The sequence below is a fragment of the Canis aureus genome, chromosome 8 (genome assembly GCF_053574225.1).
Source record: "Canis aureus isolate CA01 chromosome 8, VMU_Caureus_v.1.0, whole genome shotgun sequence".
Taxonomy (NCBI): Eukaryota; Metazoa; Chordata; class Mammalia; order Carnivora; family Canidae; genus Canis; species Canis aureus.
In genome coordinates, this window is record NC_135618.1 from 9,398,849 (window position 1) to 9,543,027 (window position 144,179).

The 144,179-nt window shown below is 35.5% G+C and overlaps 1 protein-coding gene across 1 annotated transcript; it reads right to left on the bottom strand.

Moving 5' to 3' along the window:
- Positions 1-5,297: 5,297 nt before the first annotated feature.
- On the bottom strand, positions 5,298-115,226 carry ADGRL4 (adhesion G protein-coupled receptor L4). Its single transcript, XM_077905156.1, has 16 exons — positions 115,137-115,226; positions 112,111-112,260; positions 56,429-56,581; positions 47,119-47,268; positions 46,569-46,639; positions 45,397-45,576; positions 45,098-45,281; positions 43,920-44,036; positions 39,009-39,214; positions 36,440-36,613; positions 34,991-35,194; positions 32,725-32,945; positions 32,536-32,602; positions 8,635-8,726; positions 7,128-7,296; positions 5,298-6,727 (listed from the first exon to the last, which is right to left on the bottom strand). The coding sequence occupies exons 1-16, from the start codon at positions 115,156-115,158 to the stop codon at positions 6,665-6,667; spliced, it is 2,223 nt and encodes a 740-aa protein (XP_077761282.1). The 5' UTR covers positions 115,159-115,226; the 3' UTR covers positions 5,298-6,664.
- Positions 115,227-144,179: the final 28,953 nt, after the last annotated feature.

Here is a 144,179-nt window from a genome sequence, read left to right on the forward strand (position 1 = left end):
GAGTCCCCCGTCGGGCTCCCTGCATGGAGCCTGCTTCTCCCTCTGCCTGTGTCTCTGCCTCTCTCTCTGGGTCTCTCATGAACAAATAAATGAAATCTTAAAAAAAATAAATAAAAAAAAAAAGAAAAGAGTCAGTCGTCCAGGCGAGGCCGTGGGGCAGGTGCGCGGCGTCCTGGGGAGAAGCCCGGCCCCGCCCCCGCCCCGCCCAGCCCAGCCCCGGCCCCGCGTCCCTAACCGTCGGAGCCCTAAGCCCCGGGGCGGCCCGCACCTGTGGAGACGGGGAGGCCAGCTGGGGCCACGGGGCGCTGGCTCTGCGAGTGGCTGGTGGCACTTGCACACGAAACGGCCTGTTCTGAATGATTACTTTGCCGGCTGGGGTCACACAAGGTCTTGCGGAAACGCCTCCTGCCTAGGAGAGCGGGAAAGCCGGAGGGGGCACGATCCCCGAGCCGGGCTGAAGTGACCTCGCTAGCTCAGGAGCCAGGATGCACACAAAAGCAGAAGAATTTTAGGGTAATTTGAGCAATATTTGCAGGGATGGCGGCGCATGTTTCTTTCTTCGCAGCAGGCAGCAGTAGCAGGGAGTCCTTTTTAGGGCTCTGTGCTTATCACCTAAACCTTCCAAGGCTTAACTGACTGCCAGGATAATGAGCCCCCCTGCATACTGGAGGTTCTTTTAGATCCACTTCCAACACATTAAGGAAAAGAAAGAAAATAATCATTTTCAGGTTGAACAGCCTGGTCCTTAGTTTCTGATATATGGCAAATTGCAGCCCAATGGGAAGTGAAACCACATTACTTAAGGGCAGTTTTGAAAGAAGCCTATTATTTTCCCCCCTTATTTTCGAGTGCATAAAATTGGAATATGCATTATAAATTGTATTATTTACCATACCTCCCAGTGGGGGTCAGAATTAGAATCATGGTCCGTGGGCACCGGAAGAGATCCAGTGCAGCTAAACCAACCCTCTCATTTTATATGAAGGGTAACTACCACGCAAACCTGTGATGTGTAACCCCTGAGTGAAAGACCAAGTCAAATGCTCTGTACTCTCAGATTGCCTCCTGATCTTAATGCTTGCCCAAGCCTTCAGTCTAGGGTAAATAATTCAAATCTTTTTCACTTAAAATGCTCAAGGAGATTTGTGGATCTCAAATCCGTGGCACCGTTTCACTGAATACTTACAAGAAATAACAAGGAATCTCTACGTCAAAGAAAGGGTCATAGTGTTTTGTCGTCTCAACATGAGCCCACATCTGTCATAGGAACATAGGAGAAAAGACGGCATTTGGTATTTCTGACGACAAAACTGAGCTATATGGCATAGAGAACATTCCTTCTGAAAGATACCAAAGTCTACTGTATTGCTGCATTAATCCAAATTGCGTAACAGCTGTGCAACTTATGGTCCATCTTCAATATGGAATATTATTCAGTCACCAAAAAGAATGAGAGAGCTATACCTCTTAGCTTTCCAAGTCAGAAAAAAAAAAAAAAAAAGAAAAAAAGAAACAGGTAGCAGAGAGGAATTTATAATGTGATCTTCTATTAATGATTTGAATGTGATGATATAAACATGAAGAACAAGTGAAAGTTTATATAACAGGGAATTAAAGTGAATTGCTTAGCTGAGGGTGTGAATGGGGACAAGAGAACTAAATGTGCAAGGAAAAAGCAACCAAGCAAAGAGAAGTACTGCACCTTAAAACATGTGATATGCAGGTATTTCACACTGCATACGCATGTAGAAAAGACTTGTCAAAATGCCATGTTATAAAAGCATGTCATCCCCAAGAGAACATAAATATGAACAGGAATACTGTCCTCCTACTATATGAGTTTATGGCCACTTGGAACTTTCTATCTGAGAGAGTGAGCCAATTCCTAAGTTCCCACGGGGGAGCAGAAGCAGCTTGGGGCTTTCACTGTGAATGCTAACTTTGCAATTTTCTAGCTATGGGACATTGAGTACTTTTCACATTGAAAAATGAGGATAGAGGGGATCCCTGGGTAGCGCAGCGGTTTGGCGCCTGCCTTTGGCCCAGGGCGCGATCCTGGAGACCCGGGATAGAGTCCCATGTCGGGCTCCCGGTGCGTGGAGCCTGCTTCTCCCTCTGCCTGTGTCTCTGCCTCTCTCACTCTCACTGTGTGCCTATCATGAATAAATAAAAATTAAAAAAAAAAAAAAAAGAAAAAGAAAAATGAGGATAGAATTCCATGTTACTGTGAGAATGAAATGAGATCATGTGGTGTAATAATTAAAATCAGTATCAACTTCTGGGAAGAAATCTTTTCCCCGCTTTAAATGTCTTCTCTAAGTTATTTCTCTCATTATCTGTAATCTAAAACCTAGAAGTCTTAAGTTTGAACGCTGCATGACAATTTCACAATAACTCCCACTAAGCGCTGTGCTATCCTGTCCACTCTCTCTGCTATAGCTCTAGTAGATTGGGGAAATCAGTAAGGACCAAATGGATCAGAGGAGGCTTCATAAAGAGAAGTCTTGGATGATGGGTGGAATCTGCAGGGGAGAAGACATTCCAGGTAAAGGAAGAACATGGACAATGGGTACTCTTTCTGGATCCATAATTTATGCTTCCTTTAAAGATTTTGTGTTGGAGAAATTAGAGAATAATGTTAGTACCTAGAAAAGACACCTACTGTGTAAGACATAGAAGATAGGTATGATAAGTTAAATTGACTATGTAGAAAATTAAGAAACGTTGAGTTATCATCTAATTTTAGGAGAGTGGCATTGAATTGAAAGGGACTGAAGAAATGATGTTATCAAACTACTAAGTACTGTTTGTTGCTTACACCTAGCATTCGGATGTAGAGTATTTGCCGATACATTTTAAAATACTTTTTCTAATTAGTATATTCTGTGTAAATGTGTTTATATATATTGTGTGTAAATATATTTACACAGTGTAATCAATCAAGCAATATATTTTTTTTAAATTAGGGGATTATTATGTGTAGTTACTAGCAAGTTTTCACAGGGAATTTATCTTATACTTCTTTGGTGTCCATTCTTCTCATGGAGGCCAACTTTAAACTACTGAATCCTTTGATTTGATCTCTTGAGATCCTATAATATCCTTTTATCCCCATTTATTTATCAAGAAAAGAAGAGTTTATAAATTAATCTAACAGAATTTTTGATGTTTTAGGAGTTGAGGAGATTGAGTCTAAAATCCTAATACTTGTCTCACTACCAAACAGGGGAGTAGTACATGAGGAATAACAGTCAAATGGAAAATAAATCACTCTTTATTAGTAGTTTTGTAAGCTCCTTACAAATCCCCAGAGGTCTTCCCTGGAAAAATTGAGTTGAAGCCATAGTCTGAACTCAAGTCTACATTGGTGGCCTAATTCTTCTATCTGTTATATTTCACCAAACTGAGATTGCTGGGCCATCTTTTCCACTGAACTCTCTGATGGTTAGAGACCAGCACAGAAGGCTTTACCTGAAAAAGCCAGTTCACCGAATGGGTTTCCAGTGTGGAATACCCAAAGCAAAAGCCAGGCTATTCAGAGGATCTGGACCTTCCTATCAGTTACGTACTCATAAGGCAGAAGAAGGCAGTACCATTGATTCAGGAAGCAAAAAAGAGAAAAGGTACTTGCCATTAATGAAGAACACAGCTAAGTATGGTGAATGTCCTGCACTTGGCCTAAATAATTGCAATAAAATGTGATGAATGTTAAAATAGGTTAAGTGCTACACCAAGTGGTGACACAGAAGTGGAAGTGATTAATTCATTGAGTGAGCCCAGGAAGGCTTCATAGATAAAGACATATTGGGGGTAACTAAATGTTTGTCAGGGTAATGATGGTAATAAGGAGGAAACTTCCAGGGTTGGGGATTTGGTAAACCATGGCAAGTTTTGGGAAAGAGAAACAGTTTGGTGTGACTAAAGAAATTTTTGTAGGAAAAAATGAAAACTAGGGAGGTAAGTAGGTATGAAAAAGCCTGAAATCTCATTTTTGGAGGAGGTCATCAAGAAGACTTGACATCTGGTTGACCTGCAAGCTAGACCTTGGGGCAGTTGGAGGCTCCTCACTGCTTCACAGTCCTTGGAATGTGCATTCTGCTTGTCTTCACTGCTCCCCGAAACTGCCCCAACATTGCAGCCATGGGATAGGAATGTGGTGTTGTAACTCTCTGGATGGTACATGTGACTGAATCCAGTTAGAGCCTCCATATAAACTTTTAAGATTTGGTGAGTGGGTGCAGAGATGTATGCATCTGTGGCCACTCAAGACAAATCTTGTAAGACAAATTCTCTTGCTTATTAAACCTACCACCTCCCAATCTAGAGTGGCCTGTCTCTTCTTCGATCTCTCCCTGCCCTCCATACAGGGGGGCTGGTTTCAGAATATACCCAGGACACTCCCAAGGAGGTTTCAATCCAGCATGCTACAGAGTACAAGCTTTATCCAATGATATCTACAGGAGGGTTGATAGAAACAATATCCAGAGTTAAAAGTTTGCCCAATGGTGTGAACAATCACTTGTCTCTAAAGATGCTATTAGATATTTCCATAATATTCCCTATGGTTGCTGTAATTATCAAAAATTTATCAATAAACCTATGACAAATTATCAACAAACTTGGCAGCTTAAGATAATATTCACTTATTATCTTACAGTTGTGGAAGTTAGAAGTCCAAAATGGGTCATCCCAGGCTAAAAGAAAGGTATCAGCATGGCTGACTTCTTTCTATGGGTTCCAGGGAAGAAGCCATTTCCTTGCCTTTTGCAGCTTCTAGAAGCTGCCGTCATTCCTTGGCTTGTGGACTGCTTCTGTCTTCAAAGCCAGCAATGGCTGGTCAAGACGTCTCAGACTGTATCGCTCTACCACGTTCCCTTTTCTCCCTCCCTCTCTCCCTCCTTCATTGATAAGGACCCTTGTGATGACATTGAGCCTGCCCAGATAATCCAGGATACTCTCCCCGTGGCAAGGTCAGCTGATTAGCAATCCTCTTCTCCATGTGCCCTAATGGTAGTATTTACAGATTCTGAAGATTATGGCATGCAAGTGTTGGGAGAGCCATTACTCTGCCTACCATACATCATTTGTATATGTCGATTGAACAGATTGGTTTTTCAATATCACATTTTTATAACACTGTTCTATAATGACATTTCTAATAACGGGTCACAGGCTTAGCATATAAGAGATCAGAAGATATAATGAAAATGTATCATGGATTCTCTAAAAATGTAGAAGACATATCGGCGAGTAGTTCATCTTTCTTGAGCAAACGACTCAGCAAAGCAGTAGCTGTATTCATTTAGATAACATTTTATTTGTTAAAGTAAGTTTTGACAGACTTCATTTTAACAGCTGGAGAAATTAATTTAAAATCACAACATTTAGTGTACTGGCATACTTCTACAGGTAGGTGCAATTACATGTTTTTTGAAATAAAATCACTGCTTCTACATTTTAATGAGAAGATTTGAGGATAGATAGAAGCCATACATTGAAGCAGATATGCTTTAATAGATAGTAGGAAACTGTCAGAAAATAGATCCACTGTGAACATTTCTACAGTTCTCAGGGATTTCTTTGTTATAAATAACATTTTTTAAATGTGTACTTTTCTGAACAGAAAAAAATAGCAATTCACTTTCTGAATAACTTTCATATTTACAATGCCCTTTTAAGAATAGTAAGTTAAAAGGGAAAATTGTGATGTGAACTAGAACATCTCTAAAATTAAAAGAAATAAAGAACTCACACAGACTAGCCTAATGAGATATAATATTTTTCACTAACTGAAAAGGTTATAGAATACTTCAGCTTTATATACACTATTTTTACATTTACAGCCTTGAACAATATTATAGTTTGACACATTTATGTATTACTGATTAAGCATATGAAGTTGTGATCAATGAAAGGAGTACAGAAACCGTATATACCCCACTATGGCATCACCTAAAAAAAAACAAACAGGACATAACTGTTTGTCATTTCCATCTGTAAGTTTTGTGTCTTTTTTAGAACATTAGGAAGGAAGATGGATATAACAAATATAAATCTAAGTTGTCTTAGTAGAAACTTAAGTTCAGAGCAATCCACGCAATGGCAAGATGTGTTTGTTCAATTATTTTATCTATAATTTCTCATTTGGTTTGCAAAAAAACGAGTTTACTCAAAATACATCTCATTGTTATAATAACCATTTCCTTTTTCCTGCTTTTCATTCTGCCCTTTCATCCTCTCATATTCCACTTTCTGTAACAGAGCTCATTACCAAGGTGATAGGGGACTAGTTTCAAAGGCAACATGAGTCACAAAAATATCAATCCAGTGGTTCCCTTCAGGACATTCATATATTTCTTGTGTTAAAAAGAAAACCTTTCCTTGGGCGCAGTGATATCACTCCTGAGAAACCAATTACTTTTCACATATCTGCAATACTGTTTTGACATAACTAACCATGTCGCGTAGGAAAGCAAACTATAGCTCTCTGGTACACAATTAAGATATCTTACCTACAGTTCCTACACTGGAAACAGAAAAACTGATTTAAAAGACTAGCTAGTAATTAATAATTGGGTAATTGGCTCAAGTCATTTATACACATTGGTCATCCACAGCTTGGCTTTTTTATGTGTAGTAACAATTATCCATAGTTCTCTATTTTTTATCTTAAACACCCAAAACAACAAGGGACATTTTTGAACAATCTATAATATTCTTCTTGGATCTAAAAAAAAAAAAAAAAGAAAAAAAGAAAAAAAGAAAAAAAAGGAAATGTTAAACATAATTGCAAATCACATTAAGTTATTTTCAAATCACATTAAATTGTTATATTTGGTTTTCAGAAGTATTGTTTTCTCATTGCCTATCAGAATATGCTCAAATGAATACAAGCTATGTTTACATTCCTAAGAGCAAGTTTTTTTTTTGAAGGTCTATTTCCATATGAACAGCTGGGTGTTCTGATTTTGCTCTGAAAATGTCCTGTATTTAGGCTATAAAGGCTCAACATGAATCCATGAGAATAAGAATTTTGATCAATTTGGTAACTGATACTACATGAATAGGGTATAGGGTTCACCAAAATTAAAAAAGCAAATAAACAAAAATAAAACAAAATTGCTTACTTTTCTAGACAGGATGCACAGGAATAAGAAAATGAACATCCCCTGGAAGGCATTGCTGACCGTGAAGAGGTAAGCCGTTACCACTGATGCGTGCACAACATGGAGAACCCCAAAGATCCAGGTGGTGCCAAGAAGGAAGAGGAGAGCAAGGGCTCCTCTGGCACAAGACCTATAACATGTTAGAAATGTTTCAGTTAAGAAAACTACATATAAAGCCCCCACACCCCTAAACCCCTCAAATTATGTGGGCAATGAGTGTTTGGTGCAATTAAGAAATCTGCAGAGACCAAAAGATTATTTTGAAACTGATGAATTATTAATTCTAGCTTCACGGGACAGCCTTTAGGGTGTGTTACTGCCCCGCGGCAGGGCTGTGCTTCCAAAAAGATTAAAAGAGTATTTTTCAAGGAATTTCCTTAATCTTAAAATATTTTTATCTGGTGTACTGCAGTGTGTGTGCTTTGATTTCAAATCAAATGTTGCAATCATTCCTGAAGGTAAGACATATATCTGTTAGGAAGTATTTTCCCTTAGAAGCCTTGTAGACTGCGTGGATTTGGGTCAGTACCTGCGCGTGACGTCAAAGGAAGTTTCTGCTTTTCTCTCAGGTTTAGTAAAGAAAGTATAGGAGTAAATTTAGATTTTTTTTTTCTTCACTGCTGCAATATAGTTATCTCAAAATAAATTCAGGTCAGAATACTGATTTCTTAAAAATTAGATGAAACACTCTTACATATTTTCAGTCTATTGCCTAGGACTTTGGGAAAGCAATATTCAATCCTGCTCACTGAGGACACTGCTTTGAAAATGAGGCAACTAATGATTATTTTCTTATTCATTCTTTGTCCAATCATTCCGTACCGCAGAAGATGTTTTAGTGGTATACCCTCAGAAAATGAGTCATTTTCAACTTTATTAAAACCAGCACACTACATGAAGCTATGAATGGTGAGGAGTAAAAAGAAAGTAATCGATCAAACGTTTGCTAAATCCGAACTATAAATCTTGTGCGAGGTATTGAAACTCCAGGAGTGTTTCCAAGCAACACAAACGTTAGTTGTTTCTAACATTCCCTATAGTACACTTCAGTTTTTCCTGAACAAACCATTTTCAAGGTCTCAATAAATCAGTTTTAAAGAGAGGGTTGAAGGGAAAATCATGGCAGCATGCAAACTAGGAATCACAAGAAAGAAACACAGTTACTAAGCTCCGAGGAATGTTTTCCAAAGAAAATCACGAAGGTCTCTTTTGGCCTTAAAACACAGCCAGCATCTTTTCTTTCAATGGGTATGTTGGAAAAGAATGCTTCACTTACCACTTACCATCTCATCTGTCGAGACTACAGTCTTTTTAGACATATTAATTGCTATTTAACAATAAGTATTCTGGATACGGCAGAAAAAAAGTATAAATAATGCTTTAAAAAATAGTCCTTCCAAGAATTATTTGTGCCTCAAGTCACTAAAGCTTTTCACTACTAAAGAAATAGAGTTTGAGAGACATTTACCTTATGTTCTCATAGCAACTAACTTCTGGTTTCAACCCCGCAGTGTGACGGAAAACTTTGTATATGATAAATCCAAACGCCAAGAGATTAACCTGAGAAAATAAGTGAATTCCAAAAAGAGATGATTTTCACAGTCAATTAGATACATACGAAGGAAGTAGATAAAAGATTTCAAATAAGATAGAAACTAGAAAATTGTGGGATTTTTATGTATATTGCAAAGTACAAACCCTCTGGTAGATTTAAGGAAGCAAATCTGTGGCTGATCTTTATGGTATCACTGAAAATTGTTAGTACAAATGGTGGTACAATGTGGCAGGTTGTATTAAACACCCTGTTCAAGGAACTTCTTCAGATGTAAGATCACATCTACAGATTGATGAGGATCATCTGCTGCCAATAATAGGATTCATCTACATATTAAATTGCATTTTGGTTTGAAAAACTTTGTGAATATTTGAGAAATCAAATTTTTGTTCATTAAATGATATGCTGCTTCAAGGAGAAGTGTTAGCGATAATTCCGTCAACCTTTAAAAAACTAAACTGGAAAAAAGATATTCAGAGGAATTAGAAAACCCAACAAAACACCTTCAATTTCTCTTTTGCTAGAAAATGCTTGGGTATACTCTTTTGTATGGTTCATCTAGCTATGTCTCCTAAAGTTTGTGTTCAGATTTCCTTTCCCTAAATTTAACTTCAGAAACTTTCAAAATATTAATCAATGAAATGAATGTTTATCCGAAGGTATATACTTTTTACTAATATTTATCATTCTGTTATTTATATTTCCTATTATGGGCTAAGTAGAGTACATATAATTTTTACTCCTTTTAAACTGAGCATTACGAGAAATATCCTCTTTTCCTATCATTTTGGAAAACTTAAAGTCCTATTTCTGATGCCAGATGACTAAATCAAGGGTGTATTTTAAATGTGTATCTACTTTAATATGAAAATACTAACAATTAGAAATATTAGATTATAAAAATAATTTGTATATTGATCCTTTATTGAATATATTTTATTAATCCAAACAGATTTTTTCAAAAGCCATTTTGTAATAATAGCAAAGTGCAATAATATATATTATTGTATATATATAGTATATTATTGTAAATTATTACCTAATCCTTACAGAAGTATTTCAAAAGCTTAGAATTATGAAAAAAAATTTTTCTTCTATATTCTAAGAAGTTTTACATAGCTTCTCAAAGTTTACTAATTACTATTATATAAAGCAGTATGGAAGAATGGGTCAGATAATTTCATGTTGTCACTTCTCCATGGAGAGGCCCTTGAGAGAAAATCTTAAAGGAATAAGAGTCTATTCCTTTCCTTCTGCTTCCAAATGTCCATCACTTCTAATTATATGATTAATTAATTCTAATTACAGTAATTCTTCCATACAAAGAAAAGACTTCAGCAATTGTAGAGGAGAGACAAAGCATATTAAAAGTGATTGGATGGATAGTTTCACCCTGTCTTAGGCTCAAATAACTAACTGAAATGATAATTTAATAATATTTAATTTTGTGGGGAGTCTTTACTTGCAAAAGAAGGATACATAGAATTTTCTAGGTTTTTATAGCTATAGCTTCTTTAAATAAATTTGGAAACAATAATTGTATTTAATTTTGTGAATATGGGTATATATTTTTAAAATAATACAAAGTATTAAAATTTGGTTAGTATAAATGATATATTTCAAACCATGATTGGTTAGAATAGTATTGGTTTGAATTTTTATGGAATGTTCAATCTGTTATCTCAACAAAGAGTTATGAGGTAAGTTTAACAAAAAAAATTGTTTTCTAGATGCATAATCTTTCCATGTGACTGATTGTTATATTGAGCAAAGTTTCTTAAACTCTTTTCAATAAAAAAGGTTTGAAAATAGTTGCTCATACTGCTGTGTCTTCTCAGAAGGCCATATACATTTGAAATGCTGTTCCACATCATAAGCCAAAATAGCGAAGGGCATAACATTCCCTACGGGTGATACAGTTCTGGAAAGTACATTTTTCTGTACAATAGGGAGAATGTTTACGTATGTAATAAAAACCAGGTGCTTCTGGACAAGTAGGAGACTAATTCTTACTCCATGATCTCATACTTTCCCAATTATAAGAGAAACAGATTAAAATATTTTTATCAAAAGATGTTACTGTTTTATGTAATAAAAAAAGTCACAAACACATTGATTTTATTATCCATATTCATTGGTACTAATACAAATATAGGAAGCTTTTTATATGTATTCTAAATATTTTATAGAAGGCCCAAGCCTCCGGCATAGCGGTTAGGAGTGGGTACATATTAATGAACACAATAGGCATCGTCTTTTGTTCTCATAAACTTGTTAAGAAGATATATAGTAAGTAATGACATAAATACTTATAAACCTACAAACAGTGATAAATGCTATCAAGTCACAAATTTGGATTACTAGGAGAGACAAAATGAGGGTGGATTAGGATAAAGGTTCGGGAGGTACTTCTCTTAGGACTTAGTATTTAAACCAAGACCTACTAAATTATGATACATTAACAGATCAAAGAATCCATGAAGCTTGAGAAAGTTGAGGGTATGGCAAGTCTTGAAGGAATTAGCAAAGGCAGCTGGGGTGAAGTCAACAAAGGGAAGGGTAATATGAGAAGAGGTGAGTGAAGTACACAAGGATGAATATTACTTAGATTTTACCTTAAATGCAAAGAGTTTTAGTTTATTCTTTCACTCAAGAACACTTACATATTTAAGCCTTTTCCTTAAGGAACTTAGAGTATAATGGAAGAGATAACCAGTCAACAGGCAAGTAAAACACTATTCAGTAAGTGCCCGGTGTTTGTTTGCAAAGAAGAGCAAAAGAACACAGGTAGTGACACCTTAACATCCTAACACTTTAGGATTTCTAAGCCAGTCTTGAATGACCAGTAAAGCCAAAGGAGAGAAACCCGGAGAAAGTGATTGCTCAGTATAGCAGTTCATTGGACCAATCTCTGCACATTCACTCATTTTTTAGGTGATCGGATCTTATGGCTCAAAATGTTACCCTTACATCCTATCTGATTGCTTCACTATGTCTAATAGGCATCAGGAGTTGAAAATGTCAAAAACCAAGCTGCTGTTCTTCCCCTCAAAGAACCTATTTTTGCTTCAATCTTCCTTACCTAAAAAAAAAAAAAAAAAAAAAAAAAAAAAAAACTAATCTCATCCTTCAAGCAGGTCAGCTTTATTCATCAGCAAACCCTTCACCTCTACATTTAAAACATACTCCGAATGTGACTACCATTTACTGTCTGCACAGCGCCTATCCTGGGAGAGGCCACATTGTGCCTCACCTGGGCTATTGCAAAAGCCCCTAATTGGTCTCTCTGCTTCCATCCTTGCCCTCCTACAATCTGTTCTCTTTATAGCAGGCAGATTGATCCCCTTAAAATGTAAGTCAGACCAAGTCTCTCTTCAGAACCCTCCGATGGCTTCCCTTCGCACTCAGAGTTAAACCTAAAGACCTCACAATGGGCTGTAGATTTGAAATGATTTGGTTCTCACTATCCCTCTTCTCTCAAGCCCTACTTCTCTCTCCTTTGATCACTTCACTAATTCACATTGGATTCCCTGTCCTTCCTCCAGCATACCAGCAGGCCTTAGGGTGCTTGTACTTACTGGGCTCTCTGGTATTCCCGAGGCAAATTCCCTCACCAGCTCTGTTTAAATGCCGCCTTATCCATACACTGCCTCCCAATGTATGCTTATTAAAAAACTGAAACCCAAATGATTAAATCAGACCTGGAGCTCAATTCCATGGACCTACAGATGATGATGGTGTCCTTCACTGCTTTGGACAGTGTAAGTTCTGCATGCAAACATGTTCTTCCCTTGCCCTGGTCAATAGGACACTGAAAAAAAAAAATTCTCCTTGGTCACACTTTAGTCAGCCTCAGCCATGCGCCTCGGTGTCCATCTCTGCAGAATTCAGTTTTAGCAGGAATCCTGCTAAATCAGCTTAGAGAGAATCCTACTACCACCCTCCCTTGGTATCTGGTCATTCTCAATATCTAATTAAATTCCTCATCTCCCACCCTTGATGTTTGATCACACTGGCCCACCTTCCAGCAAGAGTCCTGTTAAATTAAATTTAGCAAGAATTCTCCCGACCCCAGCCATCCACTCTTAGCAATTTTGCACGCACTCCCCTCTCCCCACCACACCACCTGATCCTGTAAATCCCAGCTGGCTTCATTGTATTCAGAGTTGAGCTGAATCTCTCTCCCCATCGCAATAGTGTTGACACCTATCACAGTAGTCCTGGAAAAAGTCTTCCTTACCATTTTAACAAGTGTCAGAGTAGGTTTTTTTTTTCTTTAACGAAACTCGCAGAGACAAATGCAACATCATATTATAATATTGAGCAAATTTGGGGTAACCGGAAAAATTTGTTTTTGCGGCTTTTACACTGCCTGTGTTCCCTCTTTATCTGTAAATATATAAGCTACTTTAAACCCTTTTTAAAATAGACTGAAAAACCATAAATAATCAGCATCACCCAAAGGCACAAGACTTGATTCACTTAGAGGTGGAGATTAAGTTGAAACACCACATTTTATATGGCATGGAAAAGTATTTTCTGGAGGGGATGTTTTATGAAGTAAGTACGAAGAGTGTGAGATAAAAACAAAAGCCCCAAACAAGATTATATAGAATTAAAAAGTATTTCTGATAGTAAATGGTTTGCAGTTATTCCAGAAGTAATGACTTTGAGGCTAAATAAATATGGGCATTTTAGGCTAAATAACTGGAAAGATACTACTAGCATTGTGTTCACAGGCAAGGCTACCTCGATAACTGACTTGAATACTTGCGCGATTCTTTCAAACAAAAGAAAGATTGTTAATATGAACCATAGTTAAGGGAATGGTGCTTTTAAGATGATTCACACTTTTGCTCATTAATATTTACCTATGTGTGCTGATTTTATCAGCTGTGGTTCCCTCATTATTTATCTCTAAATATTAGTGCCACAAAAGCCACAGAGGCTAATGAATGACTTGCAAATGAACAAGGTCGTTTGTTGTCATTTTTGTTTCAATTGAAAAAAAACAAAACAAAACAGTTTTAGCTTGCCAACTACAAGTCCTTAATACTTGGCGAGGAATAAGCAAGACAAGACCGTTAGGTGGCAAACGTAAGAACTCTGAAATTCACTGTTGCATTTGAGAATACAGCTGTGAAGAAAAAATAAATCATTCAAGTTGTGAAAACTTAACCCTTGAGAGAAACTGGTATTTTAAATTTAAAATCATTCTCCTGGCTTCATCTTAAGGAATATTTATCTACACGGAGATCTGTTTCTTCCCTTCATTGATATATGCAGTTGCTTCAAAGTCTGGCACACATGTTCTGATGTTTGACAGAGTGCATTAAAAATTTTTAAGTGCCTTATTTTTTTTTAAACAAGAAACTTAAACAGATAAGCTGTAGAGAGAGCAAGAGCTAATTCTGAAAGATTTAGACCTACAGGTACATTCGACCCAAGGGCTTCAAATTCAGACTTCAAAATGAAGCATCCCAATCAGTCATTTTTCTTTTCTTAGTCTTTTTCTCAATAATTGATGAAGCCATCTATATGCTGATGTCAGATCTTACCAAAAGAATGAGAAAATGTCTCTTACAGCACTCTTAGACCTATGCTTTAATTTTTCACATACATCAAATTAGAGTCTGGTTCATTTAAGAATGTGTCATGATCACAACTACTGTGTCCTTTCAAATAGTTTTATTACCTTTAGACGAACTGGCCTAGTTAATGTGCTTCTGCCATGGACAGAGGGTAGATTTCTACTAACCTATGGAGAGGGCATTAAAAACAAAAACAAAACCCACCCACCTACCCACACAACCCCCCTCCCCCAAACAGTGACCCATTCTGCATCCCTAGAGCACCGCATAGATGGTTCAATAGTTTTCAATGGAAGCTTTTCAAATCAAAGGATATCCTCTCTTAATTAAAGAAAAATATCTACTAGCAACATTGGAATCAAGGAGAGTTTTGCCTTCATCCTGATTTTATTTCTCCACTGGAATCACACCCTTACATGCCTTAGAATGCTAAACGCAGAGAGTATCAGAAAAAGTGGGGTATGTGGTGAGCAAAAAAAAAAAAAAAGTCCCCTCTTCCAAGAAAACAGGCACAACTAATGTCTGCAGTTTGTGAGTACAGCAAAAAGGATGGTGCCGCTGGAATACGGTTATGGACTTTAAGATAAAGATGTTATTCTGGATTATCCTGTTAGGCCCAATGTGAGCATGTGAGCCTTTAGAAACGAAAGAAGACAGAAGAGATTCAGCAGCCAGGAGCTACAGAAGAGGGGCAGAAATGGAGGTCAGAGAGAACTGAAGACAAGGGGGGTCCTCAGGTCAGGCAGGAAACGTGGGAGGCCCCTACAAATGGAGGATGACCCCTGTTCCACAGCCAGCAAGGAAATCAATCGCATGAAACTGAATTTGGCCAACAACCTAACCAGGAGTGGAAACAAATTCTCCCCCAGAGCCTCCAGAATGGCTGATGCCTTAGTTTTAGCCTAGTGAGGCTCTAAGCAGAAGAAACAGCTGAGCCACACTGTACCCAGACTTCTGACCTCCAGAACTGTGAAATAATAGATTTGTTGTTTGAAGCCACTAAATTTGCGGTAATTTGCTGTGACAACAACAGAAAACTAATGCAAAGTAAAAGACTTATAAATATAAAATAAAAGTTACATATATATATATATGAAATGCCCTATAGTGTTTCCTATATTTTAAATAAGAACTTAAAAAATCCAGTTTACAATAAATACTCATTTACCAATAACTCATTTATTATAGATGTTCCGGGTATTTGGTGAGTAATTAATTATGTCAAAACTTACTTGTGGGTTCTGTATCTGTGTTTCTTAAAACAAAAAGATCAACAAATTATAATTTACTTAAACTTACTGAAAACTTCCTTTTCAGTAACTCATAAATACAGTTCATACTTTCAAGTACCTGTCACATTTTCTTCTGTATAATGCACACATGTATAGGCCCTTGTCATAAGGTTGCTTCATTAGTAAATAAAAATACAAAATGCCAGTTAAATTTGAATTTCAGATATACAACAAATAATTTTTTAGTATAAGTATCTCCCATACAATATTTGGGGCATACTTAAAGACTAATTTGTTGTTTAGCTGAAATTCAAATTAATTGGGCATCCTATGTTTTGTCTGGCAGCCATAACTTCATAGCTTCAAAATTATTTTCACATTTGATCCTTTTTGTAATCTGAAGACACTGGCTTCATTGTAGAAAACCCTAAGGACATTACCCTCTTCACATACAACAGTTTGAAAAGAGATCTCAAAGGAAGAAGGGGAAAATTTTCAGATGCTGCAATTGTTGTGTAACCTGAACATGTGTGTATGTGCAGAGACTGATAACATTTTCTTAATGTAAGTAGAGGATGAAAGCACATATAAAAGGTTTGAGCCTAGTAAAGAATACACCCAGGCCAGGTAGGACTCCCTCCCCTCTGAAACCCCTCAGTGTGCATCATGAAGCTGTGCTGGGAAGCAATGGATTAGGTCAGTACCTGTTAAAAAAAAAAAAAAAAAAAAAAAAAAAAAAAAAAAAAAACTTTTGTTAATAAACTAATGGCTAGAAATAAAATTTCCGAAGCTTAGATTTTAAATTACATTAGTATAAATTTAGTGAAAACTCACAGAAATTATGGTGCCACAGTATTTGTTGACTTGTTGTCAGAATCATGGAATGGAGTGACTTTTCCCCCTACGTATACCTACATGATGCTGCTAGGAAGCATCTCTCTCCAACATCATGAGCCCTATCTTATATCACATTCCCGAGGCTCAGGATTGAGCAGCCTTGGGAATATCTACAGACTTAAGAGATACTCCTTGGCTCAGGTTATTCACACTTGGCTCAGGAGAGAGGAGTCCAGAGAGACATAGGAGTGCAGTCTATAATTCTATGAAAACTATATTAAGAATAATGTGAAACATACTGAAACAATCTGAAACTATAATAGATATATCTAAATAGTTCTAAATATTATCTGAGGAGAGTATCCTTCATTGAGTATCTGAGCTATTAACAGCATTCATGGTATTAATACCTTGAGGTTTATACTTTAGAAGATAGCAGTGCTCTCCCACCAAGTATTGACTGCTGGGGTGTACAACTAGATGGACCGCTGTTCTGGCATAAACTAGCATTTGCAGGTAGTTACAAACTACAGTAACATTGAGATGTTGAGTCGGTAACAAAAACATAATATTTATTGAGCGTTTTCTGTGTGTTAGACATTATTCTAAGTGTTCTTTATTTTTAACTCATTTCATCCTTACACCAACTTCATGGAGTAATTCTTCTTATTATCATTATTTCACGTATATGGCAACAGAGGCATAGAGAGGTTAAATAATGTGCCCAAGGTGACACAGTTGGGAAGTTATCAGAGCAAAGATTCATACCTAGTAGACAGGTTCTAGAGGATATGCCCTTAAGTACATTACAAAACTCCTAGACTACAGAGGAAGGGCCAGGGAGAAAAGTTAAATTGACATCTAAAATTTCACAAACTTACTGCTTAGGCATTTATTATGTTAACTGGTAACAGTTATGTCGTTTTAGAAATGGTTAAAAGTATAAGAGTAAAACATTAATGAGTAGTGATATAGTTAGCTGTTTGGCCTTAATGTGCTCATTGAACTTAGTCAAGACACCAGCGGTGAAGGCCTCGTAAACATGAGTTATGCCAGTGACCCCCCCAGTGGAGGTTAACTGTCTTCACTGTTCCCTGCCGTCAAAGGATCTAAGAACGCCATAGTCTTTCTGTGCTGGTGTACAACAGAGCTTTCTATCCTGTAGAGTTCAAATATGGTCACTGAGTTCATGTTAGTGGTCAAGTAGAATGTCTTAAAATAGTCTTCTGGGGTACAGGAGGAACACATTAGAATTCCCATTGATATGTTTCCAAGGAAAAATTAAGGTTTACTCTTTAAAATGCATATGATACTGGTGCTGTCACTTTTTCAATGTCATATGGAGCCACATGTCAGATAGAAGCCATTCGATGGAATTAGTATTTATTCCTAAAGGGAGAAAGGTTCACCCCTTTTGGGGTCTTATGGCCTACTGCAACATATTGTATGTATGCCTGTTAAGTGGATTTTCGGATCACATTATGTAGTTTTAATAAAGTAACACTAAGTAAAGAATTAAGACCCAAATGTTTCCAAGTACACTGTGGGTTAAAAGTCATCCTGATAAAAAATATATCAAGTGAGACAATGACAGAACTGATATTTTCCCTACTCTGAGAGTAAGTTATTTGCTAGCTAAATTGTAAATCCATGTAAGTGAACCAAGTTAGAAGATCTAATCTAATTTGATAAAATATTATTTAAAAATTCAAATTATTAAGAGGACTAGTTGCAGTATGCATTCAGATCCACAGTTTTCATTCATAGTTAAAGTCATTCATAATCAATTCAACATATCATTTCTCTAAAGTCAGTAATACGGGTTTAGCAGTCTCTTTTAAAGTTTTCTACTGAGAGTTTTAAAAAGTAATGTACCACTGGAAAACAGACGCTGCCGAAGGCAGATGCTTAACTGCTCAGCCACCCAGGCGTCCCATGACTGGTCAGTTTTATTTAACTCTTTGTATTTTGCTTTCCTTCTATGTAAAATACGAATGAAATGATAACATTTAACATATAAGGATGTATGTATTAAATAATTCACATAAAGTACTAATAGTGCTCAATATGTAAGTTCTCAACAAACATCAATTATTACCACTAATGGCTATTATGCTTATATGAAAATGTGTTCTTCCGAATTGTTTCAGTATTTGACATGCCCAATGGTAAATATAATATTCACTCCACAGTTGGATAAGAATTATTTTGTGATGTAATCTCATTGGACCTATAAATAGCACCTTATATCAGAACTTAGATCTTTCAGTGTTTATTTTGGACAATATGATTTCAATAGAAAACAGATGGATCTTCTCCTACTTTCAGGACTTTCCTTTAAAATAATGTCAGCAAAATAAACACTTCAACAATAAGTCAATAATGTAATATCATTCAACAATAAGGCAAACATTTATTGCTCATACAGTTTCTCATTTTTTTGTTGAAACTCCTCTAGGGTCGAACTGAAATTTCCAGGTCAAAATCTGGATATCTTTAGGAAGTTTATAGAAAAGGTAGGAGTATTCCGAAGGGCAATCCAGATACCTTAAATATAAGAAACATAATCTTCATGAATCCAATATGATATTCTGGGATATTTTATGGGAGAGGATAGTTATCTTAAATCCCTCTCGTGTAGAACAGAGGTCAGGAAATTTTTTTCTGTAAAGGGACAGATTGTAAATAGCTTAGGTTTTGAGGGCCATATCCATATGGTCTCTATTTTCAACCACTGAACTTTGCCATACCATTAAAGAAACCATAGACAATACACAAACAAGTGAATGTGACTGTTTCCCTGTAAAAAATTATCTATAAAAACAGACTGTGTCCATTGCCGACTCTTGGTCTAGAGTTTAAGATACATAAGAGTTAGGACTTTTTTTTTCTATTTTATTCATTGACATATTCTCAAGGCCTCGAACACTGGTGTATGGAAGATGCTGAATAAACATTGGTTGAATGAATAAAAGGATGAAGGATGGTATACCTAAATCCCCAGTATCCTTTATGACCTATGTAAAAGAGCATTCAACCATTAATTTGATTAAACAGTAAAATAATTATTTTTAATTTTTTCATATCTTGTAGATTTTGACAAAATGATATCTTATTAGGAATCTACTATCCAGGGATCCCTGGGTGGCGCAGCGGTTTGGCGCCTGCCTTTGGCCCAGGGCGCGATCCTGGAGACCCGGGATCGAATCCCACGTCGGGCTCCCGGTGCATGGAGCCTGCTTCTCCCTCTGCCTGTGTCTCTGCCTCTCTCTCTCTGTGTGACTATCATGAATAAATAAATAAAATCTTTAAAAAAAAAAAAAGGAATCTACTATCCATAGATACAGCAATAATAACTGAGGGATATTTATACATTATTAAAATGTATTGACCCTCTAGGAACAATTTTGCATAAAGGGAAAGGATGAAGGTATACCTCCTTTATTTTATAGGTGGATACCTCGGGTATACACAATATTTTGCATCTAACAGAAACTGTAGATGCATGGATTTTATGATATGTATTTCTTAAATACAATCTTTAGCACACAGGTAGGTCACAACAAATGTCTTAATCACAAGTAGACAGATTACTGCCTCATTAGGAGGTGATTAAATCTCCTTTGTTAAGATATAAGCAAGGAAATATGTTCCTTGTGTATACTTACTATAGAAAGAGAGGACAGAGGTGTATAAATACTTACATATATATGTACACATACATATAGGTCATTTGACTGTTACTTCACATTTAAAATAGAGCTTGCACAATTAAATGCAAAGAGCTATTTAAAGTTTTAAAGGTAATTTTAAAGGTAAAAATAGAAGGGACGTAAGATTGCCCCCAAATTTTCCTTTTTGAACTTTTGAAAGATGCTTTTATTCTTTTAATTTCATTTTTAATAGCACTGTCTACAGGGTTGGCATTATTACCCTTGTGCATATGTTAGAAATCCAGGGCACAGAAAGAACCCATTGTGTATACTTTTTTTTTTACCAGTTGGATTGCTTTTGAAAACTTTTCACATTATTTGGCCAGGTCCTCATTTTATTCAGTTAAATGTAAAATGCCAATCTTACAATTCTGAGTGAAAGAGTTCCATAAATAGATAGATTGATGTAGATAGATACATACAGCAGTTGTTTTTAAGGAGAAAAGAAATGAAGGAAAAGTGATGTGCTATAATGTGAGCTTCATGTATTTTCTCTTCTGAGAAGACTTTTCAAAATAATTCCATTTCCATGATCGTGATGATTTCTCTAAAGTTCTTTGGGGGAAAGGTGTGAACATTTTTGACTAAATACTGTGTTTGGTACATCATTTATTTATTTACCCAGCAGTATTACCTGAGTAATTACTACCTGATAAACCTCAAGGATAATATAGTGAGAGAAAATCCATAAAGCTTTACTCTCAAAGAACTTATAGTCCTGGAGGAGACAGATATGAATCAGTTCCTAATCCATTATTCACACCAATACCTGTATAATTATAAATTGAGGGAAGTTTTTTTTTTTTTTTTTTTTTTTTTTTTTTTTTTTTATGAAGGCATCTCACAACAACAACAAAATACATTATAGATCAGTGAGTCGGGGAGGACTTGCCTCAGAAAATGTTGCTTGAATAGATCTGAAAGACAAACAGGAATTACCTAGACAAAGGGATAGCTGGAGGGAAGTGACAGGGAATGTTTTAGTGCCAAGGTGCTGAGATGGGAAGGTACATAGAACCTCCTAGAAACTGTAAAGCCATGTGATTAAAACACAGAGGCCCACGGAAGGGTCATGTGAGACGAGGCTGCTCAGCACACAGGTGCCAGAACATGCAGTGCCTCCTAAGTAAGCATCTACTTGATGCCTGTTTGCTGGTCACAGTCTTTTTAAGGTTGGTTGCCCAGTGTTCTGTTCAGTTTGGCATTTGAGTTTTTTTTTTTGCTGACACCTTATTAAAATAAGCCAGGGGAAATTTGGTAAGCTCCACTTCCACCCTGTCATGTCTCTTAGGACACTGTGTGAGAGTCACCTGCGTAGTGACCATGCTGACTTTGACATGTGCTCAAATATGTATGACAGCCAGCAATATCCCACCTCTCTTTCCAGACCCTACCCAGATATGGTGTAAGCACCACCTTCTGCTCACGCTCCGGCATGAGTGCTTAGGGACAGCTACCTTCTTCATGATCCAGGGTAGTGGGAGAAAGATTCAAAATGGCCATATTGTCCAGCACACGGTGCTCTGACATTTTTTAATTTAAAGAAATTGCTTTTGAAGACAGATTTTTTTGAATAGAGCTGTTTTATAGGTCCATCAATAAAATGAAACCAATTTGAATGTTTTTTATTACCTACTTTCATTCCTAAAAAGGTCCAGATTTTGGTGACTGATAAATGAATATGGTCACCCCTATTGTATGTAGGCTTTGTTAAAAAGTTTAGATTTGGCCCCAAGAGCAACGAAGCCAAGACAGATGTAAATAACGGTAAAGAAATGTTCAGATTTGTTTTTCCAAAATATTACCTCAAGCATACTAATGTGTTGTCTTATGGTTGTTTGTTTACATATGTCTCCCTGATAATACTTTTTGCCAGCAAAGTCTCTCTCCTTAGTTTCTAGCACATCCTTATTTGGGTCTTTTTTTGGGTGGGGGTGTCTTTAATACTTGATAAAGTTTTGGCCTATTCTGAAATATTCAAAGCATTGTACCTTTTTACCTAGGTTTTTTTTTCATACTATCTGTACTTTCATTTTGATTTCATACTACCTATGTTGATAAACATTAATTAAATAAAATATGGATTTTTAAAAGAACACAAAAGACTTTTTTTTTCTAAGAAAATAAATTTTCTAAATAGAAATATGAAATTAAGGGTGATTAAAAATGGGTGAAGCACTATACTCATCTCTCAGCTTTTTCTTAATAGGAGAAAAATGAAAAAAAAAGGAATTTAAGCAATTAGATGTCAAACAGGGCATTGAGAATTACTTATTTATGAATATCAATTAATAGAATAGTAAACCTCCAGACTACCTGTTTTCCACATATTGATCTATATAGTCTATATAGTCATGATTTTAGGTAGAGCATTTTGGTCAGTTGTTGAATAATCTTGGCAAGATTTAGATAAAACAAAACAAAATGGGGGAAGAGATATTTATAGTGGACAGGATTTCCCTCATTTTCAAGAAGATGAAAAGTAATTTATTTTAATACCTTTACTAAGTAAAATAAAAATTGAAATTTTATAAATAATTTCTAGAAGGTCTGTAGTTGCTAGGTCTTTCATAACTTAGCCTAAAACCATTTTTGAAATCTAGAAGATAAGAAGAAGTTCTTCAGGGGCCTAACAAAATATGCTCCGTTCAAAAGGAAAGGATATGTAGTAGTGAAACTGTACAATGTGACCCTGGAAAGCATGAGCTTGTCTCTACCACTGGGTAGGTGGGTGATTCTGAGTAAATTACTTAAATTCGCTAAGCCTTAGTTTTCACTTCTTGAAAATACAGACAAAATGGTGGCTCTTACCCTAACACACGGGAATTAAGCTCTATTGATTAAAGCCTGTGTCCTAACAGTGAACACCTTGGGCTCTCTTTTTGATCAGATTTTTTTTTTTTTTTTCATCAGAAGGAATTTTAAATGTTCCTTTCTTGGGAAACTCTGAAACTAGACATGACACAACATTTTCATATGAGAGACAGAAATCAAGACAGAGCCCCACAGATAATCCATTCTCTCAATCTGAGTCTTTGTATTTTGCAGAGAATACTGAAGGAGACCAAGGGATATAATAAATACTTAGAGGGAAGATAAAATATTGTCTCATGTGTAGAATAAGATCTCTGCAAATGCTAATAAGGACTGATTCAAAGGGCTTGCTTCTGTTGCAGACCAGCTTCAGCTAGGACATTGTTTTATGTTCAAAGGAAGATCAGAGGTATCACAACAATCAGAATACATACTGAGCTTTTAACCAAGTTTAAGGATTTTTATGACTTCTTAGTGAGTAGAAGCTTGATTTATCCATTGCTTACATAAGAATGTACATAATTTGATTCAGTATAATAGGTTCTTCTCAAGGAATTGATGTACTTCTTTAAAAAGTTACAAATAGTAGAAGCCCCATAGGGGCTTCGTATTTATAAATAGAGTCAAGATTATAGTTACTAGATGTAGTGAAAATCTAGTAAAACATTATCTCTCACTAAATGCTAGGACTATTTTTATTGTGTTGTACTACCTAAGTTTTTTGTGAGGATTAACTGAAGTGTAAAAAGGGTTTTGTAAAGATTAAAAGACTATACAAATATGATGTGAATATTAATTCTAACGATATCTTGCACTACCAACTCACCTTCACCATAACGTGATGTAACATCCTTCACTGTAAACCTATATTTATTAAAAAATATCAGTGACGAACTTTACCTTGGCCAGTTTTTCCTAATTGGGCTTGAGAGACCCAAGGGATGTTTTCAATATATTTTTTCAGATCTCTAATTTTTATAAAGTTATTCAATTTTTATGAATTTTTTTAGTACAAATCCCAAGGAGATTTTCTATGAAGGTATTTCCAGTAAGAATATAACTCCTATATATGAGAATATATTGAAGACTACAAATGTATTATTTATGTTTTTTTTTTAACTTGTTCTTTTAAAAATTCTAGCTACCTATTGTTTCAAGAAGGTTGGAATACCACAAAAAAAGTAACAAAATGTTACAGGTACTGAAATGCTTATTGATATATAACATGAAGAAATGGTTAGAATTTTAAAATGCCTTGAACCACAGAGGTCACTAAACGATGAATCTAAAGAATATGGTGCCACTAAATTAAAAGATGTAATTAAAATGTTGATGCTGTTATCCACAACATGTAAAATTTGCAGTGGTTAGTGTTTCTAATATAGCTTCAATGGGGTTATCCAGAGGACATTGCCCAAACTATGATTTTAATTCTTTTTTCTTTTATTTTTGCTGTTCAAGGAAAGCTGTAAAATGCAGCTATATAAGATGCTTAATATCTGAGTATAGACTAGTGATTTCTAATGGAAAGAATCCAGGATATCATTCCCCAAGGGATATATGGTTATACCGGGACTCCTTTGGTTGTCATGTCTAGGCAGTGGTGGTAGTGGTGCTACTGGCATCTAGTGAGTAGAAGGCAAAGATGCTGCTAAGTTCTTTATAAGGCACAGGACAGGTCCTCCAACAGAGATTTGGTCCAAGGTGTCAACGGTGCCATGGTTGTAGGACTCTGGTGTATCCTTTCTTCCCTTGGATTTATAAATTCCAGCTTAGCTATTTAGACTCTATAGTAGATAATAATATCTAGAATTGGTAAAAATGTCAGAAAAGACATTCTTAAATATTGTTTGTATAAGTATCCTTGAAGTAAATGTTTTGGAGGCAGTTTGTAAATTTAAAAATCTGTCTCTACCTGCATTTCTACTTTTAAGAAGCATTTATTAACAATTTTATATAATCATATATGTAACTATATTGGAACAAGAATTCTCTGTGCATGCAGTATTATTTATAATAAGAAAATATTAGAAACCAATTAGATGTTCATCAATAAGGAAGTGGTAAAATAAATTAGAGCATAATATGGATAATATGTAATGATAAAATTGGTAGAATTGTATATTATAAGAAAGAAGGATGAATATGATATATTTCAGGTTATAAATGATTCAGGTTTTTTGAATTTGTAATCAATTTTTTTGCTTAAACTTATATAAGTGTGTGTGTGTGTGTGCACACACCAAAGGTCTTGAAGGATGCAGAACAAATACTAAGAAAAAGAACTGTAATAAAAAATATAAGTGTGGGATAAAATATCCACTTTTTACTCTATATAGTCTCATAATATTTGCATTTCTTTCAAGTTTGTGCAATTGGTGAAACTAAAAAATGTAACAAGAATAGCTTACGTAATAAAAAACATACATACTGTCCGTTGTGTAAGGGTTATGTGAGGAATAACCCTGAATAACCTTCACTTTTTTTTTAAAGATTTTATTCATTTATTCATGAAAGACACAGAGAGAGAGAGAGAAAGAGTGAGAGAGTGAGAGGCAAAGACAGGCAGGGAGAGAAGAAGGCCCCATGCAGGGAGCCCAATGTGGGACTCGATCCTGGGGATCAAGCCCTGGGCTGCAGGCAGGTGCTCAACTGCTGAGCCACCCAGGCTTCCCAGGAATTCACTTTTAAGGAGGCTTTAATAGGCATTTCCTGGCGAAAGGGAATTAAGAGATTGTAGACATAGAACAATTAGAGGAGGACACTATAAAGAACTGAGTGGAATTCTGGGCAAACCTAAAAGGAAAGGGGTAGGAGTAGCAATATAGAAAACACTCAATTATAAGGGTTGTGATTTAAATTCAAATGAAAGCTCACATTTTTAAAAGAAAAATGCCTTATTCGGACATAGTGTAATTAGTATTTGCCTCAATCAAGCAAATTCTATTCTTCAATACTGAACATGTCTATGGGAAACTTCAATTTCTTACTTAAAAGTCAAATTATTTTCACCAACTCTTTTTTATATTTGTGTACTTGAATCTAATCGCTTGTGCAGTTTTAGTTGAAAGGATTCAGCATTAAAGATTAAAAATATTGAAGAAAGAAATGAATTATGGAAATTATCTTCAGTTTGCAGCTTGCTTTACAAAGATTTTAGAAGCCTCTTTCTTGTACAGCTCAATCTTTCAAAAGCATGGCTAGGCCTTTTTATGTATAGTTACAATCTTAACGTTTTAAATTTAGTGATTCCTAGATAGAATCCGCGGGGTCACTGGTTCATACTTCAGAATTCTAAGAGATCCTTAATATTAATGAGTCAACACCTGAGGAAATACTCTCATTTGATCAATGAGGGGAATGTTGCTGCTCAAAGACCTAAATTGTTAACACTTATCGGAGTAGATTAAAAGCGTGAACATTGCTTTGAAACAAAATACCTAGGGGTAGAAAAAGCCACCAGTGCTGATCCCATTCAGTTCTTACTCATTTACATATTGTCTTAAAGGCATTTTACATTATAACCTCAAACCAGATGAGCTCAAGAGTTCCATTCATAAAAACAAGCAAATATCATCTGTAGGGCCTAGTCCCCAGTCTATAGAAGAAATGCAAGAATTCCACGTGTGAATGAAAGGTATTGCCATTGTTCTACAGAGACGTCTACTCTGGCATACTGGTCTTCCCAGATTTGTTTAGAGAAAGTCCCAAAACCAATCTTAATCCTCATTTAAGACTTGGCCTAACAAAATCACCGCTAATCATCTATTTATATTTGAAGGTTCACTTACCTTTATCCTATCTTTTTATTCTATTAAATTTTTATTGCTTTTCTTAAGATATTTTACACTTTAATTTCAGTTAAGCTTTCTCTGGCAGACTGTATTAGAGATTTGTAACAAATTCCAGGAAGTAAGAAGCACGTATATTATAATTGTATCTTGCTATAATTAAACAAATGCTGTCTTATCTTCACCAGTATTTTAAAAATTAGGATCTATGCTTAAATTTATTTTATATATATATCTATATGTAAATGTATATACATATGTATACACACACACTGTATTGGCCAAAATACATTCCCTTGCATACAATTTTTGCCTGTGCAAACCATGGCTTTACAATTAGTCTTTATTTTTTTAATACAAAAGGTATAAATTAGGGAGACAAACATTGCCCTCCAAATTATTGTGCATTCTCTTATTTTAATTTTGAAGAGTGGATGTTTTTCCTAAAACATTTATTTTTGCTTTCACTATAGCTTTGTTGTGTAGGGCTGGCCCTGATATCTTCATTTTATCTGTTAGAAATCCAGGGCACAGAGTGGTCGCATAGCTTAAGAAGGATCTCACGGTGTTTCTTCTTGCCTCATTTGTTACTATGGTCTTTATTAACAGATTAATTAAAATACAGAGATAATTATTAAGGACTTGCTAAATATTTCTATATTCCGGGATGACCAAAAGGAGTCAGTTTTATAGTCCAGGGTTCATAGAGAATGCAATGTGAATGTTGCTCTGTAGAGAATAACTGCAGTTTACTGAATGGAGGCCCTTAAGGTTGTGTACCAGAAATGACACTAATAATTGAGCAAGATATAGCCAGTAAATGAAGAAACTCATACCTCTCTTTGGGTGTTTGGATATAGGGGATGGGTAGCATGACACGCAAGGAAAATTACCATGTGCAACAAAAACAGAGCATTAACAGCACTGTAGAAGGTTTGAATAAAAAGTCTATGGGAGTACAATAGAGGAAGAGATTGGTTAAAAATCTGGAAAAGTTTTCATCAAGTCCTGTATTAGTTAATGATAAGATTGTAGTCAGAACTGTGCACAAGGGGGTAGGATTATTGAGTGCAAAGGACCAAGAAAATATTCAAGAAGAGCAAGTATTCTAACAAGGATGAAGTTTTGGGAGAGGCTGTTTTGTGAGGTTAGGCAGTGTGGGGGGGGGGGGGGAGAAAGCTGAAAAAAAAAAAAGCGGGGTTCAGCTAAGTGACTGAGAACTTGACATTCCAGCGCATAGAATTTGGCCTGTAGGTGAAGTGGAGTATCAGCCTTGGAATTAAGAAAGCAGGTGTGGACTCAACTTGACAAATTCAACTTCACGAATATGGGTTTCAGCTCAGGTAACTTACAAGCTGTTAATCAAGCTGTGTAATCAACCTTATGCCTCAAGTTTTCCAGCTTCAAAATAAAATAATCACACACACGCGCACACACATATACATAGCCATTTTTGGATTGTTTGAAGGATTAGATTAAATGTGCCAACACACAGAGAATGTTTAGATTATTGTCAGGAATACAATAGGGTTAAACATTAATGTTATTTTTTTATTAATAGTTGCCATTGCCAAGTCCCACATCAGGCTCCTGCTCCACAGGGAGTCTGCTTCTCTCTCTCTCTCTCTCTCTCTCTCTCTCTCCACTTATTATGGATGGATTAAAACAAAATTGGAAAGAAGGGCAGCAGAAACATAAGTCCTAAGGCAACTGCAAAGTAAAATGAAAATGTGCTCCTAGTCTCAAGTTCTAGAATCAGTATTTATTTGTAGACCTAGAGCCTTGAGCCAATCACTTAACATTTTGAATAGCATCCTATTTTTTGTTAACTATAAAATGAATAGATAATAGCAATGTGGGTGATTAAAGGAGACTGAGTATTAGCTATGAGCAGTAGCTGATTAACAACTTATGCATTTAAGAACTCCTATTATTAATACTGGAATATGAGGAAGATATAGCAATAGTTTGATCTTGAAAGTAGAAAAGAAATGGGTAAGTTTATGGAGGACTTAATTAATAGCATCCAAACTAGGATGTAATGAATCCATGAAATGATGATTCTTGACTATTCTTTTTTTAAATATTATTTTTTATTTATTTACTCATTTATTTGAGAGAGAGAGCACACACACAAGGGGAGAGGGGGCAGAGGGAGACAGAGAAGGAGAGAAGCAGACTCCCCACTGAACCTGTACCCAATCTGTGGGGCTGGATCCCAGGACCTGAAATCATGACCTGAACCAAAATCAGGCATCAGATGTTCAACTGACTGAGCCACCTTGGTGCCCCAGATGCTTTACTATTCTTAATAACAGATACATGATGATAATTTTGTTATTTCTGGCATTGTCACCATTGACAATGGTGACCATTATGTCTGTGCCCTTTGTTTACCTTCAAAAGAAATCTGTCACGTTTATGGGGCTCCTTGGCAGACACTTCAGTTCACATCAAGAATCTGCTGTCAAACCAAATTTACCTCCTGCCCTATCTATAAACAAGTTCATCTTTCAATGAAGACTTGTGGAATGATTATCAAGCTCATATTGATACCTCCCACATCTTATCAACATCACTTATATTTTATTATATATCACTCTTTTGACTTGTTTTGTCTTGCTTTATTCTCATTGATACTATAATGGGCAGGGGATAATTCTTATATTTCTTTTGTTCTCTCATCATGCTCATACCACCCAATTAACACAGTAAACTTAATTATATGGCTTGGCATCTTTACCTATCAGAATATACCCAAACATAGAATAATGATTTTTTTAAGGGGGGTGGGGCAGAGGGAAAGATAATCTCATGCAGGCTCCATGTTCAGTGTGGAGCCCGACATAGTGCTCGATCTCACGACCCTGAGATCCTGACTGGTGCTGAAATTGAGAGTTGGACACTTAACTGACTAAGCCCCTCAGGTGCCCTGGGATAATCATTTTCAATTCAGTAGATCGATGGAGATGAGTGTGGGCAGCATAGTTGGTTCTCAGGTACTGTCCCTTCATTGATAAAGCTCAACTCCTCTGCTGTTGGTGGCTGGAAGGACCCGATTACCTCTTGCTGATGGAGCTTCCTGATATCACTTTGGTTTGGTTTGGTTCTTACTATTGGTAGCAATCTTGGCTTATGTGGTGGCCTCCACTTAGATGGTATGTATGATTTTCTTAGTGTTTATAGAATTTCCTTTCCATCTTGGCTCCTTTTATTCTTCAGAGAATGACCGTCAAGTCACCATTTAACCTCTCCTTTATTCAACCCATTCTTTCGGTTGTGTATAATTTCCCTTTGACCTGGCCACCTTCTGGGCAACCCTACAACTTATGTCCACTTCCCTAACTTTCCTGTGTTTATAGAATAGCTGGAGTCTTGTATGTTCCTTCATTATTTTATTCCTAGGCATGCTATACAATAATCTTTTCCTTCCCTGTTGTCAAAAAATACTCCAGTAAGCATGCAGCTTGCGGGAAACTCCAAACAAAAACAAGTCTAGTTTCTATATTCAGATTTGGCCAAAAGTCAGGGGACGTATGTCAAGCTCTCATAAAAATTGGCTCATTATACTCAGCTCTTATATATTGAGGAGGCAAGAAAATCAAATCAGACTGGCATTTGATCTGCAATCAGAATGAGATTTTACTCTTTCTATATATTTCTGATCCCATTGTCTACAAACCTTCAGAGTACTTGTCCACATCTTGTCTTCAAAAAGATAGAGGAGTATCTGCCTTTTTTTTTTTTTTCCCCCACTGGCAGCAAAAAGAAAAGCTTTTGCACTCCTCCAAAGGTCAAGGACTCCTAATTCTATACCACAATCCCTGGAGCACCCATCTCCAGTCCTCTTATTGGGCTACAGCTGGTCCTACTGTCTCTTTATCACACTGTGGGAAGTGTCAGACCCAAACTGTTAGTAGATCTTTTTCAAATGTTTGGTACCCACTATTTCTGAACTAAAGATGCATACTATTCTGGGACAACAGGATGGGTCTCAACACTGTGTCATACAGCTAAATAGTAACATTAGAACAATGGAACAACAACATAGAGCTGAATAATAACAACAACAAATAATCACAATGGCAACAATAATAGTGATTAGCCACTATTAGCCCAGAAAACCAAGAATAACTAGAATAAATGAATTCACTTCAATTCAGTAATTAAGGAATTTCTGCTGCCTTTAAAGATACTAAAAAAGATAAACATTATTCAGTTTTAGAGTAAAACTGAGGTGCCTCATCCATTTCTTAAGTAGACTGACCCTCGGGTTAAATGGAATGATTATCATACTGAAACTATGGAAGATAAATTGGTTCATTAATTCCAGACTAGGACAGTGTGACGTTATTCATTTAGGCTTCTAAGAAAGTTTGCAGGACTCATTTTTAGATAAGCCCATCTAAAGTCTGTGGACTTTACTGTAAGATAATCCAAAGTTATATTTTTCCCTTACATAAGCAAAAATAAAAAAAACCATTTCAGGGAACACTTTCCATTTCTTACTTAAGAGAAAAATACTCCTATTTTTCTTGTTTTCACTATAATATCTAGCCTACTACTTTTCATCTTAATTATAAGAAATTACTGATCCAAAGAATGTTTGGCTTGTACAAAATAATAAGAGATGGTCCATTCTGTAGAGATGGAATCAGTAAAATCAGAATATATAGAAAGTGTGTTTACACAAAATACTCCTGTCAGGGCAATACATGAAAGTATGTGAAAGGGACAACATTCAGTCTGTATTCTCATGGGGGTTGAAGATTTTGGCATTGGAATGAACTAACTCTGAAATTGCTGTAGCTGAAATCTAGCCAATGATTTCTTTTTATATTACTAGATTCATTGGGAGAATTATAAGCATTTTTCTGTGATGATTAGGAAATATAGCCTCTGAATGCAATTTATTTCACCCATAGCATTAAAAAATAACCATTGGTGAAAATGCTCTGCTTGACATTTCAAGTCTTTCTCCATTTAGCAGCTTCCTTACAAATATAAAAACACAAGGGGAAAGAGTGAGAGAAGAAACAATTCAAAAAAGATAGCTAGCTTATGGTCAAAACATATGGGACAAAGTTGTCCAAAATATCGTCACAGCTCCTCCATTGACAATTCATTCCATTCTAGAGCCTTGTCAGACCTCCCAGATTCACTGACAGACTATTATATTCAGAATGGCTTTGAAAAGTTACAGCACTTAGAAATGCTCTTGAGACATCTAAAAATGTCTTTATTTAGAAAGGAACATATAACACCTGCCAAATTTGTAGGTTTGAAACCACTTCCAATAAGAATTAAAAGGCCCTCTTCCTCACTGAAATGGGACTATCAATATATGACTTGTCGGCTCATGAGAAATAGTGGCTTCTTGTCTCTGACGTTGCAATTTAGTTTAAAATCACTTTCATGATGACAGGGTACATAGGATGATAAAACTATAAAGATGACAGTCTAATCTTCAAAGATCACTGCTCATTGATAAAAGATTAAATAACACAAACATCTGAAATGCCAGATTATCAGCTGTTTGGCAAACTCTCACTATTGAAGTACGCTGAGACACTACTGATAAGTGAAAAATGCTTTTCCTATATGAGGTGCAGAAATATATCCTCCTCCTCTGGGAGGGGCGGATGAATTATAATACCTCTAAATTTAAGATGTATGTATATATTTTTTTCTCAATCATGATGAATACATGTAAAATATTAATAAATAACATACTGTAAAGTTCTCAAAATTATTGTTTTCCCTCAGAGTAATGCCCTATTGCAGAGAATTTTAATCATCACATTTTGGATTTTCAACCAATGTTAAATATACGTACAAGAATGATTAGACATGCTGGTCCTATAAAACTCCAAATAAAGTTGTTTTCTGTGCTAAGCCAACATCTGAAAAGTAAATAATAAGTCTATAAATATGTTTGTATGTACTTCACAAAGCAACATTTTCAATGTATATGAAGCATATTCAGAATCGCATTTCAAATACTTATGAGATCATCTTAACTTACACTTTGGTGGTGCCATAATATCTATATCCTAGTGATGCTGAAAATCCAACTACCACAGCTGGGCTGAGATAGCCAAAGATATAAAAATTCTTGTGCAGAAATCCTTTGTTGTAGATGACGCCCACAACAATGAGATAGAGGTGTATGCCTTCAATGCACATCCATGCGAAGGCAGCTAAAAAGAAATAATGCAGCAGCCCAGCAATGATTGAACAGAAGAGCTAGAAGTCAAAGAAAGAAAGAAACTGTAAGCAATGTTTGCTTTAACATTAGCATAACATAAAATCCTGACTTTCTCCTTAAATCATGCCACTCCATGTAATGCTTGATCACATTAAAATATCCTCGTCAAGTGCCAGTTTTTCAAGACGTACTGCTTCCAGCTGAGCTTCACCAGTGTGAAGCATCAGTTGTGAAGCAATCTTGTCATAGAACTAATTTACTGTTCTTGTCCAGAGACTTACATTTTTATATATTTATATCATGTGATAAGTTGTGGATTCCTCACATGCAAACCATGATACCTTAGTGACTGTGTTATGACTTAAGTTGATTTGTTTGGGAAATGCCTTTCCTTTCCTTAATTTTATTCATGCTCAGAGAGTGAAAATAACTGATTTCCTTGATTAACAATAGTATCTTGATTATTGTGGCAAACATTGAAATTATAAAACAAACAAATGATAATATATTTTACAAAAATATCCATTATGGAATCACTTTAAGTTGTAGGACTATCAGGTAAATTTGAGATGGATTTTGGTTAAATATAACTTATTAGTATTTACTTGCATAGAATTGGAGTTAGGCTTATAAGAACAGTAAAAGAAGTATAGTTACACACTCCCGTAATAATAGAACTATCTATTGCTGGAAAGAGAACACAATACACACTTACATACCTATTATAGTACTTAATAAAAGAGTATAATCCAAGCATGATGAGATTATATATTAAACATCCAATTGGGGAGTACTATGTAAGGTTGGGAACAGAGAGATTACTGGTGATCAAAATTTGAGAACTACTTTAGTAAGGAAGTGAGATTGAAATATGGCTTGCAGATGGGAAGAACTTGATGGGTGAAATAGAATTGAAAATAAACACTCTAAGGAATGGTTTTGGGGTAAGGATAATGAGGAGATGAAACTGAAGGAGGAACTGGGCATTGGAAGATGGTGGGTGGTATGTAAAATTGGCACATGTCAGGAGTACCACTGCAAAACAAACAAACAAACAAACAAACCCAGATATGAAGTCCATAGTCTAGGGATACTATTTAAAATAGATCTACTTCAGAGGAAAACATTGATAACTGGGGATTAATGTCAGTACTTGAAAGATTTCTAACAGGGATGGAAATATGGAGGCAATTTAATGTCTTGGGACCTTCGCATACACTTCTCCAATCTCTACCTGCAGGGAGGGCAACTGACCTAGAGCTCTAGCTGTTACACCAGGAAAACCATTGCTGCGTTCATCTTCCCCACAGGCTGCCACTACACAGAATTCCTCTATCACATGACTCTGGCTCGGGGTCTCCTCAAAGGACTCCTTGACAACCACATTGAACTTCCCTGAGAACGACACTGCTGTGTAAAATGCTTCCACCTACTACCTGTCCTTTCTTCCTTCTCTCCTTTACTTGGGGTCAGCCCCACATCTTGGTCTGATAGCTCTCTAGGTCTCTCTTCCCATTATCTCTCAGCCATTTTGGCTAATAAATTTACTGCAAGTGTAATCCCATTTTAATGTCTGCTTCTAGAAGGACCCAGACTCACACAGTATAGAAATTCTTTTGTAAGACTCTCGATCAGTAATGGTGGGAAATAGGTAGGAAAGTGCAGTGAGTAGGTGGAGCCAATTTGTCATATTTCAACCGATGAACCCACTGCTTTTATAGTCAGTCCCTGTGTTAAGATAAACTTTTTATTTTCAATTCTCTCTTTATCCCTTCTGCTTCTGTTTAATGTCCATGTAAAAACAAAGCAAAAAAAAAAAAAAGGTTATTTCTTCAGTTTGTTGCTAAGTTTTCATTTGTCCCAATGATTCATTCATTATAACAAGGGACATTATGCTTAATGGAATTGATAGGCAGGTTTTAGATATATTAGCATTAGAAAACTTAGAAAAGACCTGGGAACAAAGTATACCATACATTTGCCCATTAAGCTCTTAATTATAATTCATGATTCTATCACATATATATTTAGGAAAGTACAAATTTAGAAAACAAAAATAGACAGTAAGGGGAGATCTACATACCTTATTAGTATTTGTATTGATCCCAACAAGAAAAACTAGTTCAGCAAGGAATAGGTTACAGCAGAGATTTTTGTGAATTGTTGTTCTGGTGCTTTGAATTTCACTGAAGAACCAGAAGGTAAAAATGCATATGGCAAGGCAAATCAGTGAAATAATTATTCCTAGTTGAGTGATCCTTGTAAGAATATTATAATCTTTAATACCCTAAGGGAAAATAATAATAAAGCTGTTAAGAGAATAACTCAGTAACTTGTCAAAGGAACTACAACATATAATGAACTTCCTTTTTTGGTGAAACATTAATCAAAATGTTCATAAAATGTAAAAATACAAATGTGCATTTAGATGAGAAAAATTTTGTACCTTTGCAAATGCTCAATATTCAGAGAAATCTGATATAAATCATGGAGCACTTTAAAAGTTCTGTAATTAGTGATTTTTTTTCTGGACATAGTATATATTAGTATATGGTTTAGCTATGTTATCGTCATCAGTTTCATGATATTAAAAAGGCAATTCATTATTGTAATGTGAAAATGGTTAATTAAAACAGATTTATCAGTGGCAATAACAAGTCCTATTTCTATGCAGCAATTCATCTAAAACACATTAAAGAAAGGTATCAGAAATGCTGAATATATATAATATCAAAATAGTAAAATTAAGAGACTTTGAAATGGGAAAAGTTGGTTTTATTCTAACTGGATGAATATTTATATCTTATATAGAGAGTGGAGGCTTCTTTGCTTACTTAACATTCAGGAAAAAAATCTTTATGACTGACATTATGGTTAGGTAGATTTATTTGGCCACTTTATATATTTGATGGATTCTCAGTAGACATGGAAATGAACCTGTAATTTAATGAATATTATGATACAGAGATATAAAATAAGAAACTGTAGAGTGTAAAAGAAAGATATTACTGATGGGAAATACATAGCCTAGACCTATCCGCTGTAGAGAGATGGTTCATGTTTAAAAATCTTGTACGGTTCTACATTACTAAAGCATAGTAATAGTTATAAATATGCTAATACTTATAGACAAGGTTTCAAATATTTTTAACTACTTTATAATTGCTGAAAATAAGCTTTCAATACAAAGGCAAAGGCCCTTAAAGACCATGATACATTAAAAAATATAAGTGGTTTTTTAAAAGCAACATTAAAAATTAAGAGTCAATGGGTAATATTTAATGCACAACCTGCTAGCTATTATAGATTAGGTAAGTCCTAGACAATCAATAACCTAAAATCTAGTCAAAATATTTCATACAAGACAAGTAAGAAATGAAACACCAAAAAGATAATGTTGGGGTTTTATTAGTTAACTAAATATATTGGCACCCAAAGAAACATAAAAAATTAATTCTCTTGACTGATGTAAACAAGAGAAAAAAGAAAATAAGCAGGTTTATAAATATGAAATGATGGAAAACTGGCTTACAATGGAAGAACCAGAAGACATCAAAATTGCAAAATGTGTCAGGTGGTTACAGCGGCATGAGGTGTGGGTCTCATTTGAGTATATCAGCTCACAGCCTTCCAAAGACCAGCTGCCATTCATGGTGTCAGGCGAATAGTTCCAAAATGCACATTGACTCCTATACTTATCTGTGGCCTGAAAAAGAGACATTTTACTGATGGAAGAAAAAGAAAAAAAATATACATATAGTGTCACATCTCTCATATTTAAAACATGATTTTGCATAGCAATATAATTAAAACCATGCCTAGAAAGTAAAGCATAAAATCAGTGCTAATAAATGAATCCTGACATTATGTGGAAGAATTGGTTATTGCAACAATGCTATATTTTATCAAGTCCTGTGCCACGAAAGTTGTGAGAATGATTTCTTATCAAATTAGATCATTTAAAATAGTACATGACACATAATTATCACACATTCTTTAATAAACATTTATTATTAGTCATTGACCCAAGTACTAAAAATACGATACTAAACAGAAAAAGAATAAATATTTGTACTGTTGATTTTAGATTCCCATGAGATGAGAAATGATTAAACAAGAAATATAAACCAGGGAAAGAAGAAAGAAAGTAGTTGTGGTTGGTCTGAGGAAGCCTTTCTTAGGAGATGATATTAAAGCAAATACCCCAGGGAAGTTAGAGAAAGAGAGTAAACCCTAAGACTTGGGATGGAATGAAAAAGTTGAGTTAGGACTAGATAAGAATCTTTCAGAAACGCTGGAAACCAGTGTATTTTGGGTACAGTGAATGAGATAAATAGCAAATTGTAGGCAAGATCAGACATAGAGTCTGATCACGTAGACGACAGGTTGATTATTTAATAAGTAGAGTTCTCTTTATCACATATTTATATTAAGTAATCGTAACATAATATTCTGACAACTGCTTTTAATATTACTTTGAAGTAATGGAGAAGTATATACTAATTGGTGAAATTGCAAATAAATTATCAGGGAATCAGGAAACTGAAGGTGGTATATATGAGATAACTTTTTTTTTTTTTTTTTTTTTTAGGAAAACAATGGGATCCAAATTTTGTTCTCAGAGAGAGGGAAACCATGAATTAGGTAGGTGTGTCATCAAATAAAGTGATAAAATTTCATGGTGGTCATTAATTCGAATGGGAAAAAGATTGGAACAGAAAGGAAGATTAAGGATAATCAAGTTTTCCCATGAGTTTTGGTGAAGAATTTTTACTTAAACGTGTGTTGTGTTTTGTTTTGTGATTGGGTCAGAGATTGGTGAAGTGGGTTGTCCATGGCATCTCTTCAGCTGCCAAAACAGTAGTAAAAACTGAAGAAAACTAGTAAAAACTGAAGAAAAACCATCAGAGCATGTGAAAGAACAATGTTTTGATTCTAGCATCAAAAGGGCAGTTAGCATCTGAAAGTATCTAGGTTTCGTTTGTTTCCATTCTTAAAACATTTCACACCCTCTCCTACACTGAACATAATGCCTACTGATGTTTAGGTTTGGGCTACTATTTTCTTGCATCTTCTCTACATTTAGTTTCTCTGTACATTAGATGTCTTTATTTGTAGTGACACATTTGTGTTGTGTGTAGGCATATTAGTCCCCTCTTTCTCCCATAAACATGCAAATCCAATTGTCCAGCTTCAAGGCTCTCCAAATGGAGCATCAGAGGTACTTTTAATCATGTACCAGGACTCAAATTCTATTGAAAATCCAAGAAACCATCAACTGTAAAAAAAAAAAACAAACCAGCAAATAATTTATGATCTTTAGTTTCTTCACTCATAACTGAATGAACTGAATACTTAGTTCTTTCTAATGTTGATTATGATAAGTTTTAATTACATATGAGCTTGAAAAAGGTTTGGAATGATAATAAAGGAATAAAATGGTCTCAGCTAATTTCTTTATGAAATATTGTAAACTTCTCTGTAATTTTATTTTAATCAACATTTAAATCCCTGCAAATATTATTTTAAATGGCAATTATTAATCAAACAACTCTGCCATTGCACAAATGACATCTATCTCTTTGGCTCTGATACATTTTTATAACTCATTCCTAAAAGGTACGGAGACTTCCAAAATGAACAATGTAATTAAAAGTAAAATTAAAATATAGCTTAATTTCAGAAAATCAAACGTGTAAAATTCCTTGATATTTATTAGAAAGATTACAGAGCATTGAAAGTACAAAAATCCTTTATAGAAAAATTAGTTGAAATTACTTTACTCTTTTAATTTTTAAACTCAACGGGATCCCTGGGTGGCACAGCGGTTTGGCGCCTGCCTTTGGCCCAGGGCGCGATCCTGGAGACCCGGGATCGAATCCCGCGTCAGGCTCCCGGTGCATGGAGCCTGCTTCTCCCTCTGCCTATGTCTCTGCCTCTCTCTCTCTCTCTCTCTCTGTATGACTATCATAAATAAAATAAAATAAAAAAAATTTTAAACTCAAGAATTCACACATATTAAAGTGACACAATAAAAAAAAACGTTCACTTCACCAAATGTTTCACACTCATAACATAGAGTCACCAGAAAAACAGCTTACCTTTATGTGACTTAATGTAAATGTTATTTTTTCAAGTTCATACAATGTGGGTGGGTTCGAGCTAATTGAGACTGAAATCACTGAAGAAATGACTCTTTCTTCTTCTTCAGAATGATCATCACTTTGAGGTTCCAATACGGATTTGTCAGACGATGAAAATAAGGGACCGATACTTTTATAATATAAAAACGCAACTGCAACATTGCCTATCAATCAAATAAGTATATTTAGTGAAATTCTTTTTTAAAAAATGTTATTTATTCATGAGAGACACAGAGAGAGAGAGAGAGAGAGAGAGAGAGGGAGGCAGAGACATATAGGCAGAGGGAGAAGCAGGTTCCCTGCAGGGAGTCCGATGTGAGACTTGATCCCAGGATCCCAGGGATCTCATCCTGAGCCAAAAGCAGATGCTTAACCACTGAGCCACCCAGGTGCCCCTATTTAATGAAATCCTTATAAAACAAAAATATATTTAAACTCTCAAAAGAAATGTAAATATTTAGCAGACAAAATTTTTTTCTCTAAGGTAATCATACGAATACCTAGACACTAAAATGTGGATCATAAAAAGTCCATGTCTGTATAATCAAATCCTATTAAGACATATGCCCTGACCCCCATGACTCTGACAATGATCAAGGACGATAGCATCCCCTTCGCACAAGCTATACTTAGGAGAAAAACAGTCCTAGATAAGTGTATATCCAACTCCTAAGAACCAAGCTGTGAAATATATTCACTTAAAGGAAAAAAAATTTGGAGTTACTACTTTGCTATGCAAATATAGGGATTAGAAAGATATTGGAAGAAAATTATCATGGCCTTGGAGTTATTAAGGAAGTTGAGAATTAAACAAGTTGTCAGATGCCACCGAGTTCCACCTCATGCGCAGTGAAATGTTTCCTAGTTAATATTGATGACATATATAGTTATGCAGTTTCCAGGTAGGAAATTTATTGCCTTGCCAAGACAGCTATTTATCTGTGCCCCTGACATTCCAAATGCAGTAAATCAGCAAATAACCCAATACTAGAAATGCAACCTGTTCAATACAGATTATCGTGTGACTATTTTTCCCTTAGCCTAGACATTACACCTGTATTAATGGATCTCAAATCGTCTTGGTTTTGGAAGCAGCTTATTATTACTGATGTTAAGTATGTGAACAACTCAAAATCTAGATCTATTGTCTTTTTGAAATTCTTCTCACCACTTAGATCATACACCTTCTCTGTTATACAGAATTATGGACACAAAATTTACAACTTTGCATACAGAATTTACTCTTGGGATCGAAAGTTGCAGCTTCAGTCATTGCTCCTCCATGTGTGGCTATGGACAAAGTGCTTTGAACTTCAGCTCCTTCACTTATAAAATGATAATAGTGATACTCACTCTAGCTACTCACTTGGCTGAGGTGGAGACCAAATCAAATAATACATGAGTCTTCTGTAAAATTTAAGGTGCTATATTAATATGATTCTTGTCATATTTTTAAAGTAGACACATTATTATTAGTAGTAGACACTTGCTTTAGGTTATTGGGACAACTTACAAAGAACTCTTTTATATTTGTTCCCTCAAATTTGTGGCACACACCAGAAAAATGTGATGGGCATAAATTAATCAAAATGGTAAATATAAATGTTGAGTGTATCATAAAAAACACAAATCTGTGCCCCCTAATGGCCATCTTGTGTTACTGCGTGTGTGCTCCTAATAGCTGGTCTGCTCAGACCCGGTGAGCACCAACCCTAGTCTCACTTGGGCTCCAGCAAGGTGAAGGAAACTACCATGAACCAGGAGAAACCCAGCAAACTGCACAAGTCTGCACTGGTGGGAGATAAACTGCTGGTCAAGAGAAGAGAGTGGTCCCCAGAATGGCAACAGACCACACAAAAACTCCAGTTCTCCTTAAAGAAGTTGGGAGTAAGCCGTATCTCTAGTATTGAAGAAGTACGTTCACACACTAAGGAACAGTGATGCCCCCTTGAAGGGCAGGCATCCCTGGAAACAAACACTTTGGCCATCACAGGCCAGGCTGAGACAAAGCTGCTGACAGAAATGCTACCCAGTATGTTCAAGCAACTTGGTGCAGACAGTCTGATTAGTTTTAGGAAGACCGGTTGAAGCTCTGGCCACACAATCTGTGAATGGAGAAGCACCACTTGCTACTGGAGAAGAGGATGATGATGAAGTTCCAGAACGTGGGGAGAATTTTGATGAAATTTCCAAGGATGAAGCAAACAGAATCAAGTCAACTTCGGAGGAAGATAAAACTTGGAAGAAGTTACTGGGAGCTGCTACTGTGTATTATGATGACTTTTTAAAGTTCTGTTCACGGATCAGATAAAATCTAGATCTGTAATATTTTTAAGCTCAAGCCCCTTTGGACACTGCAACTCTTTGCAGTGTTTGCTTTGACACAATTTGTTCTTTGCAGCTAATTAAGCTGAAGAAGTCTGGGAATAAAGTTTGAAACAAAGTTAATAAAAGAAAAAAAATCCAAAACAAAGAAGTGTGAGACAAATCTGAGTCCTTCTACATCACCACGTCACACTAATAAGTAATAGTTTTGGATACTGCCATGGTTATGTGAACTAGAAATTGCCACATGATTCATATTTTCTATCTTATCTAAAAAGGTATCACAAGAAACATCCAAAGAGGTTCCTGAAATCTACATATATAAGAGAGTTTTTCTCAACTGCCAGCTTAAGAAAATTTACACCAGAAAAAGAAAGGAAGTTGAGAAGTTAGTCTAATGTAGCTGAGCTACAGACTTTATGAGGACTCCCCATAATGACAACTAGCCCGGCCTTTGCAGTGGACAGACCAGGGCCTGCAGCAGGATCTGAAAGGACAGATCTTTGACTCAGTCCAGTGGATGAACCAGTTCATGTCATAGTGACTTCTCAGAAGTTGCTGTAGGAGATGGTCCAAAATCAAATGAAGCCCCCAAAAGATAAGATGAACCTTTAAAATCTATTAATCATTCCCATCTTTTCTCAAAATATTTAACATCACATTTTTGACTTTGGGTAAAATGGGATTCGTACTTCACAGAATGCTCCAAAATCCCTTCATACCTTCATTTGGAGTATTGTTTCGGTATTTGTCTATTCTCATCATTTGAACTTCTAATTCCCATGATTTCTCTGCCTGATCTAGCTTTTAACTCTCTTTCTGGTAGTACCTTCATTCAGTAAATTAGGGGTTTATTCATTAATGACAGAGACTAAAATTCAGCCTATTAAAAAAAAAAAGATTTAAAATCCACCTGTTGCTCCATGGACTTCCTTTATTTTCCTACTAATGACACTATACAGATTTTAACTTGAAGCCTGTGTTTTATTAATGGATTTTTATCACTAAATGAATAATCACATGTCGACATTATAAAGCAGGTTTTATCAGTTTGTTAGAATTGCCCTTATTTTTAAGATACAAACTTAAGGAAATAAAATTTTCTCCCTGTGTTTTTCTTAAGAGCTGATATTTATGGTTTCTTTTAAGTGTCATGCATGATCTTCAAATGTAACAAGGCTATCATATATTCAGAGAGGATCTCTTTGAGAAATTAATTCCAGGATGATTTCATCATCTGTCAGTATAAGTATTTTCAATGGCTTTATTCTCAACTTCTAAATACTACTCAAATTCTCTTTGAAATTTCAACAGTTTAACACAGTCTTTGGATTTGTTCCTCAATATTATATGTGTGCTTGGTTAGTTAGACTATGATATAGTAGGGTAAGATCCTTGGGTTCAATGGTAGTATGGCTTAGTTATTTTTTCTTTGTTTTGTGGCCATCTGTTTCTTATTGTTGTATAAAAATGACAAGAAAAAATGAAGAGATTAGATAATATCAATGGATTGGGGAAAAACCCACATTAGTGTTGTACAATTTTTTAAAGGATGTTTTTCTGAGAATGAATGTGCAGAATATTGAAAAAAGACAACACATCCATTTATGAAATGACATCCATAAAAGAGACCATACTGTGTTATTATATATATATTTTTTGCTTACATTTATGGCCACTCACATATTCTTTGAGAAGCTATTATAATTCACATTTCGCTTAGGTAATACACTTTAACCTATATGAGAATGATAACAATTCTTCTGTTGGCAGAAATTTTTTTCTAGGTGCACTGCACTAAGAGAGCAGGTAAATGGCTAAAATAGCTGCTTGCTTGCCTTTGATTAGGTGACAAGGAAAAGCTGGTCAGGGTTGATTTCTTCAACTTCCTCCTAGTATTGGCTCTGTATCATTTGTTGATGTGCATGGAAACAAATCCATCAATTTCATTGAGTCTTCATTCCATTATCCATAAAATGAAGAAATTAGGGTAGGTAATCATCAAGTTGCCTAGTACTGGCATTCTCAGATTCCATTTCCCAAGAAACCCTGCGTTTATTTGAGAAGTTTACTGTACAAGAACTAAGAAATGGCAAGTGGAAAAGAAATCCAAGCCTGAACACTACCTTTCTGTCTTTGGGAACATTGTCTTCCTCACCCAATTACAAATTCAGCTTCCCAGTGAGGAATATGAAAGATTAATGAAGAAGATATAGTAAAAGAATCCTATGCAAATTGTAGCACCTATGATTGCTGCAAAAGAAGGAATAGAATCACAGCTCCTTTATATTTTTCATTAGAATCTCAAAAATATCAGACAGCTTCAGAGACGAAGCATAAGACAAGAAGAATATAGACATTGTTTGCTAAAATTCTCATCAACATCAGATTGAGAATCCTGAGTACAAATGCAGAATTTCTGTATATCAACCAAATATTTTCCATAGGAAACCACATATTATGTGTACATATGATATAATCAAAAGTATGAAAGTATTTATTGCAAATTACTAACATATTGAATAAAGACTATCAAAGTCTTACCATATGAATCATATGCAGCTTTTCTCTTTGGAAATATCCTTATGTAATCTCCATCCACATTCATATAGGGATGAGTATGTTTGATGTGATTTGAATCAAAAAAGAAAGTTTTGAGTGCTGAAATGAAACCATGAAAATCATAAATTCTCTGAAGTTAGTTTAATCAATGTGTTGGCTTAATTGGGGACAATGTTTTATCCACCATTATTTTATTTTATCCATCATTACTGTATTTCAACATTTTTTGGCAGGTAGAATGAACATATTCTGAACATGCTTAAACATTGTATCTCGAAAATCTGATTCGAGGTTGAACTTTTTTGATTTGACTATAACACTTGGGATTTAATTTAATCATTGGATTATATAAAGGACAAAACACATATGTGCACGAGGGAGCTATAAATTATAACTACTAAATCAAAGAAAAGCAACCACAATATCTTAGAGGATGGTAACTATAATAAAATTTACTATATGGAGAGTGATTGAATTAAATTCTCGAGTGATAATTTCCTTACCTGGGGTAGTTCACCTTTTTTACTCAAGAATATCACAGAAATGCAGGTATTCTATATATTAGTCATAATGCTTGCTACTTTAATTTTGCGTAAGTGGTAAATCATGACACAAGACAGAGATTCATGCATACTTACTGCTGCATAGCAAGATGCCACCCACACAATAAAGCATTTAAGATGTAGGCAATGATCATCAAACAATGTACTTTGCTTCCTCAGAGCAACTTTATAGGCATTTTCAATTTGATTCAAGATTCTATATATTCTAAATATGAGATTGCACGAAGCAGGAAACATCCTAGTTTGCCATGTTGATTGCTTCATACCAGAAAATCTGTCTAGAACATCTTTGGTCAAGGTAGATGCTAACAAGTCATGAGATGACTAATTCATGACAAAGGAGTGATGTACCCTGAAGCATTTAAATGCTAGATGGTTCAGGAATACAAGGTGAAGATGGTAGGAAAGAGGCAATGCTTATGTTTCAACGTTTTTACTCATCTTTCATTCATATTACTCTTGTAATGTGCATTGCCATTCATTTCTGCATTGAGGAAACAGCTGATGATTGAATTAGCAGCATTTCAAGCACTTTCTATTTTGAGAATGGCTTCTTTGGCAAATGGTATTGTTTTGAAATTGACCTTGGCTTCTTACCTATATCACTTGAATTGGTATCGAACTGAGTGTTCTTTTGGAAGTTCTGAGATATTCTTAAGGTAGTGTGTTCAGCAGCATGCATCAGTTTTGTGAGATGAGTTCTTCTATGATTCATAGATAATTTGTCCCAAGCTATAAATGTGTCCTTTTGGACAAAATTATTCACAGTTTTTATAAATTCCTGTTGAAAAAAAATAGCGTGTCTTTTAAAAACATTGGAAACTTCCATGAATCACAGATGTAAGGAAAAGTTTAAAGCTCTGTTATATTGAGTTAAATTAGCTCAACATACTTACAGTAAGAGTTGAATTAGAAAGGATGTCCTTGGCTAAATTAGTGCTATTCATGTCACCCAGTAATGGGGATGACTCAGCTAATATTTCTATGTATGTAATTATATCCACCGGCGAAAGATCTTTCACGGAATTTCTATAGACTTCTTGTAGCAAAGCCACAGGTTCTTTTATGTGTCTCATCTGTACACAAATGAGCCCAGAAAAAAAGAAACCAATTTAGAGTACTACTGGATCTTTTCAGGAATAAAGGTTGTATGCTAAATTTATTCTAAGCTTGGTTTCGTGTGCTATGTATTAATAAATTATCAGATTATACCTAAACCATGTCATGTAGCACTGAAACTTGGAATTATTTACAAAAGCTTAGCAAATAAAAAGCATAGAAGTTACTTTAGAAAAGAAACAACACGTTTGCATTAATAACTTTTAAAAATTAGCTTTTAAGAGTTATAAGATACTATAACTTTTTTTGAATTAGAATTTACTCAACCAGAGAAAATTCTTTACAATGTGACATATTGGTAATTTGCTTTTAGCTGACTGTTAGTCATGTTGAGGGTCACATTTCCAATCACATGATGATAATTTTATGAACATCCTACTTTATTTATTCTTTAAAATATTTCCTTTGAAGTACAAAATCTAGTTGCATTCATTATGTTTTCTTAGAATGTGGGAATGGGCCTGGGGTCAAAGTGTGTTTTTACTATTTTATTCATTAATTTTCATTATATGTTGAAAACAAAATTTCCAGTATACTAAATAGTGAAAAAGTAATATATGTTAAATATCTCAGTCTTCTTCAACACTTTGGGGATTTTCAAATTAATCATTTTTGTGACTCAAACAAACTACTTAAATCTCTATATGTTTTAATTGTACATGAGGATCAGCTGGTTGTAATTCTACTTAAAATGTGACCTAGGAAGGATTTTAATGGAAACCAATATGTCAAAATATAATAAATTCTTTTTTTAAAAAGATTTTATTTATTTATTCATGAGAGACACAGAGGGAGAGGCAGAAACATAGGCAGAGGGAGAATCAGGCTCCCTGCCAGGAGCTCAGTGTGGGACTTGATCCCAGACCCTGGAATCACAACCTAAGCTGAAGGCAGATGCTCAATCACTGAGCCACCCAGGAGCCCCCAATAAATTCTTAATCTAACTTACTTTTGTTAGCGTTCTATCAATATTTGCAGCAATACAGGCATTATCCAGATGGCAGTCTGCACTCACATTTTCTGTTGAAAAAGAAAATAGATTATATAGTAAGTTTTTAAAAATATTTTTTCCTAAGATGATTATATTGATTCCAATAATTTTACTCCCTTATTTAAATATTAAAAACATATTTTTAACATTTGAGTTTTATTTTATTTTTTATTTGTTAACATTTATTTATTTATTTTCATTTTATTCATTTATTTTTCCTTATTTATTTTTATTTGTTATTTATTTTTATTCATTAAAATACACAATATTTTATGGAAAAAGGAAGACCGTAGTTACTCCAAGGAATAAAGTATGTTAACTACATAAAACATATGGTCAAACTCTTCCATTAAATAAAACAGTAACTTTCCTTAAATCATTTTATAGACAATAAAAGAATACTGGCACATTTTTCAGAAGATGTAGTCCTTTGTATACTTGACTGCAGTGTAGTATTATATTTTATATAGTTCTTCAATTATACATAAAATTTAATCATGTAACTTACCTTGGCAGTAAGTGCCATCATTAGGTATGAACTGTGATTTTCCCGTGGATGTCTTATAACCTTCCTTGCAGGAGCAATTATACCCACCATCCACATTTTCACACACTGCATGGTCACCACAGGCAGCGGATTCGCTGCACTCATCTATATCTGGAAATATTTGAAAATTTTAATTTTTTATTTATTATTTATACAACTGCTACCTTGCTGATACAGTATGATGTATGGTTAGTGATTTCATATCAAATATTACAAGAACAAGGAAAATCCCATAATTTGGAAAATGACAGAAAAAAACTTAGCTGCATATATTTCTCCAAACCCTGATTTGGCCAATCCATTCGGAAAGTGTGCTAAAAAATGTCATTTATGGACCAAACTTTTGAATTAATCTTCTGAGTAGAATGACTCATCCATAAAGTCATTAGGATAATTTCCATAATTGGCAATTTAACATTTAGTCCTAATTTAATAAAGGCTCAATTTTTAAAATACATCTAAAATTCTGTTTTTTACTATGAAACTAAATCAATTGTAACAACCCAGTTTAATCTGGAGTATAAAAAGTGTTGCCCACGTTCTTTACAAAGCATCATTTTTGCATGTAAGTTAGCCTAAAAATTAGCAGAATGTGTGATTCAACTCCCTTAAAATTTTACCACAACTTATTACTTTTATCTAGGTTATATTTTACCATGATTCTGAATGCAAAGTCATCATAGATAAAGTAGCAAATTGTATAGAATTAAGTCTTAGATTTTTAGTAGCTATATATCAAAGTCACAATAAAAGTGTTAGGTTTTAAGCTCACATAATTTATATTCTTAATTTAAAATTTTACATACTGCAGTGAAATATGTCTTAAAGTTATAAATATAGTATAAATACTCTGCCGGTAGGCAGTGTTCCAATAGGGAATGATTCCAAGGAACGGAAGAGTCCAGATCATTACCCTCAACTAATGCAAAGATTTTTATGTTCCCAGCCTGGCTCTGACATCTTAGAGATACTCTGTGTTATATTAATGAATAAACCTGTAATGTTAAGTATAAAATTTGATTTTTTTAAAAAACTAATAGAGTGCCACAATAGTGTTTGCCATAGAAAAGGTGGAGTAATCAAAGTCCAACTTAAGACGTCTAGCCAGTTATTTTAAAAGTAATTGATCCTAATTTCTCACTTCAAAAATTCAACGAAGGCACAGAATGATAATAAAACTCAAACTACTAAAAACTGGAACTGACTAAGCCTCTTGGTAGTTCTTGAAGAAATTTCCATTAGCTAGAAAGGCAATGGTACTAGATTTAAGAAAACAATTCATAGCCTGAAAAAAGAGTAGAAAACTCCTTGTCCTTCAGCTAAGCTTATATATTCATAATCTGTACTCCCCAGAAATCCAAGAACACTACTTTTAAAGAAACAGGAACACTATCCTAGCACCCTCATCCTCTTCCTCTCATTTCTATAAATGTGTGTTTAGAGACTGCCACCACACACACAGACACACACACACACACACAGAAAATAAAGTAAGGGGGATGAGCAACAGCAGGTTGACTCTTAAGACACAGTGAATCATCAAGGAAAGCATTTCTGGTTAGGTTAAAAAAAAAAGAAGCCAAGTGGAAGTGCAGACTCAGGCTATTATCTTTCATGAAATCCATGAAGTGATTAAAAATTATGTAAGAAAACAAAAGACTAGTCCTCTCTGGAGCAGAACCAAAGAAGTACCATGTATTATACACCCAAATGGGGATAAAATCCCAATGAAGATGTGAAGAGACTCATGTGATATCAAATAGAATAATTTATTTCGTGAATAAAAAACTTATGTTTTCTGAATGTCATTTCATATTTTCAGATGTCTTTTATGGCTAATAAGAAATTAGGTGTTGATTTCTCTCAAAATTAAAATTATTTAGGGGCACCTGGGTGGCTCAGTGGTTGAGCATCTACCTTCGGTTCAGGGCATGATCCTGGGGTCTTGGGATCAAGTCCCCAACTGGGCTCCCTGCAGGGAGCCTGCTTCTCCCTCTGCCTGTGTCTCTGCCTCTCTCTCTCTGTGTCTCTCATGAATAAATAAATAAAATCCTCAAAAAATAAATAAAATTATTTAAAGCTGTAAATTTTCTTGGGAACTTTGTCCCAAACTCATCTCTAAGCAACAAATCTTGGGAAACTCAATTTCCATTCTCTTTCTCGTAATTTGGACACAGGGGTATATAATCTTGGTGCTTATAACTGACTATGTTTCAGTTTTCCCTGTGCATCCTCCACATCTGTGGTGGGTTTGTTGGGTTTCTGCTCTAGTTTAGACCTTCCTACCACCACTCACTTAGCTAGTTATAATCCCAGGTTGTCAGCCTTGGACTGAGTAGGGTTTTTCAACTCTAAATTCACCAAGTGACAAAATGGTGATCTGGTAATTTGTAAGAAAAAACAAGGAGGTAGTCTCCTGGGAGACCAGCATTCAAGATTGGGATTATGCAAATTTTTATATCCTGACTCCAAATGTTATACAAGAATATTAACTATCTACCAAAGTAGTGGTTTTCAAATCTTAATCATGCATCCCATCAACGAAATGGTTTCCAAATTGTTTTGGACTTGTCTTGCTTATACTTTTTTGATTTTATAATTTTTTACCCAAATGTGGAAGTGAGGTTTGCTGAATTTGATATCCTTCTCACTCTGTGCCTCAGTAGCACAGTTTATTGAATCTAACCTGCTAATGGAGTGTCTAACTATCACAGAGTGCCAGAGTAGTCAAAAAGCCTCTACTGTTGTTATCACTCTCTGCCCCTTGCTACCTAATAATATAGAGAGAATAATAAAATATTGAAAGAGTATGCCATGCCCAAGTGGGATGTGGGTGGTTTACCAAAATGAAGATGACTGCTATTTGGCAGCAAGATCCACACCCACTTCTCTTGCAGGGTCTCTTTAGCTGAGATCTAATAAAAACATGATGTATCCTTCCTATTATAAGTAAAGGCCCTGTTGAAGATTTTAATTCAAATCCTAGCTTTCATACTCATTAGCCTTGTGACTTCAGGTAAAGCTATAAAAAATACCTTTTACCTCAAGAGAGTTCTTTTTTGTAATAATGAGGAAATGTATGTGAAGGTGTTTTGAAGTCGTGCCCAAGATCTAACAGATCCAGTGATTCTATTTACATTGTGTGTTTTCTTAATAGCAGGAGCACTGTGAATATGTAGGGTTGGAGAAAACAGATTGATAATGAGTGTCTCATTAGATTGCCATGTCTTAGTACTCCCCAGAGATGTAAAAGAGGAAAAGATCCCCCCCTCATCTTAATAAAAGTTAAATTGCTATTATGTAATTATTTCAGTCAGGCTAGAATTGACATACCATATTTAATAACTGAGCCACTTTTTCTGCCACCAACCTAACACTCGGCTTAATGCTAATAACTTGATTTTGCCAAATGTGAGCACATCATAATAATCATTTGCTTGTTTTGCACATCAAAAAATTCACTTGCTACTTTTTCATTAGTAAGGCTGTGCTTGTTTTTCATGTCTACAATGAGTCAAGCCAGCAGTATTTTATCATAATCTTCTTTCAAAACATGATCCTATGATTGTTTTGATTTTTATCATTTTCATCAATAACTGAATTGTCTAATGTTTAACTCACAGACTGCGAAAAAAAGATAACACGTTCAATTACTGAAAGTAATTTGCAAAGACAAAATTGAATGTTAATATTATTCAAAGCCAGAAAAAAAAATTGAAATTATCAGCATACCCAAGGCAATAGGACATACAAAATTAGAAGCAGTAAACACATGATAAATGTGAAGGAGTTCTTGAGTTGCACTCATATGGCCTTGGGAGAATTCACTTTCTTATTGGATGCTTTGGTTTTCCCATTTGTGAAATGCGAGTCTGGAACCAGGTGTCTTGGGCGTTAGGGATCTGAAATTCTGTTTTACTGTAATTCCAAGAGAAAACAAATGTGCAGGATGCTAAATTTCCCTCAAAGCCTTCAACAACAAAATTTCCTTATCTGTGGACAGTAGTATTTGAATATAGACTAAAGGTAAAGAATTTTGCTTGCGTCATTTCTTGCCCTGAACTGGAGTTTTTCATTATCTATTTATAGAGGTTCTTAATGACTAATTACCAGACATGTCAAATTTAAGGATAAGCTAAACTTTCAAGTCAGAGGTGATACATTACAAGGTGATAAACTATCATAAAAGGAAACAGAATTATAGTTCTCTGTTCAAAATCCCTGAAGACTACCATAGTGCACAATGAAAATTACTATAGGACTAGAGAAGGGAAAAAAAGATATAGCTGTTCTGCTTCTCAAAAAAAGCTTAATCCTTAAGGACAACAAAATTGGTGAGAAATAACAATTTTCCAGAGAATGAGTTCTTCAGTGAATAATCCATCAAACAAAACAGGTAGAAGCTGAAGGACTCAATATTGGGTGCTGGGTTTTAATATAGTTCTTATGTTTACTGATTACGTAAAATAGCTAAAAAGGGAGTTAGCCAAAATTTAGGGTCATTCCACAATATCTCAATAATTAATGAGTATTGGGAGAAAGAGTCTGAAATTACAAATATGTTATACCTCCATAAAACGTTGGCATTCAATCATCTTGTGTGTGTGTGTGTGTGTATTTTCTCTGTGTCTGTGATTCAATTTTTTTCTAATACAGGAATTCTCAACTTGTAGGGAACACAAACAGAGAAGCATAGCCTTTTGTGAATTGAGGCATACTAAAAGTAAATATGATCAGATGAAAAGACAGATGTCTTCCAGAGACAAGAAGGATGGAGAGCATAGTTAAAATTGTATTAATTTCCAGTAATTAAGCTGTTGTAAGTTCTATTTCTTCACTAACTGCAACATTTCCAATAAAGTTTACAGAGCTCTATAATTAGAACTTAACTACTACCGGTAAAATAGACAAATGCGTAACATTCTAAGAAGACCAGCAACAAGAGAATGAGCTTGAGAACAGATAGTGAGGTACTCCAAGTTTTCTGGGCAGAGCTTTGTAGATTATTTCTTGAATATACAGTAAAGCTATGTTCCAATAAAATTTTTTTTTTGTTGCAAACACTAAAGATAAAATTATTGTTCAGCAAAAATAGTCCTATTTTCTCATATTTTAAATTGTTTATGCCCTTGCAAAAACATGATCCATTGCACTTGCATGATTCAAAACAATGCGTAAGATTTAGATGGCCACCCACTTCCGCCTTCCCTTGGCCTTCCAGATACAAGGCCGTGATTCTAATCCTCCTCCCTTTATCCTAAACATGTGACTCTGGAGTAGCCTGCACATCCCTTGCTATCTAATGAGGAGAATAAATTAATTTTTTGTTTATATAGCAGAGTAACTGTTATGAACCATAGGCACGTGAGACAAGGTAAGTTCTTTGATACAGACATTTCACTGATAAAGTTTCTTTGAACACTGTCTCCTAACTTATCATGTATTAATAATAACATTATTAGACTTCTCCTCAGCTTACTGATGAGAATCTCAGTAGGGAACTAATCAAAGGCTTCAGTGTGATCTAGATTAACTTGGATATCTCTCTTTTATCTAACTATGTAAAGTAGAAGCAGCACATTACCCTTGTCCATGTTGCATATAAAGTCTTGAGTTCTAGTCTAGCATTTTCTTCTGGTCATATGGCTTCACTCTCAGGCCTCAGTTTATGTATTAATTTTGCTGATTAGTATCGGCCATAATTAATTAAGCTAGTTGTGGGTAAGTTGGACACTTTTGTATAAACCATGATTAAGATGATGTATAACTTACTTTCGAAGCTTAAGCCTTTGGCCTCAGAGAATTTGCCTCTGAAAATAGTTCATCTTTTTGAATTTCCTAAGAAGTCTTTTTTTTCTCAGACTGTAATCTGAATTCTATAGTCTGGTATATCAAATGCATGACCAAATTACAACAGAAGGACATTTAAAAACTTCTAGATACTCTCTTCCAATTCAGAATAATATTTCACATAGGGATTTAATTAAAATTATTATCATTTCAGAGGACATTTTAGTGAACTGGAAATGATTTTCTAAATAGTACTCTAATGTTCAGAAAAACTTAATGCAGATCTTAAGTGTCACTACCTTCAGCAGACAATACTAAATGCACTAGAACAATTCTTTTATAACAAATGCCTTTCTGAACATTTTCTGAGAAAATGTGGAGCCCATCTTGGAGTGCATATTTATGAAAGCAGCAGTATCAGTATCTTGTCATGCAAATGATAATTTTCTTGAGTCAACAAATTAAAGTGTAAATATTTATTCTGTTGTTGGTTGCCATGCATATGCCATCTCATAACTTTGATGATTTTTTCTTGTGAACTGCTTGATTTTCTCCCCCCAAATATTTTCCTTGTGCCCTTAGATAAATATTCCATAGTAACTGATTTTACAGCGTTAGAGAACTAAAGGCATGAATGAAGTTTCTAAAAATACTGCACAAGTAGGGTACACTCAACGACAGGTAGAATTTGGTTCACATAGGCTTTAATCTCTGGCAGTAATAAGCAGTAAGAGATAGTCATGGTTAGATTCCATGTAGGAATAATGATAACATACATTGTTTTTATTTTAAGGATTGTCTTTGTAATGAATTTGTGGGTTTTGCTACAAAACTTTCTCCTATTTATGGTGGGCTTGTGCTAATTATTAGTGGTGATATTGGTTGTGCTATTGTGTTAAATTTTGGAGGGTCCTTTTGGGGTTGATAGTTTTTAAAATTTATTTAGGGGGAATGCTTGTAGTTTTTGGTTATATTACTGCTATGGTGGCTGAACAGTATCTTGAGGTTTGAGTTTCTAATAAAGATGTGTTGGCTGCATTTATTACTGGTTTATTATCTGAATTGTTGGCTGCTTGTTATGTTTTAAAGGATGCTGAGGTTGAAGTGGTGCTTAAATTTAATGGAATAGGTGATTAATTAATTTATGATATGGATATTTGGGGTTTTTCAGTGAAGAGGCTATGGGAATTTTGGCATTGTATAGTTATGGGACTTGGTTAGTGATTGTTACTGGTTGATCATTACTAACCGGTGTCTTGGTAATTATGGAGGTTACTCGTGGTAATTAAGTATTAGTAGGCTAAGGGCTATGGTAATTATAAAATAGAGAAAATACAATTTAACTAGACCTTTTTGTTTGAGATTAGAAGATTATATTAGATTAGAAGATTCTATTTGAAAATGGGAGATTGATTTGGGTAATACATTTTCTAGTCAGATTATGTCTAGGAAGTATTGATGCTGATTTTTGGCTTATTAATAGATTTATTGTTGGTGTGAGGTGGTGTATAATGGTAGGGTAGTAACCTAGTAGGTTGGAGAATTTAAAGAAGTTTGATGGATAGTTGAACTTGAGGCCTGTATTGTGAGGTTTAATTCTAGTGGCAGAATGAAACCTAGAATAGTCACTGCAAGGGCTGTGTACGTGTATGTGTATGTGTACGTGTGTATAAATTTGTATGTCCTGTAACCATTGACTGAATTATACTTTATGGTTATGTGATGCTGGTATATGATATTAATTAAGTCCAGCTACAAGTTATTTGACTGCGTCGAGACCTTTATGGTCATAGCTGAGTGATATCTGTCCCCCCCACTAAAACTTAAAAGATACCAAATGCATGACACCACAGTTATGTATGATCATGGGCTGATTGGACATCGAGATGTTCCATTTGAGAGGGTTGAAGGATAGGAGTAAAGAATTATATGGTCCTGAAGTAAGAACCATATGCCAGGTATAGTTTCAGGCTAGAAACCCCCATGTAGTATGGGCCTGGAGTGAGAAGAGGGATACTTTGTGCAAGGATTGATGGTTTCTTGAGGCTTATTGATTAAGCCCTTCTGGACTGGGTGAGGAGCATGATTCATTTTATTTTGGAATGGATAAGTGTTTGAATGTATGTCCTTATGTAATATTAATAATAGCATGTACATGCTTATATGCATGGGGCAAACCATTAATGCATGACAAAAATTGAAAAAAAATTCTGTATTGGTTGAATAGGTAGTTACAGTTAAATATTTTAGACATACATGGCACAGTAGAATTGTAGCAATATACGAATTGGGAAAGTTGTTGGGTGGGATTTGTCTATCAGGGAATAGTTTAAAAAAGAATTTCAGCTTTGGGTGCTGATGGTGGAGCTGATGCTTCTTCTTTGAGTCTTAGGGAGAGTGATTATTCTCTATCTTTGGTTTACGAAACCAAAATAATAATTATACAATGAACACTCTTCATTTAATAAGGTTATTTTCAATAATACTAATGATTGGTATTAGAATTAGGATTGTGAAGTACAGGATTGATGCTATTTGACCGATAATAATAAAGGGGTGTTCTACTGGTTGTTCTCCGATTCATGTTAGTGTGAGTAAATCTGGTGTTAATAGTCAGAATAGACATTGACTGAGTAGTCGAAATATTACTCCACACTGTTCAGATGTGTGGAGTAAGGGGATAATTGCTAGGGTTAAAATGGAGGATACTAGAGCAAGTACTCCTCCTAGTTTCTTAAGGATGGATCATAGGATAGCGTAGGCAAATAGGAAATATCACTCAGGTTTTATGTGTGGTGGGGGGTTAACTGGGTTTGCAGGGATGTAGTTATCTGATTCTCCCAGTAGGTCAGGTATAAATAGGACTAGTGATATTAATGTTAGAATGAGGAATAAGGCTCCTAGGATATCTTTAATTGTGAAATGGAATTTTGTCTGAATCAGATGAAATCCCTGAAGGATCCTGATTCGTGTAAGAATAATAGATGTACTATAGCCAGGGCTGCGATAATGAATGGGAGGATAAAATGGAATGTGAAGAATCATGTTTGGATTGCTTTATCAACTGGGAAACCACCTCGGATTCATTCTACCAGGTTAGTTGTGATGTAAGGGATGGCTGAAAGTAAATTTGTGATAACAGTTGCTCCTTATAAAGATATTTGTCCTCATGGGAGGACGTAACCTATGAATGCCGTGGCCATGGTCACAGATAGAAGAATAATTCCAATGTTTCATGTTTCTATGAATACATAGGAGCTGTAATATAATCCTCATCCCATAGGCTTGAATAAACAAATAAATAATATGGAGGCTCCATTTGCAAGTATATATCAGATAATTCAGCTGTAGTTTATATCTCGGCAGATATGGGTAACTGATGAGAAGGCTGTTGCTGTATCTGATGTGAAGTGAATGACTAGGAATAGTCCTGTTAGAATTTGTAGGATTATATAAATCTAAGTTAGGCAGCCAAACTTACCTATGCAGATGGTTCCATCATTAGTGATGAACCTGTCCTGGTGACTGCTGGATCTGAAGCCAGGTGCACACATACAGTAGTAACTTCCCTCCGTGTTAGTGCAGTTGGCATTTTCACCACAGGGCTGGGTCAAATTTCCACACTCATTGTCATCTGTGGACATGTCCATTTAAAACACTATTTTTATATGATTGAAATTCAATATTTTCCACCAATGTTTGGGGACTGTGACTGTTAAACAGTTTAAATCAAGGCAAAGTCAATTTTTAGGAAGAGTTAACAGCACAATTGTACATTCCACAGCTGTCTTAATTTTATTATAATGTGACACTTTTTTTGTAGTTGCAAAGCAAAATAGAATCTCTTACTTCTGAAACACTGAACATAATTATTGAAACTGTATTGGAACATGTTCCAAGTTGTATATGTAATTTAATTATAATAATGTCAATGCATATATATACTCATTTGTAAATTTATAACCCTTTCTTAATTAGTCAAAAGCATACTGTAAGTTAAAAAAAATCAGAGATTACAAATTGATATGCTCTAATCATGTACCATTTATTTTTTTTCTTATTCCCTAGAAGGATTTTACATTATCGGTCTACATCTCTTTACTTATTAATGCATTTATTCATTAAATACCATGTACATTTTATCATCCTATGAAGAGTACACAAATAAAAAAATTATATCATGGTCCATGGTCCTTACCTTATAGTCTTGTAATATAGTTTATCAGAAAATATGTAGATTCATAAGCCTTTGTGAAAATTAGAAAGCAAATTTATATTACCTATCAAGTCAATAAAACAGAAGATAAGTGCCTTTCAGAAGTGACCATAATGGGCTGGAGGAGAAAGAGAATATTTTCAGGTGACATTAAGTCTTTTGGGTCGAATTATGTCTCACAAAAAGATGTTCAAGTCCTAACCTTGTGTCTTGTGAGCATGGCTTTAGAAATGGGACCTTTGCAGATGTAATTAAGCTAAGATGATGTCACACTGAATTAGGTGGGCCCTAATCCAGTGACTGGTATCCTTATAATAAATATATGGGAAATTTGGACATGAAGACACAGAAGAAAAGGCTATGTGGGGACAAAGGAAGAGCTTAAAGAGATGCAGCTGCAAGTCACGGGATGTCAAGAATAGAACAGTGGGCAACCACTAGAAGCTAGAAACTCTGGGGTTCCCTAGAATCTTTGGAGGGAACATGCCCCTTCCAACAGACTTGATTTCAGACTTCTAGCCCCCAGAGCTGGAGAGGCTGTGTTTGTGTTGTTTGGAGCCTCCTAGTTTGTGCTAGTCTGTCAAGGCAGCCGTCTGAAACAGACCCCAACTGGCCAATCCAGGGTAGGCTAAGTATTGGTTAGGGAGCAGACAGGTCCCTAAAAGGAAGACAGAATGTTGGGCAAAGATGAAGCATAAGGCAACTGAAATATTTCTGAAGGTAGAGGGGAGCAAATGAGGAGTACAGAGAGAAATCACAGGGGAATCATTGCAAAAACAAGTTTGATAAATATTCTTAATTTTTATCCTCCATTATTATCAAACCAAATTTAATTTCTCTTTCAGAATAAGCTGTGTAACATTTAATTTGTACACAAGCTATTGCAGATATGTAGTGATAACTGAGCGTTGGGGATTTTTCCAAATGCTTTATAAATATGAAATCACTGAATCCTTACCTAAGCTCTAGGAAGTAGGTACCATTGTGACCCCCTCTAATTGCTGAAGAAAATAAGGAATAGAGAGAAAAAGTAACTTGCCAACATCACACAGCTATTTAGTTGAAGAGCCAGGTAGTTTGGTTCCAAAGCCTTTTTTTTTTTTTTTAACTGTTGCATCCTGCTGCTTCTGTGAGAATTATTTTAAAGTGCCAAAAATGTATAATAAGGAGTTATCAAATGAATTATGGTCTATTTTGAGAGATCGAAAGACACTGAGGTAGTGATTTCAGAAGGAAAGTGGAAACTTTATATTTGCATTCTATTTTTTTTTAAGATTTTATTTATTTATTTGAGAGCGTGGCAGAGAGAGCACTAGCAGGGGGAGGGGCTGAGGGACAGGGACAACCAGGCTCCCCACAAGCAGGGCTTGATCCTAGGATCTTGAGATCATGACCTGAGCCTAAGTCAGGTGCTTTTTTTTTTTTTTTTTTTTTTTTTTTTTTTAAATTTATTTATTTATGATAGGCACACAGTGAGAGAGAGAGAGGCAGAGACACAGGCAGAGGGAGAAGCAGGCTCCATGCACCCGGAGCCCGATGTGGGACTCGATCCCGGGTCTCCAGGATCGCGCCCTGGGCCAAAGGCAGGCGCCAAACCGCTGCGCCACCCAGGGATCCCCTAAGTCAGGTGCTTAACCCCTCAGGTATCCCTGCATTCTATTTTTAACTCAAATTTTATTTCCACTTACTGATTTTCAAACACTAAGGATATATGTATAGACATTATTGTATGGTAGACACCTAGAGGTGCATTCCTCTCTTTTTTTTCAAAAATGACTACTATGGACAGGTCAGGTAAGATTTGCAAATACTATCCTTTCAAGATATTCAACCTATATAGTTCTATTTCATACTCTTATTTTAATATTTATATGCTTTATCATTTGACTTATTATAGTAATTATAATAGGCTAAGTGCTATCAATGTATCCAAACATGTAACAGCGCAGTACAATAAAAAGATAATTTACTGTTCTAGTCAGAGACCAAGGTGAGGGTTCTGGTCATTCTTTCACAATGGTTCAAGGACACAAGCACAACTGTTCCATCTAATGGCTCCACCACCCCATAGGGCTTCTCTGTATCGGTCCAGGTAGGGAGTTGAGAGCGTAAAAGAGTCATCCATTACTTTGGTCCACATTCTATTCACTGGAAGTCATTTAAATGGCCACACCTGACTGCAAGGAAGGCTGGTAGTCTTAAGGCAGGAAGAAGAAGGAGGTAGGCCAGGACAAATAAAGAAAAGATTCTGAATAGTCAGAACTCTCTGCCATATTTATTCTTTCATAAATACAATGACATTTGAATAATGAAACCAGACATATATGAATACCAAAAAAAATTACCAAATATTAATAGTAAACTTACATAAATTAATTGACTGGAACACAAAAGGGAAGATAACATTATATTTTTGATGTTATTGTAATTTCTTTAATAAATATCATTTAAATTAGGGATATCCATTGGGTTAATAGCTTTTACTCTTCCATTGGCCAATCATTTCCCTTGATTTGTTTTGATATTTTGACATTGCATCTCTGTTGGAGGATAAAAGAAGAACCACAGCCCTGCCTTTGCCCTTCAGAATCTAGGCACCTTGACAAAAGAATGGGGAGGGGGGTGTAAGCAGAGGACAGGGAAGTGTGTATGTGGTGAAAGAAGACTGCAAGGGTGAATAATGGCCTCATTCTTTTTACTAGAGCTGGAAAAGAGGTCAGAAGAGACTTAAAAGTTGAGGTTTTCATGGATTACATTTTCATATAATTCTGTTTGGACATAATTTTACATATTATGGAACTCTTAAAAGATGTTATGGCACGAGAAGGAAATAATGTAATTAATGTCATTTCACCTCCCACCTGACTGCAAGGTAGCTTCCTACCCTGTAGCTTCCAGGGGAGCACATTTTAAGATGCGGCTGTCTGATTGACATGATGACTCCCATTCACTGAAGGCTCCCAATGAACCAGGCACCATACTAAGCACTTCATATACATTATCTGACACTCATTTTTAATCCTCATATAAACCTACCTATACAGACATCATTTCTATTTGTATAAATAACACAGAAATATAGAAAGTTGGATTACCTTGCCCAAAGGCACTCAACAAATAAGTGGCAAAGTCTGACTCAGGCCTGGAGCATTCTGAATGTCAAAGTGATCTCATTTTTCTTAAATACTGCATTATAAGAGTTCATAGTAGTAATAACTACCATTTATTGAGTGTTTATTATGTGCTAGTCACCGTGATAGAAAGATTACTGAAAATGGAAAATACGTTGTGACTACCTCAGATAATTGTCAAGAAGACTAAAGAAATTGATGTTCAGATAATTCTTAAAGTGGTACCTAGCATGTAGTAAGCCCTATATACGAGCTGCTAATCTCATTATTTTAAAAATATTACTATTGCTATTTAAATTTCTAGGATTCTTGTCCTATTACACTTTGGTTAAAATTCTTAAGGCTACTTGGCATGTAATGTTATCCCCTTTCTATGTGGAAAGGAACTTCAGGAGTCTGGGAGCTAGTTTAAATCACTTATCCTGACATATATATGATAATAAAGATACTCGTAAAGACTCTATAACATAGTATCTTAAAATTAGTTTTCCCATAATTCAAATTTAAAATTCCAATAATTTAATGCTGCTCAGTATAATTCTTCAGAAGAATGCTGTAAAGAAAGAAAATAAAAATCATCTGTAATGCCATTACACAAAGGTAACCACTCATCCTCTGAGCCACTTCCATTTTAATGATTCAGATGTAAAATATCTACTTTGGCATAATGACTTTATGCAGGACCATCACATTAACATATTTTCCCTAAGAATTCCATGTTATTTGAGTTAGCCAAAATATCAATAAAATGGTGTTATTTCATTTTATGATGTGGAAAAATACCATTTAGTTTACCAAAGATCTCTGTAAACAGACTTTCAAATATTTGAGACTTGGCCTTGAGTGTTAACCGTGAGGTCCAAAACTCAACAAGTATAAGATCTTCACTACTAGCAGGATGTCCTACAATTCAGACCTATTTCATGGTAAGACTGGTAGGACTGTGCTATACTCCCTTCCTGGGCCTAAGGAAGGCCTGTCCCTAAAACAAAGCAAGCCAGAAGCACTCAGTGTGTCTTTTGCTCTGAGCACACACCCAAATGTCTACTATGGGCACACTAACATTTCAGTTGCTTGGAAAAATCAGTTCAAGAGAAAAACCAATCAGCCTGTGAGAAGTAAGAACATTTTTGTTTTCCAGTATCAAGAGCACAGCTACATCAGGCCTTGCACCTAAGATTTTTGTTGTGTTTTTGTGCCAGGCCTTTTCCCCTTACCTTAACAGGCACCTCTCTGAGGGGTTTGATTTTGAATCCCTTGTTCACTGAAAGCTCTAATCTGCAACATAAAACCTGATTTATTCTTAGATAAATAGGGCAGAACAGGAAGAGACAAGTTTTGAACTCCTCTGAGGAGCCAACAACTTGGAGACATATAAGAACAAAGCTCTCAAAAGCTCCAATGGGCCAGGTGGGAGACTCCATCAGGTGTCAGATAACAGAAGGTGGCATTGCTTGTGATACTGGGCAGTACACAGCTGACCTAAAGGGTTATATGTTTCAAAAATTTCAAAAAGCATATTTGTTACTTATATTTAAAGATTTATATATTTGCCAGAGAGAGAGGGAGAGAGCAAGCACAAGCAGGAGGAAGGGCAGAGGGAGAGGGAAAAGCCGACTTCCCGCTAAGCAGAGAACCTGATGGCGGGGCTCAATCCCAGGACCTTGGGATTGGGACCTGAGCTGAAAGCAGATGACTAACCCATTGAGCCACCCAGCTGCCCCTCAAAAAGTATATTTAAAACACTTTGTTCATGCTTAGCCATTGGCTAGACATATGCCAACCCTCAGCAAAAGCATATGAAGGCTGGAAGAATTGAGGAAAATCACTGAAAGTCTGATAATAAAGTAAGATCAATTTTGAATAGCTTTAGTGTGCTAAGGAGTTGAAACTTTATTAAGAGGTAATACTTCATTAACGTGTGTGTATTTATTAATTTATTCTGTGTACAGAGATGAGTTCTACAACTCTAATGACAGTATGTACATATATACTCAGAGCGAGCATGTACGTTTATGTATGCATACACAAAACTAGTTTATTAAAATTAACTGCGAGTAGCTCACAAATTGAACACAATCATCTAAATCGAGTAAAAGAAAAATATTTCCTAACCCTGGGTTTGATTTAATCATTTAGTTACTCAAATATTTATGGAGTTTCCTAGTCCCCAAATGTGAATATGGTCTACACTGGGAAATAAGTAAAAATTAATCAAAAAGTCAGGATATGTGCCCTGCTGTCAGAGTTCACATTCTAAAGCAAGTTAACACAGGAGCATATAATTGAGTTCTTATTAAAATAAAAGTTTCAATTTTTATCTCAAAATTTGACTCCTTTTACTGCATACTGGGAGAAGTTTATATTAACTTTAAAAGAAATTGTGCTCTCAGATCAGTTATTGGTAATATAGAGAACGAGGAAGATTGTATCCCTTGTGGTCTACAGCTGAAAAATGATATGCAAAAATACAGAGAAAAAGGACTCACTAGGTTTGAGGTATTGGTCAGAGTCCAAGAAAATGAGACACTTTATTATCAACTGATTACGTTTTTAAAAATAAATTAATATGGCAATAAGTTATTGGACTCCAACATATTTTTTAAGTCTTGGGTAACACTATTAATAGGCAGAAGGAAGAGATTAACAATGATTTTTGTGTCTTTCTCTACCGTGTGGTTTTGAGCACTTGACCTCTTAGCTCTCTTATCAAGAATTGGGAAATAAAAGTATTTTGTTATCTCTCTCCCAATCTTCTGGACTCGATATACAATAAGGACTAACTCCCTAATGGTCCGAGTCAAATCTTGTTTCATAAAATAGCACTTATCTGAAAGTAACCTCCTCTCTTCCCCCAAGATAGTGGAGATAGGCAAGAAATTATCTTCATGAAGCAATATATAAATTTGAAGTATTTAAATAACTTTAAACTTTCCAGTGTCCAGCTTCACAGTAATTAATTTTCAAGGAGAAAGTTTCTTTGGATGGCTATAATATAGGAAAATAGAAGCCTGCTCCTTTTGTGCTCTCATTTTCATTGTTCACATCAATTTACCAGTTATGTTTCCTGCTCTCTGTAATGCTATATTTAAACCTTCCATTTAAACCTTCTTGTGGGATTATAAAATAAATATTTAGATTAGAATCTCACCCAAAAAATTCATTGCTACACCATTAAGTTGGAGACAAAATTTTTTTTTAATTTATCAAAAATCATTAAAACACTTCAGCAAAAGTTTTTAATGGTTCATGTCTAACATCATGAGTTGAGCGCTGTGAGAACAAAGGCATGTAACAGAAGAGGATCCAGTCTCCTGGAGAAGATGGATAAAAGCCCAAGTTATTAGAATGCAGTGTGTGTAATGAACACAAGGGGTATTTAGCAGTAGAGAGGTAACTCAGAGAGGAGAATGGCTTCCTGGGCAAGTTTTCCGTTAGAAGGGTGAAGGTTATTTGCAGGGAAGGCTAAGAAGAAGAGGGGATGCTGGAGCGAGGCACTGAAGTATAAGAATGTAGACAAACTAAAGGGGTTCCCAATAATCCTTTCAAAGGCGAGAGCTCACCTCTACTGCTGGGAGGCCTGAACGAGCGGCATAATTTACAGGAGAGCTGTATTGTTGGGCATGAGGCAAGAATCTGTGCAAGTGGGCATGGTCTAAACTCAGAAAACACTTGCTAAGGATTTGGGACTATATTCAGTGGGTAAAAAAGAAAGGCCATTATCAGATTTCAGTAGTGGAGAAATCTGATTAGATTTGAATTTCAAAATAGTTTTGAAATATAAGGAAAATTAGCTAAGATTTATTTATTTGCCAGAGAGAGAGGGAGACCTAGTAGAATGCTGCAAGACATGAAGAACTAACCAAAGCACAATCAGGGAAAAAAGTGGGATGAGCTGTATTTCAGAAACACTTAGGGCTTAAAAATCAATGATGTGAGAAGAGAAAGGAAGGTGGTTAGGATTAAACTAGATTCGGCGTGAATTGATAATTGTATTAGCTGGATAATGGCTACCTGCGGATCTTTATATTATTATTATTTTTTTTTAATTTTGTGTGTTTGGATTTTTCAGAGGAAAAGAATTTTAAAAATATTAGTGGGGATCAGGGACTAACTGGATATGAGTTAGTTGGAGAGGGAGAATGCAGGGATGACTCCCAGGTTCCCGCTTAGAAGAATTTGGCTGATACCTTGATCCACTTACCAGGACAGGGAAAAGCAGAAGAGGAGCTTCCCTTTGGGGCTAAGGAGGGAGTTTGCTTTTGGACAAGGAAAGATTGAGGTGCATTTAGGACATTAAGACAGGAGTATTAACAATCGAATAGTCAATCATAGAGCCATACACGATTTAATTATGAGGTAACACTCAAGGCTCCCTCCTCTTCCAGAGGAAGTGTCAGAATCAGGAGCCTGGCATTCAGCTCTAGTGCAAGGAGCAAGCCAGCTTGCTGTCTTTCTTTGCATTTATCTCTCGGTGGACCTTCTCTCCTGACACCATCTGCTTTGATCTCCGTAGTTTAATGGACGTTGCTGTGGCATTACTACATTCTTTGTTTTTTTCCTTTTGTTGTTGTTCTTTGTATGTTTTCACTTGGGTTTGGCTCTTCCTACCAACTGAGTATATTTTTCTTCCTACCAACTGAGTATATTTTGGCTCTTCCTACCAACTGAGTGTGTTTTCACTTGGGTTTGGCTCTTCCTACCAACAGTCTGGAGCTTAGGATATGAGAGACGAGAACAAGGACCAAGAAAGCCCATTAGCTTATTTTTGATACCAGTGTTGGCCAGAAAAAATCTTTGGGGTTCCACGTGGTTCAGTTCAGCTTACCAGAAAACCACGCAGGGGTGTAAATAATAATCAGATGCACATGCTAGAAACATTCTCTCTCAACAAATTTTTGGGCAACTTGTTCCTGCGGTTGGTGGTTAGCTACTCAATTTGTTATTGTGGGCTTATATAAAAAACTAGATCAGTATGATTTATACCTAATAAGCTGAAAGAAGATAGAAAACATTTCTCAGGCATTCTGCTAGATGGTTCATTTTATTTAATTGTTACAACAATGCAATGATTAGTATTATCTCTCTTTTACTTATGACAAAACTAAATCTCCGATGGGATAAATCATGCATTTTAGAGAGAAAAATCTGTTGTATGTGCTTTTTATACCTAAGACTAGCTGGTTCTACCTTCTATCTCTGTATTATGGAGTAAGGTGTACTTTGTCATAAAGTTGTCTCTTAAGGTTCAATTAGTGGGCATCTAAATCTCTAAATTTAAGGGTGATATTGACTATCCAAGTAATGACACATTTTGGGCAACAAATCATACTATATTACTTTCTGTATAATAAAGTAAAATTTTGTGAATTTTTTGTGGTTTTATAAAACACTGGCATTCCAGAAGCTGAACACAATTTGAGTTGGTATTCCATTTTGGTTAATCTATTGACCTCAGTCAGGGAAAAATAATTAAAAAAGAGAAAATATTATTCTCCCTTTTCCAAGCACTTGAGATATTGGTGGGGCTCAAATGGATTATAACAACTTGAAAGCCACGGAACCTTAACAGCAGCATAGCTCTTACACACATTTTCCCTCTGGACATGATCACCAGTATTGCTCCGTAAATTTGAACACTAAAATGACTATAACTATTATGTGATTCCTTGCGAAACAGGCCCTCTATGTCAAAGGTGGAGCAATGCCAAAGCTTTATTTTTTTCCTTTTCTTTTTCTCCCCAAGGCAGCCTGCTGGGCTCATTTGTTTCCAGTAGCACTGGCAATTCTCTTCTCATCCCCAATGCTCTAATGAACTTAGAAAAATCATCATTATTAGCCTCCTCAATTATGGACTTTCTGCGGTTTGTACTTTTCTTGGGAATATTAAAGTAAACATACAGGTAAAGGGAAGAAAAGGTCAGGAGAAGGGAAAGATAAAAGAACTACAATGGAATTAGAATGGGTTCAGCCAGCCAAGAAAAGAACTGGAGTTATTGTTTCCACACCGAAATGATGTCATTACATCCTCTATATAAGACAAGGAAAAGAAAGACAGAGTTATATTCTTCTTCCCCTCTAGGAATTTCTCCTGCACCCCAATCTTTAAGTGCAGGCCAGAATATGATACACACATGACCCACCCTCCATATACACAGACTCACATTGCAGAATTATTAGGAAGACAGATAAAAAATAAATAAATCCAGCACTGAAGATACACTTCTCACTTTTCCATTGTTGATTATAGAACACTTGGTATAAACTCATGTTTCTATGACCATTGATTTAGTAAATCCAATTTAGTAAAGAAAAGTCATATATATCAAATGCAAAATGTTAGAATTATCATGGTAAAGAAAATAAGATTACATAAGAATCAAGTTTTCCCACTGGGTATTCATTATTTTAAAGAATTTCTTCAATGAAAATGTGTTTTTTAAACTGAAGCAACAGATATTATCTCAAGTTTTTTGAAAGGAAAAGTGTGCCTTTGATTATGGTTCAGATTTTGTCAAGGATATACTCCCCCCCCCACAACACCCCTTCATGGATAGAATGGTCTCTGTTGCTGTTTTTGCATTTATTTATTTTCTGAAGGAAATGTAGCACTTAAGAAAATGTTCCCGTTCTATGCTATGATCATTTTTTGCTCCTCTCTTTGTCAGAACTATTAAAACACACCTTTTAGAGCAAATGAGCAAAACCAAGTATAAGTAGAATACGCAAAGAAAGAAAACAAGCCATCTTATTTCTCTAGACACTGGAAGCCACTTCTCTTGCTCATTGGCTGCAGAGGGTAGGATAAAAATCCTCATACATTTATTTCAATTTATGAATCAATGATTCTATTTTTTTTCTCATTCTGTTGTATCTATTAACTTTAATAGTAAAGATGAATAACACTCTTATAGTCTTTCTGATACTTAAGTGATGGTTATGAAATAGTTTTTGAGAAACTAGTTTTATTGATTTTTGTTTCTAATCATTAAAGTAATACATATTCAAGGAGAAAATAAAATCCGTGATAGGGAGAAAAATCTTATAAGCTCTCAGTCACCAAAGAAAGTTGCCAGTTAACAAAGGAAAAATGATTAGAATAGCATCAAATTCTCACTAACATAACTGAGTGGCAGTGGGCTAGCATGTGCAAGTCACTGGGATAAAATAACTGATCCTATAGTTCTCTAACCAGCTAAAGAAACCTTTCACTCAGTAGGGTGATAAACATTTTTAGAAACGCATGGATTCAGAGTAGATCACCCACCCATGTGCTCTGTGTGAAATAAACATTCAAGATAGTGTTTTAATCAAATAAGGATGGGATTTAGTAGACAGGGCTCAACACAGAGGAAGGTTAGATTGAGGTGTACTAATGGTGGATGATCAACTCTACAATATATGAATTCAAATGGATAATGACTGTAGGATTACGGACGTGTAAAATAAGAGATGCTTAAGATTCTTATATTTACTGAAAGGAAAAACTAATAGTAGGGACATAGTAAGGTTCATAGAGTTGATATTACTTTGGTCAAGTTGATATTACTTTAGGGTACAGTGGGCAAGCAGAGCACACTGCAGAAAGGAGGTGTTGTTACTTACTATTAGCAAAGGATAAAAATATGGATTTGATTATGAGCACCAGGAATAGGTGTCGGGGAACAAGAATTTCTTGTCCCATTTAAGGTCTTTCTAGCTGGATTAAGAATCGGATTGACATGAGACAGATGAACAGAAGAAAATCAAATTTAATAGTGTATGGATGGGAGAAGCCACTCAGACGTGGAAATGCCAAAGACAGTCAGGCAAAAATGTAGTATTTATGTCATTCTGAACTAAGGAGAAAGAGGTTATGGTCCAGGACTTCAAAGGAATGCAATTCACAGGATGCTGAAAAGAGTTAATTAATTAATTAATTTTTAGATTTCAAGTTTGATAATCAAATGTTTGTTGGACCACTCAGAATCAGTGGGTCACAGAGGACTTTGATCAAACAGGCCTTGTTAGATTTTTCTGTGTCTACCATACCTGGTTTGCAGTATAACATAGTCATCTTTGGTGATAGCTTTCTTCCTGGAGCAGGTCTCTTTTCTAACCTCTGTAACTGAAAAGAACCTTCATGCTAAAGTGGCCCCATCTTAGGGGGTCCTGCCTTTGGCCCCTAGATAGGAAATGGACTGAAAATTCACAACTGAATTTTCAAAAAACAAAAACAAAAACAAAAACAAAGAGGGAGGAATAGTAAATTGCGAAGTTAAAATTAAGAGGGGAAAAAAATGAAACTATAGGTAAAATAAAATACCTAACATGAAATAATTTTGCTAGAATAAAAATATCTATCAAATCTATCAACTGTTACACTACATGCAAAAGACCTATATTTCCCATTATAAGACACATTTTATTAGATCAGATTACAGATGAAATTCAGTTATATTTTGCTAATAATAAATGCACGTAAAGTTTAAAGCAAATTTAAAAGTAAATCCATGAACCACGAAAATGGAGATGACACACTATCGAAGTATATACCTACATCACTCGCAGCCTGATTTAACTATCAATGAGAACTTGTTTCCTTGATTTTAAGATGCCATAAATTTTACGACACTTGATTAATGTAATAAAATGTTTTAGAAAAAAACCCTGTATCTAATCTATACTTACTAAAAGTTTAAACATTTATCCATACAGCTACCTAGTACTCTTTTAACTGTATCGTGAAGTTGACTCTAATCCTTTGACATTCCATTCTAATATTACATGAGGTCCAACTGTACATAGTATAATGATGATATGCTGCCTTCTATAATTTGCGATTATAATTTTGACCTCTATATTCACTGCATCTAGGTGTGAGAGATGGTATTGAAATGCAAAAACTATAAGTTTTGTCTGTGTTTTTTTTTTTTTTCTTTTAGTTAAACTAGGATTTTGCTTGTCTGATGTCTAGTGATATTCTTTCCTGATGCCTACATTGATGGTACCAGCCTAAGTCTTGCACATTTTATGATCCATTCCTAGAGACAAGACTATGTTAAGACTATGTTATTTCGGAGAAGGAAATGGCAAAAATCACAACTTACTTCTCCATCAGTCAATAGGTGCATCTTGATATCAGACTGATCAACATTAAATATCAAAAAATAGTATTTGTTTAATGGTCAAATCTATGTTAAATTTTAATTTTTGGTAGGGCAAAAGCCTAACACTCATTTTTTCAGATCCTTTAATTATAGTGCAGGGCCCAGAAAGCAAAGCATGGGCAGCATTTCAGGCTATCTGCAATCAACATTTAATGCATCCCTAATATGCCTCTATTAGCAGCCCTTTGTCCTTCTCCTTCTTGGAGATCACAGTCACTCTCTGTAGTCAACTATTACCATTGGGGACAGGCTTATTTTTTGTTTTGTTTTGTTTTTCTACATCCTTGATCTCTCTCTGCATTTTAATTCAATAGCTACTAGATATTCCTACTTACCTCTTCCAACAATTCCCTAAATTAACTATGGGAACTTTTAATTTATTACCTTCCTCCTCAAAGATGACAGCCATTTTGCCTCAAGTTCTTTTTATCCACATCATTATTTCATGAGTCCTTGTGCAGATCTGTGTTGAAGACACCTTTGATTCTTTTCTCTCCATCTTCTCCATCCAAACATAAACTTTATCTTGACAATGTCAGGATGACCTCTTTTTCTTTAGATATTTGCCATAAGTCATATCAGACATTCATCAAAAATTATCGTGAAATGTCATTTATGTATTTTGACTGCCATTTATGTATTTATAATTATATATATACATGTATATATGTCTGTATAAGTATACATAGTTTTTAATCATTGAAAGAAAAAATACAGAAATTTAATTTCAATAATTTTTCGATCTTTTTGGTGACATATCCTTTCAAATCTGACAGATGTCTTAACATGTACAAAATAAAGTACAATAATTGTAAGAACACATTTAAAAATCTGTGGCTAAGCTACTCAAATAACAACTTTTGATGAATAAAAAACATGGCACCAATCTGCTTGAGAAAAAATGGCCATGGAAGCTTACTTTTTCTTAAGTAGACTTGATGTGCCAAACTATGATATATATAAAAGCTTATTTTCATATTTCATTATTATTAAAACAAGTTTTCCATATTTTATAACTTGATGAACTCACTATAAATATGTCCTCGATTTTAAACTGTGAGGTTATCAAGGAAAAAGACCATAAATAATTGATATTTGTATTTTCAGACATTTATATATATATGCTACATAGTACATGCACAATAAATGGTTGTCCAATGAGGTGATCACAATACTGAGTCTTTTTGTTTGCACCCAGATATGAGTATGTCATACACCTTTTATCAACAAACTGTTTATTACTTGGTATATGGTTTGTAAGAGGTCTAAGTCATACTAGTGTTCAAACTGCAACGGAGGTTGTGGTATTCAGTAGGTAATTCATACTCCGTATTTCCCTGACCCCACTTTGCTCCTTTGCTTGCCTGTGTGCTGATCCCAAACTCCTCTGACCCAGGCTATTTGGGGTTTGTTCATTTCCAGAGTGCTGCCAAGATTAACTCCCTCTGCCTTCCGAAGCCTCTTTAAGAGGACAAAGGCCTCTAATTGAATTTAGATATTTGAGATCTACTTTGGGACTGTGAAAAATAAATCTTGTACTCTTAGTTTTCATCCCAGCAGGATTAGACATGACGTTTGTTTATATTTTAAGACAAACCTGTTTTTATCATGAAGCATGTCACAAAACTATTATTTTATCATTTATGTATGGCTGGTCTCAAATCATTAGTCACTTGACTATTTTATAGGATTTCTTAGTAAAAAAAAATAATAAAAATAAAAATAAATTTACACATAATAAAATCATGGCCCCAAGAAATAATTAAAGCATGTAAAGAAATCCTGTTTTATGGGGCATATAATAAACATATGGACATTTCTTCAATTCTCAGAAGAGTTCACTGATTTAAAACTTGTTGCCATTCAAAAAAAAGATGTGAGTAATTTATAGCTATTTAAATTGAAAATGATACTAGGTGTAATCAAATATCACGCTTCCAGCTCTAAAATAATTGCCTTAAGGGTCAGTTAGAAATTGCTTTCCTCCATCAGTTTTGTAGCCTTATACCACTGGTTAGGTACACTGAGCAGTGTGAAGATGATTTAGCTAATAGCACAGACTCTGGGAAAAGACCTGATGCCTTATTTTCTGGACCAGTGATCTGACCCAATATGGGACGGTAAAACTGATTATATAACTTGAGATACGAATACTTAAGAGCAAGGGAGATTGATTCAAAAACTTTGTCCAACTTAAAAATGAATGCTCAAGATCAGAGTGATCTTAATATTACTGTATAATGTACATTTCCTTATCACTCTAGTGCTTTTCTAGCTCAGGGTATGCAGTTACTGGATTTTTTTTTTTATGTTTAATAACATCCTTTTATGACAAGCCACTGAAGTCTTAGAGGTACCTCATTTTTATTTCAGACACTATTTCTGATCAAAGTACAAAGCAGAAAAGGTTGCAACAATAACCTTAGAATTAAGTTGTTTGCATCCCCATATATGATGCAAAAGTAAGTGAGAACAGCAAGGACATTCTAGGCAGTTTGGATTAGGTTGCGTTCTTGCTATCTACTTAAAATGTTTTTGTGTTTATTTTTCCCCAGCACTATTGTTAGCAGTGTCATTTTAAAACCTAATAAAATCTTTCCATTTAAGTCTCCCCTCACCTTTTTTTTTTTCCCTAAAATGTTTCATCAATCATAGTAACACTGTGTTTTGTCATGGAATAATTACAAATTGGCAAGCCAAAAAGGGCATCTACATGTCCTCATCCCCTTATCTCTACACTGGGCAGGGATGACAGCCAATTTATTAGTTGAGATATTGTTAAACTCATCAAATAAAATACTGTTCTCTGCCTCTGTGATGTTTTCTGTTACACTATCAAAGTTGTTTCTTTCGAAGCTCATTTACAGATGGCTGTGATAGCAGTTAGTTATGCCTAATGACTTGGTTGTGCAGACATTTAGAAAATGGGAACATCTTGGTTCCGGGCTACACGACTCATACTAGATATTTTGGGAGCAGAAGGACGTGGAATCAGAATAGAATTCCGCTTATTGGTATGTTAAGAAATTTTACAAAGACTTTAAATAGGGGAGATAAGCCCCAGTCCTGGATTTATTTACAACCGGTTGTGTTATTTCAGACAAGTCACTCAGTTCTATTTTGTATCTCTGTTTTCTCACCTACAAAGTGGTGATGTTAATACTATATTTTCTAAATTTCTGGGGAAGTGTTTTTGGCAATAAAAGAGATAGTGAATGTAGATGGACTTAAATACGTAAAACTGTGAAGCTATTTTAATCCTACGTATTTTAATCTTTAAAAATAGGAATTCGCCTAAGTCATAATATAAAAATATAATTGATGCTTATGATTACTTGGTCCAGAGTTCTGATAAAATCTAAGTATACATTTTGAGAGATTCCATTTTTTTTGGGAGATTCCATTTTTAACATAAAAGCTAAAATTTTGTATTTTTAAAAATCTTTATAATCATCATTCTTAAATATGACTCAAAAAACCATAATCTGTATAATACTTTGTTCTAAGAATAAAATGAAAGTGAAAAATTAACTGCGGATTCAATTTTAACTGTGCTAGGAAAGGAATATCTCCTTTGGAGCACTTACTCCTTCTACTTGCTTGTTTATAGCAGGCAAACCTTGCAGGCTAACATAAAAATATAAATAATGTAGAACAACACGCCAACATTACAGTTTTTATAGTACTCCCGGAGATACCCAAACAATAAAGTGTTAATTTAAAGGAAAAAACACAGCATTTCCTAGTCTCACATCCCAACAATTTTGTAACAAACAATAAAATGATTTACCAAGAGCAAGTGTAACTAGAATCCTCTTTTAAATAACCTACTCCAACAGATGGAAAGAACAAGAGATTATAAGTATTAAAACTACTGAACCCATTTCCATCTCTTTCTTAAAATAAGAAAGTAATTGCTAACATTGATTGAGCATTTATTATGTGTGAGGCAGTTACCTTACTGAATCATTTAAATATTAAATATTTGAAATAATATTGCCCCTGTTTTATGGATGAAAACTCTGAAGGCATAGAGCATGAGGCAGCACACAGCAGGAGAAGCATCAGAGTGTCAGAACTGGGTTTTAAATCTGACAGCTGAGCTGATACTGTAAAATATTAAGCAAGACTTCTATTATCTCCAATGAACGTGGTGCCAGAAGAACTATTCTCCAATGAGGCCGGAAAGTTTATTTCAGTTTGACAGTGATGACAGCACAAGACAAAACAAACCAAAAATAAATAAAACAATATAAAACAAAACAAAAGGTGGTCATTTGGAATCCTGGTTGAAAACAGCCACTGTGAAATTGGGAAAAACACAGACTGAAGAGTCATATAGAACAAAGTTCGAATCTTATATGACATGTCCAGATTTTAATTGCCCCATCAGCAAAATGGAATTAAGGATGTCCACTGTAGGGTTATTGTGAAGGTTAAAAATCCGTCGAGGAGGACAGAGAAAAGGGGATTTCTAGGGCAGTAAAAATGGTCTGTAGGATACTATAATGGTATATATATTTCATTTTGCAGTTTTTTTCCAAACCTGTAGAATGTCCACCAAGAGCAACCCTAATGTAAACTGTGGACTCTGGGTGATAATGTGTCCACATAGTTTCAGCAATTGTAATAAATGTGGGCTTAGGGGGTGTATGGACAATTCTGTGTAAACCTAATATTGCTTTAAAAAATAAAAACAAAGGGAAAAAAGCATTAAATATCCTCAGGTAGTTTTTGGCACACTGGAGATGTTATACAAATATGAATAATAAAGCATACTAACTTTTGAATAAATATGTAGGAAGGTATACAATTATTTTAACCCTCTCTTAGGTTATAGAATCTTACCTCTGTTATGTAAAGCATGTATTTATCACCACACTGCATTTTTATGCTGAAGAAGTCTGAATTTTCTATCAGTATGAATGTTTAAGTCTAATACTCTGGGCCAAATCTTCATTGAGACAGTAAATAAAAACTTATTGATTACTGCCTAATTCTACAAAAAGAATGAATAGATTTCACTATAAATCTGGTTGACCTAAAAGTTTTCTCACCTTGCAAATTTAGAACAAATGGAAATCAGAAATATGTCAAAAAGAATAAAATCCAAAATGTGAGGAATTTACATTAAAAAAAAAAAAGTTCCATTCCCATAGCAAAGCTTTATCAGTTAAGGGCTGTATCCATTCACCACTGGTACATTGATATGGGTTTGTGAGTTTGTTAAATTAGGAAGGGAAAATGTTGGAAATAAAATGTATTATTTGAAAGATGAGGAGAAAAGCGTTGGCTATTTGGTTTTATAAATGTTAATTGCTTACTGCCAAAAACTTTCTCAAATTCTACACAACAGTTCTGTTTTCTAATTAATTTCTCAAATTGTAAGACCTTTCACATAGTTTCATGGCCAAAATACATCTGCACATGTTTTCCCTCAAATGTTTTTTTGTGCCGCAGTAATATTCCATCTGTTGTTGCCGTCTTGCCCATTCGGCACCAAAAGTGTGGGAAGTCTGGTTGAGAAATAAGCTTGCTGGTGGACCCCGCTCTCACCAGGTGTGGGGGGCTTCGCAGCTCTGAACATCAGCCTTAGTTCAGTTGCAAAAGCACATATTTCTGTGGTTTTCAAGGAAGCCAGACAGGTGGCACCCTTAGGTTGTTAGCATTTGCATTTTCTCTCAAAGATCAAGTTTCCTTCACTCTACTCCAGATTTAGTCTCCTCTACCGCACCCCCTCACCCCCCCACCCCCCCACCTCCCCACCCCCCCACCCCCCTTTGAAAGCTAGTTCCAAAGCTTTGTGAAAAACAAGTTCTTAGTTTCGGTTCAGATTTTAAGAGTTAAACCAAGAACTCCTTTTAGCATCTGACTTATATCTTTTTAAAATGAGTTTATTTGGACTCCATGTAATGGAGTAAATATCCAGGAACTCCTTTTCATATTAGCATAAGCATTATACAAAAGCTGTAGGTAGAGAATACCTTCATTTATAAGGAAATGAAGGATTCTGAGTTCCTGTTCAGCTTATAATTAAAAATATTATTTAAAAACCCTTCACATAAACATATATGATTTTAAAAGTTACTCATACAGCTATACTTATAGTTTCAAATAAGGGATATTTCATGAGCAAGTACAATATATTTAAAAGATACAATTTGAATGAAATGTAATACAAAGCAATTTCTCCTAAGTGATGGGGGATATGGCATACATGAAAACACTTAAGAGTCAACAGAAATAAGAAGGAAGTCTAGTTATACAATGTTAACTGAAACATATAAAACACATTTTTCACTGAGTTTTGCCACCTAAAATCTTTGTGATAAATTAATCTGGTTGTTTTCCTCCTTCACTTGTAAACTGTGCTTATAATCTCCATTACTGCAAAAAAGGGTTTTTGTTTCATGTTGCTTTATCACATATGTTCGTACTCTACAATTTTCCTTTTTAATAACTCTAAGAAGAGTTTTGACTAATTTAACAAACAAATTAAGGTTAGGGCAACTGACAAAAATCTTTGGGTATTCATGAGTTTTAACTTTGACTTCATTATTCAGTTATTGAGACTGTATTGATAATAATCTTTAAAGAAAAATATACTCTCTTATCTTTGATCGGTATATTGCACACACACACCTCTCTTTCAAGCACCCCTTACCAGCATGCACAACCACAGACCTCCACTCCCTGTGACTACTTTTCGTAGTATTCTCTCAAATATATACATGCACACAGGTATCTTTATTATATATCAGTTCATCTTTCCTAAAAAGTCTTCTACTTGATTTCTACCTTTGGAGTGACTACTCTGATTTTATTTATTTATTTATTTATTTTAAATATTTTATTTATTTATTCAGGAGAGACACAGAGAGAGAGAGAGAGAAAGAGAGAGGCAGAGACACAGACAAAGGGAGAAGCAGGCCCCATGCAGGCAGCCTGACGTGGGACTCAATCCCGGGTCTCCAGGATCATGCCCTAGGCTGGAGGCAGGTGCTAAACTGCTGAGCCACCTGGGCTGCCCTGATTTTAAATTATTATTTAACAATTACCTACAAAATTGGGGGAAAAATCACAACCCTGTGTAACCTCTTCTTGTGGATATGGGTGAATTTTAGCACCATGATCTATTTTCTTCTACTTTCTCAGGTATTTATTGGCAACCCAGTTATGCCATTTGGCTTTAAAATTTTTTTATGGTGTCTCTTTTAAAAAAATGACTCCAAGATTTTAGGAGGTAAAAAATAATAACAATAACAATAACAATAATAATGATAATGATAATGATAATAGGAATGGAAATACATCTATGATGCTTTCACTTTTACACAATATTATACCCAAGGAAACAGTATTATTGTATAAATATTCTTTTGCTGCTATAACAAATTACCACAAACTTGGTGGCTATAAACAACACAAATTTATTATTTTATGGTTTTAGAGCTTGGAGACTGAAATGGGTTCAGTGGCCTAAAATGTGGCTAAATGTGGGTTAAAATGTGTCAGTGGGATTGGGTTTTCTCCATGAAGCTCTGGGGGAAAATGTATTTTCTTGCCGTTCTGGCTTCTAGAAACAGCCAGTATTCCTTGGCTTATGCCCCACTTCCATTGTCAAAGCCAGAAATGGCTAGTTGAGTTTTTTTCATATCTCTTCACTGGAAAACTAATATTTCTGCCTCCTTCTTCCTTCCTTTCATGTAACTTGAGAAATTACCATGGACCCACTCAGACAATCTAGGGTAACTGCCCTATTTTAAGGTCACAAACTTCGTTTCTTCTTGTCATGTAAAATGACATATTCACAGATTCTGAGAATTAGGTCATTGGTGTCCTTGGGGGCCATTATTATGCCTAGCGCCTATTTCATATGGTGAAGAAACACTAACAAAACTAGCAAACAGACTGCAGTGGGAAGGTGATAACATTTGTTTTTCAAATCCTATTACAATCACGAAGAGAAAAAATACATTAACCATTTCATTTTTTTTCTAGCACAAGATTAAAATTGAGAATTTATGTCATTATCAAGCAATCCTCAGTCTTGATCACCATTTGTTTCTGGATATGACTCTGAGGGGTAGAACTGAAATGGTTTCTCAGTTGTAACTCTGTTGGAGGGAATGTTAATTATTGCTTAGAATAAATATCTCATGATAAAGTAATGATATGACAATTGTAACACAGAAACAATGATGGTGAAACTATAGTTAAAAGAACGAAACAGTGAGCAAATAAAGTTGTCGAATTTCAGAACAGGAAGAAGATAGTCCTATACTAATAACACATTCTCGTTTTATAAATAAAAAATCTGATATGCCTTATGTCACCCAGATGGATAGTGAGAGAAGCCTAGATGTAGATAATGAGTCAGAGCGACCTGATGTTTGAGTGCAAAAAAAAGAATATGTTTATAGAAATATAAGGTTTTAAAACTTTTTTGGTGCAAAAATTCTTTTATTGTGCACACATATAGAAAGGTGGACAAAATAAAGATGCAGAGGTCAGTGGAAATCTTTATGTAATAAACAATCAGGCCAAAAACCAGAACATTAGCAGCATCTCATAAGACTCTCCCTGTACCTTCTCTTAATCATTATGCCAATTCACTCCTAGAGGTAGCAACTATCTTGACTTTATGAAATCACATCACTGTTTGTCTTTATAATTTCATTGCACAAGTGTGGTTTCCTAAACACTATACGCATTTGTCAGGTCCTGAAGTTTATAATGCACTATACATCCTATAAGGTCTGATTTTTTTGTTTGTCTATTTTTAGTCAAAATTGTATTTGTGAGATTCTCTTATATGGTTTTATGTGTAGCTTCGCCCTATTTACTTTTATGGTTCTATTTAATAATTATTCCATTATGTGATTAGACTCCAATTGATTTATACATTCTCCTGATGATGGTCAATTGAGCTGTTTACGTTTTTGAATATTAGAAATATTCCTGCTACAACTATTTTTATGTCTTTTGAAGTCTATGTAGTAGAATTGATGGATTATAGGATATGCTTAATCTTCAAATATACTAGATAATGCCAAACTAGTTTCCAAGGTGGTAATATCAACCTATATTCATACTAGCAGTACCCATTTGTCTCCAAATTTCATTGACATTTGATGTTGATAATCTTTTAAAATTTTACCTATCCAGGTAAATATGCAGTATTGATTCACTGCAGTTTACTTTTAATCTCTGTGATTATTAAGTGTGAGCACTTTTTCTTATGTTTTCTGGGCATTTGGATATCTTCTTTCATGGAATGCTTACTCAAGTCTGTTGCCCATTTTCTACTGGGCTCTTTACCTTATCATTATTTTGCAGAAGTTCTTTTTTTATCTATTCTATATAAAAGTCATTGATAGATTACATGTGTTGCCTTTATGTTCTCCCACTATATGGCTTGCCTTTTCATTAATGATGTCATTTAATGATAAAAAAAAATTAATCTAGTTTCATTTATATTTACTTTTATGGTTACTACTATTCTTTCCTGTATAAGAAATCATTTCCTAACCTCCTCCTACTCTTTTACAAGCTGTTCTGATTTTAATTTCATATAAAGATGTACAATTCAACTGAGGCTATTATGTATGTTGTAAGTAGGGGGCATACTTTTCACTTTTTTACATGGATATGTAATTATTTTATCACCATTTGCTGAAAAGACCATTCTTTCTCCAGTGCTTGCAGTCCTTCTCTTATTGTAAATAAAAATAAGCATGGGATAGAAATATTAAATTAACTATTAAAGAAATTGAATCTGTAATTAAATATTTCCACATAAACAAAACACCAGGCCTTGTATGGTATACCATCTGGATGATATAAAGAAAAACAGGCCATTTCAAAAATTCTTTCGAAGAATAGAAACGATGGAATTCTATCTAACAAATTATAAAAAGCCAGAAAAATCTAAAAATTTAAAAGCCTGACAAGAACATTATGAAAAATAAAAATTACAGTTCAACTTTATTCATAAAGTGGTGCAAAATATATAAGCAAATAGCAGCAAATCTAATCCAATAAAATACAAACATGGGTAATACATGTTTGTATATACATTGATTTATTTCAGCAATATAAAGATTAACAATTGAAAATCAGTTAAATTTACCACACTACTAGTATGAATAAGAAAAACGGCATCATCTTAATAGATAAAGAACAAAGACTTTATAAAACTTAACATCTATCCCTGATGAAAATTTCTGAAAGTTAGGAATAAAAGAGATAATACAACAAACAATATTTAATGATACAACAAAGTGGGTTTTTTGAGATTAGAAATTAGATAAGAATGTCTGGTTTTATTACCTCTATTCATCATTGTACTAGAGGTCCACTGAAGTAACAAAAAGAAATAAGAGGGATAAGTATTAAAAGGAAAGAAAAATAAAATTGTAGATGATTTGATAAATTATCAGAAATACTAATAAATGTAGCAAGCCATTAGATACATAGTCAAAATAAGAAAAAAGATCAATTGCATTCCTTTCAATCAGCAATAAAAGCAATAAGCTTTTTTAACAAAAGAAGCAATAAAATTAAAATATCAATTAAAATACCAAAAAAAATCACAGATTTCTACAAATAACTTAAAAACTGTGCAAGCTGTCTACAAAGATGATTAAGTACTATTGAGAAATGTTATCGCTTCTCGGCCTTTTGGCTTAGATCAAGTGAGAAATGTTGAATTATTGTAAAGCAGGCATATACCACGTTCACAGATTGGTTACTTCCTTACTAAACAGATATCTATTTTATTTTATTTTATTTTATTTTATTTTATTTTATTTTATTTATTTTATTTATTTTATTTTTTATTTTATTTTATTTTATTTTATTTTATTTTATTTTATTTTATTTTATTTTATTTTTTTAAAGATTTTATTTATTTATTCCATGAGAGACATAGAGAGAGAGAGAGAGGCAGAGACACAGGCAGAGGGAGAAGCAGGCTCCATGCAGGGAGCCTGACGTGGGACTCGATTCCGGGTCCCCAGGAGCAGGCCCTGGGCCGAAGGCGGTGCTAAACCGCTGAGCCACTGGGGCTGCCCCAGATATCCATTTTAAACTGATAGATAGAATCCTTGCATTTAGCAACAAAATTCTAACCAAAAGAACCAAGCTTTTATGGAGAATTCATGCTATCTTTTTCAATTTAGATAAAAGTACAAAGGGATGAAAGTGAATAAAAGATATCAGATTTACTCTTTTACCAGAAATAATCAACATTAATGACAACAAAACAAGAAAAACATATGAAACAATGGTTATTTTAAAGACATTGGGCAACAGATATCAAAAGACAGAAATCCCTGTGAGATGAGTTTAAAAAAAAAAAAAAAAAAGAGGTAAGCTTACTGTCTTGAGAGAATTTCTTGCCTGTGACCCAGATGGAGCCTAATGAATTCTCTGAGTTGGGCAGATGGCGCTTATAGTCAGAAGACCAGGGTATCTGGGTTCACAGGACAGGAAAAAGGAAAGAAAGAGAGAAGGAAGGAAAAAAAGAAGGAACGAAGGTAAGAAAGGAAGGAAGGAAGGAAGGAAAGAAGGAAGGAAGGAAGGAAGGAAGGAAGGAAGGAAGGAAGGAAGGAAAAGGAAAAGGAAAAGGAAAAGGAAAAGGAAAAGGAAAAAAAGGAAAAGGAAAAGGAAAAGGAAAAGGAAAAGGAAAAGGAAAAGGAAAAGGAAAAGGAAAGGAAAGAAAGGGAAGGAAGGAGGGAAGGAAGGAAGAAATGTAGGAAGTAGGGAAGTTGCAGAAAGACAAAGTTCTAGAGGACTGCAAAGGTTCACCTTGAGGATTCAGCTAAGAACTGACTAGTGCTGCATGTGAAGAAAAAACCGTCCAAAAGTCTAAGAGCACAGTACCCCTGCTCACAGCAATAGTTTCTGTTCCCACAGACCAGATGGAAAAGAGGACATTAGGTAGAATGTTTTAATAGGGTCAAGTTTCAGCAGTTTCTCCCATATGTTCAAAAACTACATATAGACATGGAATATTAAAAAAAAAATCCAGAGATAAAATCTTCAATGTCTGATGTGAAAAATATCCACCATGTCTGTTTTTGTTTTAATTTCAGTTTTGTTTTTATGGCCTGTGAGCTAAGGATGGTTTGTATTTACCTTCTGGGTCTTTATGGCAAAATTTGCCAATCCTTGACTTGGATGAAATAGAAAAATTCCTTGTAAAACACAAACTATTGAAATTACCTGAAGAAACAGACCATCTAAACAACCCTATATCTACTGAAGTAGTCAACTTTTTAATTAAAAAGTTTCCAGAAAACAAACAAACAAACAAAACTTCCAGGCCCAAATGGCTTCAATGTGAATTCTTCCAAACCAATTTTACACAAACTTTCCCAGGAAATCCAAGAGAAGGGCGTCCTTTCCAATTCATTTTATTAGGCTACCATTACCCTGATAACAAAATCAGACAAAATATTACAGGAAAACTGCAGACCAATATCCCTTTGTGAACAGATGGAAAAATTCTAAACACAACTGAGACAAATTTACTTGCAACTATACATACAAGGTAGAGTATACCCATGGCCAACTTGGGATTATCCCTGGAGTGTGAGCAAATTTTAACTTCTAAAAATCAATCAATATAAATAATTAACAACTAAAAAAGAAAACAAATCTGATTATCTCTAACAATGCAGAAAAAGTATTTTGACAAAATGCAACATCTATTTATTTTTTTATTTTTTTTATTTTTTTATTTTTTCTATTTCTGATAAAACAACTTTCTGCAAACTGGAAATGAAAGGAAACTTTCTCAGTCTCATAAGAAACAAAAATATCATCTAAAATTATATTGAATGGCAAAGACTGAAAGATTTTTTTTAGGATGAATAACAAAATGAGGTTATCTGCTGTCATTACTTCTGTTCAACATTGTGCTGGAGGTTTTAGCACAAAATAAGGCAGGACAAATGAATAAGAGGTACTGGACCCAAAACATAGGTACTGGAAAGAAAGAATTGAAGCTGTCTTTATTGGCAGATGACAACAATCATCTATTTGGAAAGAATATTCTTTTTAGCCAATGATTATAAAATATTTGGATAGCCATATGTTAAAAAATACTTTAATCATATCTTACACAATGTATAAATATTAACTCAAATGACTCAAAGACCACAATGTAAAACCAAACATAGGATGAATCTGTGACTTATGTTATAAAAATATTTCTTAGATAAAGCACAAAAAGCAGAGATCAAATTGATAAACTATATCAAAATTTAAAAATATAAAGTCACAGACTGGGAGAAAATATTTGCAAAGCATGTATCTCATTAAAGACATATCCATAATATATTTTTAAAAACACTAACAATTCACTAGTAAGAAAACACCTCAATAATATTGGGCAAAAGATTTGAACAGACACTGCAACAAAGATAGGGAATGCAAAGAAGCACTTGAAAAGATGCTCAACATCATCAGTAATTTGGGAAATGAAATTAAAGCCACAATGAGATACCATTAAACATCTAATAGAAAAACTAAAATTAAATTGATGGCCCAAATGATGATGAGGACCTAGAGCAACCAGGTCTCTCATTCATTATCTATAGGAAAGTAAAGTGGTTCAACCATTTTGCCAAATATTTTGTCAGTTTCTTAGTTAAACACACACTTACCAAATGAACTAGCAATTCTATTTCTATGCATTTACTCAAGAGAAATTATCCACACTAAGACTTGGATATGAATGTTCATAGCAGTTTTGTTCATAACAGCCCCAAACAATAAACAACCCAAATATCCATCAACAGTAAAAAAAAATCAGTAAATTGTGAATATTGCTCAGAAGAAAAGGAATACGCTACTGATGCATTTCACAACATGGTTGAATCTCAAAATCATTATGCTGAGAAAAAGAAGTCATATTCAAAAAGTATATATCTAAAGATGGCCTGTGGGCAGCCCGGGTGGCTCAGCGGTTTAGCGCTGCCTTCAGTCCAGGGCCTGATCCTGGAGATCGAGTCCCACGTCAGGCTCCCTGCATGGAGCCTGCTTCTCCCTCTGCCTGTGTCTCTGCCTCTCTCTCTGTCTCTGTGTCTCTCATGAATAAATAAAATAAAAAAAAAAATAAAGATGGCATGTATTTGAGATAAATATAGTCTATGATGACAGAAATTTGATCAGGAGTTGCCTCAGACCTGGCTTGGGGCTAGGGACACGACTGACTATGATGGATTATTTGGAGTGGTGGAAATGTTCTATATATTGACTGTGACATTGGTTACATGGCTTTATAAATTTATCAAAACTCATCAGATACATTTAAAATGGATGAATATCATTGTACGCAAATTATACCACAATAAGGTTGATTAAAAATGTAAATAGTTGAATATTCTTTTTTTTTTAATAGTTGAATATTCTTAAGATACTCTGGAAGAGAAGAAAATAAGGTGGAATGAGTCTATCAGTAAAGACAATATAAAGTGACAGTATTTAAGACCACGTGGTGCTGATGCAAGGATAAACAAAGGGACCAGTGAAATAGAACACAGAACTCAGAAACAGATCCATGTGCAAATCTGTGTGTGTGTGTAGAAGCAGTAGTAATGATAGTAGTATTAGTATGTGTGTATATTGGTGAGTAGTTTGGAGAATAAGTCCTATTTTTTCTATCTGGCACTACTAGAACCTAGCTATAGACTATTTATGCTAATGAATACAGTGTCTATGCAGGTGTGAACTTCACCTGGGACTAATTAACAAAGACTAACCCATTATGTATTAGTGGTGGAAAATATTAGCAAAGAAGTATAGGCCACTAGGCCAGAAAAGCAATTCATTAAATAAACTAAAATTCAGCAAATAATTAAATTTTAAAATTTACTTAAAAGTATTCTCCCCACCAAATTTTGCAATCATGTAAATTTTCATAACCACTCCACTTTCTGCTCTGTCTTTTCATGTACGTTGGCCGTGTAGAAAAAGGTCTGGGCTTCAGCTTCTTTGGCATCCAAAAATAACAGGACTTCTACTTGGCTCCTGAATCTGAAGTCATGTGTCAAATCATCAGCATTCCGGTTTTCTTTCAGTTTAAGAGTACCCATTGTAATCTACATTTCTGGCTCTAATTTCTGTGCCTATTGTCAGGTCCCAGACTTCTGGAGCTTGGGGACCCTTGGTGGGTTTTCTTGCTCTTGACAGAGGATCTAGATAGACCATGTGTTGGCATAACTTATCCTTTTATCCATACAACTATTTGGGTATTAAAAATATACTGCCTGCCTTATAGCTGACACTCAAAAGTGAGAGGCAGTATTATTTTTGCCCACACGAACATGGGAGATGAAAAGCTACAATTTTCTAAGTAGAAAATTTCCGGAATAACCAATGTTTATATTCCCCTCTCATGTCATTCTTTGGGCCATTGTTGCCAGATATTTCTGTTTTCATTATCATTTTTTTTTCTCATAACCTACTCTTCAACATCTATGATATATACTTGCCTTTGAGAAGGACTTCCTCAGCAACCTTACTGTATCTTACAAATATGCAGAAGACCAGACTAACATTTATCAAGTACTTTCCAAGTGCTGAAATCTGTAAGTGCTTTACATGTGTTGTTTCAATTGATCCTTACAAAAATTCCTGTGGGTTGGATTTTATTAGTTTTATTTCACCAGTTAGAGAATTAGAGTCAAAGAGGTTGATTTTTCGATGTTTACTAAGTTGGAAAGCTTAGAGTCAGGACTAAAATACAAGTTCATCTAATGCCCAAGATCTTATCCTCTTTTTCTTCTCTATCCTAGCATCTCTATCATAGTATAGTATTATTATAGTATAGTTTAGTTTGGCATAGCATCGATATTAGATTGATAACTAATGTGATGTTCTACATTTTAATCTTTTTGGACTCTTAATACCTACCATTTACTACTAGAAGCAGGAATATTTAGAACTAGTTATGAGTTAAGTTTAATGAAAACACATCTGCAAATGTGCCTGCCTTAAATCAAGAAAACATCGCAGCCTTCTCTAGCCCCGGCATAAGGATCTCTCTAATGGGGATAGCTTTTCTAAGAAAGTGAAAACAAACTTTCCTGATAATTTTGGAATGGTAAATGGTTCACCTGCCCCTCAAAAATAATAAACACTGTTCACAGTCATGACAGATACAGACCCAAAACATATCGTTTCCTGTCCCAACGTAAAAAAAAAAAAAAATCTTTGTTTTCAAAATTAACTTCAAATCCTATCCTTTGCTATTTAAGCTCACTTCCCATAGTTTGGTGCTGAAGTTCCTCCAGGAGCCAGTGCTTGGCTGTATCTCCCTTCTCACCCCACCATGTGGCCAATATTTCAGATCTATGAAGTACTTGAAGATTTCCAAAGAACTCATGCTCATTTTCAGAACCATATTACTTCTGACATAGTATTCCTTCTTAACCTCATTTTAATAAAGACTAATATTTTAGGACATTGCTCAGATTTCATCCTTTTTGGGCACGCTTCCTACTTTCTCATCTGTGCATGCACCCGGCTGGAAGGCACCCCCTTCTCTGATACGCAACCTGTCTTCTTGCTGTGCTTCACCCTGAGTTCGAATCTTTTTTATTTGCTGTATGATTTTTTCATTTGATCTTTCTTCTGAAGAGTAAAGACATCTTTGTTTCTTTCCAGCACTTAATACTTTTCCTGCTGAGAACAGACACAATAAGTATTCAGTTAAAAAACAAAACAGGGGCACCTGGGTGGCTCAGCCTATTAAGCGTCTGCCTTGGGCTCAGGTCATGACCCCGGCGTCCAGGGATCCAGCCCCACATCAGACTCCTAGCTCAGTGGGGAGTCTGCTTCTCCCTCTCCCTCTGCCTCTCCTCCTGTTTGTGCTCTCTCTGTATCTCTCTCGAATGAATAAATAAAAAGTCTTTAAAAAAACAAAACGCTGCTTCTTACAATATAGCACTGCTTTCAGTAGAGACCTATAAACCAAGTCCATTTGAGTGTTTCATTGAAAAACTGTGCTGACTTCTACAACTAAAAGAATTTTACTTAATATTCTTAAAACCGAAAATTTTATAGCCACTGAGGAGTCAAAGCTTTATTTATATAGTAAGGTCAGAAAACTTAGAAGAAATCTTTAGTAACTAGTTTACCACTGAGAATACTAACTGCAGCCTAATGAAATTTATGAGCAGTTCTGAAGAAATATTTTATTTCTTCACAGAATTACAAGGCGAGGAGTCAACCAGAAAGGTCACTGAGTTCATCTCTCATGTTTAAATCATCCCAGAGAAATAAAAAGCTATACTATTTGTAAAAGTAGATATGACAACTTCTCTCTGTACTCATTCCAGTATTTAACACCTTTCACCTTAAAAATCTCTCCCAAAATGTAATGTAATTTCTATTCCTAGGGTTTAAACCTATTTCCTCTTGTACCATCGCTGTTCAGGCCTGAGAATAGCAGGTTAATCTCCACCATGTGAGCAGCAGTTTGAACAGTATCTTCCATTACTGGAGCCCTTGAGTACTTCCTTTATCTCAGGTTGAATAGTCATTTTCCAAAATCGTATTAATCTTTGCTACAACTCTCACAATTCTTGCCGAAGGCACCAGACTCTCCACAACGGCCTTCTAATTTTCACTCCTGTCCCTCAACAAGCCTTTCCTCCAAAAGCAGTCACATTAGCGTGCAAACTTCGAGGAGGATGGAATAAAAAAACATCTGTTGAAAGTAAAATAGATTAATTAATATGGAGTGACTAATATAGACAAAGTGCTTGTAATGAAGCCATGATTCTAGTATTCCCATTCCCTTCATGATGTTTCCAATTATTTTGTGTTAATTTACCCCACGGCTGATTTAGGTATAGATATTAAATTGAAACTATGTTTAACCAAAAAATGGTTACAATAAGAACACTTATCCATCAATAGGATTGATAACAATATGAGTGAATTAAAAGTCACTGCATCGAGGATGTGCTTGGTAAATGTTAGTTGTTGTAAGTAGTAGTGTTTGCAGAGGAGTGATGATCTCTTACTCTTTTCAAACATATGAGTCATATTATATAATTGCAATTCTCAGGAAGCTCTGAAATGACTAGAAATATGGTCTTAACAGAAACAAATAAGTCTATATGGTACCCTGGTTTTCCTTGGTTTTATACAAATGGCTTCTAAGAATCATGAAAATATCTATTTCTGTGGGATGAATTAAGTTTAAATAATACTGATAAAGAACGAAACTTAAATACAAGCTGAAATCATTTAAATTTGTAAATAATCATTCTTTCATTTTCCTCAATGTGATTATGGAACATCTTACTATTTTTTTCTTTATGTTCCATAGATATTCTAATTAATTCTCCATTTTCACTTTTTACTTCTTTTTCAGTCTTTTTTGCAATCTGCCTCACCTGTCTATTTTACTTCCCCTTGGGTTCAAACTTTAGGATCTCCTAAGAAATGTGATGCTATAATTTTCTTTGAGTTTTACATATTTTTTGTTTTCATATATATTAATTGAATGTTATTTTTTTGAAATTTTTTCTGCTTCATTTCACAATCTTAAGATTTTCCATTGAAAATCTCATGTATATTTCCCTATATTTGCAAACACCAGTCCAAAATATTTGTCATTTTTGTTAGAGCCAGATAATCCCTTGCTTTAATGTTCTCCTTTGAAAGGCTGGGCAACAAATCACACCAACCTGGCCTTACAGTCAAGGCACAGGTGGGAACAGTTGAGAAATCAAAGCAAACAAACCGATTATAGATCATGGTAGGTGCTTTAGCTTTGAGTAACAGAAAACCCATTTCCAAGTGACTTAAACCATACGGCAATTAATTATCTCAAAAAAGAAAAAGTGCTGCAGTTGAGTGACTACAGGGTTGATTAATCTAGTAGCACAACCATGTCATCAAGGTTCTTTCCTCCTTCTGCTCTGTCATCCACAAAATTGATGCTTTTTCCTTGCACTAGCTTTCTTCACGGTCATTAAGATGACTTACAATAAATTTTGATTTTTTTTTATCCTAATTATGTAAGACTAGATAATTTCAATATCGTTGTCCAAGAAGATACCTAGAAATGTCAGATACAATATGACAACGAAAACAAACCTACTGCTAAAGCTACAACTGAGCATACTACAAAGTAAGAGAAATCCTCTAGGGACAAAAATAAAGAGAAAGACACAAACTAGGGTGTAAAACCAAGTCTCAAACTACTTTTTAGGAGTGATGATCCTTAACGGCTTCTCTGGCAGAGGAGATAGAAGTGAACCTGTGCAAGATGGAGCCGGGACTGAAATAATTGCTTACTCTCAGGGTCACAAATTCAGCGATAGGATAGACTTTAAAAAGGTCTTCACCAGAAAAAAAGAGGTAACACAAAAAACTGCATGTCCTGGCTTATACGACGTGGAAGGAAGAAGGTCATTTCAGGATTCATGACTACATGTCTGTAGCTACAGAAACCACCGGCTGAAAAATGAGTTGCAAGTGATTCTGAGGTGGTATTAAGGAGGGCATGGCAGCTGGAGAAAGCAAATGAATATTATTCCTTCACAGAAAGACCCTTGACACAGGCACTGCAGGATTCCCACACATAGAGACTGGTGAAAACAAATTATACAACTAATACTGAACACACACACACACACACACACACACACACCCCACCATTAGTGAGGACCAGCAGAAAACAGCAAGAAGCAAATTTAAGATGTTTCACAAATGGAATTCTTGGGTGCAAAATATAAAATAACTATGTTTAAAACATTAAAGAGATGGAATTCAAAACGTGATAGCAACAAAAAAGGCTCTGTTAAGAAGTATTTAAGAGAGTTTGAAGAACAAAATAGAAATTTTAAAATAAAAAAATAGTTGAATTTAATAACTCAGTGGACTGTTACACAGCAGTGTAGATAGATATATTTGTAAAGAAAATGTTGATATACAAGATATGTCTGAAGAAATCACCTAAGTGAATCATATGTAAACAAAGAGATGGAAAATTGAAACAAAGTTTGATCCATGAAAGACAGAGCTAGAATATTCCACTGGAATTCCACAGAGCATTAATGAGGGAGAGTCAACATTTTGAGAGGTGTAGGTAAAAATTTTACAGAATCGAAGACAAGAATGTTTCAATTTGGCAAATACAATTCCAAGCAAGAAAAATGAAAGAAAATTTAAGCCTGGACACATCACAGTGAAATTATAGAGACAATCTTACAAACTGATGATCTTATGAACAGTGTTATGGACTAAATGTTTGCATCCACAAAATTTCATATGTTGAAGTCCTAATCTCTAAATGGGATGATTTAGAGTTAAATCTAAACTGGGGATGGGGCTCTTGGGAGTTATTAGAGTTAGATGAGATCATGAGGGTGGGACTCTGGTCTCATGGGATCAGTGCCTCTAAGAAGAGACATCATAGAGCTTGCTGCCTCTCTCTCCCTTTTTCTGCCATATAAGGGCAAAGCAAGGTGAGTGTCTTCAAGTCAGGAAAACAGTTTTCACAAGAACCTGACCTTGCTGACACCCTGACCTCAGACTTTTAGTCTCCAACACTATGAGAAAATAAATTCTTGTGTTTAAGCCACCCGGTCTATGGTATTTTATTCTGACAGCCCAAGTGAACTAATACAGAAAAGATAGATTACTATTCAGAAAAGATAGATAACCTACAAAGATGGATGACAACAGACTTTAAACAGTGATTACTAGAAAGTAATATATCATATACCTTCAAAGATCTTAGGGAAAATTATCTGCTAACTCCGAATGTTATATAAATTAGAGAACAAGAAAAAAGATCTGCAGCTAAATATATACATAAAATTTGCCACCAAGAGTAAACCTTAGGGCAAAGAATATCGACCCCAGAAGTCAAGAATGGTAGACAGGAAGGAATGGTTAAAAAGGAGATGGATAAATAACCAGATAAATCTAAAACAATATTACTACATAAATAGTACACTCAAAAAGATAGTAGACTAGTGGTTTAGATCATGTTTTATGGAGCTGGCCTGCCCCTGCCTTAAATTCCATTCAGTCATTAGTCAGTTGGCTGATAATATATCAGCTTCCACATCTGAAAGACAGGTGTTATGAGGATTACATGAGTTAGTATAAGCCAAGACCCTAAAACAGATCCGGGCACGGATATAAGCATGTTATAATAACTCCTATTATTTTTAGTATCACCACTTTTATTAAAAAATAACAATGACTAATACAAGGAACAAAAATAATAGCAAACTAAAATACTGGACTATAAAAACAATTCAGACAAGAGATGGCTGATTGGTGTTGAAATATTTAAGTTCTTATTTTTTGAGAGGGGCATAGAGATGCTAAGTATCTTTGGCTTGTTTAGTTAATTACACAAGCTAAAAATTAAGGGCACTACTAAAAGAAAAGACACAGAAAAGGAAAATGTCTGCTAGGACCATCTGAAAAAATTTTGAATGCAGCCATCTAGGCAGGAAAGGCGTGTCCTCTATGAGAGGTAAAAGTTAGGCCAGCCTGAATCTTTGGCGTGCTACAGCCAACACCAGGAGACACAGAAAGGGGTGCACAGAGGTCTAATGAAAAGACAGTCTGACTTCAAGACAGTATGTTCATGCAAAATTTTCCAGTATATAAGAAGCTGTTGGACATTTTCAAATGTACAGGAACACTGGAAATGCAGTAGCCAGAAACTCTTCTTGAAAAAACATCTTCAATGATAAAACTCAGCTAATTAGAGATATTTTTAAATTCCAGAAATGGAGAATCGATAGTGAAAATTACTCAAGGGAGGCACTAAAACCTTTTAAACATAAAATCAAGACAGAACTTCCAGGGGAATTGCGGTGGAACAGAATATCAATTGCATAAGCTTTGACAAAGTAAAAATAGTATAATCAAAAAACAAAACAAAACAGAAAACCAAAACAGGTGAAAAGGGAAGGGAGAAGGAAGTGTTACTATGATACAGATTCATCTTTTATAGCAACGAGCAAATCAGTACTGTCTGAAATTAAAATGAATGGTTAAAAAAATGATCTCAGCACTCTGATTCTATTTTTACATTTTTTTCCTTACATTTAAAGTTCCTTTAAAGTTTATTTCTCTTGTGGCTAAAAATAGAAATCTGCAATCAGCAATTCTTTCAGTTTCATTTCAGTTTCTTTTTCTTCTGTTAACTTCCAGGAAAATGAGAGTGGGCATCTTTTAGTAAAATAATAATCTTACTGCTATAATAATCTATCTATTTATCTATCTATCTATCTATCTATCTATCTATCTATCATCATCATCTATCTATCATTTCCCTTATCTATAATATCCTTTTATAGTCACCCATAAAAGATCCACAGAATACTGTTCGTTGAATACATAAAAGCTAGGGTAGAGAGATTTGAGTGATATTTTGCTTTGTCCTTCACGCTTTTTAAATGGCTCAGAATTCTTATTGTGAGTACATATCACACATAAAAGCAAAGATGTTATTCTAAAATAATCTTTTTAAACAACTGTAAACAACAAACTACAGAGTTTATTCCTTATTTGATAAATTTAATGGCAGTACCTTAATTTTTACCTTTTAATTGTTTTGCACAACTAACATAATATGCTTCCTGCAATGGTAATTTCAAATTTATTGGTAGCTATTATATAATCTCTCGTTTCACAACTAAATGAAGACAAAAGATAAAAATTACACAAGACGAACATCCTCTTAGACTGTGGAAGATATGAATGGCAAAATTTAAACAATATATGAAAAATATGATTCACATTTAAGTTTTTATGCAGCAGGCTAATGATCACTTTGTTTTCTGGCATTGAAATCTACAACAAAAATGTTAATTTTTTAAAAAGCAGTACACGTTATTTTTTCCTCTCATTGAAACTTTCAAAAGCTGACAGATAAAATAATATGTTGCAACTAATAAAATAAGATTGAGATCCAAATGCAAACTGTTTCTACTCAAATTCAAATATTTTCCAAGTTGTTGACTCATCATAACTAAAAGCAGCTGGTGTCCTATTCAAAACGACTGCAAACAATCTAAGTTAACACCTCAAAAGATTATCGAGAATAGAAAAAAAATATATCTTGGCAAAGAGACTGGATCAAGAGTCTAAAAATGAATATGACCATAAGGGAGGTGTTCTGTAGCAATAAGATGCTTTGAAGGCACTTTAATCTCAATCCATGTGTCATGGAACAAAATTAGATAAATTATGGCACAATGGTATCATTTAAAAATGATATTTTGGAAGGAGCGTCAGTTCTATTTTCAATAGTAAATTTTCAATTTCAGATTATTTTTTTCACCACCAAGAACATAACTTAAAAGTAGCTGTCCATCTCAATATCTAAACAGAAAGCACAATAATTATATTTTGCATGTATGATTTGAGACAGCTAGACAGTAGACATGTGACAGGCTGGCCATCACTTGTCAAAGAAGACCTCATCACTACCAGCCGTTTCCAAATTACCATGGGGGAAATGCAACCCGAAGTGTGTACAAAATGATCCACTGGAATACAGGAAAAAATATTAATATTTCTTCATTTATTTATATCTTTTCCTTTTTACGATTCCATTTTGGGATCTTTCATAATATAGTGTAAATATAATTAGTAAATGTACATATACTGGATGTGCAGTCTGCAAAATTCTAATTTATGGCATAAATGCAGGATCCCCCCAAAATAACACCCTCATTGACCTAAATGGGATTGATTGCCTGGCAGTTCTAATTATTTGGTAGTTATTGCACAATACACTGTTCTGAGACAATTCTAAGGGAATGTTCAATCAGTACTGGTTTAGGGTACTACTATGGATTAAATAATTGTGTCCCCACAAAATGCATATGTTAAAGCCCTATTCCCCATTGTGATGGTATTTGAAGGTAGAAGAACTTTTGAGGGGTAATTGGGTCATAAGGGTAGAAACCTAATGAATGAGATTGGTGTCCTTTTGAGATGATGAAGGGGCTAGAGTATTCCCTCTCTGCCCTATGAAGGTACAGAGAGAAAATGGCCATCTGCCAAGTGTTCTCATCAGGCACCTAGTTTGCAGGTACCTTGATCTTGGACTTCCCATTCCTTAGAGCTGTGTGACAGAGATGTTTGTTGTTTATAGTTCATCCACTCTATGATATTTGTTAGAGCAGTTTGGACTGATTAAGACAGAAATGATGATAATTATCTACAGGAGAACATAAGGAACATGGCGTAGCTGGAACCATCATCTGGCACGTTGCTCTAGGCACTGGAAAATACTGCTTGGTTATTTTATGGGGATAATTTCTTTGTTGCTATCTTTTTCAATACTGCAAGACTCCTTTCATTTTCCTAGACAAACCACATTTTTTCCCCACCACGGAAGAATTCGAAATAGCATGCTAGAACGCTCTAGATGCCAAACCTGTGTCTGTGCCTACATGTAATGCAGAATCTTCCTCTGCTCTGTACCCTGCACTTAGCCTGGGGGTCCCTTTCCTGAGCTTGATTCCATCCGTTTGTGTCTTAATTGAACCTACTCTTCTACTTTTTTTCCTTCATCTATTTTTTTCTCTAATCAATTCTTTTTTTTTTTAAAGATTTTTATTTATTTATTCATGAGAGACACACAGAGAGAGGCAGAGACACAGACAGAGGAAGAGGGAGAAGCAGGCTCCATGCAGGGAGCCCAATGTGGGACTCGATCCTGGGACTCCAAGATCATGCCCTGAGCCAAAAGCTGATGCTCAATCACTGAGCCACCCAAGTGCCCCAGCAACTGTATTTTTTTTTACGTCTATAATTCAGAAATATTGACAAATTAGAATGAAAGTTGCAAAATATATTAGAATTAAAAATAACAAATTTAAAAGTGAAGAAATTTAAGATATAACCTAGTCCTTTTTTTTTTTTTTTTTTTGCCAAATTATAAAATGGAAAACAAACAAATGCAATCATATCAAGGGTTTAGACACTCTATTTTAGGACATTTTAAAAAAGTTATATTGATCCTCAGCTCTTTGTTAATAATTCTGAAATGACAGGTTTAAAAAAAATGAGAGGAGTATATTCAGTTTTAGGAGATCCTAATGGATCAAGTGCTAAGAAGTCTGTTTTGACATTAAAAAAAAATTAGTTGATATTTAGTTTCAAAAGGATACCTTTTCATTCTTAATCAATTGAATTTGTATTTGGTCTCCTTACTTTTTCATTTATTGGAAAATTTTCCAAGAAATTACAGAGTTCAAATACAATGAATAAGTATTTGGTCATCTTGGGTTGACATAGTTAAGCTGTAATCAGAAATGTTGTTGAACTAAATAAAGGTGTCTTGACATATTTCCATTCAAATCTATCCTTATTCGGGATGAGATATATTACACTGATGAATGCTTGGACAACCATGGAAGAGCAGAATCATGAGAGAGGAATTCCAATCATTACTCTCAACCAGTTCCTGTCAGTGAGCACACATCACTTTCCCCAGGCACTGAAATTCCTGGTAAGTACTGTCCTGTGAGGTTACTCTATGGTTCCGTGATTTCCCTCAGAATTTAAGAATCTACTTGGAGATTATATTAAAAAGTAAGACATCAAATTCTTATCTTTGAAACAATATTGTACAAAACATTGAATCCTTCTACTCTGCAATATTACTTTCCCTCATATTTTTCTCAGAATGATCTAACTCAATGAAAAATAAATCTTATTATATTTAATAACCTTATTACATATATAGTGATCTTATATGTATGCAAACATATATGTTATATATATACTTCTCTATTCTATTAAACTTGATGACAAAGTATCCTGCAAGTCTTTTTAAAAATTGCATAATAGTATTTAAAAAAAACTACATATATAGAAATACCTATTTTTCTGTGTCTATTTATCTTTGTATACTTCAAAATAGCTAATTTTAGGGCAGCCTGGGTGACTCAGTGGTTTAGCGCCTGCCTTCAGCCCAGGGTGTGATCCTGGAGACCCGGGATCAAGTCCCATATAGGGGTCCCTGCATGGAGCCTGCTTCTCCCTTTGCCTGTGTCTCTGCCTCTCTCTGTGTCTCTCATGAATAAATAAATAAAATCCTTAAAAAAATAGCTAATTTTAGTTAGAGATTTGTTAAATGAAACAAAAATATATAGAATTTGATAAAGCTGAGTGAAGTAAGTCAGTCGGAGAAGGACAAACATTATATGTTCTCATTCATTTGGGGAATATAAATACTAGTGAAAGGGAATATAAGGGAAGGGAGAAGAAATGTGTGGGAAATATCAGAAAGGGAGACAGAACGTAAAGACTGCTAACTCTGGGAAACGAACTAGGGGTGGTAGAAGGGGAGGAGGGCGGGGGGTGGGAGTGAATGGGTGACGGGCACTGGGGGTTATTCTGTATGTTAGTAAATTGAACACCAATAAAAAATAAATTAAAAAAAAAAGAATTTGATAAAGGATTTGTTCACATTTTTATGTAAGCCCTATTTCAAGCAATAAAAAGGCTGAGGAATATTAACATATTTGTTAATCAATAACAATAAACTGTCATAGAATACAAGATAAACTTTACTGAGAATTTATACTTTTTAAATGTTTCTTTTTATATTTTATTAGGTTCTGTGTCTCCAAAGCTGAACATTTATTTTTATTTTTAATTTTTTTAAAAGATTTTATTTACTCATGAGAGAGGCAGAGACCTTGTTGGTGTGTGTGTGTGTGTGTGTGTGTGTGTGTGTGTGTAAGTTTTTCCTCAGACAAAGCAAGTCTAAAATATAAATTAAGGATTAATAAGCTGTTAACAAGTGGTAGTAACATGCCCTGATTGCAGATACGTGCTGAAGTGCACATATGTGTTGCTGTTGATGGGGTTGGAGAAAAGCAGAAGAGCGTTTTGCTATATACGTGTAATGTCTGCACAGAACCTAGCTGCCTAGATGATTTAATCTGGCTTTCTGAATGGTTTGGGAAAGTAGAAAGAGAATGAACCTACCAAAACCAGTTTGGCAGAAAGTGATGGATGGCTTTAGATTAATAACAGTTATCATTTACGGTGTCTTTCCACCCAGCCAGTGCCATAACTAAGTGCTGTTTTGGTATCACCTCCTATAATCCTCAAAAAATATTTTGATGTTGATAAAACTATTTATATGGTGAAGATGTAGAAACTGGTCCAAATCTGATTGTGGATAAATGACAGAATCAGGATTTAAGCCAATGGATGGCTTCCTCAGAGGACTCTGCTTCTTTCATGGCCCTGCTTTCCATAAGCTATAATTCTACTTTTGAGCCATCTTGGTTGAAATTGGGAACAGTGTCTGAATCTAAAAAGTCGAGGCCCATATTTTGAAGTGGGTCTCCATTATAACGTTTCATCTTCTGAAACCAACTTCAAAATAAATTATAGCCATTCCTTTTCTCTTCTATATTTATTATCTGTACTTGATATCCTAGTTTTGAATACTTACCATATGTCAAAATTTTATTTTAAATTCTACTCTTTAAATGTATCAAACATTCATTTTCTTTTAAGTGTTGTTATAAAGATAATTTATTTTCCATAAATAGAGTAATAAAACTACAAATATTAAGGCATTAGTAGTAGCATGTCCTTGGAACACAATGTATGAATCGCTATAATCTTTTATTAAAACTGTATCACCAATAATGAACAAGATTGAAGTTTTCTTATCATAACAATGAAATTAAGTCAGATTAACTCTATACTTATTTATTCCTAAAGCGACTACCTGATTTTTTTTCCAAAGGATAAATATAAAGAGATCATTGACTATAAAACAACAATTAATGCCTCTACTGAAAATTTTCTGACATATTTGTCTACTAATAAACTGAAATTCAAAGTCCAAAACACATTTAAAAAACCATTCTTCTCCACATGGTATTCCATTATGAAACTGCAGCAATGAACATAACATTAGTTGAACAAACATAACACTATAATCAAGCATCTGCTTGCCTTCCTGCATTGCATATACAGCAGAGATTTGTTGTAGTTTTTTTTTTCAGTATTCTCAATAGGTTTCTGTGTTTATACAGGTCCAGGAATTATCTTCAGAACTTATTCTCCATATGGCACCAGGAAATGTGGCATAAGAACCTTTCTGACACAAAGGATATACAATTCTTTTATTTCAAAATATCACAAAATTGCCCTAAATACAAAACTGTCAAACAAGTGTTAGAACCACCTCCACCTCTGTTTAATCTCATCAAAATTGATTTAGTTGTCTGTATATGTTAACTCCGATTCTCAAAAAATGCACAAAGACCAGCACATTTCTTCCCTCAAATTCTAAATATAAAACACAATTATATTTTTAATAGTAAATTATTTAAGACTTAAGATGTATTCTTGTTAAGCAGAGGGCCAACAGTGTGAAGATACTCCATAAACATGATCCAAATTTTGATTCTTACGTTATATCCACAAAAGAGAAATAAAGTAGAGATGTCCCCTTTGCTGATAATTCTGTATAGATAAGTGATCTGCTTAGTTTAGTTTAAAGAATCTCATGGGGATTATATATCTGGGCACTCTTTTGGGAAGATTTTCCAAATTGCACAATTTAAGTCTTGTCTGCAATGCATTTCTCCTGTGCGAGCACAACCTGAGTCAATACTTGTTAAGTAAGCTGATATTTAAGTCATATAAAAGGCACTGATAATGTAACTACCTTCATTCTATTTTAATATCTTAAAAACTACATTCTAAAATTTGTGAATAATATCAATAACAACCTTTATTTATGCGCATATGCTTTCTTATTTTCGGTTTTATAAATATAGACTTTAAAATATTAGGAAGTATAAATTATTGGATTTAATTCGTAAATAAGATCACTCTTAAATAACTTAAAGCGCTCCACCTTCAGTATCGTAAGCCAACTAGAAAAAAGTAGTTTCTTCCTTATATGAGTAACAAAGTGATTAACTTGCCAGTTCAATGCGAAAGAGTAATATAGGTTCCACGTACGTATGGTTTCTTAAATCTAGTCAAGACACATTGCCAGATATTTCAATTAATGTGTAGCAAGGTCACAAAATCAATTTCTTATCAGCCAAAAACACTCATACAGTAAATTTTATTTTCAAACCATAATCTCTAAATTAAATCTGTGTACCCAAAAAATACAGTACAGAAGCTCAGTCATTGGGTTTTCTCCCTGATAGCATTTTCACAAATGGCACAAGGCTTTGTATGCTATATATAGCCTACAATGTTTGGTTAGATTCTAATCTTCCTACAGAACGTCATTATCTCTTTCCATGGCAAATAAAGGACCACAGTGTTAATTTCCTCCTTCAAGTAAGTACTAGGTTTGAACAGTTCTCACATTCTATATTCCGGCAATTTATCTGGGAGTTTTTAAACAATTATAAAGAGAATCTCTGAAACTAACCAGACTTCTTGGTAATAGAAATTAATGATCTAAACACAAAGTTGTGGGGAAAATCATGTTAATATAGAAAACAGCAGTACTTTGCAGTTAATCCACATAAAGGCACTTTGTAGGAATTGAGCTTGTCTGACCAATGACACTCAAGATAATCACATTTTTAATGAAAATGCTTTGACTTGAATATAAAACACCACATCTGTTAAATTCAGGGGTTGAAGTTCTTTCTCTATATTCCAATTTCTTAAACTGAATCTTTTTTTCTCCTAATATTCTCATTCTCACCTTACTCACAACTACATATAAGACTATAGTAATTTAAGTGTTAGTACCTTTTATCTATATTCAGTGGCAATAGACCAAAATAGTTACAGGAACCATTTCAATAGTCTTGCCCCAATATTTTAATATTCAGAAAATTGCAATTTTCATGCCAGATGAGAATGCTGTGTTCTAGGTTTTTTAATACTGCGAATGTCTGAGATATTTATATAAGGGCTGTATCCACTACACAGTGGCATTTTCTCTTACAGCTGACTAACAAATTATACAAATCTACTGTAAATTCAGATCCTTGGGACCAAGATGATGTTTGATGATTGATAACATACAGCATATGAAACTGTATCTGAAGCAGACAGGAAATAGAAAATTATCTGAGATAATACATTTAGAGTTGTTCAAATCATTTTCCCCACAGCCTCCTAAACATGTAATCTTTTTATGTGATTTCAGCACTGCTAAATGGAATGAAAAGAATCTTTTCTAGAGCAAGAAAGTGAGTAACTCTTGGGAAGGTTAAAATAAATTATTCTTATCAAAACATTTTTGTAGATGGAGACAACATTTTATTTATAATCTTTATATTTCGGAAGTATCAAAAGTCTAATGAGATTATTTAGAGTTATAGAAAATAAGAATATTTTATTTCTTCCCATTTCATGTGATCATTTATTCTATTTTAATCAAATTTAGAGCTTGATAAAAAAGCAAAATGAAACAACAATCCTTCACTTTGTACACATTAATGCAAAGAAGGTAAAACTTCATATAAATATTTAACTAAAAATAAACATGATTTCTTGTAAAGTTGTACTTTTAAAGGTCAGCTCATTGGAAGAAGCAATAAATATGAGACAGGTGCTTTTAATAACACAGAGATTAAAATTCTTTTTTGCAATTAAAGAACTATCAAAGTACTAGTATGATTGAGAGTACAAATATCATTTTTAAGTGCCAATAATTTCACACTTCCTAGGATTTTTGTGAAAGAGCCGTTTTTGATACATAAGACACTAAAGGAAATACCATAGTCAACATAACTCCTGGGACTCTACAGATGAAGTTCAGGGAGCCTCAAAACTAGGGGACCATCACAAAGAATTAAAAGCCCTGCCTTAATACACGCTACTTCCTAATTCGTGAAAGTGCACAAAAGAGCAATAAGTAAGTTAATGAGTATCCATTCTTGTATAGAAGATCACTCAAAATGAAGTAGGAAACAAAGATAGTACGGAAAAAAGTATATGAAGATACTCGCTGATCATCCCTGCAAATTTTCCATCTGGATATAACAGTCTCATTATTTACAGCAAAATATTTGTGAAGATTATCTTAGGTATGATCCTAAGACCAAGATAGCCTTTCACAATGTATAAAATTCAGCCAAATCTGAGTGCGGATTCAATCAATGGAAATATTATCTGTGATGTCTTAATACATTTGGCACAGGCAAGGAACAATAAAAATAGTGTGTATCAACCTGTCAGAATAGCCACTGAAAAACAATCCATAATATTTTATAGATTTGATCCAAGAAATTTTGGTAGTTTCCAAGGATACAATCAAGAATAAGAACCAGTTCCTGTCCCCAAACAGCCGTTATTATTGAGATACCTCCGGGGACTACAGAAAAGCAGGTAGACCCCATCCAAACTTACTCCAACATTATGTATAAATGTAAAGATAAAAAGAAATTATAAAGAGAACATGAAAAAAAAAGAAACAATTATTCTTAATAGATAGAAATGACAAAACCTTGCAAAGACAACAACATGTGTCTTACATAATGAGTCTTGGTTTATAATAACCAATAACATGGAAAGTGCCCAGTTTCTCCCCTGAACACCACGTAATTGATTATCCTGTCCCATTTATTGAGCCTGACACAAGGCCACATTGATGCCTGTAAATACAGGTAACCCTCAGAGGGGAGAAATTTGGCTCCAGGTTTCCAGCGGAGAGACCTGGACCTCTGGTCAATGCCCTTCTCACCATCCCTGGCTCGTCACATATTCGTAAACACACGATTATCAGCGTTCTTTCGGAATTGCAACACAAGGACAAGTTCCATTTGTAGCATTTTGTTCCAGATGTTTGTTAAATGGCGATCATAAAAGCCCATGAATCACAACCCACTTCCCCACAAAATGGATATGCACACCATCTTACTCAAAGGGGGTACACTCAATCGTGTAAGACAGAAACTAAACCTCTCCAAAAGGAGAGCAAATATAGAAATCAAGATTTGATAGCCTTGTTTGTTTTTAATGGTTCAAATGACTCTAATACAGTACTGATCTTGCTGATTACATTATATTTAATAGCTAACTCTTCAGCACTGCCATAAAGGAGGGCTCACTGAAGATTTGTCCAGAATTTCTTCCAATGGTGGAAGCCATTAGAGAAAACAAAAAAAATAAGTGTCATCTATGTGCCAGTCTCTATTCATTCGTAGCACCTGCCTAGAGAAGAACTTTGAGGTCCCATTCTGGCTCAGGAGGAAAGAGTATCAGGATGTGATGAGCATGAGTTGGAAGAAGGAAGGGAGCAGAAGGAGTAGATGAAAGCATTGCTTGCATTGGTCATGCCAGTTCCAGAGATCAGAATTTTAAAAAGCAGAGTCATGCAATGAAAAGTATACGGAGTATAGAGGCGAGAGAGTAAAATCTATACCTCTTTCACTTTGAGGTTTCAAATAAAGCTCCAAATCCAGGCTAGTTACCCTAAAATTGACTGAAGTGAAAATTAACTACAGTTCAAATACATGCCTCCCAATAATAGAATCAAATAGATTTAAAACTGGAAGAGGATAGTGTCCTAGTGAAATCTGCTCATTTCACAGAGAAACAGGCTCAGACGCACTGTGTGACTTATCATGAGAATTCCAGTCGAACAGGACTAGAATATTTATAACAAGTTTGGAGACCTTAGAACAGCAATATTTATGTCAGAGAATCTAGTAACTAGGGCATGACATACTAGGAAGACTCCAATTTATAGGGCTTGGTCTTACCTACTGGAATATAAGGGCATAAGGGATGGATCTACTAATGGGAACTTGAAAATAAAGACTTTGGTTTATTACTATTTTTTTTAGACTTTGGTTTAAAAATTACTTTATTTTTAAGATAATGATTAATACCACAGGATTTCTGAAATACACTCCCCTTCCCTTCCTTAGTCTCAGAAAGGAATTAAATGAAGCAGAGGTTAAATGAAAGTGGATAAGTGCAAAAATAAGGCTCAAAGTTTTGCTAAAAATGTTTCCTATAGTGGGCATCTATGTTTTTAGGCATCTCGCACTCTCCTGATGGCAACAGCCACCCCAATGTCCTTTCTCGCATTCCGTCCCTATGATTTGCACAGGTTTTCACCCTGGGCTCCAGGAACTGAGCAGCCTGCTGATAAGTCAGTCAGTATATTCCATTATTATTTAAGGGCATAAAGCTAATAAACAACTTGAATGTATAAATAAAAGTGACAGGTTATGAAGTAAACTATACTCCTCTTTTATAGCAGTGTTATCAATCAATAGGCATTCCTCAAGCATAAGCTGAGAAGTGAAGGCACAAACATATTTAGTAGAAGATAGGAGGGAATTAGAAAGCTCTTTTAATTGAAGATTCATGTCTTCCTTGAGCTCTGTGAAATTGTCAGATCTTTTATTATTTCCTCTGCTAAATCTTGTCTGATCCTTTCTTCAATAAGACTTCTATTAAATGGATATCAGGTTCGCAGCATGTCTGGTCCTGTTTCCTAGTTTTGTTCTCATATTTTTCATCTGAGCTTTTTAGTTCTGCAATACATTGGATATTACTTCTCAGCCCTTCTGCTATATATTATCAACTCGATTTGGGAATAATATTGATCAAATGATAAATAACATTTTATTGGAGGAGAAAAATACATTAGGTGTGTCTGGCAGGAATCATCAAAAAGTATTAGCCGGTGAATTCAGGAAATCACTTGGGAAAACAGACAACATGGGGAGACTGTATATGGGCTGCATATTAATGACATTATGATGTGAAAACCACAGATAAATCACACAATTAGGATCGGAAGTCACACGGGCTACCCTGTTTCACTTTTGAGATAAAGCATGGAAAGAATTTGGGAGAGGTCTTGGCACTGATGAAGGAAAAGATCACACAAGGGGGAAATTGTGTTATAAAAAAGGGTGATTGTGCTGAGCTGATCAGCTCAGAATATCTTGACTTATGGAGTCCTGACGTATCTTGCACTGATGGGTTAATACATTTTATATTTGTAGCTTTTCCTGTTCTATGTGTGATCATCCTGGTAGGAGAGGAAACCCAGGAATGAAGACTTTAGTCTCAATCTTCTGGTGATTTGTAAGCATTGGTTTGCATTACTGCCAACCTTACCGGCTTATTGTCTTGGTGCCCCTTGCTGCAAAATGAGAAGCACAGGAGGAGGAAAAGGGTACGAGGAATTGAGCAGCAAAAAGGTTTTAAGATATATGGAAGAAGAAAGTATTTTGTGGTATGATAGTTCCTTCATACACAGAAGCCTATTTTAGTTGTTTTGTTTGTTGGATGCAAATCTTTCCAGAATCACTTGGAAGATTTAAGCTAGACTTTTCTCTTCAACCACTTTTTTCTTCCTAAAAGTATCCTTTTCCAGGCCAATTGTTCTATTTATTCATCTTTGTGTTCATATTTTTGGCTTTTCTCCAATGACTGCTTATCCTTACGTGACCTTCATGTTTTTAATTAAAGAACAATGTTGATTATCACAGGTAGCTTGGCTCAAGTTCTGTCTGCCGGCCATTCCGACCCCTTTAGTGCAAGAGAGTTCAGAATTCCCCATAGGGGGGTGGGGGGATGAGGGGGAGAGAACAATTTCCAAACATTCTTCCAGGTAGCATAGATTGGGAAGTAAGACATCAATTTTTACTCTCATGCATTCCTTCCAGGCAGATGCCCACGTTTCCTTTGAGAGTATTTTTTCCTTGGCTTTACTTGGGATTAAACACCAATGGGAAATAAGAAGCCAAATCAGCTCAACCTCTGGAAAATAATGTCTAAACCAGTCACCGAGATTGCCACTCCCTTTCCAGGAAGAGGATAGGATTATCACCACAAGGAAATGGAGCCATTTTCATGGAAGCCTTCTCTGTGTACACTGGACTGCCTGCTTCGTGCCCCTGGATTCTGCTTGGAGAAGTTCACTCTTAATTTATAGACTTCTCATGCCCAACTTCCTGGCCTCCATTTCACTGGTTTTATTATCAGTCCACTGGGCTTTAAGGAGGTGGAGGTACATGAGTTCAACAATTGTATCTGATCTATGAGTTTCATCAAGATAATGAAACTTAAAAATTGTTTTCACTTCCTGCATTTATTCCTACTGTATTTTAAATGGTAAATACACACCTCAAGCTTTTTGTCTTTTTTATCAATTGTTTTGAGAGGGTAGTGGGGAAAAAAAGCAGATTCGAGGTAGGGAGCTAGAACGAAAACAATTCATTTTTGTCTCAGCGAGGTTCAGTTTCCTTGTTTGCAGACTTACTTCACAGAGAAGTTTGAGACCTGCAAAAAGCGATAGTTGGAATGTGTTTTCATGGGAAAATGATTTAATCTACAAATTGAGGATAATACTAGCCCTTATTTCAGAGAGCTGTTATGAGGATTAAATTCATAAATTTATAAAAATCATGTAAAGTGTGTAGCTTACAGAAAGCACTAAAGTCAACATCAACATTATGAGTCTTTTTGGTAAATAAGCTATAAATATGAAAGTTATTTAAATTAGGAAAAAGAGAAATAATAGAAAAATGGATAATGAGAAGACTGGATCATTTTGCTTCAGAAATAAGCAGGGGTTGGCTGTGAAGTATGTTGATGTCCTATAAAACTGGAGCTATCCCAGGACAAAGGAAATATCATCAATTTTGCCACATAGTTTCCAAACTTAAAATATTGATGAAAGATCGGAGCTAGAGTAAACAAAGCAGAAAATTGGGACTTGGTGATTTACTTTGTGGTATTGAAGGTGCTAAGTCTATCATCCCTTTGCTCTTATTTCTACCAGTATTTTTCTTGAAAAGTGAGAGAGGATTAAAATGTATGAAAATTCTACATTTAGAGCAAAATTTCCATTTAATTTTAATTTCCTAGCATCTCCTAAAGATATGGCTAACAGAAAGTATAAGATGGCACAGCTGCCATGTTCACTTTGCATGCAAAATGGAAACTAATTCTAGAAAAACAATACCCATTTTTTATTAATGCCTTATCATCAGCACACATTATATGGTGTGTGTATATATATATATATATATATACACAGACACACACAACATATTTATACACACACACGTACACACACACACATTATGAACTGATCTTTAACCTGAGGTAAAAAACAAAAATGATAGTCTTCACTTTGAAAAAAAAAATCAGCACTGTAATATAATGTCAAATCAGATGGCAAATCTTATTTAGAATTGATTTAATACAGAATTTTGAACAATTCTTTTTGATTGTTGAAATTAGAACTCAGAGGCAATGTATTTATTTTAATTCCCTATGCTGATTCTAAATATGCAATGAATCCACCTAGATAATGCCGATCTAAAAATGCTTAAAAATAAATGAGACTTTCACAGGAAGAAAACTTTTTATGATATTTCATTACACATTACTTGGGAAAACCCAAAATCTATGTTCATATTGAATGGTCCTTTAAGATTTCAGACTATTTCTTACTTTATTATCTCATTAATTCTAATTATCCTGTGCGATAAATATGAGACAGGTGGATTTTAAAAAGTGATTTCTGAAACAGTCTGCAAAAAATGACATTGTCAAGTCAGATCAGGTAAATGTTTACTTATAAGACTGTGCAGTTGATTCGGGCACCTGGGTGGCTCAGTCGATTGAAATTGGGCTCTTGGTTTCTGCTCTGGTCCTGATCTCAGGATTGGGAGGTCAAGCCCCGCATCTGGCTCTGCACTGAGTGGGGAGTCTGCTTGAGCTTCTCTCTCTCCCTCTGCCCACCACACCAACCCCTGCTTGCATGCCTGCTTTGCTTTCTCTCTCTATGTGAATAAATAAAATCTTAAAAACAACAACCACAACAAAACAACTGTGTAGCTCATCAGCAAAACTCAAATGACGTAAGTAGCAGGTGGGACCAGCACTTTCCTTTTTATTTGTACCATCCTTCATTTCCCTTCCACACCCTCTTTCTCTTTCTTATTGCAATCCTCAGAAGGAGGTGGCTCCTCCTTTTCAGGTAATTTTTAAGTAATATTTAAAGAATATTTGAACAACTGCAGGTGCTAGTTGGAAGAAAGGTACATAACATTACAGATTCATTCTTCCTTCAGATGTGATACACTAAAAAATTTCTTGAGGAATTTTTTTTTTTTTTTTTTTTTGTAAAACAAATGCATTCTTACACACTCCAAATCATCTTTTTAGGTAAATGAATACTGATACAAACTTGAAAAAGGATAAACTCTGAAGTGCTTCTAGATAGTCAAGTAGCAGATTTGTTTTAAACTGAGGTACATATTTCCTTGGGATTTCTTGTACTGAATGGAAAATGTAACCAATCTAAGAAGTGACAGTCTAAATTAACCCAAGGCTTACATTCCAGGATGCATGATTTCCATGAACTTCCTCTAAAATAAAATACCTTTGCCAATTCCAGAAATCGTTTTCCTTGTACTAGAAGTGTGACCTCTTGTGTCTGTTGACAAGAGGGGTTACACAATAGAGAGAACAAACTCTACCACAATAATTATGTGGGATTTCCTCAAAAATATGCATTCCATAAGATGACAAATTCCTTTAACATATAGGAAGAGATAAATAAAAGAAGAAACCATTATAAAAAACTTATAAAAACTTCCTTTAAGCTAATATTCTATTTTTATTTTTTATTTTTTTAAAGATTTTATTTATATTCTTGACAGAGAGAGAAAGAGCACAAGCAGGGGAGCAGCAGAGGGAGAGGGAGAAGCAGGAGGGAGCCCTAAGGGGGACTTGATCCCAGGACCCTGAGACCATGACCTGAGCCAAAGGCAGACACTCAACAGCCTAACTGACTAAGAAACCCAGATGCCCTAATATTCTATTTTTAAAAGGAGAAGGAAGAAAGGACTTGAATCATTTAAGTGTTGCTGGTCACATTTCTATTACAGAAATTACTAATGGTCATTTTGTTAAAATTTTAAAACTGCAGTTGCTTTTTGTAGGACATAGTTTAGATAGTACATCCGACTGTGTTAACTGATGACACATGACACACACGCACATGTTTTGTGTGCTTTGCATCTGTTCTGATGACGTTCGGTTTGCCCATTTTCACGAGCGTCCTCTATTACTAAACACAAACTGCTGTGGAAAGAATCACATGTCCTCAGTGCTTATCCTGCAGCCTGGACAGAACCATGAGAGCAGGATTGTTTTAATTAGTATTTCTTCCATATTCTGAACCCATAGACCATTTCTTCTTGGTACCTCTTAGATAGCTACCGGGTCACTGTTCCCTCTACATTTACCAGTGTCACAATGCTCTCTAGTTTATTACAATATCCTTCCAGTTGAATTTTACAAGCATATATATGGTTATTAGATAATGATGAAAAACTGTTTTTTAAGCATAGAGTATGTCTCCCTGAGTGCAGGCACTGAGATTTCATTATTTCTTATAAAGAGCTTGTGATGTTGCTCGTATTAGGCATGTCCCAAACTATGAAAGATTTGTATGCATGCGTACAAGCTGTCAGTTACAGCCTTCCTGACCTTTCCTATCCTCGCCTGGGTCAACTGCTTTCCTCCTCCCCACTTGAACTCCACCCAACTTCCCAAAACACAGCACCACTTAATAAGTTTGTATGAGAGTAGAGTAGAGAGTCTATCTTCCCCCCTACATACCCACACCCGCATCCTACCGCACCCTCCCCCTAGTTCTCGCTTCTCACCACTTCCAGCTCAGATTACTTCAGCTCAGGCAATGTTATGTTTCGTGTGTATAGAAAGATTCTTTCAACTCTTCCAACCTTCCTTCCCTTTATAAAACTTTCCTAATTACCCAGGGGAGATGGGATGTCTCACTTTTCAGATTTATAACTGTCCCCCAGAGAGTAACACCAACACCGTGCTGAGAAGCATAAGATAGAGCAACAATAATATATGCTTGGAAGACTAAAATAACTTCAATTTGGGGAAAATCTTGTCAACAATTTCAAAAGCCTTTAAACGTACCCCTAAATTTCTACACAAATACTTCTCCGTCTTGTGTCTTAAAATAGCCTTGTATAACTGTGTAAATAAATTCCTCTTAACACCTCAGTAAAGTTGTTGAAAATAATAACTACATTCCTGTGAAAATGATACTGTTTTACCAATTTGGTTTAAAAGCCTATAATACACTAATTACGTCAGGTGGCATTTTTGGTAATCTAGAGAAGGTTGAGATCCCTAGGGTTTGAATCCTAGCTTTGTCACAATAGTCTTGGGACACTGGGAAACTCAAGCTTTCAGAGTCCTGCTTCTCTCACATCAAAAAGCTATGATGTGGAGCTCAATAGAACTAGTGATAACCAGTCTAAATGGTGTTTGTAAATAAAAGACAGTATCTGTACTTTTTATCCCAAAAGCTTAAGAAAATTAAAATATATTGGGTAGAAGTGACATAAACTATAATGAATTGTACAAAGTACTACTGTTTGTATAAGTTAGATTGACCCTTGTTAAATTATTCTTATGCTACCTCGTGGGGTCATCTTCTCATATGTCCAATTTGTCATGTAAGTCAGCTATGTGATACTTGCCAATGGCTCTTCTTTGTTAAGAGAATAAAGTCTGTATCTTGACATCCCAACTCAATTCCTACTGTCCCCTCAGCCAATATACCCTGTGAAATATATCCAGCATGCAATACCTGGGGCTCCTTCAAACACACTGCACACCTTAAACTCCTAGGCCTTGTTACTATTGATTCCTTTTGCCTGACTTTGTTTCTTTGTCGATCTTAATCAATCCTTTTTATTCTTCAGTTCTCAGCCTAAATATCACCCCCACTTGGAAAGGTCCCCCTTCAGTTGGTTACACATGTCAAATTTACCTGTATTTATACATTTTATGCAATTGCATCAAGCCTTTCATGTAGTTCTGTAACTGTCCCCAGATGTCCTGGAAAACACGGCTGATTTCTTATTTATTATTTTAATCCAAAGACATAGTAGTATCTGCTAGGCAGAGGACTTATGGTCAAGCATAGTGAGGAAGAGTACAGGCTCTGGAGACAGACTTAGGCTCAAACCTTAGCTCTACCACTTACCTGTTGCATCACTTGTGATATTCACTTTGCCTTTCTAAGACTCTTATTTTTTTATACATAAAGTGAGAATAATAATAGATGAAGGAGCTGTGCTAATTAATATCTTAGACTTAGTGCATGGTGGATATTAGCTACCTTGATGTGATGGTCATGATGATGATGATGATGATGATGATGAAAATAATAAATATTTGTTCAATAAAAAGATAATTAAATGAAATAAAGTCACTATTACTAAAACTTGTTTCTCTGGGACCAGGTTATTGAAATTCTAAATGACTTGTTCAAAACTAGCTCTTGGAACAGAGTACATTTAGTGAGGTCTGGTTATTACTATAGCATTTACTTGGCAGGTCTCTGAGGGAGCCAAATTTGATGGAGGTGGGGAAGATGATGGTAATGATACCAAAAAGAAACTAACTTTTATTTCTCAAGAAGTAGGCATCCTGGGGATCTCTGGGTGGCTCAGCAGTTTAGCGTCTGCCTTTGGTCCAGGGCTTGATCCTAGAGTCCTGGGATCGAGTCCCACATCAGGCTCCCTGCATGGATCCTGCTTCTCCCTCTGCCTGTGTCTCTGCCTCTCTCTCTCTCTCTCTCTCTCTCTCTCTCTCTGTGTCTCTCATTGATAAATAAAATCTTAAAAAAAAAAAAAAAGAAGTAGGCATCCTGGGTAACAAAAGTGCAGTCTGGTTATTATTGACCTAATACCAATTTTAAAGAACGGTACGAAAAGATGAAGAAAGCCAAGACTCTTTACACCAAATGCATAACCTAGACTATTCAGCAGTTGAGAACACAATATTTTAATTCTAAAAAGCATATGAAATATGCTTATGGAAAAAAATGTCAAAAATCTATCAGTGGATTCAGGAAAGGTGACAAAGGTGAGAACCACTGTTTGAACAGTTTTAAAGGGGACATTATAAGAAAAATAAAAAATAAAGGGGACATTATAAACATCATATAGTGTGAATTATAGCATTCTTTAAATAAGGGACTTAAAAAGAACTTGAAAAGAAAAAAAAATGCTGTTACAAATTGTGTTCTGTGTGAGAAGAAATCACAGGCCAAAAGATCTTGAAGTATTTTTTTTTTTTTCAACAGAAAGTATTTTCTGCCCTTCAGCTGACTATTGACTTAGACAGCAGGGGAAACAAAAACAAAACAAAACAAAAAAAAGTGCCCTGGATAATGGGAGATGTGTTTAAAAAAATCATTAAAAAGATGATTATAATCTATTTAGCTGCTGAAGGTCCAAATTGTGAAAAATTATTGATGTTAATGACGGTAATCATGACAGTTGAAAAGTATCTAAATAACAAAAAGGCAACACCATTTTTGAGCATTATGGTACAATTTGTAATGATCAGCGGAAAAGCACACTAATATGTTTGATGCAATATTTTGAAGGTCACTCGACGATCAACTTGCCATAATGCCATTAAATTAAATACACAATAAAAATCTAAGATTATTTATAGAAAGAATTTTGTAGTGCTTGTAGAATAGTATATTACAAATCCCGGCTGTATGTACAAGCAGAAACGCCTGATCTAATGCACCATTAAGCAACTGTAGCTGTGCTCTACATTTTTTAAACATTAAACTAATTATGATGAGGTTTAGTCTTACTATGTACTGCATATTTAATCTTTTTTAAGAGCCTATCAAATTGAATCACGAGATACAACTTGTTTACGCTATAAGCAAACACATGCAATATTAACAATGTACAATATCCTGGCTTAATTAGAAAAAGTCCATGTTATCTTAAATACTTTTAGGAGTATAAAACCACACAGTTCTAATTTGAACTTGTCATTTAATTATATTTTAAAACTAATTTATATGACTTGGAACTATTTTCTTTCTTTTTTTTTTTTCCTTCTTTCTCTCTCTGCTACACAGAATGTTTTTCCATTGACCCAGTTAAAACTGAGATTCTACTAAAAATGAAAGAGAATAAGGACAGAGTGAGGCTTGAGGGAAGAGGAAGAGTGGCAGTGGAAACCACAGATAAGAAATCACGGAGACGTGATTGTCAGATAGCGTTCTGTTTATCAAATCAGTGAGCTAAACTGAACCCTGCCAGGACCTTTTCTACTGTTCTTGCTCTGGACTGTAGCCTCAAGTTCTGTAAATGAGATCTACTTTTTTGGAAAAGAATATATTTTAAAAATCCCCCCCCCCCCAAGGTATCATGCAGGTCTATAGGCAAAACCCTTGAATCTCTTAATACTGTCCTCAGATTTAGGAAGTCGTACTAAAGAAGGTCCCTGAAGGCAACATAGCAGTATAGCCTAGACTTGATGAATTCTCTGTTCTTTTGTTCCAGAAGGTACTGACTCTGCTCTCTGCAGCTCCGTTTTCCAGCTTCAGTTCAAGGACATTCTTTAATAGTTACACAAAAATAAGATATACACAGACTCCTCAAAAATCAGTCATAGAATATAAATGTTCAAGTGGGAAGTTCAAGCTTATTGTTGAGTTAATTAAGCTATTTGTTTTAAATCAAAACCCTGAAATCAGATAGTTTAATGCAAAACAATTTCTGGACAAGGAAAAAGCAATCACATCAGAATTTAATCTTACAAAACAATCCAAAAGAGGAAAACAATAAAGAGTGTTTACCTTCACAAATCGTGACACCATTTCCTGAAAATCCCATGTTACAGTAACAGGCTTCAACTCCATTCCGTACTTCACATTTTGCATTCGGAAGGCAAGGTGTCTTGGTGCAATTTTGAGCGTAGGAACAATTTAGCAAAATGGAAAAGCCCACTACGGAAAACAGAGAAATATATCTTTTCAAAAAAAAAAAAAAAAAAAGGAAAAAGGAAAAAGAAAGAAAAAGTTCCCCTTCCCATTGTTGAGCTAGACTACATAACACAAGAACCCTTCTTTCTTTCTAGATAAATGGATTATGAGAATTTCCCAAGGGAGTATTTAGCTAAATAATAGCACCAGAGCAAGTAGGCAAAAGGATTAGCATTTTCTTCAATCTGTGTTTATCAAATAAATCTCAACAAAGCTATAATGTAGTAAACAACCGCGCTCTAGAAAAACAGCTTTCCTAGATCACTGGCCTCTTCACTCTGAGGTGAGATATATTTAGAGGGAACTGCATGGTTATATGGCAATTTTCCTCCTCTGGGAATGATTCTGCGAAGAAATCAAGATGAATTGATTGGTGGGCTCTTTTCAAATTCAAATCTGTGTAATTTTAAGATGAGGAGCAACATACCATCACATCCAGGAGGACAAAATGCAATCATTACTATTATTTTTTTCTGTATTCCAATGTTCTTTTTAAATCCTGCATTTCCCATCATAAAACGTAAGCTACATTTTCTTTCACTAGGGGAATTCAAGGTAAACTCAGTGTGTTGGTCAAAGACCCATCTTTGGGAAATGAACACCCACACAGATGCGACCAACACAATGAAGCAGAAGGGAGAACCCGACTGAGTTTCAGAGTCATTGGAAACGAAGCTGGACTGTTAGGAAAAGACAAGGAAAAGCATGGGTCGATCCTTTTTTACTGTTGTCCCTGGTCTTGGGTCTTCTCGAGGAAGGACAGCCGGGAATCCTGCAAGTTAATGGTTCGCAAAACACTCATGACACATAAACTGTCCTCATCTGGTCACCAGACATTGCTACCCCTTCCATTGGGGATCCCGGAGTCAAACATGACTGCGTAGACTGTCGAAACCAGAATTAATTCAGCTTCACAGAAGGGATTTATCCTTCTGCACAGCATCATCAAAAAGGTACCCGAAAGGCACCCCGTCTGGGCTGGCCGTCCCCTTAGAATGCCAGGAAACCTCCCGCAAGTGTCACTGGTTTGGGTTTCCCAGATTTCTTGAAGGGAGATCAGAAAACAAACAAACAAACAAACAAACAAACAAACAAAAACAAAGCCCACGTCTGAGATTTTGGGGACTTTGGGGGCTTTGGGGACTCTGGGGACTCCGGGGGCTCTGGGGACTCTGGGGACTCCGGGTACTTTGGGGACTCCTGGGCCTTTCAGGACTCTAGGGACTCTGGGGACATTGGGGACTCTGGGGACTTTGGGGACTCTGGGGATGTTGCAGACTTTGGGGACTCCGGAGACATTGGGGACTCTGAGGATTTTGGGGACTCTGGGGACTCCGGGGACTCTGGGGACTCTAGGACTCTGGGGACTTTGGGGACTCCGGGGACGTTGGGGACTCTGGGGACTTTGGGGACTCCGGGGACTTTGGGACTCTGGGGACTCGGGGGACTTTGGGGACTCTGGGGATTTGGGGGACTTTGGGGACTCTGGGGACGTTGCAGACTTTGGGGACTCTGGGGGCTCCAGGGGCTCTGGGGACTCTGGGGACATTGGGGACTCTGGGGACATTGGGGACTCTGGGGACATTGGGGACTCTGAGGACTCTGGGGACTCTGGGGACATTGGGGACTCTGGGGACATTGGGGACTCTGAGGACTTTGGGGACTCTGGGGATTCCGGGGACTCCGGGACTCTGGGGATGTTGGGGACTCCGGGGACTCTGGGGACTCTGGGGATGTTGGGGACTGCGGGGACTCTGGGGACTCTGGGGACTCTGGGGACGTTGCAGACTTTGGGGACTCTGGGGGCTCCAGGGGCTCTGGGGACTCCGGGGACTCTGGGGACTCTGGGGACTCTGGGGACATTGGGGACTCTGAGGACTTTGGGGACTCTGGGGACATTGGGGACTCTGAGGACTCTGGGGACTCTGGGGACTCCAGGGACTTTGGGGACTCTGGGGATTCCGGGGACTCCGGGACTCTGGGGATGTTGGGGACTCGGGGGACTTTGGGGACTCTGGGGATTTGGGGGACTTTGGGGACTCTGGGGACTCTGGGGACTCTGGGGACTCCGGATACTTTGGGGACTCCGGGGACTCCGGGGACTCTGGGGACTCTGGGGATATTGGGGACTCTGAGGACTTTGGGGACTCTGGGGACATTGGGGACTCTGAGGACTCTGGGGACTCTGGGGACTCCAGGGACTTTGGGGACTCTGGGGATTCCGGGGACTCCGGGACTCTGGGGATGTTGGGGACTCGGGGGACTTTGGGGACTCTGGGGACTCTGGGGACGTTGCAGACTTTGGGGACTCTGGGGGCTCCGGGGGCTCTGGGGACTCTGAGGGCTTTGGGGACTCTGGGGACATTGGGGACCCTGAGGACTCTGGGGACATTGGGGACTCTGAGGACTCTGGAGATTCCGGGGACTCCGGGACTCTGGGGACTCTGGGGATGTTGGGGACTCCGGGGACCTCGGGGACTCTGGGGACTCTGGGGACGTTGCAGACTTTGGGGACTCTGGGGGCTTCAGGAGCTCTGGGGACTCCGGGGACTCTGGGGACTCCGGGACTCTGGGGACTCCGGGGACTCCGGGGACTCTGGGACTCTGGGAACTCTGGGGACTCCGGGACTCTGGGGACTCCGGGACTCTGGGGACTCCGGATACTTTGGGGACTCCGGGACTCCGGGACTCCGGGACTCCAGTCCCTGGCCCTGAATGCCGAGCTGCAGCGCCGCAGTCCCGGGAGCACCAGGTCCTGGAGCCCACCTGGAGCCCACCTGGAGCCCACCTGCCCCCCGCCCCCGCCCCCGCCCCGAAGAGCGCGGCCCGCGGGGACTCACCTAGGAGCGGGAGGCGTGTCATTGGCGGGGCCGCGGGGCTGCGGTGGCGCGAGTGCGGCGGCGGCGGCGGCGGCCTGGGCCCGACGGGCAGGCGGCCCGGCCCCGCTCGTCCCGGTGACGCCGCTTCCTCCGGACCCTTCCGGCCTCCGCCGCGGGGCGCGGGCCAGGGCCGTCGGGTCACGCCCGCCCCGGCCGTCGCGGACCCCGGGGGGAGGGAAGCCTCGACCTGGCGGCGGGCGCGCTCCGCAGGCCCCCGGGGCCCCCACACCTGCGCGTCCTGGGGCGTCCTGGGGCGTCCTGGGGCGTCCTGGGGCGTCCTGGGGCCCCGACTCCAGCACTCGGCGCTCCTTTACTTGCCGACGCATTTCAGGGGACCCCGGGGGCCCGAGGCGCTGCGCCCCGGCTCCCAGCAGAGGGCGGGGCCTCACCTTGCGGGACCTCGGGCTTTGGGAGCGCACCTGGGTGTGGGGGGGGCGGGGTGCGGGCCGGTCTGTGCTCCACCGGACCGAGTGAGAAACAAAGCTAACAAGAAAGCCAAGTTTCAGAAGAGCACGCCTTTGTCCACACTCATCGAATTGGTGCATTTTATGGCGTGTGAATCAAGTCAGTAAAGTTGACTTAAAGAAGAGGAATGACTGATGTCTGTGCCATCAAGACAAGTTCTTTCCCCTGTAAACAGCTGGGCACACCTTTTTTTTCTGTTTCGTGGGCATCCTGTTTAATTCAGCAAACACCTACTGAGAATCTGCTTTGCAGAGAGGCTGCACTCGAGAAGACCAGCAAGCCATGGCCCTCAGTGGGGCAATGACCGAGAGTCTGGTCCCAAGGACCCAAGTCCCAGTGATAGAACACGGAGCTCAAACCCATCTGTTTTGCCCCAGCCAGTGCTCTCAGCCATGCTATGCTCAGAAGGGTGTCAAAAGTGAAGACTCACCAGTTACCCAGCTATTCCTCTTCAGGGAGTCCTAAAGGGGATTTAAATACCCTAAATGCCATGAAAAATAAGTTTGGGTTTCATTCTGTTGTTAATTCGTTTTCTTTTAAAGATTACTTAAAAAAAAAATCTAGACAGTGATTCAGTGAAAAAACCTCTGGCAGCAGTCTGAATGAAGGATATTAAGGAGACATCAAAGGCAGGGAAGCCAGAATAGTTCAGGAAATAGACTACACATGTTTGAACAAAGGTAGGGGTACTTGGATGAAAAAAAAAAAGGGGGGACAGAGTCCAAGAAAGGATTAAAGACAAATTGATGTCTGATTGACTTGCTCAGGTTGAGAGCTATGTTTGAGACAAGGAGAGTAAAGGTTTTCAAGTTGTATGAGTAGAGGAAGGTTGGGGCCATTCACAAAAAAAAAAAAAAAAAAAAAAAAAAAAAAAATTGGAAAGCTAGGCTTTGAAGAGAATAAAGTAATGGGCTCAGTCTTATAATATAAAATTCGAGGTGTTCCAATGACCTGATTCCATTTATGAAGCTGGTTTTCCCATAGTCATGGCATCTATTCATTGTATGGAGGAGTCATTGAACAGACTCAGCATTCAAAAGGCATAACTATAAAAATAATAAAAATACGTCATTTTCTGAGACAGATTATAAGTTGAAACACAGTATTTACTTTGAAATCATTACCTTAAAATAGTTTACATCATATATCAGCCACACATGCTTATTCTTTAAGCTTAGGATGTTAGAAGATAGGCAATTAAAAAAAATATTTATGTTATTTTTCTTAAAACACTGTTCTAAGATTAACAAAAGTGAGTTAAAATTCAATTAAAAAATATTTTCCAAACTTTCCTTTTGCTTGTGTACTTTTATAAAAAGCAAAGTTTTTTTTCACCTATTTCTATCAAGAAAATACAGGAGAGCATGAGGGTAAGCACAAAATGTTTAATGATACAGTTGAAGATTGTTCTTTGTAAAAATCAAAATTACTTCAAAACTTATTCTAAATAGTCTGTTTTCTTAGGGGATAGATATAATTGGGTAATTTCGACCCATTGTCTTTACATTAGAAAAAAAACACACTTATAATTTTCAACCCAAATATTTTAATTGTGAGATAAAAGCATATTTTAAAGAAGGATTCTGGAGGAAACATAGACTTCAGGTTTAAAACGTTATCAATCACCTTCACTTGGATACTACTGAGCCATGTCTGACTTTTAAAAATATAACAATCACTTAGAACTTGATTTTGGCCTAAATATAACACATGGAAGTTGAGTCATTTTAAGCTGCCTACCAATTGGTCTAAAAACATTAATTAGTATGAACCCTCATTCATCATTAGTTCCATCTTGGGTTTGTCCATAAGGTGGCAAATTAAATGGAATTTCCTTGAAAGGTCCTCGGTCAGGTTAAACTTTGCAATGAAAAGTATTCAATAGGGGCACCCAGATGGCTCAGGGTGTTGAGCATCTGCCTTTGGCTCAGGTCATGATCCCCAGGTCCTGGGATCAAATCCTGCCTTGAGCTCCCTGCAGGGAGCCTGCTTCTCCCTCTTCCTGTGTCTCTGCCTCTCTTTTTGTGTCTCTCAGGAATGAATCAAGAAATGAAATCTTAAAACAAAAAAAGTATTCACTAAGACCTGGGTTTAACTCTAACTTCTATCATCAATGGATTCCTTAACCTCTTTGGGGAAGAGCTCACCCATTTTAACATGAAATAACTGTGCAGGTCACATTAGATCACAGTTGCTAAGATCATTCATATATATGTGAGAACTGTCAGGCCTTCCATACTTTTTAATACTCAACACATCAAAATACAGAAAATAAGTGCACAACTGAAATAAAGGTCTTCTCCAAGGATGTATTTATGATGCTCACAGAGCCTGGCACAAAGAACGTGTGCTGCTCCTGGACCTCCTTCATGAGGTCTCTGTGAGATTTCCTAATCCCTTCCCTGAGTGTTAATAGTGTGATTGGGTTCTAAGCGTTTGACCAGCTCTGTGACCATATGCCAAATATCGTCTTTAAATGTCATTTGACTTTCTCAACTTAAGGAGACTTTGTCGCCATTTTGTTAATTTAGGTAGTTCCCTATTCTTTCGTATCATCTCTGTTCCCATAGGCTTCTCAATAGGATTACAATGTACCAAGCAGATTGCCCCCATTTGCCCACCTCCGGTTACTTTTTTAGTCCCAGCATTAACAACATATACTTGACAAAAAAGAATTGTAGAAAGGTGAAAAGCAGAAAATTGAGTTATGTGTAAGGATGGGAAGAGTAATCCAATGGCAACATTTGCAATATTGAAACCAAGAAAAGCTTTATCAAAATGAGACATCAGCTTCCACTGAATGGGTAAGGATTGAATTTCCACAAGGTGGACTTTTCTGATAAGGCTTCTTAGCCTCGTATCTTAGAACTTGAAGGTAAGAAATGTAGTTTTGCTATTTTTTTTCCCTTCCCTCCATGACTCCTCAGAGGGTAATTTGAGAATGATAGGCATACGTGCTCATTAAATGAATGAATAAATTCATAAATGTCTAGAACAACGCACAGTAAAATTTATCACAAATGGAAATCTTTATTTTTGGAGATCAGGTGGAAATTGTTTACCTCAAAAGATTTCCAGGTATATTTCATGTTATTGCAATATAATCTAAATATCTTGAATTTATATTTAAAGAAATGCCAGGAAAACCCTTAGTTATTTGTAATTAATGGTTCTCAAACAGTAGGGAACTCTGGCTTTTTGTCTCCTATTCATCTGATAATATTAAGTATTTGGTATGGAGATGCTATAATTTTCAAACTTAGCTATCTGGAAACCTGTGTCTTTCTAATATGTACTGAGTCTATTTATTGTCTGTCAACATTTTATATCAAATAATAATTTTAGTGGTTTATTTTATTATTTTTGTTTTTGCTTTTGTGTTTTTTTTTAATTTTAATGGTTTAATGTGCATTTCCATGTAGGCATTTTTAATAACTTAACCCCGTAATTAGAAAACACAAGTTAGAGTTTAAAAGAACGATTTAAAAATTGAGTTTCTAAAGCTATGAATAGCAACGCTTGACTGGCTTTATGCTACTAATTTTTTTCGTGGAAGAGGATGCAAAGAGCATCTGGTAATTTTCAATGTTGACTAGAAGGAAGGAGATCTCAGCCTGGTCATTCAATTGTTTTGTGACCTTCAGAAAACTCACTAAATCCTTCAATTATTCTGTTTAATATTTGAAAATGTCCCTGTTTTTTTATGATTCTTTCTCTCCTATAATTCCTATTATTAAAGATTTATAAATTTATAAATTACCTCCAACACTTTGGAACTGATATTTTTAAGCAAGGCATTGATACATTAAAAAAAAAAAAAAAAGAAAGCATGTGTATTATACTAATTGTTTGCCTTATAACTGACTTCTAAATATTTTATTAATAAATTTTCCTTTGGACCTTTTCCACATTACAAAAATATTAAACTGACACTACATTGTTTAAAAAGGGTGGCACTTCTAAAGTAGAAACCGTGCTAAAATCATCTTCTATTTAACATTGCTACACTTTTTAGCTATGCTTTTAACATGTTGTAATATTGATTTAATCATAGTTGATCGCTCTTCTTCACTGGGTTGTTCAAATTAAGATCCGAAGAAGTTACAGAATCCATCAGGATGTGTAAGTAATTTAAATTAAATTATTAATCTTTAGGCATGTAATGTATCATACTTCACATACTTTATGTTCTTCAATCACTAGTTTATTATGCCTTTTTACAATTCTCCACAATGGCTCAAATTTTTTTAGGAAAATTAAATATTGTAATTATGTACTGTCAGCATATTTTAGCTGCTTGTTATTCATGATCATCCATTATTATTAATACGCATATTGAAGATACAAGTCTCTTGTTCAAATCTCCAGGGAACATCATTATTAACTTCCTACCACTTTGAGAATTATCTTTTTATTCTTACTCTTTACTTTCTACTTTGTCACAAATCTTTAATCTCAGACAAGATTTAATTTTCTTATTATAATCTGTTTTATTAATAGCCTTCTATGAGAAAGGATTGGCTTAAAAATAGAGAGCTATTTCAAACTCTAAATAAAATTCACTAGCTTATAATTATTTGAATTTATGTCATTTTTAGAACTTTTTTATTAAAGGTGCAGAGCAGGTCATGAGTTTTCACCATTTTTTCTGTCTATAACCATAAGTGAATATGAATAATACTATCTTCAACCAATTGCTAATATAATTTTGCCTAAACAGAAATAATTAGGCAAATTTAGAGGTAATCATTTATTCCCCTTAGAGTCATGATGACAAAAAGGTATCATTGATACACAACTCATGAATTAACATTGTTAACAAGAGCTAAGAAATAGTGTTTGGTTCTTATATGTATCTTAAAAATTATTCACAAACCAGTTGCACTACTTTCTCTTCCCAAATTTTTTACTTTTCTAAAGACTTTATTGTTTTAAGTAATCTCTACATCCAATCTGGAACTCAAACTTGCAACCCTGAGATCAAAAATTGCAAGATTTATGGACTGAGCCAGCCAGACACCCCCAAATACTTAAATAGTTGTTAATTTTCTAAATTTAATTAAACCAAATACTACCACTACTCTTTCTAGTAACATAATCACATTTTTGAATTGATAATAAAAATAGATTTCTTTGTCATATGAAATTTCATAGACACAGCTGTTTTACCCAGTGACTTACAAGAAAATGATGAAAATCTAGAATGATGATTGGTTTTGGTGGTAATTCTAAACATATTTCTTTTTTTAAGATTATTTATTTATTTGAGAGAGAGAGAAAAGAAGAGAGAGAGAGAGAATGAGCAGGAGGAGGGACAGAGGGGGAGAGAGAAGAAGACTTCTGGCTGAGCAAGAAGCCTGGGCTCCATCTCAGGATTCTGGGATCATGACCTGAGCTGAAGGCTGAAGCTTAACTAACCTACTCAGCCACCCAGGTGCCCTAAACATTCCTTTCTATGAATTAACTTCTGGTGGGACACCTGGGTGGCTCAGCATTTGAGTGTCTGCCTTTGGCTTAGGGCATGATCCTGGGGTCCTGGGATTGAGTTCCACATCAGGCTCCCTGCATGGAGCCTGCTTCTCCACCTGCCTGTGTCTCTGCCTCTCTGTGTGTCTCTCATGAATGAATAAACAAAATCTAAAAAAAAAAAAATTCTGGAGAGGGAAAAAATTATCTGAAATAATGTCTTTTGAAAGTGAATCTTGTTTCTGAAATAACAAAGTTAGCTAAGGCATGAAGAATAATGATATGCAGAAAATTTTCACATTATCTTATTTTTGTGACAAAGGTAGTTACTGAGCCCAGAACACTGGATAAATGAAGAGGGGTGTTTTTCATTAGGAGATATTCAGGTTATCTATAAGTAACTTTCCTTATATAAATATATATATTTACAATGAAAAGTGTAAATGAAAAGAATTCTAAAGTATAATTGTAATAACATTGTTTAGGTGTGAAATTGCTTGGCTGTGAAAGATAGAAGTTGCAGTTAAATTATTATCAACATAATTGACCCTTTAATCTTGAGGTTGGGATTTTATTTTAATGTGTTTTCTCATTTTGTCTAATTAGATCAGAAGATAAAAATAAGGTTCCAATGTAAGTAGTTACCATTTTCCTTTATGTAGGCACTTCCTCTCTTAAAAAAGAAAAGGTACATAATCAACACTGTCTTAAGTAGTTTTTATTTTATTTCTATTACATTATTTTCTACTATTGACCAGATTTCTTTTTTATAATTATTCTTCATTTTATATTTAATCATTTTAGGGATCCTCCCTTGGTGGCGCAGTGGTTTGGTGCCTGCCTTTGGCCCAGGGCGCGATCCTGGAGACCCGGGATCCAATCCCACGTCGGGCTCCCGGTGCATGGAGCTTGCTTCTCCCTCTGCCTGTGTCTCTGCCTCTCTCTCTCTCTCTCTCTCTCTCTGTGACTATCATAAATAAATAAAAAATAAAAAAAAGTTATATTTAATTATTTTAGTATTTTATCATTAGCAATGTATCTTCTAAATATGTCCCTCAGTCCCCTCATATTTGTGAGAATAAAGTTTTATTTGTACTTATAAAAAAGTACTTTGAAAACTTTATATAATGCATATCACTTTAAAATTGTGAATCCTCTGTTGACTGCTTTCTTTTGGTTTTTGAAGGCTGAAATTAATATGCGTTGTTTATACTTTCAGTTCTAAGATTGTTAAGGTTGATGTGTACAATTTTTAAGTGATATGTCTTGTTTACATTGTTCAGTGGTCCATTACTATAGCATTTGAGAGGAACCATATGATTATGGTCTTAGAGGTTGTCCTGCAAATACACTAATTTTGTTCCATTTCCCTACTATCCTTGCCAATAGAATGGCTTTTGCTTTTTGTTTTATTTTTTCCTAAAGGACTTATAAGGCTGTCAACAAAATGGATTAATTTTACAGCTCTGTCATCAGAAAATGCTTGAGTCTAACAAAGAGTTATCCTTGAATTTAAAGTGCGATACTTTGTGCAAAAAATTTACTGAGAGACATCGGGTCAAAATAATCTATTCTTATCAGAATCTTTAAAACCTAGCTTCCTGGTTCATGTTGAGTGCTACATAGCACTGAGGAAAATAACTTGCCCAGATGTAACTTTTAATGTATATTATCTCTCAACCCAGTAATCTGTTACTAGAATGTCGCATCACTCTAGCACTGAATCATCTCCAAATATTACCCAACGAAAGCAATAGTCCATGTAATGTGTCCAATAATGAACTACGATACCAGGAACTAAAGAGTAGGATATATTTTGGAAGTGCCCTGCTGTATCTGGAGAACGGTGCTCTTTATCACGGTTCCACCTTTATTGGCTTCCAGTGGCTTCATATGCCCAAGGGATATCAAGCCTCTTTATCTCCTAAAGCCAAAGGCATTGCTTTGTCTACTTGGCCTGATCTTCACATCAGAACAGGGGGGCCATGCCTGGTTTTCCTCTTTTTCATGTGTCTTCAAACTGGCTGCAATGACCTATTTGTCTCTCTAATTCTGAGAGATATTGTTTTATAATAAATATTTTTTTCTTTTATGACTAAAAGAAACTATTCTAATTAGATGATTGGAATCAGATTGAAAGAAATACAGGAAGTTAAAAATAACAGAATGGAAGCTTGTTCCATTATGTTGAGCAATTCCTAAGACAAAAGTTCTTTACATTACTCCCGTAGGCCTTACTCTGTATTTCCCTTGGTAGCATCATCGAAAGCTTAGACCTTTCTTGAGAAAACACATACTGACAGGTAAGCAGTATCTACATAAAGGTGACTTTCCCCCTATTTAATGAAAATAACAAATAATTTAGATATTAATGTATTTCTCAATGTCGCTTTCATGTATAACACTAGATATCCTCTATTCATTCATTAATTCTCCAGGCAACATTACCAAGTGCTTGTTTTTATCATATTCTCTGTGACCCTGAAGATTCAAAATTATACCGTGACAAGAAGAAATATTCCTAAATCATCCTACAGGCTAATTCTGGATTTCCTGGACAATGAACAAGCTGGGACTTGAAGATTCCCTTCTACTATCTTCATCAGTATCTAACCTGGCTTCCCACAGGGCCACAAGGTACCCAGGTACTTGCCCAGAAAACTCTTGTCAACATCTGATATCAAAATTCAGACTTCCTGTCAAACAAATTAACTGATAATTTCTTCCTCTATGACTGACAGGATTGTTGTCCTACTCATCCCACCAAAAGGGAAAACAGGGCCCTCTCCACTGGAAGGGACATTTGTACTTCATGTACAGAGGAGGGGCCTGGACTAGTAGCTCTCTCCTCATGGAGAGGATGTATGCCATCTTGTTTATTGTCAAACATGGGCTTGTGAATTTACCTAGATAGGTGCTTTGCAGGACACACCGTGGGAGTTTGGATTCTAGTAAAGCAGACTTGGACCTTCGTTCTCCCCTCTTATAAGTAACCCTAAGAAAGTAGCTTTTTCAGAGGGTAGCAGACTCCTGGGAGCCAAGTAACCTGAATTTAAGTAATAACTAGCTAACATCAGAGACTGTAGGGGTTTTCAGAGGTTGTTAACTCCTCCTATTGGTGGCTGGGGTGGGAAAGAAAATCGCCTTCTGATGGGAGAAAGAGAATCTCTAATTTAAGATCTCTTGCTAAGCAACCCAAAATGGATTCTCAGGTTAACTTTTAGGCAGTCCTGATTTTCATAGTACAAAACTTGACATGACATGTTATTGACTTCAATAATGCTTCAGTCAAGCAAGGATAAAGCAAACACTTAATCCAAAGAAACAATTGTCAGTAGTTGTATGAAGATTGTAGACTGTCATGAGGGTGTGGCAGGGATTGCTGGTTGCTTCCTTAGAGATATTTTTTTTCCATCTTTCCCAACAATGGTATCCTGTACTTGAGGCTGTGAACTTGGACCACCAAAATAAAAAATGCGTTTTTTTAAGTTCTTTTGCAACTGGGACTGCTGAGACTAAGTTCTGACTATCGAAGTATCAGCACAGCTTTGGATTTTGCTTTTAGAAACCTTCTTTCAATAGACTAATTTTTTCCTCCTCACTTCTATCCTGTTGCTTAATCCTGTGGTCAAAATCAGAACTCTAGCAGTTATCTTGGGCTAAGAGAAAGAGCTGCAGCCTGGTGATGGTAGAGTGGTAAACCAGAGTCATCCTTGAGGACTGTGGAGCCAAAGCTACCTCCAGAACTGGCAAAATTGGCTACTCCTAGTCCTTAATGTGAGAAAAATAACCTCCTCTTTCTCTTATGTGAGCCAGTGTTGTTTTGGGATTTACTCTTAAGTATAAATAGATGTAATCCCAATTGATAATGTTTTCAAAACTATCAATGTTGGATTTGAGAGAGCTGGAGATGAGGACAGTTTTGATACACCAGGATGAAGTCAGGGCTACCAGGGCAGTCTGCAAGTGTATTCTTTGCACCAACATAATGTTGGGTCTCCCCCTAATTTGTTTTTGACTCTTCGTTGGTGATGATCAGAGACTGTCAGCAAAGGAAGTTAGAGGTTCTGGCAGGAAGTAACATTTAGGATAAGACAGGGGGCCTTGAACCAAAAGTTAGAGAATTAAATACACATATGAATATGTGTATGTGTGTATATGTGTATTTAATTCTCTAATCTCTGGTATACATACGTATACACACGTATATGTATCTGTGTATATATGTTTGTATTGACACAAATATAGCAACTTTAAAAGTACTTATTTTCATACCAAAGTACAACAGAAATACTCAAAATTAGAATATTTATTTTCATATTATTTTTTTCACCAATATGTTGGGTCCAGAAACTGAAACAGATAGGGAAAATAAATGTTTTCTCAATACTTATTATGGGATTTTCACTTCACTGTTCTATCTCTCTTCATCCTAATTCTTAGAGCATGTTGACAAATTGTAAATTAAATTAAAGAGATCCTCCTTGATTAAAACGTGAATGGTACATGAACGTCCCTCAGTGTAGCAAGTCCAGATCCAACTGATTTAACTGTTTGTGACTTTATCCTTTGAGTGTTCCGCTTAGTCTATTAAAAATAATGACAAACCTTCAAGATTTCAAAGAAATCCATAAGGATTTTGTTCAATCAGAGGGTTGCTGAAACATTTCTAGAGAGCTGACATGGTGCCTTTTATAGATTATGAAGACAGTCATTAAAAAATAAGATGGTATTTATCAGAGTAACATGAAAAAAGCATCCCAGCATGCTGTAAGTGATAATGGGAATTTTTATTAATTTATAACTATCACACAGTGTTTTTGTAACACAATCCTCAGCTTTGAGTGAAGCAAATGTGGCTTATTGATAAAGACTTTTGGTTTCTAAGTAGTTGATATCTTAAGTGAAATACTTAGAAATAATAGCTTTATCAGTAAAATTGTCAGTTCTGGTTTTCCTCTCAAATGCAATTATTAGATAATGTTAGCTTACTGGTTTTTCATAGAAAAGCAAAAAAAAAAAAAAAAAGATAACGTTTAAATCTTTACAAGAAGTCTCTTTGCAGTTTTTACCAAGCACATTGTCTTTTGCTATATATCAACATTGATTTTGCATGATCTTTTATTTTACAATTCATAGTATCTTAGAAATGTGTTGATATTGATATGATTGATCAAAAAATAAATTTGGGGGAGAACATGAAGAAAAATTTGAAGTACATTTTTCAGTTAGAAACAAAATAGAGACTCAATCTAAAGGTCTAATAAGGAACAAAGTAAGAATAATCTAAAAGTCTTTCCACATTATGAGTGCACATGTGTAACGAGGGCCACCGTTTCCTGTGCGCTTTCTGATTGTTAACAGAATTTAATTTCCTCATTCTCTATGTCCCCTTGACTTTATTTCTCTATTTTGATTCTTATGTGGTTTGCCTCTGTGTTGTTTTAATGTAGAATGCACCACATTAGGCAGTAAGTTCCCTCAGGGGCAAACCTTGACTAGTGCAGCTATAGATAAGTAATTTTTAGTCCTATCCTAGGCTTACTCATTGCTGCCCACTATGAAAGTCTATTATGGGAACATTGTTATAGCAACAATGCCTAGAATGCCTTGACACAGGTGGCCTACTCCTGCAAATTCTCTGCAATTGTTAATTAGTTAAACAAACAAACAAAACAAAAACAAACACTTAAACTGATTTGGAGAGCAATTTCTTAGTGTTTATCAACAGCCTTCAAATTATTCTCTTTTCGACTAAGCAGTTCCCATTCTTCATGTATACACCAAAAAAAAAAAAAAATAAATAAATAAAAAAAATAAAAGAAAGAAACAAACACCCTTAGATGTTGACAAGTTTTATGCACTAAAGTATTTGACTGTAGCATTCAAATATTGGAAATACTTTAAAAACTCAACAGAAAGGAAATAATTAAAGAAACCATGCCACAACTGGTCATTGTTATGTTCATATACGGTCATATAAAATTAGTGATAGTAATAGTAGAGCAAAATAGATATTTTGGTATTTTTTTGGTTAATTTCAAGATGCTGATATAAGTCCCATTCATTTATTAAAAAAGTTTTGAATTCATAAAATAAAATGAGACTAAATACATGATACATTTCAAGTGCAATAAATTATAACTATATTATAAGTCATGGAGCAGAATTGTAAATTTATACTTTCTATTCAAATATTCATTAACATAATAAAGTATTTTCAGTGAGCCAAAAAGAATATAAAGTAAAAAGAATTGATTATAAAATATCGAAAGCAAAATATTTGATGTCTCTTTAAAAGCAAAATTTTAAGAGTGTCAATACTGTCAATGTTAACTCATGAGTATATTTTTGTGCAGATTGTTCCCTGCTGCTGAAGAAGCTTATTCTGACTCTACACAAGTCAAGAGAATGATGCAGAGACAGGCTATAAAGTAAGTCCAAATTTTATTCTAAATCTTTTATCTTCAAACAATACCACCCTTAGTTGACAGCTTTAAGAATTTTATTCTAACTCTTTCATCTTCAAGTAATACAACCCTTAGTTGACTGCTTTAAGAAGATCATTTAAAATAATATTTTAGAGTTTTTTTTTTTTTTTTCCGACGCTACAAACTTTTTATTGACGGCAAGCTGTATATTTTGTTTTTGGTATAATGAACAGTTTCCTGATTTGTCGTTTTATAAATTTTATCATGAATAAATGGAAATTTTGAGGCATACTTAACTGTATAACAATTTCAATACTGCTATGTTTGTATTCCATTTATTTGCAATGTCTTTGAAGTAGACTAAGAATTGTTCTTGAAAAAGAGTTGCAAAATCACAATACATTTGCCTATTTAGATCCACTGGCACAGAACCAACTACGCTTATAGATTAGTAATTGATTTGTTTTTCACATTAACCATATCATAGAGTCAGTGATTTTCATCTGAATAAAATAATGATACAGATTTCAGATTTTTAAAATGCCAGTGTGATGACATAATGTGAAAAAAAAACAGACCAGTGTATTAATTTTTAAAAACAGCCTTGAATGCCAAAAGAACTGAACACCAGGGATATTGCAAACAACATTTTAAATATTACCTATGAAGACTATTCAACCACATGGAGAATTAATATGGCATAATTAGTAAAAAGTAAAAAAAAACAGAAGAACAGAAAGATACAAAATTACATACACAATCTTATTAACAATAATAAGCACCATGTAGTAAATGTTTTTATGCACCAACCACTTTAAAGCATCTAGTGCATATAAATTCATGTAAAGTTTGAGATAACTGGGATCCCTGGGTGGCGCAGCGGTTTGGCGCCTGCCTTTGGCCCAGGGCGCGATCCTGGAGACCCGGGATCGAATCCCACGTCGGGCTCCCGGTGCATGGAGCCTGCTTCTCCCTCTGCCTGTGTCTCTGCCTCTCTCTCTCTCTCTCTCTGACTATCATAAATAAATAAAAATTTAAAAAAAAAATAAAGTTTGAGATAACTCCATAAGCTAAACGTTCATTACCATTTTAGAAATAAAGATCTGAGGCTTAGCAAGACTAGAATGTGTTCAGTGCCATCAACTGGTGCGTGGTGGGTTCTGGATCTCATCTGATGGCCCGCGGTTACACCTGCCATATCAATGTTGTGAAAGTGGTTTGCCAGCAACCCTTAAGAGATTTGTTTAGCACTGCAAACTTAGTATGTAGAGACACATATGTAAACACGCACATAACTTTGTGTATATAAATACGTAACCTTAACGAGCACCGTATACTAGCTTAGCCATCATTTTTAGCTTGTGTCCTAATAATTGGGTATTGCATTTTGGTGAGGTAGATCTGCTTCTTCCTGTCAAAGCAACAGGAAAACAAACTTCCTCTTTCCAGAAGTGGTCTTCAGAAGTAGCCAAAGACCTTGGCCAGTTTTTGTCAGAAAAACATGAATATCAATTATGGAAAAATTAGAGTTGTTTCTACACAAAAATCACCTGGTATTCTATTAGATTAAACTATGTTCAACTTAACTCACTTACTTACCGGGAGGTCTGCTTTCTGGCTAACATCCTAACTGACTCACAAGAATATTACTGTTCAAAATCAAACATGTTACAGGAAGCAAGTTGCTTAGTGGATAGAGGTCAGAACTGAGTATATCTGGAGTTGCATTCTAAGGAAATTCCTGGCCCTATCCTTCAATGTGATTGCTGCACAACTCCCATAGAGGCAAAATCATGGCAAGTTTTAGATGTTCATAGTAAAACACTTGTTCCTTCATGTCTTGAATATTTATTGAGCACCTAATAGCAATGCACTATGCAAGGTAATGATGATGTAACAGTAAACCAGTTGAAGCTTGATGAAGCTCATGTCTTTGTTGTTTATTCTTGCCATATTTAAACTGTATCACCAGCACCTAGAACTACTACTGTCTTAGATACACCATTGAAATGTCTAAACTTCCTCTCTTTTCCTCCTCTACTTCTCAAAGAGAACAAATCTGAAATTGTGTCTACTTCTACATTTGAGTTAAGGATAATTCCATCCTAACTGTTACTTGAGACAAGCCTCAGGATCACCTTTGACTCTTCTCTCTCTCACCCAACATCTAACTTATCAGTAAATTCTGTGAGCTCTACCTTCAGAATCCATCTAGAATCATTTAACTTCTCACAGCCACCACCACCTTGACCATGGCCCAAGCCACCATCATATCTCTCCTGGATTTCTCCATAAGTTTCTTTTTTTTTTTTTAATTTTTTTTTTAATTTATTTATAATAGTCACACAGAGAGAGAGGCAGAGACACAGGCAGAGGGAGAAGCAGGCTCCATGCACTGGGAGGCCTGATGTGGGATTCGATCCCGGGTCTCCAGGATCGCGCCCTGGGCCAAAGGCAGGCGCCAAACCGCTGCGCCACCCAGGGATCCCTCCATAAGTTTCTTAATTGGACTTTCTATTCTCATCTTTGGCCTTCACATAATCAGTACTCAAGAGGAGCCAGAGTGATTTTTTAAAAATATTACTTCAATAATGACATTCCTCTGCTCAAAACCATCGAATGACAATCTATGTTCATTCAGAATCGAAGCCAAAGTTCTTCCACTGACACATAGGGCTTTATATGATCTGTACTCATTTTTACCTAACATTACCTTCTATAATTTCTCTCTCCCTCTCTACCAGTCAACTCTTAAAACACGGGCCTCATTTGGGAACTTATTCTGACAAGTCCCGCACTTGAAAATGTTTTCCTCCTAGTTTTCACATGGCTTTGTCGATCTCTCAGCACGGATACATTGCTTATGCCCTTCAGTCTAATGCTGAAACAACACCTTATAAATGAGACCCTTCCTGACTACTGAACCACACCCCTAAATTTATCACTCTTTTCTACATCCTAAATTGGGACTCTTTACTGTTGGACCCACTGCATGTGGAACAGGACCTGGTATATAACCAACACTCAATAAATATTCATAGAATGGTTAAATCAATTAATGAATCAGTAAATCCATTAAATTTGAATAGTAAATGAATAAAGACCCTGTGAATGATTAAAAGAGACAAGATCATTGCTTTCTGGAGTTCACAGTCTAGGAGGAGAGATCATGAAACAAGCAATTATATTGATATGTATGTGTAGATGTATACAGGTACACATACATAGATATAAAATATGTGTACTGATTTACATATATAGAAGCATGAATTGGATGCAATGTAGAAAATTGAGTATGTTAGTGGCCTTGCCAGGGGGCTTCCTGCTACAAATTTCTTTGTATTAGGGACCAAGGCATTTTCTGAAAGGACACTTCACCTAATAGAACAAGGCATCAGGCAGACACATTTTTGCCATTAACAAAGTTATGAAACAGTCCACAAGACCACTCTCATTTCTGACATCACCTGCAGACTTCAGGGGTTCCCTAGATCACCCTCAGGTTTGATAATTTACTAAAAGGATTCACAGAACTCACTGAAAGCTGTTAAATTCACAGTTATAGTTTATAAAGGACACAGCTTAGAATCAGTCAAAGGGAAGAGACATGTGAGACTGAGTCCGGGAGAGTTTTCTATGTGAAGCTTCTAGTTGTCCTCTCCCAAAGAAGTCAGGGATAGTGTTAACTCCTCCTAGCAATGCTATGAAAATATGCAGAGTATTGGCAAAGAGGAAAGTTCACACAAGCCTTAGTGTCCAAAGGATTTATTGGTGTTTGGTCACATGGGATGGTTGGCTGCCTATGTGACTGAATTTACTCTCCAGTTTTTTGGTTGTCAAGTTGATACTGCATAACCCGAAGTCCCTACCATACATCATATTGTTAACATAGACTGCTTGATGTGGCTCAAGCTTTCACATAAAATATACATATATATATATATCCTTTTATCAGGCAAGAATGTCTAAGATCTTAGGGAGTATCTCCCTGGAATCAAGGGCAAAGGTCAGACTTCTCTTTGAGCAAAGAAAATTCTTTACTACACACAGAACTCCATTTGTAAAAGGAAAATATTTCTTCTGAGTCTGGCATTTTTCCTGTTATTCAGATATTTTTCCTAGTTCAATGCTTCTGTCTCCCCAGAACTTTGGCCATTTTCTATGTGAGAATGGGAGCAGTCATGTTTCTATAGGTCCTGTCACCCTAACCATAGTTGAGTGGAGGGTAACATGATCCAATTAAAGACCTTTCTCAGAACTTTTGAAATTGGAAGAAGGGAAAGACTAAAACCTGCCAATGCAAGGCAAAAGATATAAAATGCAGGACTTCTCGTGGACAGAGAATTCTAGTAGATGCAGCCTCTGGAGCAAAATTATGTTGATGCGAAAATTTTGGAGAATTTTTGGAGAATTTTGTAGATGAGTTTTATCAAATTTTCAAGGAACATATCATTTTAATTAATCTTATGCAAAGATTTAGAGAATAAGAGTAAAGAGGCAGCCTAGTCTATAAGCTCTATATAACATTGGAACCAAAACTAAATGAGGCTAATGCCAAAAAAATAACAGTCTGATACACCAATGTATAAAAAAAAGACCAGTTTGAGGTTAGCCCAAGAGTAAAACTTCAGATTATCTTCAAGTAAATTGACCACATTAGCTGGCTAAAGGAGAAAAAAATAACACAGTGCCCTCTATAGATATAGAAAAGGACTATTTCTTAAAATTCAATACTCATTCTTGATTTTTTAAAGAAAATATATAATAGAAAAAATGTTTAGATTAAAGCAGATATCATTATTTTGGGAAACATTAGGAATCTTTGCTTTAAAATCAGGAAAAAAGATAAAAATGACTTATTTTCACTTCTTCAAAACATTATACTGAAAGCCTGGCCAACAAAGTAAGAAAAGGAAATACAATGTATTAAGATTAAAAAGAATAAACAAAGCTGCTATTATATACTTATTGTTTTATAGCAAATGTATTAGTAGAAATGATAGATTGACAAAGTGACTAGATACAAGATCAATATATAAAAATTGATTACATTTTGCTCCAATTAAAAATACCTTTTTACACTATCAACAAAAAACCCAATGTATTCTAAAATGTGTGATATAATTTGGAAGACCTATATGGAGAATATTATGACATTTTTAAGTCTTTATAAAATGTTTAAATAGAGTGACGTAATCCTGTCACTTCTCCATAAAAATGATCTATAGATTCAATTAAACTGGAAACAGAATCTCAAGAGAGTTTTAAAAAACCCAAAATAAAATTGTCTCAACTTTGTTGGGACACGTACAGGTTGGCAACAAGAAGCTTAACAATATCAAGTACTGGTGTGGATATAGAACAAGTGAAATTTATATTTTAGTGTATCCACTTATGAAAAACAAAATCTACCCATTAGCAGTTGTATTCTTGATGTATAATTGGAGAAGCTCTTGCACATAAGACATGGGAGACAGATACAAAAATGTACATAGCAGCTCAGTTAGTAATACTAAAACTCAGTTTGTAATACTAAAAACAAACAAAAGCTAAAATACTAAAAACAAACTACTTTAATTTGTAGTTTGTAGGGAAGAGAACTGATAAGTAAACTGAAGTCTACTCACCTAAGGGAATATTTTTCAGTAGTGAATTAATGAAACAAGAAAATGAAACAAATTATTAAGTCTTAGTGTGATGACATTTTGATGGCTCCCTCCCAAATATAAACTAACTTTCTGTGCAGGGAAAGTGCTAAAACTATAAAAATCAAGAGAATCATACTAAAAAACTCAGGATAGTGTTTATTTCTGGGTGAGAGATAAAAATAAGATATATGGAAGGAATAGACAATAATGCGCGGTGGTGTCTATTTTATGCTTTATAACATATATGTTTGCTCGTGGTTTTTCATCTGTATCAAATATTTCTTCTTTAAAATAATGAATAAAAATTCATTAAATTTAAACAAAAGGATGAAGTTGCATGTGAATAATGCTTGCTGCAAATGAGAGAACTATTAAAATCATATCTTACAACTTATTTTTTCCTATACCATTGACCCATCATGTTCTCCCTCTCTTTAAAACTCTTAAAACATTTATCATAGTTCTATCCACTCAGCAGGCAGCCAGTGAATATTAATTGATGGCAATTATGACATTTATGCTTATGTTAGGTTCCGTTGTATTCTTTAGGCTGGTGTTACTTGAACAATTTGTTCTCTCATTTAACTATCCTGGGGAGGTTGAATTGCAATGAGCCACACTGTTTTTCAGTCCGTGTCAATACAAGGCCCATGATTAATTACACATAAAGAAGAACTTGCTTTTAGTTCAATAAATTACACATCTGACCTTTTTATTAGAGTCCATATATTTTTAAATTAAGCACCTTTAAACTCAGAATTACAATGTGCTTTATGAATATTAACTCATTGGTTCCCATAAAATTTCAAGAGAGGCTGTTAAAATTACTACCCTAACATAACTGTAAAGATACTCATTTTTATAAATGTGTAAAATGGAAGGAAATTATCAATCAGTTGTCACAGGAGTGTTTTCAAGTATTTTTGAAAATGCATTATTAATCATTGCAAATACTTAGTTTGTACTCAGTTAAGCAAAGCAATGTTAGCATTTCTTTTTTTTTCTTTTCTTTCTTTTTTTTTTTAGTGCTAGCATTTCTTGACAGGGACATTTGATAAAATTTTATGATAAGAAAATTTAGAAAACACCATCACAGATTACTTCAACACTCAAAAATACAATACTGAAATAATGACCTCCATAGTGAAGAGGTGCCACATTCCTTGGCTAATTGCCGACGTGTTTCCTCCCAGGAGTCATACATCCACAGCTAGTGTTTAAAAGCATGAGTTTTGTATTCAGAGAGCCTGAGTTTGAATCTCACTTTTGCTGCTTACAAATTCTGTGACCTTGGGTAACTGAATCTTGGTTTTATTGGGGAACATAAAGATCAGCCTCATAGTTCTGCATTAGCCTCAGTTTCGCTATGATCATTAAATGAGATAATACATATCAAGCACACTTCTTGCATGTAGAAATTTTCAATAAATGGGAGCAATTTGCAATCATTATTTCATAATAGACCGGCAAATACTACTGTGGATTTCTTCCAGCTGGCCGTCTGTTGATAATAGATTTGACTAATGAGGAAACAGAGAAGTAATTTTAGATATAAAATCTATCCTTCTGGAATGAAATAAAATTTATCTCAAAGATTGTATTTAGGACCGAAGCCAGATAAAACTGTGAAATAGGCAAGCTGGGTCTCTATTCTAACTTTACTTTCACTCTTTCCATTCTTTTGATTTGTACCCTTGACTAGGTCCCTTGCTTCTCTCCCAAGCATCAACTACCCTTCTCTACATTTGGCACGTTATTACATCACGCAATATGTGCATATCATGCATTCATTCTTACATTAGTTAATAATAACTGAGCCTACGCAAGGCTATTTAAGCTTTTGTATCAAGACACAAGGGAGTGAATCACTTAGGGTGAAAGGATGGGACTAGATCAGTGAAGAATAGATTCTCACTCTGCGAAGCCCGTTCTATTTCTATCTCCTGGACTTTGATGAGGTAACTAGGGTACATATATCTATACCAAGGGATTGACCCTGGGATTCTCTTGACCAATTAGTGAAGCTGTCAAAGTTATTTTGTTTGCAAATGCGAATGTAACTTAATGGGCTTTGGACTGTGTGCAGCTCCACTGGCCCCCAACTTTTCTTTCCTATTCCTTCTTAGAGGGGGTAATAGAACTGTACCAACTCTGAGCATCATAGCATGTAGACTGAAAGAGGAAATGCCTGTCCTTTGTGCCCATTTATGTGTTTTTCCTAAACTTTTCTAGTACCCTGCTGTCTACAGATTCGTCCTTAATGTTGTCTAGAATGGCTTCATGCAGTCATTCCTAATGTGATGCTGTTCGAGGAATGGAAGTATCGCTTCCAGCTTGGGCAGAGGTGGGGCTGGATGCCACTCTGGGGAACCTTTTCTGTCCTGCATCACTGGCCTGGCCTGGCCAGGCTTCTCTCAGGATTTCTCGCACATTGGGAGACTTAGTTCACGTTTCTGTCATGGCATGTTAAATGTATTTTTATTATACCACGTCTAACCTGTATTCAAACTGAATATTAATGGTCTTGTCAACAAAATGTGAGCTTCTGAGAGCCTGGGCTGTGTGTTTCTCATTTCTGCACCACCCAAGGAGGTTACTTATGTCTAATGAAGTGAGTGAAAGGCTGAGGGATGGAATGTTTCCCCTTGACCAAAGCATGTTTCTATTCTGGAATTTTGTCATTTCTCAGAATTTTTTATACATATTTATCTTTAGACTTCGTCTTGAACACATGTAGCCTTAAAATAACTCTTCCTGAATGTCAACTGCTATTGATAAGAACAATGAAATGAAACAAAATAGAATGAGTAGAAAATTCTCTGCTGTTTAAGCGTTTGGATCTTGAATTTAGACTTGTATTTACTTCTAAAATTCTTGAGCAGAAGCAGAGAACAGGCAGTGAGGAGAGTCAGTACTTCCCACAAAATCAGCCAAGTGCTTCCCCAAAATGTGAGCGTACAAATGCAGAGTGAGAAAGGCAAGCCATTACCGACTGAATCAGAGTTAAATTTCCTTCCTCCCTAACTTTAACCTGATATATTCTGATAACTGTGTATTTTTCCACTTCTTCATCTTTTAAGTGATACTTTAATTTCAAAATATTAAAATCAGTAATGAAATGCTTACCAGTTTTGTAGTCATATTTTCAAACTTGCTAACTTCCTTTGCAATATATACTGTGGTTCAAACGTTTCCTCTTAAATCACTATCTCGTTCCTGATAAATTGCTGTGATAAAAGTGCTTGGTCTGGTGGGAAGAAGTGACTATTCATTTTGCTAATGTACCTCACATCTGTCATTTTCATTCCTTAAATACTTTGTCACAGTACAGAATATAAACCATACAGAGTAGGTCTATGAAGTATGTTTTCATTTTCAGAGTCACTATCTGTGATGTAATTTGGAATACTGGAATGATTAGATCAGTCTTTCTTTTCTATCACCACCAAAGAATAAGCTTACTAACTATAGAAATGTCAACTTTCATATTGCCTGATAAAATGAGCACCATTTCCAGGATTTATTTTAGAACCAGATTGCAAGGGTGGGGACTGACTCTTAGTGCCCATTTATATATGGTTCAGTAATTCTTTGCGGTTGATAAACACTACTTATTTTCTACAGACTTAGGAAAAGTGCATTTGCAGTAGGAAAAAACTGTCAGAGGAAATTTGGGTGGTGCCCTTCATTCAATTAATTTCAGACTGAGAGTATAAAAAGGAAGGAAGCAGATATCAACTTTTGAAAAAGGAATCTACAGTACCTAGCAGAGAGCTTATAAAAAAATATGCATTCAAGTACATTTTTAAATAAATGAATGTTGAGAAATGGATGGTATAAAATGGCTTTTTTTTTTTCCCAAAAGAAAACTTTGCTCAGCATATTAAAAAATATTTGGCAGGGAAATTCAAAAAAAGGATGTCTTTGTTAACAATACATTCTCTCTTAATCTTTCTTTTTATCAACAGATGCAGTCAAAGGAAAAGATCTAAATAAGATATCTTGTGAGTTTAGAAACAGGAGTACAGGAATCATCTTGAATATTTTCAGTAAAGTGCACATTTATAAGACTTGATCTAGGAAATATTAAATAAGTCAAGATGGAAGCATTTAAAATTATTTAAAGGTTGACTGTGACTAAAGAAATTAAAATATGTGTCTACTGAAATAGACGCATAAGGGTATTTTTATTTTAATATCCCACTGAGGTTTATTTTAATATACCACTGCGGTGGTACTGGTGGTCCTGCTTAGGCCAGACTATCTATGACTTACATCCAGTCAGAAGTTTGAATGGTTGCTGAGCCATCTTCATGAGGTATATAGTAATAATACAATATGTATGTATGTATGTGTATGTGTTTTTATAATACCTAGACTGCTGGTTTTGAAAGTGGGATGTCGATACTCATACTATAAGCCATTTTAGGAGGCAAAAAAAACAGGAATTAATCAGATCTGACAGAAATTTAGCCAAAAAACAAAAGAAAAAATAAATCTTTTTGAAACACCAGTTTTACATAATATACCATCATTAATTATTAATCACTCCCAAGCATATAGGTACTGTGAAGCCATATCAGTAAGGAAACAGTAAAATATTATTCATTGCATCTTTGTTTTGTCTTTTAAAGTCAATTTTATATATGTTTATGTTATATTTAAGAGAGTAATCCTGCATGGTATTATATATAAATATACCCTTGTGGGGGAATACTAAAAAAAATGTAATGGATATGTGTGTGACTCAAATGATCGAATTTTGGAGGCAACTGATAGGCTATAGAGGTTTGATGGAGCTTCAGAACCTGGGAGGGTTTATTTATTTTTTTATTTTTTCTACATTTTTTTTCTGGGAGGGTTTAAAAAAGAGATATCAGGGAACCTCAAAACCTCCTGAAATTTTATGCAAATCTAAGCGCATGAGCTGACCTGTACATTTCTGAGGAGCCCGCAGAACCGTCATGACATTATCATGGAAAACAGTGACTCATTTTCACTTAAAAACAGCCACATGTTATCAATCCCTTATAGATTCAGACTGAAAAATATTTAAATATATTGGAAACAAATATTTGGTATATATTAAAAAGTCTGAGTAAATTTTTAATAAATTGGATTTATTGCGAAATAAATAAGCCTCCGGAGAGTGACACAGGTTGCAAAAATATATAATTATACCAATTGGCTGAAATGCATCAAATAACAGGTGTGAAAACTGATAGCAAAAACGATATTTAATAGAAATTCATATGGTAGCATTTCACTTTTTTTTTCTTTTCCATTTAGTCATCAAAAATACGTGATAGTATGAAATGAAAACAGATGCAATGAGTTTCCACCTGGCTTCTGCCAAGTTTCATCTCCTCAGGGCCTCCTCCTCCTCCTCCTCCTGAGGAGGTCCAGAACCCATTCCTGGGAGCAGGACTGAAATCTGCAGGGTCTGTGAATCACTTCTTGGTTCTGCCAACTGCCCAACTGCTCATGTGCAGGAGTACCAGGCGGTGGAGGCCAGGTTTCTTTATGGGGGCATCAGGATTGTTTTCCTTCCCTACCTCTCCCCTCCGCTTCCATTTCCCACCCTGTCATCTTGCAGGTCTCCCTCCCTCCATTCCTTTCAGTTCACTTTGCAACTTAGAAAATTATAATGCTCTCAAAAGCTTCATCATAATATTTCATTTTCATAAAGTGTATAAAAAAGGGAGATATGCAATACATATGCTGATTATACTCTGACTTAAAAAGACAATGTCATTTTTCTCAAATAAGGAATGGAGTCCACCCAGGAGTAAGTTTTAAAGTTGTACTAGAAAAATTTAATTTTTAGCAAACCATAGTCCTTCCTCAGTCTATATGCTAATAATCTTTGGTAGTTAAATGCGGTTACTTCCGGGAGGCCTGGTGGCTCAGTGATTGAGCATCTGCCTTTGGTTCAGGGCATGATCCTGGGGTCCTGGGATCGAGTCCCATGTCAGGCTCCCTGCATGGAGCCTGCTTCTCCCTCTGCCTGTGTCTCTGTCTCTCTGTCTCTCTCATGAATATGTAAGTAAAATCTTAAAAAAAAAAATTATGTTACTTCCTATCACTCAGCCAAAAAGAAAAAAAAAAAAAGGAAATCTACAAGTTGTCATAACCTTCTTATCTAATTGAGGTTATTGAGAGAAGTGAATAGGTTTCACTGTATATTAAAGATGTGTGGTACAACTCAGCTACCTGTATTTCATTCTAATATAGTATTTTTCACAGGAAATCAGTACTAGAGATGAAAGAAAATTTTCAAGAGTTAGCGTTTAAATGTCTTTGACATATAAATGATACACAATCTCTATCACTGTATTTCAGATTTTATAAACTGCAGCAAATCTGAAGACATACTGTGGAACATGGAAATTCCGGAACAGAGCTATAGATCAAGTTGCTAAAATATTTATTTACAGAGTATCTTCAAGCAAATGATTACTTTTTATCAAATCAAGGAAATATTAATATATCTAAAAGCAATTAGTATTAATAGCATGAACACCTTTCTATAAGTGAATGAATTGGCTTTATAATAAAATATGAATATGATTAAATTTGATTCTAATAAATGATAGAGGTTTTGCAATTAGAATGTGATTTATTTACTCATATTTGAACACAGGGAAAATGAATACTTTTAAATATTATAATTATATGTATTTTGCAGTTTTGATATACTATTTAAAATGCAAGTATAACCCACTAAAGACAGATGCCTAATACCTAAAAACTTAAACATTTTCCCACTATTTGCTAAAAATATTTAATGAAGAGTAAACAAGCAAGGTTAGTTTCCTTGTTTTTATGTAGTAATATACAGAAGAGAACATTTTAATCTTTATATATTGAACATTCCGATCTATTCTATAACTTATGGGAAATTTTATTGTTAATGGAAATCAAAATACTCTATGATCAATGATTTATCTTTCATTTTTGAGAAAATGGCTTATAAAAATCCTGAAAAACTCTTTTTCTTGGGATGAAAAAATCTGGATTCTAGCCCCAGTTGAGCATCTTAGGTTTCCGTCCATGACACATTTAGCATTAGTTTTTTGACCTGTAAAATGGGGATAGTAAAGTCTGTTCTGGCTTCCTTGTTGCTTATTTTTTGGTTGGGGAACGTGGTCGAAGAGGATCATTTAATGTAATGGATATGAAATAATGTTTCACTGAATAAGTACAATTTACCATTTGGATTATTATATTATTAGTAAGTTATGAAATTATTAATTTCTGATTCTGACAGTTAATATGGAAATTTATTACTGGGTAGAAATTTGGTACCTAAAATCCAATCCATTCATATATTGTACAGATCAAGAGAAACTGATTCCAGGATTTGTTGAGTGAGTAGATCTTAAAATTCTTGATTTACTTCATTCACTTTATTATGAGATATCAACTTTCTTAATTCATTATTTTATTATTATCAACAGATTTCTCTTAAGATTCAATTCTCTGATAAATCTAGACATTTTATTTGGCTTTGGGGGTTGGTTTTACTCCCCAAAATGCGTTAAGGCTGCGTGAAAATGTATCTGGTTAAATTGGCCAAAAACATACTAATCATCACCATCAGCACAGTAATCCATTATATTCATATACAGCTTTATCTGGCAGTGTACTTTACATTTATGACTTCAGCCAATCATCACAAAAATAGTACAGGATAGAAATTTTGGAGAGTGTCAATGCTTTGTCCAAAAATCTTTTATTCAGCAAAAATTTTTTTTTAGGTTAAATTTACTGCTCTCCAACCACATAAAAAAAATAGAAGCTGAGAATTTTTAAGCAAATTAATTTAAAATGTTGAAATATTATTTTATAGGTACACTGTAATATGATTAAAATATTAGTAATTCCCCCCAAAATCCAATAGTGTCTTGTCTAACTTAATTTCCCAGAAGTTGTTCTTAGCTCTTACCTACTCTCTATTCCATCATGTTGTGTTGGACCCTACTGTCAGCATTATGGGTAGGTAGTTCCTAAAGAAACGTTTGGCACAGACATGACATTATAAAAATGAAGATACTGTTTGACCCTGCAGGAACTTAATTTTGGAAAAGGCTGGGAACTTGACACTTTATGCTTTTATCCTTTTATTCAATTTAATACTAATATCATCCTATCAAATAGCCTGGGCAGATTTTTCTACTGTTGCATTTGAATGATGTTTTATGAAGTGTTAGCTTTACAGCAAGTGGAGTGTTGTTATGAGAATTATATTGGTTCTTCTTGTGATTTATTAGAGCAACTGAAAAACTCTGCTGCCCTCTTTAAGGTACACAGCATTTGAATTTTTGCTCCTAGAAATGGTTTCGGCTGCGTAATAAGAGATATACAATTCTCTCTCCATGGGGGAAAGCGCCAAACAAATGACAGGTATGACACTAAATAAATATTCACAGCATTTGAATCCTAAATGATTTAGTTTTGAGTAGCAATCAAGTTATGTTGTCAAAAGAAATGTCATTCCACAATGATGAATTCTTAATCTTTGAGTCTTTCTAAATCCCTTCCCTTTCAACCTGAATTTTAACTTAAAGAGATTTTGAATGCGAATAAAAATGTGTCCAAATTTATTATCAGGGTCTACATTTTACACATGATTTTCTGAGCGTAAGTTGTTTTTAGAGATCAAAATGATGGTGGAAAATAATTTTCTCTTTTCTGTTGCATAGTGAAGTAAAAATAAGATCATTTGTTATGACAAAATACCAGCAGTGTAACTTTATAACATTACATTATATTTAATTGCTTTGCCCAACTGTGAATAGGTTTTGGGGCTATGTATAAAATAATTGCTTAATTAATTCTTTAAACAAAAACAGCTATTTTTTTTGTAGAAAAACTGCCCTTTCTATATTTTTTACATGAGTTTGATTTACTAATAATTTCATTTAAAAAACTATTTGAGATAGTGGACATTTCAAAAATCAGATACAATACTTATGAGGAATTGTTTCATATTTACCTGTTGGAAGAACCAGATATATTTATGACAATAATTCAATTCTCATTTGCCTAGGTTATAGACTATATTTTTATTTTGTTTTGCTGTTATAATACTTAGCTTTCTTCCTGTCCGCTACTGAAGAATGAAACAGAAAACATTATTAGAGTAGTGTAAAATTTAGGTGTTCTTTATTAAAACACACTACTGTTACTCAAAGTTTTGTTATTTTCAAAAGAAACCAACACAATATATTTTTATAGGGATTAAATACAATCTCTGAGTGAGCAAGAAAATGTTGCATATGGCAGTGTCTTAAATAGGAAACTCTCTTGTTGTGGAGATGTTTCTAAAAAAGAGCCACAGCTTGGATTTAATAGTCTCTTCAGACACAGCTGAGGATATTTTCAGAAACATATCAGTCTTACAGTTCTGAGAAAGCGTTGTTACTAGTTCTTTGGAAGAGCTACAATCCCAATCCTAGATGGAATTAAACTCATCAGATTACTCATGTAGAACAAGCGTGCGTGCGTGCGCACTTGCACGCACACACTTTAAAACTTTAAATGCTGATCATCATCAGAAAGTATGTTCAGGAAAAACTACTGTTGGGTTATTCTAAAATTCATGGTCTTTTCTCTGGAATAAAGTCTAGGAAGATAAAAAACGATCTGACATTTTTAAAACATTTTGAGAATCAGCTAGGGCAGACTATGTTAAAGTTTTTGTTAAAGTGTAGAGCAAGAACAAGGACAGATGGTGTAATTTACTACATAATTGTAATAACTTATGCTTGTATACTCCATTATGGCTTTCCTGCTTTGTTTCCCAATTAGACATCTCATGGCAGTGGTATATAAACAAAGCATTTTTTGCCTTTTTCAGATGAAGAAACTATGTTCAAAACTTTGCTTAAACGTTAAGCTGGAACTTAAACCCAAATCAGAGTTGAGTATGTTTTTTTATTCATACTACACTCATATACAGTATTCTCATTTTGCTTTGAAGTTCTTTTCATGGAGAATGAACATGAGCCATGACCCCAGGTCCCACTGACCCTCTGTTCGATAAGTCCTCAGGGTCCTCATTTGTAAGAGGGGATTGTAAGTTCTTTTCATGGAGAATGAACATGAGCCGTGACCCCAGGTCCCACTGACCCTCTGTTCGATGAGTCCTTAGGGTCCTCATTTGTAAGAGGGGATTGACACTCATGAGCATCTTCAGCCACGCCCCACTCTCCCATCTAAAATGGGAAGATGATTTTCAACCCAGAAGGCATGCAATAATGATCAAAGGACATCTTGTAGAGACAAGATACAGAGAAGTCTCTGAGATTTTCCAAAGGACTTTGCATAAGTTAAGGGGTCATGGTTTTGAAAAATCATATTTCTCAAGCCTAAAATAATGATAGAATAATGGAGGTGTAAAGTCAGGAGTGCCTGATAATTCTTTGAAAACTCTTGGAGAGGGATCCCTGGGTGGCGCAGCGGTTTGGCGCCTGCCTTTGGCCCAGGGCGCGATCCTGGAGACCCGGGATCGAATCCCACGTCGGGCTCCCGGTGCATGGAGCCTGCTTCTCCCTCTGCCTGTGTCTCTGCCTCTCTCTCTCTCTGTGACTATCATAAATAAAACAAAACAAAACAAAAAAATTAAAAAAAAAAAAAAAGAAAACTCTTGGAGAATGAGAGTTGCAAAATAGTGAGGACAAAGGACCTCATGGTCAAAAGGAGATATAGAAAACTCTAAGTAAGTTGATTCTGAGAAGTATTGCTGGAGAGTTCATGTTTTGTGAACATTTAGAAGAGAAGACTGAAAAGGGGCAAGCAGGAATTCTTTACCAGTAGGCATGTTAAATTAGCTTTTAAAAATTATGATACAAGACTGGTCAATTCATTTATGTGTGTATGTCACCATAGAAAAACTTTCTTGACATGATATCCTGTGGTCAAGATGAAGAAATCAATACAGGCTAGGTCATAATCAGATAGGTTGACTTTTAGGAGACTAAGCAATCCTA

Bases quoted from the DNA above. Each gene is read 5' to 3' on its own strand.
- ADGRL4 (XM_077905156.1), bottom strand. From the start codon at position 115,158: ATGACACGCCTCCCGCTCCTAG. The intron at 39,215-43,919 runs GTAAGACTTTGA...TTTGATTGATAG, and splicing joins AGCTGCATATGATTCATATG to GCAATGTTGCAGTTGCGTTT. The intron at 8,727-32,535 runs GTACGTATATTT...TTATTTTCTCAG, and splicing joins CAGCATGTCTAATCATTCTT to GTTAATCTCTTGGCGTTTGG.